The sequence below is a fragment of the Haliaeetus leucocephalus genome, unplaced genomic scaffold, assembly GCF_000737465.1.
Source record: "Haliaeetus leucocephalus isolate CR32 unplaced genomic scaffold, Haliaeetus_leucocephalus-4.0 Scaffold136, whole genome shotgun sequence".
In the NCBI taxonomy this organism is placed as follows: Eukaryota; Metazoa; Chordata; class Aves; order Accipitriformes; family Accipitridae; genus Haliaeetus; species Haliaeetus leucocephalus.
This window is the reverse complement of record NW_010972572.1, coordinates 1,914,180-2,046,810: the sequence shown is the minus strand read 5'-3', so window position 1 is coordinate 2,046,810 and position 132,631 is coordinate 1,914,180. Positions and strand designations below refer to the sequence as shown.

General features: G+C 45.9%; 1 protein-coding gene across 1 annotated transcript; it reads left to right on the top strand.

The window, feature by feature from the left end:
- Positions 1-14,267: 14,267 nt before the first annotated feature.
- On the top strand, positions 14,268-122,566 carry CALN1 (calneuron 1). The gene is made up of 6 exons (XM_010585917.1): positions 14,268-14,386; positions 53,053-53,196; positions 66,223-66,335; positions 116,063-116,216; positions 118,372-118,374; positions 122,439-122,566. The coding sequence occupies exons 1-6, from the start codon at positions 14,269-14,271 to the stop codon at positions 122,564-122,566; spliced, it is 660 nt and encodes a 219-aa protein (XP_010584219.1). The 5' UTR covers position 14,268.
- The last annotated feature ends 10,065 nt before the right edge of the window (positions 122,567-132,631 follow it).

Here is a 132,631-nt window from a genome sequence, read left to right as displayed (position 1 = left end):
AGCCGGTGCTCCACGGGGAACCGACCTGTTGACCGGAGCGGGGGCTCGTCCAGCCCTCCCGGCTTGCTTAGACGGGGCGGTCCCCCGCGGGGTGCAGCGGCGTCCGAGGATGGCGGGGGGGATGTCTGCGGGTGTGGGTGCTCGTCCCCTCCAGCCATCCCCACTCGCACTCGCGGGAGCGCTTGGTACCCCCTTCCCCCCCCCACCACCCCGGCGTGTGTGGTTTGTTCACGGGTGGGTTTGGGTTTTTTTACCACCACCACCCCCCCCCCCTTTTTTTGGCTGTGTGTGGTTGTGGGCACACACAGGCGTGTTTGTGGAAAGGGGCATGCAAGTTGCCATGGAGCGGCGTAACATCACTTTTGCTGCCAGGAAAGCCTTTTTTCTTAAATTTCTGGGCCCTCTCCTCCTTCATACCGTGGATGATGTAATAAGTGCTCGGTATCTATGCGGTGTCCTGCTCTTGTGGAGTTAGATAAGAATGAAGATCCCAGAGCAGAGGGAGCATCCGCCATCTGTTTGAATAGATGGGTCTTAATGAATCTGTCAAAATCAACAAATGTACGCGACAGAGGAATTTGGCCCCAAACACCTCCTGATGCCGCTGTTGGCAACCAAAAGTCTCCCAAAGAGAGTCCTGCCTGTCGCCCAGATGCCTTAATGTATTCAGCCCAGCCTCGTTTTATTTCAGATGTAATTTCAATCACCAGATTTAATACATGATTTGCAGTGATTGCCTCCTGATTTACCCGCTTGAACAGCAAAAGGAATGCACTAAGGAAGGCTGAGCTGCCGTGCTTTGCTGGTGTCCTGAGTGAGCTGTTTCTCCTGTTACTCACCAGCAGCTCAGACCTTTTCCACCCACCAAGTTTTACAGTTTTCCATGTAGCAGCTGCATCCCCCTTAGTACACACCGCGCCGTGTCGCACTAATTCATTGGGCGCCTTGCAAGCTTGTCTCGGCTCTCAGTGGCTTTTGGAGCGTGTTGAAAGTCGTCGGGATATGGACGGGCTCCGTTGGGAAATGATAGTGGGACGAGATCAGCCGTGGGAACGGCTCACGGAGGTCTGGCCGGGCTGTGGTTGCCTGTAACTCCGACGGAGGAGAGGTGCGTGATCCCGTTTCACTCGATGGGCTTGCTGGACTACAAGAGGATCTCCTCATTGCCTGGGAAATTGAATTTCCCCATTGTTCAGCTGTAAAATAGCTGTACAAGGCCGTGATTGGCAAAGAACTGGATCACCCAGGCTGCTTGCATCACGTAGGCAGCTGCCACCGAAATGACACACTTGATTGAAGGCCAAAAGAACCGTATACGTAACTGCCTGTGATTAAGCTCCATATGATGCCTCAGAGCAAGTAAAAAACCCCTCCTTCATCTCATCTTGTTTGTAACAAGACAACCGTTGCAGGGATATCATTTGGGTCATGTTGTGGCTTTTGGGGGATTTTTTTGTTTTGTTTTGGGTTTGGGGTTTTTTTGCTTCTGGCTGTAAACTTCCATGACCTGCACCAATCTGCCGTTGCACCCTCGCGCGATGCCCCATGAGAGCCTGGTGCTGTAGGTGTGCTGGTAGCTGGGAACACAAATCTTACCAGGTAAGAGCTCCCAATGCCATTTTTTTAACAAGGAATATTCTGGCTGGCTTCTTTTGGGGAGGGTGAGGGTCTTTGCACGTGTCCTTTCCTCACCGGCATGCATGTGTGGCGGTGCGACCATTTATTTCTGGGAAGGGTTTGATAGGGGAAGCTTCATCTTTTTGGTTTTCGGAGTCTTTGTGGATGCTTAACCGTTTCCTCAGAGTATGTACTATACCTGTAGATAAATCCTCACTGCACTGCACCTGTAGATAAACACTCTGCCCTGGCTCCAGTGAGGCAGTTTGCTTATCTCCGGGCAGAATTCTGATCAGGCTGTGATGGAGGGGGAGGGTGGTGGACCCAGTCAAAACCCTGCACGAGGTGAAATTTCCAGCTAGCGTAAGGACCGCAGGGATCTCCCGTGGAGAGGGCTCCGTCCCGCAGGAGCTGGTTTCTGGTCCTGTACTCTTTGGTAGTGTGCAGACCTCATCTGGTTCTCACAACACCTTCCCTTAACTTTTTGGTGGGGCAGGATCAGGCCGGGGCACAATCCTGCAAACTGATGGATTTCATCAGTGAACAAAACCACTTTGCAGGCACCTCCCTGCTACTGAACCCCAGCGCAAAACTTGTCTTGCAAAAAGAAAAAAAAATCCAAACACTTAAACACTATTAGTTTGCACAAATGCTAATTTAAACAAAATCTCTTTCCTTTCCTGTCTCGGCTGCATGGGGAGACAGGGTCATACCTCCTCCCTCCGTACTCACACTCTCTCTGACTTCATTATCATGCAGTTTTTGTCCAGTCATAATGTGCTTGAGGATTATGCTGATGCAGCTTATTCCTACCGTATCATGATATATGGGTACACATAAATATAGATAGATATATAAACAACATTTCTGTGGCCATTGTCCAGGCTTTCCTTCAACAGACTAAATCCCAGCCCAGCCTTGGTACGTTTAAATGGCTGGTCCCATGCATCTCACACAGCCTCCAGAAAACCTTCCCCTGTAAGTTACAATGCAATGCAAGTTCTCTCAGTTTATTTTTCTTTAAATGACCTAATTTCTAAGCAAAATCATTGCTTGACCAGTAGCGAGATGATAGTACTATGCATGTTCTATCTTCCAGAGTTATCGTAAACTGAACAAAATACCAATTGAGAAACTACTTGTATTAGAAATACCAGCAAACATCATTTTAGTCGATTTGTGCACATATAACTTTATTGATTCAGCATGAAATACGGCAGGCAATCTATTAGGAGATGTAAAATGAAACAGAGCCTTTTCAGAATATGTTGGGAATGTTGAATGGGTCTGAGGGCGCTCATTTTAGCCAGGTGGCTTGCTAAGGTAAACTGAAATGATTTTTTATGAATCCTGTAAACAATACCAAGTCAGTTTTATTCAGTTTTATACAGTCCATAGCTAAAGATATATTAGGTAGCTCAGCTGTTAACTGGGGGAACTGATACACACGGAGAAGCTTTGCAAGGCTGGGTAGGCTTTAATTGTATTTTTAACCTGTGAATGTGGTTAGTGTTAAAAGTGTAAGCAAGAAACTAAAGTAAATTCTGGGTATTATGCAATAGTACTTGGGCTATCATGAAAAGAGGGCAATAGAAACAAACTGGTTTATAGGTCTGCTTTTAATTAAATGCAGTCTACTTTGATAAAAGCACTAAAATGTGAAAATGTTTCTCAGAATAAAGACATTAAGCAGTGGTAATTAAAGCCACAGTGTGGATTTAGTCTGTTGAACCTGAAGTCCATGGGCAGGACATGGAAAATGTATAGAAATTCAGTGGGTGGTTCTAAAATTGCCTTCTCATTCCTTGAACTTAATATCTGCTTGTGGAGGCTTACTGGGCATAATTGTATATACATTTTTACAGCATGATAAAAGAAAACCTTAAGCATCTGCACTGCATGCTATCATTAGGTTGGTTCACAGCTGAAGCTTTCAGGCAGCATATACCTCCCCTTTTCTTACGTTATCGAGCCATTTAACCCAGACGGAGGTTTCAGATCCATGCTGCTTGTTGCCTGTAGCCATACCCCACCGTGTTGGCATCCCAGCGGCTTCAGTGGGTGCCTCCCAGGGTGCAGGCATTGCGAAGTGGGGTGCTGAGGCTCGGTGGTTGCCGTGTTCGTCTCTGAACCCCCAGCAGTGAACCGATGCCCAGCAGTGCTGGGAAGAGCTTTGTGGAGGTGCTGCTTTGGGGCTCTCTGAGCCACCCCTTTTCCGTACCCTCCTGTATTTCCATCATCATCACGTGTTCACTGAAGTTCTTTTCCCCCTGGTATCTGCAGAAGGGTTTTGGATATTTATAAATGCAGCAAGGGTCAAAATCTGGTCACTTCAGCTTTTAAACGGGGCATAAGCAGATTCGGGGCTTGCCTGTGGTCACTTAGTGTCCTGGAGGATGCTTGTGTGGGATGACACAGGTGACAGCGCAGTGGGCACGTGTGTGCGGAGCAGCGTCTGTGTGCAAATAGTTTCCTTGGGATCTTTTTATCCTTGATGCCGGCACGTTAAACAGTAACGTGAGCAAGCACGAGAAGCTGGAAGCTTGTTCAGTTGAGGGAATGGCCGCCACTGATGTCCTGCACAAATTCCAGTTTGGCTTAATTCCTTCCTAACCTAAATTCTCTCTGTGTTTGTACTCGCCTCCTGCCGGGGGCCTGATCCTGCAAAGAGGTCAGTAGGGCAAAGCCTCACTGAAGTTAATGAGTTGCACCAAGCTTGTGCCTGCGCCGGGATTGATCCACTTTAATGAGGTTTTTTTTCATTCTCCTCTATTTGCAGGACCATAGCTGTTTGCATAGGTACAATGATCATTTTGAAGGGTTACCCAATCCTGCAAAGCCTTAGGCAAACAGCTAAGCAAATAGCCCGTTGGCTTGGATAAGCACTGCTGATGCTTGCAACCTGTCCCAGTGAAGGTAACTGGAGTTTTGCCATTGCCTCCCATGATTGCTGTGGTCCCCCCAAAGGGAAGCGTGCCCCATGGGCATGCGTTTGAAGACCCAGACATGTTTGTGCTGCTAATTGGCAAGCTTCTCAAAGGGTTTGAGGACATATCTAGAGGCTACCAAGGATGTCACAGTAATGTGTTCTTTGAGATATATTTATGTCTTCGTCCTTGATCTTAGAAACCCTGTTCTGACCCCTTTTAAAAAATGCAGTTTAGAGAAAAATGCCCTCTCTACACTAATTTTTTTCTGCATATTGTTGACCTTTGCCAGGGCAGTGATTTCCCCATGGAGAGCTGTTGGCACACCAACAATTATGCAAACGAGATTCCAAATAGTTGATCAACCCTGCCAGGTATTAAGGTTGGGAGCAGCCAGGAAAAACAAGAAAATGAAGTCTCCATAACTGTTTTCAATTATTCAGTCTCACTGGTTCTCCTTATGTTTCAAGAAGAAACATGCAAATCTCTCTGGGTCTAGCTTGTTTACAGAGTGCTCATGGGTTTAAAATACAGCCAGCATCGGATTTCTGTTGTACATTTCCTTCAAATAAATACTGAAATAAAAATAAGGATGCTGTAATTTGTGCCACCCCAAGAGCTAAATACTGCGCTCCAGCAGGAAATGACCATTTTGGTTTCTTGGAACAGCTTTACTATAACCTTCCAAAGACCGGTAGCTCGCAAAGAAAGAAGCGCAGACTTTCTCAAGGCAGCTCAACTCTCTCTGATAGGATCTGGTTTCTTGTGAATTAAGGTCTTGGATGATGAGGTGCTCCAGCACATGCTCAATCATACTGAGTCCAGGGAGTGCTTCAGCGCTTTGCAGCATCAGAGCTCCAGGGCTTACCCCATGGAGGAGGTCCCTTCCTGCCAACCGCTGTGCACGTACAGAGCTCATTGCAGGTTTGGGATCTACCTATATACTCTTCCCACAAGCAGCTAAATAGTGTAGTGGTTGGTGTTAAACAGCTACGCTGGGCGGACGATGGACTGTTCGGTGGATACCCTGGCCACCTCCCGCGGTAGTGTTACGAGTACTGCATGTCCAAAGGCATGTCCAGATACTTCCAGTTTTCTGCATGAAGTGGTGCCACAAGCACAACAGTCTCTGAACCCTTTCTTACCTATAGCCCGTTCCTGGCTTGATAGTACTTAATAATAACCAGCCTGGTGGTTCTGGAAGCTTCTTGTTGGGGCAGGTTTTTATTTGGGTCGCTTGACCCTCTCCCAGCAAGCAAACTGGGATCCTCTTTTTAAACCTGGATCCTCTTTTAAATCTGGGCCATGGTATGTGTATGAAGACACTTTCCCAAGGAAACCAATAGCCCTGAATGTTTGCAGTGAGGAAATGCTTGGAGTGTATCTCGGTTTGAATCTTACACTATGATCCACCTGAATTTATATGAAAATTATTCCAGTGTTATGGTTACCCTTGCCTCTTTAATTACTTTCTGGCTTGTGTATATATATTGACGGCTCCAGTCCTCATAGCTCCTAGGGAACTTTCTGTAGGAACCATCAGCTATTGCTTTTAAAAAATAACCCTCACCAGATGTCCAAAAGCCTCCTTTAAAGAAGAGGCCTGGCATAAGTTATATTTATTGGGAGTAATTAACTGTCCTGTTAAAAAAACCTAAATGTTTTGGCATTTCATTAATAATACATAATCAACCAACAGGCTATTTGTAGTGTGTTACTTTGTTAAATCTGCTGTAAAAATTGTCATTATTGATATATTTCATGTTTATAATTACTCATATGTGACGCACTCAGTCTGTTATGAATAATCCATTGTATATTGTTTTCTTAAATAGGATGCTTGCTCAGTGTGCTGGGGGTGCCAGGAATCGCTGCTAATAATGTCTTCATGTCTGATTTATGCCTGTGAAGTGAAGGCAACTGGACATGAGTAAATGAACAGAAGCATCCTCAGAAAATTATCCTCAAAACACTCTCAATAGGCAAACACTCAACAGTTGTGAGTGGAGGAGAAAATGGTTAAATGGAGCAGGGAAACGTTAGAAATGCATTACGGGGGGCTAAAGATGCACAAGTGACATTTCCTCGCTGTTTTGACATTCACTTCAACTCAGCTAAAAGCTCTGTGATACTTTTTTTTCTTACTGCCAACAAAGACCTCATTACCCTATGCCATCAGTTAGTTCTGTGTTATCTTCTGGTGTTCTTCAACTCGGAAAAAAAATGAGCTAAGTATTCCAGAAAAAGAGAAATCTGGTATTTTTGCATTTGAACAGCAAGAACTGTTGAGGGGGTTGGTGTAATGGTCTGAGCAGATGCGGATGACGGTACAAAGCCTCTCTTGCACCACTGACCTGCGATGTGTGCTCAGCTAAACGTGCTCGGTGTTGACTTTGTCTGTACCCCTGTCTCCTGAGTGCTGGGGAAGCCGATTGCCTGGGGTGGGGGGGCAGGAGGAGCCCCTGCTGCATGCTGACAGGAGGTCCCTGGGGGTAGGCACAGGGTGGTGGGCATTGCTCCCCTCAGCAGTATTAATTGGGCAGTTTTGGTAGGGAAAAATGAAATGAAGGTGAGGCTGAAGGTGCCTGGGACACTGCCGAGGGGGCTGGCAGGTCTATCAGCTGCGTGTGTTCTCATCTTGCCACCGATACCGCTCAGCCCCTCGGGGAGTCTTCACAGACTCCTGTTTTTTAAGGCCCAGGAGGAGTGTCAGAGCATCTAATCCAGAAAGCAATATATCACAAGCCATTAGATTTCACCCCGTTAACTCCAATACCGAGCTTGGTAGCTCGCACTTGGGTAGAGCATGTCTTCCAGCAAGGCATCGGCTCTTGTCTGGGAGACAGCAGTGTGTCACTCGTTCTGGTAGTTTGTTCCGTGGTTATTCACCTTCGCCATTAAAAACTCTTGCCTAATTTCCAATTTGCATGTTTATAGCCTTTGGCTTCCCACCATGGAAGCCCTTTGCCTTGAGATTTTAGAGATTTTTGGTAGCCTGCATTCTTTTCCTCTCCTAAACTCTTACCGAGTTCTCAAAGAGTCTGTTCTTGGAAGCCCCTGGATGATGCACGCCATGGGTCCTGTTGTCTTGTGGAGGAGCTGGAACTATCAGAGGGAACAGGAGGCTGGTGCCTGCACACTGCAGCCTGCCCAGGGATAAAAGCTCCATTTCCAAATGGATTTTTTCATGTTTCCAGGTTAATTATTAGAGGGGGGAAGACAGGAAGGTTTGGAGACTTTTGTTGTGTTGTTGGCTTTTCTTTTACTTCTTAATATCAGCTCAGAAGCTTTCAGAAGCATCTGTGGTTTATATGAAGATTTTTACTAACCCTGGTTAAACTCAATCCCTGCAGCCAGAGGCTGGGGCAGCAGTAGCAGAAAGTGGCTCAGTGGCAGAAAGTGAGAGACAGCAGGCAAAAAGCTTGGGATTGCAGGCTGCAAAAGGTGAGGATGAGTTTGGGGGGTAAGAGGAGCTTGGGTGGATGGATGAAATGCTGGTGAGTCAGTTATGATTGTTCTTTAATTATGCAGGTTTAAACCTGTTTGGGACGAGAGGGGTCTTCATCCCCTTGGTGTGTGATGTGCTTGCCCTGGACATACAGAGCTATCAAGTGGTTGCAGTCCTCTCCTCCTGGCAGTTTAAGCTGAGGATCAGCCTAGGCCATAGTTAAAAAATAAGAAACAACTATGGTTTAAAACTGTCCCACTGTGTTCTCACGTTCCGCTTTCAGAAAGAAATGTGTATATTTTATACTTGACCTGGCATCCGCAGCTCTTCCTTTCTGCCATGCAGAATTCAAAGGCAGCTGTGAAGCATCAGTTGTTTAGGGATGTGATGTCTTTTAAAGTGACCTTCCTCTTCTTTTTAATTTCAAATTTTCTGGAGAAGGTGGGGAAAAAACAGCACAAACCCATCTGAAGCTCCTATCGCTTTGTAGTCCTCAAACCTGGAAGTCTGTTGCTCGTAAAGTGCCTCTGTGGCACTACATCCATTAAGCTTGTCACTCAGACCTTGTTTTCTGCATTTCAGAGGACTTTTTTCCCAGTTACATCCTTGAATGCTGAAAATGGTCTAAGGTTTGTAAAGTCCTTTTACCCATTGATCACCATGGGGAACTTTATTGCTAGTATCCCAAGCCAGTATCTACCAGCAAGGAGATCTCTATTTTCTTGGTCGTTGTCTGAAATAGGGGAATATTTTCTTAGGCTTACACCAATAAATAATCACATACAGCACGAATGCCATGTACAGTGTGAAAAGGACAAGGGCACATGTGGGTATGGAGAGTCAGGGCTGAAAGTGGTCCCTGGGGTCCAGTGTTGGTCTGTATCTGTATCACCACCAGCAAATGCGTAGTGAATCTCACATGCGTGTGTGTGCACTGTGGATTAAGGTCTCACATTTGCAGTCCATACGTACTTGTAAAAGGTATGAAATTAATCTCGATGGATTAATTTTCTGAAAATATTATGTGTGTAAATGCTAGGTCTAGCTTCTGATAAGCAGCCCTGCTCCCAGGAAGTGGGAGCACTCCTGTTTTCCAGAAGTAAAAGAAAAACACTTTCAGAGGAAGCTTTAGGGCTCACTTGCACTCACAGCCCAATGACTTTGCATTACAGTCTGAGGAAATTTGGCTTCCAAAAATGGTCCAGTGTGTTTACTGCTCTGTGCAGGCTGCAGCAGTGGACTGGGAGCAGGGAGGCTCTTGTCTTTCTCTTCCTGCGATGTATCTAGCCCAAATATGCCTTTCCATGTGTTTTGGGGGATTTGGCTTTATTGGTATCAATAGTCAGAAAATACAAACTTCCTCAAAGATTTTCCTCCCTGGGAGGACCTATTTTAGAGCTTTCTTTTAAGGGTCCCCATGCACCAGACTTTATTTTTCTCAATCCCAAGGCACCCTTCCAAGACCCACTTATATTGATTTGGTAGCTACAGAAAAAGCCATCTGCCTGATCGTGCTTTCATTCCTGTGTCTCTTTACACACCTGAGTTCAGACTGATTAAACAAGACTTCTGCATTTTATTGCAGCAGCTTAAATCTTCACACCTCATTACAGAGCTCTCGATGTGTCCCCCTTCTCTGCATCCTCAGAGCTCCTCCCAACACCACAATGAGACTCTTTGGGCCCTCCAGACTTTCCTTTGGTGGCTTGAGCTCATATTGCATTTGAGGTGCCAAGTTTTTGCTCAAAAAAAAAAAAAAAAATCTTTAAAGCTATTGTTAGCAACAGTGAATGCAGGTGATAAGGGACAAAGTGACTTAGTGCTTTTCCTAACAGAAGGATTTTGCCAAAGCCACGTGTCTGCAACAAAACGCTTGACTTGTCTTCCATTAATTGTACTGGCTACAAACACAGACATGAGGATTTAGTCTAGCTCAGTCACTCCCATGCCAGAGAGCATGGGCTAACCATGACCCTCAGCTGTTGCTGCCTCCTTGGGAGAGAGGGAAAGGACTAGTGCAGGGGCAGCAATGAAAGGAAAATGTACCAGAATAGCAAAGACGACTCTTTGGAAAGTTGGTTGTGTCCCCTGACTGATGTGTCGTGCCCAGAGCATGGAGGATCAAATAGCCCAGGAATTTCCCAGGTGATACTCAGGAGTCTATTTGCTCTGCTCTTTCCTTTGGATCCAGCTAGATTTTACACAGCCTACCTGAAGAGATAATGGCAATCATTCAGCTCTGGGGAAAATGAGATAATTTTTTCAGAAGTCACTGCTGTTATTTGTCTTAGATGTTAAAACGTTGCTCTGCCCAGGGAGAAGCATCTTTAACACCGTTACTTCATTTGATGAATTTTTAAAGGGTTTTAGGGTGAGCTGGGGGACTTCACAGTTACTGTTCCAGCTTCCCTACCATCTGGTTTCTTCATGGATTTTCTGTGTATTTCTGTATGATTTTTAGCCCTGTTTCCTAAGAAAATGAAGCTTACACTGTTGTACTGCACGTGGGTGCTTGTCCACCCGTGTATGTGTGTTTTCCCATACTATCAGTTTGAACCCTCTGGTCAACCTCAGCCAGAATTGTTGGAGGGATGGAGATCTCAATTTTACCATCTTCCCATGTTTCCCCACCAGCATCGTTTCTGCCTGGCCTGTTTGATGCCTGTGGGGCCGTAGTTGTGGGGCCGGTCAGCATCCAAGATGGGGACCTGTTAGCCCAGGTCACATACAGCCTGCTGGGCAGCAGCCAGGATCCACCAAATTACAGCTGAGTAGAGATGGCAAATACACAATATTGGCCAGGCATACACCCAGGCAGTGCAAATGATGTTGTGTGTTATGTGGCTGAGGCTGTAAAATCAGGATCAACTCCTGGGCATCAATTTGTGCTGCACATAGGAGAGAGGTTAGCAAGAAATCTTTTCCAAATTGGTAACTACCAAGGGAGATCCAGGATCAATACAAATTGATCCTGATTCCATCTCGTTGACTGATACTTAAGCTAAACCTTCCAGTTTAACAGTCATGTGGATTTTCAATTGGGTCTGAAAGCCTTTTTAAAAAACATATCACAAGAGCTGGTAAAGAATGCAAACTGGAGCGAGCGTAGACACGTGAGCATCGTGTAACTGCCTTTTTTTTCCTGACGGCAAATTGCTTACGAACATCTTATAAATTTCACAAATGTGGTTGTGCTGAAAGGAAGGAGTGAGGCTGGCAGTGCTGCTGCTGGGCGTTATGGGGGATGTAACCTGCTGGTGAGCTTGGCGCAGAGACTGAAACCTTGGCAAGGTACCATGATAACATTTCCATACACATGTTTATGGGTTCTTTGAGGGCTTTTTGGTTAAATGTCAATGTTTTCATGATATTACTCAAGGAGATTTCATTGCTCCAAAATCCCACTATGCCTTTGAAAACTGTTTTTAGTTTGCAAGTTGCTCAGTGGAAAATGCATCTGTCTCGTCTGCTCAGAGATGGAGAGCAAAGCTCGCTGCTTAGCTGCCTGCTTGGAGGCTTGTTGTACAGCTCTGTAAAATGGGGCAGGAGCCGGGGCATGTTCCCCGTTCCCATCCAGAGGAGGTGAGTGCACCTTGCTGCAAATTTTAACACGTTGAAGAGATAGAAAGCTGTCGGCATCCTGCACTGCAGCACCAGCATCTGCTGCTGACCAAGCACCCGGGAAGGGCATCACCATGGTGTGGGATGGATCCCATTAGCACTGGTTCACTTATGGTTCAAGTTTACCTAGGGTCTCAGCTGGCACTGGAAGGAGCAGCCATAGGCAAGCTTAAGGTTACCATGTTTCTAACACAGAGATTTTGGCTAAATTCAAAATGAGCCTGGACTGATCCAACTGTGCTAGGACAGACCTCTTGTTCCCAGACAGGCATCAGGCACCTACATATTTCCATTAAGCTTTTTACATGTTTCAACATAGGCTGCTTTGCAAAACATGGTACTTTGCTTTATGAACTCGCCCGCGAGCCACACCTTGCAATGCCCCTTTTTGCTGTTTTCTCCCCCTGTGCAGGCTCGGTTTTGACAGCAGGCTCCTGTCTGCAGGATGCCGCATGCTCCTGAAGCATGGCTGCACATCCTTGTTTGGACATCTGGCACTGGAGCTGCTGCTGGTCTGGTTTTGAGCATCTCTTGTTGAAACTGGAGGCAGGCTGAGAGCTGCTGAATTCCAGAAGCTTTGCTGGGTTTCCATTGAATAATATTGCAATTTAAAAAAAAATAATATACCTAGGTGGTAGAATTTAATCCAGGATTTCTCACTGTGGGATATCATGGGTCTCCCCCCAGTACTAAAATGCATTACAGGATCCAAGGTGGGAGCTGATTTTAAGCACTTCAGCCCTCAGGGGAGATGCGTTGTTGGTTGGTTTTTTTTTTTTAATGGTTGTAGAAGCAAAGGCACAGAAAGTGATTTCAGAGATGCTTTAGTGCACCTAAATCTATGGCTTGCAGCTACTCCAACTGTGGAGGAGCTCAGAGAGCGCAAGGGACTGAGCTCCCTTCACCCAGGGGCCAGGGCAGGTGGGTGCTGGCATCAGCCCCCAGCCCCATGGGCTCATCACACTCTGCATTTGCAGTGCAAGTTCACCCCACAGCTCTGCCTGGGCCATCGCAGGTGTTAGATTTAAATCTCTTTAATTTGATAGGGGTTTGAAAATCAGCATAATTGCTTTTACATTGGGTGTGTGATTATCGAGAGAAAACATGGATTGATTGCTGCCTGAATACTTTGTGATGGGACTGGAAGCTAATGAAGAGGTGCCTCTCCAGCCCTGCTTGTTGGGACCTAGAGTGCTAGCAAAGCTGGCCTCGCCTATGGGTCTCCCTGTGGGTAGGTAAAATTCCTGTCTTAGTGCAGAGCAATATGTCAGTGAGCAATATATCAGAATGAAATACATTAATTGGCAAGTGCTGGGAAATTACAGATATGCTTAATGAAAAAGAAAACCTTGTTTACAGTTTCTAATGTGCTGCTGAAGAAACTGGCTCCCAAATAAAAATACTTAAAATTACGATTAGGATTTATTTACATAATTACTGCAAGAGAAATTCTAGGTACATGCTAAGCAGTGCAAGAGAAACCTCATGGCTTTTATTCTTCGCTTTCCTGTGTCTCGAAGTTAGTTTGCTCTTGGTGAGTGTATTAAAGCTTTTACTAACTCAGTGAGGCAAGAAGGCATTTGTTACAAAATTAATGCATATGTATGTATATATATTTGTTTTATTGACTGTGGTAAGAACATATGGCTGAGTAAGAGCCAGATCATCCTTGTAATTGTAGTGTTGGCTGGAGAATGATTCAGTAGGTGGCACTTAGCTCTTTATGGCAAAGCAAGGTGATGTGCCGGCGTGGCTGTGGTGAGAATGCCCTTGGACTTTGTTTCCAAGGAGCTGTGCCCCCACTGGTGTGAATGAGATCTGCCAGAGTTGCCATAGAAATTTATATTAATGGTCCGTTCCAAACTGTACTGCCCAGCATGTCCTGGCCACCTTCCAGCCCCTGCAGGGACCCTGGGCCAGATCCTCAGCTGATGTCTGGGTGGCTCTGTTGACTCTGCTGATTTATATCTGCTGGAAATGTACAGTATAAAATGCAATAGGCCCATCATGGGGCTGTGCTGATTGAAACCAGCCAAGGGGATGACAAATCTTCTTCTTAATATTTCAATTGACTTTGGCAAACTTGCCTCTTTCTTGTGTATCCTAAATCAATGTGTAAGTGCTGCTGACAGTAATTTCCACTTTTGTCTGTGCAGATGGCTGCCCTTCACTAGGCTGCGGTGTTTATACCTGCTAAGTTTGCAAACACTTTTCTGCTACAGCCTCCCATTGAGCAGTACTTTTCCTTAGCTGTCATATTTGTGAGATGAAAATGTTCTTTGCCGGGTCCTGCTCGAATGTGAATTTTCTTCTTTCAGTGCGGGCCACTGGAGTCTGGAGCGGAGGCACTGGTGTGACATGTGTCTCGCTCAGCACGGATGCTCTGGGCAGGGGAGGTTGAACCATCTTAGGGGTCTAGATGCTCCAGAGGGGGGTCCGCTGCTTTTTAGTCTGTTTGTTTAGCTCCTGTCTTAGACACTAAATAAAATCCGCAATCTATCAGTCATGCACCCAACTTCAGTGCGTGTTCCCTGGTGTAAGATGCTTTGGTCCAGCTACTCTTTCAAGGCAGGCTATTGTACTATTCAAATAAACCAAAGACAGATAATTAAAATAAGCCTTTCTCTTCCATTTTCTCTTGTGCTCAGGGAGAAGATGCCATTCCACCATGTAACAGCTGGCTTGTTGTACAAAGGCAACTACCTGAACCGCTCACTCTCCGCTGGCAGTGACAGTGAACAGCTAGCGAATATCTCTGTGGAGGAACTGGATGGTGAGCTACATCCTTGCAGTTTTCCAAAGGGAGCTGGGAATGGGGAAAGGCTTGTTTTCACCTTCTCTGTAGCATTGTCATGCAATAACTGGAGGTATTGTTCCGTGAAGCAAGGGGCAAAAGGCAGGTCAGAAGTGAGATGGCTCAGCAGATCAGGGGCAAAGAAAAGGTCCCCGACCAAAGTTATGTTGAGAGCTCTAGACTGACTTTAGCCTCAGATTTTGTCCTTCTGCCTAGAAATAAAGCAGCTTTTTGAAAGAGTAAGGCTGCTTTTTATGGGCAAAACTTTACAAGAGAAAAAGTTAGGCTAATGTCTTTTTATAAAGATGTCTTTAGCCTTTCCTGGGAACCTGCAGAGCTGAATCTGCCTTCCTAGCAAGTCCTCTCATTTGCTTTGTGGCCTTTCAAAAGTGAGATTTCTCTCTGTGTCTCAATATAACAAGATGCACAGAGGTGGCTTGTGGCTTAAGAAGCTGGAAAGAGCTTTAAAATTCCCTTTTCCAGGTCAGTGATTGGGAGCACAGACCAGCCTCAGGCTGGCAAAGGCTATCAGAAAGGTTGTCCACATCTGCTGCTTGTAGGATCCCATAATTTCCTCCTAGAAACTGGTTGCTGCTAATCCCTTCTGCCCCGCAGGCAGGATGTGAGGCCAGGTAGACTCCCAGTCTGGTTTGTGGTGGGAAGCTGTCCTCCACAGGCAATTTGTGGCTCATCAGGGTAATTTCTAAGCAAATTTAATATTGTTGACAGCTGGTCTTTGAGGGCTGTGCAACAAATTGAAGCTCTTGGTTGGCTTCCCAATGGACATTTGGTACAAGCCATGATCATAAGCGGTGGTCTCAACGGAGAACTCGATGAGGAAATGAGCAAGCGAATGGTACAAGGTGGAAATGGTCCTTCCACAACAGGTTGGAGGCATTTTGGCAAAATAGAAGGCCAACATTTCTGCCCACCCTCCCCCTTTTCACCTGTGCTTTGGTAAATCAGACCTTAGTTTTCAAGCCTTTTCAACTCGGAGCCTTTGGATTTGGTTTTGCGAGCTTTGCATTAACTTAAGTATAAACAGTGTTTTCTGAGTGTTTGTAACTGCTTCTCTTCTTCCCAATGAGTATGTGCTGAATGCAGTTCAGGTGAGAGAGGCAACCTGAGAAACTGCTTTCAGTGCAGCTTAGCTAAGAACCCAGGAACCCAAGGACTGCAGAGGCATCTTCTGGGCTCTTCTCCTGGGTTACAGGAGCTTTCCTGAAGATTTGAGTTGGTGAGCAGAACTGAACTGGCTTAGCTTCTGTGCATCTTATAGGTGACAAATTATGTCGCAAGGTAAAGCTTAGCTGTTGTCCCTATTCAGGATGACAGGGGTTGGCTGAGCAGACAGGGACTTTGGATGAGGTCTTGCAGTTTATTTCAAATGCAGAGAACAAGGGGTTTTCTGCTATGCCTACCCCGATTAGAGCACATCTACTGTAATTGCCTTTGAGATTTACAGACAACTGTCAAAAGCTGATTCAGGTGGCATCAGAGCTGCACCACACTGTCAGGGCTATCCCGTTGCACAAGGGAAACTAGTCCCCTTGATTTGTTCCCCTGCTGTTTGCATGGAAATGGTCGGTAGCTGGAGGTGGGAAGGAAGCCCAGTCTCATTTCCGTCCTTCCCATGTCTCCCTGCTGTCAGCCCGAGCCATGTCAGACACACTGCAAGCTTCGCAAGCCCTCTCGGCATCGCTTTCCCACCAGCGGCTCCGGGGTGGGAGCAGCGGCTGCAGGAGGCAGCGGAGCACAGCCCCACAGCCAAACCCGCCTTCCCCAAGGAGAAACCAGCACTCAAGAGGCTGTGGATCATCTCCGTTAATTAACGGCAAATGAAGTGAATTAGGTGTAGAGGAGCAGTCTTTTGAGAAGGCAGCCGCCAAGTCGCTGCTAATGCGAGTGCTGCATCCATTTAATGTAGTTGGTGCCCCATTATAACTGTGCTATTGAACTGGAGAGCAGCAGAGTTCATTCATCTCTGTTCACAAAGAGTATCCCCCTCATTCTTCAGGAGAATGGTTAGAGCTCTTTAACTAATCATCCATTTATTCTCTGGCTGTTAAGCACAGGCTTCTTGTTAGAATTTACTTAAATTTTTTTCTGACAGCCTTTTGCTTTACAAACAGCTATTTTCAAGGGCTTTGTGTCTTTGCCATGAAGATATGCCCCAGTTCTTAGCCTAGCAGAGAAGAGCTCAACCTCAGGCCATTTTTTTCCACTTGCAAACACAGAAGTGGTACCAAATTGATTCGTGTCCACTAAAGCCAGAGCAGCATAAGAAGCTGGAGCTACTTTTCTGTATGCCAGCTACCAGAGTACAGCCTAGCCACTGGAAATTATATGTAATATTAGGTCAGCAGTCAGTATCTTACTGTGTTTTGTCACTAATATGAGATCGGTGTCCGGGTGTGTTGGTAATTGGTGAAGGTACTGCTGTTCACTGCCCAAACTCAAACCAGAAATAGTCTTTCTGCCTTTAAGCATAAACTATCTCAGGGTGAGTAACAAAATGTTCTTCCTTGAGAAGTTAATGTCAGTGTATGGGAGCTTTGTGGATATATCAAGCTGTGATAGCTTGATGCCAATAACATATTTGCATTTAATCTCACAGGCTGGGAAAGAGATGCCAAATTCTCCTTGGTTTCTTTTTCAATGAGATTTTGGTCCCGAGGGAGTTCCAGCCTATTGAGAAATTCCAGTCACACATATTAAATTATTAAAGGTTTGAAGCTAGAGAAATCAGTGGGAATTTTCTATAATGCTCCTCTGCGCTCAAGGCTCCAACAAGTGCCTGATCTGTCAGGTTTTTTTCCTGCAGATTTTTTTCCTTCTTTTTTTGCGTCTAGCATTGCATGTGTCAACGCCATTCACTTTGGGAAGGATTTCTGCAAGTGTGGGCTCTGGGATGCTGCAGGGCGAAGGCGCTGCGCAGCACGGCTGGAACGCAGCGTGTCTCCCCTGCACATGCCCGCAGTGAATACCGACAAATACTCCGTGTTTGCAGCCTGCAGGTGGTGGATGAAGGATAATATGGAGATCAGGAAATGAAAAATATTTCTGACTTCAAGTAGCATAAGGGGGAAGGAGTCCAGGTTTTTGGATGAACGTGCACCGTTCAGAGTGGCGCACTTAGGGTGCTGCTCTGCCTCTTCTCTGACTGGTTATTTTTCTCCTATGAAAACTTTTCCGACTTGCATCAGCCATCTGTCGACTTTAACTCCGCTCTGTTTTTTTCCATCCTGCTTTAAATACTATGCTGGCAGCAAGGAAAGAGGCTGAAGAGATAGCAGGTCACTCTGCTGATGGCTTGCCTATTCCTAGCAGCGGTGTTTGCTATTTGCAGTTCTGTAGTAGCGTGAAGGTTTTTAGAAGCTGTCACCGTCACAAAGGGAATTAACTTGCAGAAAGCTATATTAGGCGATACTTAACTTTGTAACATCAAGTAAATGACGAAGTTGAAAGTGGCAAGCCATCCATAACCTGTCTCTTAGGGACCGTGAAGTACAGTGGGGTCTCAGATGGATGTTATTGCCATGTGCCTAGCGGTTTCTATGCATGAGATTATAAGTTAAGGCTGAGAGGAACCGTTTTACATATAGTTTTTGTGGTTATTGTAGGTTGACATCAAATTGTGGCACAGTTTGTGCATACCCTGTGGTTTCCACATGCCTTTTAAAACCAGCTTCTGTCTTCACATTATGAACTGCTAGGAGTATTTTTAATAAAAAATGGTGGATGGAAATCATCATGTCAAGCTTGAGTCATCCACCTCCATAGGCACTATCTAAAGGGTATTGTCAGGAGGTAAAAACACTTCCATAGTAGGAATCTGACAAATATCACCTGAAGGGAGGCACATGCATTATAAGTAGGCTTTGCAAAAAGTGTCTGTGAAATGCATGCTAGTCAGTGCCTTGCAGAGAAAACCCAAATGTGAACCACAGCAGCAGCTATTTGTCCAGAAAGACATGATAAATCCCTACCTGACCCAGATTCCTTTGAAATCAGCAGTGCCTGTGCAGGAAGAAATGTTGCTGCATGGCAGCAGGACAGCTACTGGCATCTGGTGCCTTAGACCACGTAGCCCCTGCCCCAGGTGGGGTCTGTCATATCTACAAGGCTTTTTCTAGGCTGGGAGATTTTGTTGTTGTTGTGGTTGTAGACATCAACCTGGCCGGCTTGATGCAGTCCTTAAGGTTGAGATCCAGAGTGGAAATGCCAGTGCATGGTTTGGCCTGCCTAAACTGGAGATGTCAGCAGAGCAACACATGAAACTGGGGCAAAGCTGCTGGCTGCAGGAGCTTGGGGTGCAGTCGACTTCAAGGCAGGAAACTCGGGACTTCCCACACCAGGCGACTTTTCTATTGTAGATCATACACCATGTTGCAGGACATGCTTTACCTGGGTTCTGCTTCTTCCCAGCAACCTCCTTTCTGTCACCTGCAGAAGCTTTTAACTGGGTCACTCTTTCCTGGGCTCCTGCGTAAAAGTCAACCATGAGCAACTTCAGTGTATACTGAGAAATAGCTCTTGAAATAATTGAAAGGGCATGGTTAAGTGATGCCCCATATGGATTTTAAATTAACAGTTGTCTCCCATATGCCAAGAATGCAGGCAATGCCAAGTGGCTGAAGGTGTGTTGGGGCTGCAGCCGGTTCTGGAGTCCCAGCAGCATGGCGAGATGGTCAGTCGTGGGGCTGGTGGCACGCTGGGTCCCTGCTGGGGGACACACCAGGTAAAATAGTCCCACATTGCAAACACGGCCATGCTATCGTAGCCCTGCCTGTGAAAATAAGGCCAAAATCAGGGGTATTTACCCTCTTATGCATGTCTGATATGATGGTTCTTGGATCTTCTAAGTCCTGGGAAAGGAGGGACCATGGTGCTGCAGAGCACTGTCATTGTGCAGTCTCGTTTGGGGGTTGTTTAGCAGAAACCCTGTGAGCCATGAGGATTGGGGCTGATGCAGATCCTAGTTCACTGTCGTGTTATCAGAAAGGCTTGATAAACAGTCCCTTGCTTGCTGGACAGTCAGGGCTGCTGTGCGACTCCTTGTATCTCTCTCCAGATGTTGATTTTTTTCCATGTCTGCTTGTTTGCTAGCAGAGATTTTTATCCTGCTGATGGGTGCAGAAGGTAAAGGGGCAGGCAGATTCCCTCCAGCCTCAACAGCCAGCTGGCTGCGCCGTGTCGGTGGCTGAGACTGATTATCTTTGCTGTCCCAGGTGTGATCAAACTGTGTTTTGGAGAAGCAATGTGCTCGAGGAGGGAAACCCAGGGGGGAGAGGCATTAGTCACTTGACTGACTCATGTAACAGCAACAGGCTGAGTCTGCTCCACTTGGCTCTTTGTCCATGGGAAGAAAAAAACACTTGGAAAAGTGGAAAGAGAAACAAAGAAGAGTGAGCATCCTGCTGGGAGGAAGGAGTTGCAAGGATATTCTCCTGGGATAGAAGACATAGCAAGGGGGAGCGTGCGCTGGGGTATGGCCACACTGGGATGCTCTGCACGTGGATTTGTGCATGGGTCCCCAAGTCCATGCTTCAGTGTAAGCACTGTGAGCAGCCTGTTAATTAACTGGATGAAACTGTGTAAAGCTCATTTTCTCTTTTGCAGAGTTCTTTTTAAAGAGAGGTTTATCCACAGTGTCTCCACTGTGAGTGATCATGGCTGGAAATTGAATAATTTATGTCTTATATTGGGCTTTAATAGTGTTTCGTGTCTCTGAATATAAAACTGCAGCATCACTATGCAGATTCTTCTGTGGACAGAAGCATCTGTATCTCTGACTTCTGCTGAGCCCCTTCAGCTCATTTTCCAGTTACGTATTTTAATTACAGTGTGGGTTTCCTTGGGACTTGGTATTTTCAGGTATGAAGCAGCCTCCATTTAAAAATTGTAAAAACTGGCACAGTATTAATATTCTGCAGAGTATTATTTTATTGCAAGGTGCACATTTGCTCCAGACAGTGCATGTCTAGTGGAGGAGTGGAGCTGCTGATGGAGAAATCGTGGCTACCTGTCCCAGGCTGTGTGCCAGCTTAGCTCCAGTGAGGTTCAAGGGAATTCACCGAGGGAGAGATTTATAGTTATAATTCACTGTGATCTGCCCCAGCCTCATTAGTGGTCTCCAGATGGCAGCATTGACTGGAGCAGCCAGCAGATGCGAGGCCCCTGCCCCGCTGCAGTGCATCGGGAAGGGCTCAGTTCCCCTGTGCTGCCTTTGGGAAGCTTTCCCCCGTCTTGCACAGAGCAGCAGTGAGGTCCTGTGTGCTGCAGACAAACAGACATCTGTCCATCCAGCCCCGGCATCACTGACCTTTCACTCTTGGCCTCCAGGAAAGCTTTTTTTCACTGAAATTAGTAGCACTTCCTACCACAAACAGGCAATGATAACATTTGGACACCCAAAGTGGCTGAGCACAGGGAGGTCCGGCTCCTCTGGGTTTCACCAGAGAGGAAGACCGTGTGTTGAGGGTTTTAGCTTCTGCATTGCCTTAGGGACCATTGGGGCTTGAAGATCAGCACTGGGTTTTCTCCAGCGCTAGAGATCCTCAGTAGGAAGGTGGCAGAAAGCTATGGATTGGGGGAAAAACTCCAGAACAGCAAGTATTTCCACCCTCCAACGCTTTCCAGCCCAAGCCCTACACAAGGCGCCAGTACTTTGGCAGTCGATTACCTGGGGGTACAAATGTTTTTTTGGGTGCAACCTTGGGAAGGGCTTGCAGAGGCTCTGTTCCCCCTGTACCACACCTCTGCCAAGGGGGGACATGTCACCTGGACTCCCTGCCCCCAAAATACAAGAACAGGCATCAGCATCATCTCCGAGGAAAGAGTCCTTAGAGCAAGAGAGTATAAATAAAATGAGATTGGCTGCCAACAAATTAGAATTACAGGGACACCATCTGGACAACAATTAAAGAGATTGTTTGGACTCCAGCTATGCTGACATAGTTATAGGAACTGGCTGGCGAGCAAGTGAGTTGCTAGTGGTGGATATTCAGATATCCTTGGTCAGAGGCTTGAGGGTTTCTGGCTTATTGTAGAGGAGAAGGAGCCTCTTTCAAGGTGGAAGAAGATGGTTTTGGGGAGAGGGATGCAGATTGTGTCTTCATCCAGCTCCTTCCAAATCTGCTGGTTTTGTCTCTCACTGCAGAGATGCTACCAAGGCCGTGGTGCTCCCTGACATGCCGTGAATTGTGCCGGGCCGATGCTCCTTGCAGCCGTTTCATTTGCTTGCGAGCTGGGCTCTCCGTGGAGGGAGCTGATAACTTGCTGCCTGCGTCGCCTCAGGCCATGGGAATGGAGCACATTCAGATCAAGAGCTACACATGCTTTAGAAGGCATTTAAATCTTGGTGTGACACGTTTATACAAATTTTAATATGGTTTTTTAATTTTTTATGCAAGCTTCTAGGCTGGATCATTAATTTTACAAGCTCCTTCAATCCCTTGCCTTAAAACTCTGGCTTTAGCAAGTCGCTCCTATTCTAGTAAGTGTTGCTGTATGGACCCAGGGGTCTCATCCTTACCTTCTACCTTATCGCTCTGCAAATGTACTCCCTAGGCAGTGGCTTTTAGCTGTGCGTGGGAGGATAGGGGCCAGGGTAGGGTCACTGCAGCCCAGACCCATAAGGACATGGCACACACCCTGGGATTGGAAGCACAGGAGACTAAATGATTCCGTCTCCTCCATTTTCCAGATGAAGGCACAGGAGACCTGTGGATAAAGCAGGGCATTGTGTGTTGTACACTGCACATCCAGCCAGGTAGTCACCTCCGAGCACACCTTTCCGTGCTGGTCCATCTCCCAGTGAGCTCGTTTGGGATGTGGTCAACCTGTCCAGAACATCTTTCCCTGGCAAAGGGGGACATCAATTTCTGACCCAGGTCTGTGGCTTTTGGGGCTGAGCAGGGTTGGCAGTGCCATGGGAACAGAGATTTTTGGCTGAAGCAGCCTGGGAACATCTTCCCCACTCCAGAAATGGAGGTGATGGTGCTTCTTTTTTGAATCAGGTGGGAAACATCTCAGCTGTCTGGCTCCTTCCCAAGCCGCAGGGCCGGGGCACTGGGGAAACCTCAGCTCTGCGGAAGCCACAGCAGTTCTGGAGAGTCAAGCAGTTGGTCTCCAGCTGAAATTACTGTGATAAGGCATTTCTTCTCATTTAACTGTACAGACAGAGGCACGAACCTGGACTCCAGCCTGGGTTTAAGCTGCATCAGACATCCCCTCTGTGGTGCTGAGTAAATGGCTTGCTATTTGTTTCATTTCCTGGGGCCTCCTTATCAGCACTGGGCTCAGGGGCTGATGCATGGCTTGAAAAAGGCCCAGACAAGCTGCCATTAGAGCGAGTCGGAAGATGAATGGCTCAGCGTGCCGGTGAATCCCAGCAAGTGGACCTGGCGTGGATGGTTGCAAAACACAGGAGCAGGATGGACCTGAGGGTCTCGTGAGTGCTGCCAGGTCTCCAGTCACGCAGTGTCTTATACTTAGTCAGCATTAGGCTTCATAGGTCCTTCCTTTCATTACCATGATTTTACATACTTAAGGATTTGGAGGTTATCGTGATGCTTTGCGTCCTGTGCACGTGCCCTTTTTGTGGTCATGATGCTGTGAACTGTCAGGTGTCCCTTTGAGTTGTGGAGACTGATATTTTAGCCAGGCTGTGTTAGTTCACTGTGTCTTTCAGCACATCAGCTTTGATCAAGTCATAAGAAACGTGAATCAATTCCCTTGCCTCTATCAGAGCAGCCACCTCACCAAAGCGCAAACATCTGCAAAAAGCCTCTGTTCTGCACTGCATCTATGTGCTCTATATAGAGGATCATTCAGAAATAGGTTTGCCCCCTAAATAATGAGGTTTAGGAGTTAGATGTAGATGCAGAAAAGCAAGAGTCCCGATATCTATTTGTAGTTCTTCGCTGGGATGTTTTTGCCATCACTGATCTTTTTGCGCCTCAGTTTACCTAGCAGCAGCGATACTTGTGAAGGGGGAGGAGAGCAGTACATCCACCACTGCTTGGGGTGCTGCAAGACCTCTGGGTCAAGCACCATCTGTGGCTCTTGTTCCCCATGGCTTTGCTTTAACTCCCCAGTTCCTGTCCCGCTCTGCCTGTGGTCACAAACGAGCCTGGTGGTGACACCGGGGGTGCTGGCACAGGAGGATACTGTCTTGGCACGATGCTGCTGCTGCAAAAATGACGGGGAGAAAAACTCAGGGATCCAGAGGGGGTTTCACCTGGCTCTTTTGAACATATTTTTTTCGAATGCCATTCAAAGCAATGTGATGTCAAGGTTAGTGCTCCTGGCTTTGGTTCGGCTGTTGGGGCATCTGCTCGGCAGTACCAGGTAGCATCCCGGTCCCGCTGTGCTCGTCGGCAGCAGCCATCACCCGCAGCTGCTCTTCGTGAGCCTGCTCTGCCGTGCTCTGCTGACAGTGTTTGTGGTCCCTGTCCTCTTGTCCCTGCTTATGAGAAAGTGCATTTATCTTCCTGAGGATGAGGCCAGTGGCTTGGCAGTGCGAGAAGTTGCCTACCAGGGTGCAAGTCCAGATGAGGGAGGCAGACAACAGTAATGCCGGGAATTAAACAAATAGACCTGGCCGCCCTCCCCCTCTGGCTGGAAATCTTTGTTTCCCAGTTTCCCTTGCCCAGTTGTGGGTCCTGAGACGATCTCAGCCCTAACTGAGATGAGGAATAGGTGCAAAGGCCGGGCTTATTAAATGAGCTCTGCAAGGATGCTCCCTCCCAGGATTTGCACTGGGCAGTTTCCCAAAAAGTCGGAGCTGGGGAAGGCAGAAGGAGAGGAGGGGCAGCAGGGGAGGAATGGGGGGCTGGCTGTACCGCAGTGGGACGGGGCAGGATGGGTTCTGGGTGGGAGGCAGCGGTGGGGGTGGAGGGCAGAGTTTGGAGCCAGAGAGGAGGCAAGAGGATGGGCAGCTGCATTCAGTGCTGGATTTGTTGTTCCCGGAGCTAAATGAGCTGGCAGCCAGACCCGTGTGCAGCAGTCATCAGCTTTCGCAGGACCCTGTAGCCACAGCCACCAGCCAGATGGGTACAGGGGGACAGAGCAGGAGCCCAGCGGGGAAGCGCTGCTTTTTCAGCTTGGCTGGCTTTGGTGACATCAAAAAGGATCAGAACAAACCCTTTGAAGTCAGACTTAGCTCCTGCCTGCCTGTGAAAACAAAGGGGTGCAAATCTCCCAGGGTGACTGTGATGCTCTGAGGAGGTGGGTGCTGCTCAGGACCACAGCGAGCCTCGCTAGTGAGGGCCGTGCAGGTACAGCGATGCTCCTGGGCACGCTGGTCAGGCACAGCAAGAGCTCAACCACCTTTGCTTCTCTGCTTTGACACTTGATGTCAGGGATGTGTCCAGGAGCACAGGGCGTGCAGCAAAGCTCACCGGAGCCAGGCAGAGTGGTAGTTCATAAAATGCTTTGTGGGCCTTCGGTGCTGTAGCAGTCACTGCAGTGGAGGGTGCTTGGGCTGTAATCACTGCAGTTCCTAAGGCTGATGCCTATCTGGCTCAGATTATTCACTCTCCAAATAAAATGAGTTAAAACTATGCTGGATTTTTTTGCAGGCTAAGGTCAGCCCAAGGTCCTGCACCTCCCACGTCACTGGGTGATGCTGCTCCATGCAGGGCTGTGCTCCTGGTGCAGCAGAGAGCGCTCAGCCAGGGGGCTCTCTGGGGGCACTGCAGTCCTTGCACCATGTGGGTTTGTGGAGGATGAGCTGAGCCAGGACCTTGCTGTCTGACTTGGTCTCCCATTCATCTCCACACTGAATGACTGTTGTGCCCTGGATCCAGCTGAGAGGACCAAAAGAGAAGGATTGTGGTGGTGCTGTTGGGACCAGCAGTAGGACCCGTGGGAACGTCACACGAAGCAATACTCAAAATGAGTTGTGACAGGAGATCATGGACCTCAGTGTCCTCGGGGACTGGGTACGCAAAGCCCTGGCACCATTAAACAGAGGGAAAAGTAGATAGGATCAAACATCCCTCTGGAATTTGAATGGGTTTGGCAAGCAGTGAGTTGCTCAGTCCCATGCCGTGTCCTGCCTGGAGCTGAGGTGTTGCAGGCAGCACTGAGACCCTTTGCAGCAACAACCATGAGACAAGTGAGAGCAAGAAAAATAACTTTCAGAAATGTTAGCATTTGGAATTTTCAAACTTTAGTATTGCAGAATAGCACAAAGTCTTTCTTAAAATGTTTCCTTTATTCTGATAAGAATTCTGTAAAAAAAAATATTAAAAACCCCAAAGCCTTGATAGTGAAAGATATTTATGGCTCATGTTCCTGAATGCACATCATTAGGATGTCATTTAAGAAAATTCCCTTTTTCTAAACAAGCCATTAGAATACAAGCCTGTTAGCAACATGTGGGATGAGGCAGTATTTTGTATTTTAGGATTATTCTTTTGGGCAATTTCTATTTAATTTGCTAGGAAACACAAATGTCATTACTTTTCTTTCACCTAAATCTAATCCAAGGCATGAGATTTTGTGAATAAGTTTGGATGGGGAGGGGGAAGAAATATGGCTGTGTAACTGATTATAATTGTTATTACTTCCTGAAGGTAAGAAAGATTTGAAGCGTTTTTTTCCTCAGCAATTCTTGATGTTTGCACATAAGGAGTAAATTGTGCTTTGCAGGGACACAGTAATTTCTGCCTTTGAAATGTGAAACTGTGTTTGCCAATGTGTCTGGTGTATGAAATGTCCATCACAAGTACTTAAATGTAGCTTGTCACCGCTTTGTAAATTTGATTTCAGTGTTGCAGAAGGGAAAATGAGAAAATAGAGAGAGAGTTGGAGGATATCACCGAAACTATGTTCTCTCCTCCTTCACCCCTCAGGGAGGTGGACGTGCAATGGGCTCAGGTTTCCCTCTATAAAAGCACCAGAGGTAACGCTGTCCCTGGTTGCACAGGCTGTAGGAAATGAGTCTGTACCTCTGGGGCTGGCAGTGAGACAGCCCTAGGACCAGCACTGCCTCCCAAACTCAGCTGTGCAAATATGGGATTTTTCAGTTCACCAGCAGCTTAAAAAAAAAAAAAAAAAAAAGAGCAAGAGGAAATGTAGGGAATTCCATTTCAGTTTGAGACAAATCAGCACATTTTTATTTTTGCATTTTTTTTCCATGAATTGGAAGCTGGGAAAAAATCTCATCTGTACCAAAACAAAGTGTTTCATTTAGAGTTTGAGCTTTTTAACTTCTGTTCTGAAGGTGTGGCAAACTTGTAGATTTTGGCTCACCAGGTCACGTGCTTACATTAAAAGAGTCAAAACATTTTATTTCAGCAGGAGCCTGGACAGGGAGCTTGTGCAGCTGCTGTGAGCTAATGAAGTGTTTCAGAGAGGCAGAATCTGTGCTTTCTGTGAAAGCACTTCAGGAGACAAATTGTCCTGTGCTGTTTCTTCTCCAGCCAAGGCAACAGCAAGGTGCCGTGGTGGGGTGAGAAGGAGGTTTGGGCAGGGACCTGCAGGGATCCCTCCCATCCTGACCAAGTGGCAGAGGATCCCCAAAACTGGTGGCCTCATGGCTGAGTCACCTTGAGACTTTGTGTCCTTGGGGACACAAAGGCTGCTCCTTCAGTGCTGCCCTCCTACAAGTGGTCTCTCAAGTGCTTTAATTGCTTTGTTGACGGGCTCCTGTGAGCTGAGCTTGGTCTGCTGGTGAGCCCGTGGGGAACGGGCGTTTCAGCCGAGAGGTGCTTCTGAGCAGTAAAAATACACAAGGTTTAGTTTGGATTGAGATGCAAAAAGAAGGCACACTTTCCCCCCGTCCACCCCATTTTGGGTCTGTTTAAGGGGTTAGGTAGCTAATGACTTCTTCAGTTCATTCCAGTTGCCTTCCAGGCTCATTTCTCAATAGCTTTATTTTGCTATATTCCCTGTCTTCTTTTTTCTCTTGCTTTCATTTTTCACAATAAAGGGTGGAATATATGAGCCGAGGAAATGGAAGCAAAGCAAATAAAGAGGCTGGTTAAATACAAGGCTCTGGAGGGAGGCTCTGGCTGGCCTCAGGCTTTCCTGCTGTCCTGCACTGAGGTCCAGTATTTTCTGCCTGCCCTTTTATTTTGCTCTGATAATAGCAAACAGGAGACGTGCTCAGGTTTCTGTAACTCCTATTGATAAGGGTAAGGCTTATGTGTCCTTCTAGGGGGAGGTCACATAATAAAAATGCAGAAGGATATTTGGTTAGGCAAGCAGCCTCTCACTTAAAAAGCTGTTTATCGTTAGCTCTTCTGTGTTTTTAGAGAGGGTTTTTTTGAGCAAGTGATTGGAGGAATTTTTCTGCAGGTTAAGTTTGCTGACTTCTGTGTAACAGTGCAGCAAGTCAAGGCTTTTGGCTGGATTACATGAGCCCGATGGACACCTTGAGCGTGTTGCTATGGCATGAAAGGAGTTTTGCTGTGGGAAAGTGCTGACTATGTAATGCACTGGGTGATGTCTCTGGTGGTGTTTATTTGCAGTAACAGAGGCCTGAAGCTGCTGTTTTCAGGTATTTTGTGCAGTTGTGCCTTCTGACACTTTCCAGGGTGCTTTGTAGCACACAACAAATTCAGGGTTGGAACCACAGTGCTAAGTCCTAGCAAATAAAAAGCTCTTCTGATAGCTTGTTGACCTTGGCAGCATGTGTTTCTCCATCAGAACAATGTTTAAAGCTAAACATTGCACATCCCTGAATTTCCTAATTGCTTGGCTGCATGGAGAAGCCGCCCATTAAGTGTTTCTTGAGAGGCAGAAGGGTTGATGTCCTCCTCCTCCTTGCTTAGCCAACGGAAGAGCTGCTTTCAGCTTGGAAAGGGGCTTGTCTTCAAAGCAAAACGTGCTTATCTTGCAAATGTGAAATTCTGATCCCATTGATAGAAGGAGCACAATTCCCATTGACAGAGCTGGGCTTTCACTCTCTGTAGCTGAAAAAAATCGGATAACTGGCTAATCTGCTTAGTGTCTATTTCTCTTTCTAACAGAAAGCTTTTTAGTAGCAACTCCTAGAGAAAGTTTCATTCTTGCAGCCTGAGTTTCAGCTTCCCTAACTTAGTGCTAAAAGACTCGTCATGGCATGCTTTCTGGGATGTAGCTGCATGTGTCCATCTGTGCACATAAGCACAGGTAATATTGACATCTCTTATCTACTGGCTGGTAAGGATATGTCAGTTCTTGACGGCACAAAACCAGTCCCATCCCAGTCTGTAATGCACCTCAGCAAGCCTACCTGTGAGAATGGGCTGGCCCAAGGCTGCTGTATGTGTGTTTAGGCCGAGAATTGATGATGGAAAAGAAAGAGGCTCTTTTGAACCTTAGTCCTTTGGGTAATTACCAGTATGATAATTTATGTGGTTCATTAGTAATCAACTTTCTGCATTCCCACTTAACCTCTTCCAGCTCTTGTTCATGAGGCCTCTGAGGCTTTGATGGGATGGGAGCAAAACAAATTAAAAGAAGGGACTAAAAAGAGAAACTCTGAGGCAAGAAGGCTATGAACCTGTCTGTTTTAGCTCTAAAAGGGATTAAACAAATTAGTTTGACATTTTCTTCCCACCCATGCAGGGAGGCACTTTCTATGCCTCCATCGTGGCCTCAGTTTTGCTTTGGCTGATGGTGGTTTCAGACACTCCATGACATGGGTGGGAGCAGGACCAGCTCTGGGCAGCCAGAGGACTAACACAGACCTTATGCAAAAGGGAGGGAGAAACCCTGGTGTGGTTCACAGCTCTGGGCACAGGTGACAATTCATTTCCTCACCTGGAGAGCTCGTTGAGGCTTCTCTAACCCCTGATCTTCTGTTGTCCATGGGGACAGATAGGCATTTCCAAAGGACAACCCTTGGGAGTTACCAGGGAGTGAGTCAGCCTGTTTAGCTCTTTACAGTAGCTGTTGAGGGACCCTGATCTTCAACTTAAGTTGGAAGTTATGTGGGAAAATGCTGGACAGCTGTGACAAGCTTTTATGGACGTCGGCTTAGGGACTTGTGTAGGAATCTTCAAGCCATAAATACTTGGTGAGTGCTGCAGTGACTTTTTAATTTTAGTGGAAAAAACAGAATGTGGCAGCCAGAAAAAAAAATGATACAAAAATAGTAGTAGCCCTTTTTGGAAGAGGAAATGATATTCCACTAAGAACAGCAACCCCGATTAAATGGGAGCCTTTAAAGAAATGAATAGCTAATTATCTAGATAAGGATGAGGCAGACTTTTGCACATGAAAAACAGATTTATTGGGGAACTTTTATCTATGTACATATGTCCAAGATGATTTATTTTCTTGCCACAAGCCCCAAATTGTCTGTGCTTTGTAAATATTGTGGTTGATGGCTGTAAAGATTTCAGATGAGATCAAGTTGGAAAGAGTCATATGGTCAACCGCAGTCACCAGAATTGGAGAATTTCATTAACGGCTCCAGCAGCTGAGGAGGTTTTGGGGGCATGGGCAGGCACATTGCAGCCCTTGTTTTAAATAACCACTGGCGTGTGAAGGCAAGGGAGCCCTCCCCCCTACAAGGCCCCGTTGTGCTTGGCGGCCTGGCGTGACTGTTGGAACAAAATATTTTTAAAAGCAGATTTGTGTTACAACTTAACACAACTGTGCAAGATGGACAATATATTAATTTTCTAACTGGGATGTGGGAAATGGCTCACGGATTTGCTGCTGTCAAGTGCTGACATGACTGTAATGTCTTTGTCTGTGCTTGCATTGCACAGGGTGGGCATGGGTGTCCTGCACTGTCACAGGGCTCCCTGCAACCCTGGGGTGCCCCTCCCTGCTGTCACCTCTTCTAATATGAATTTTCATAAGTTTTTCACATCTCCAAATCACTTATGTTTTGACATTAATAAGAATAGCAAAGAGTTTGGAGAAAGTAGTTTTGGCATCCACTGTATTTAATTTGCACAAACTTTCACGTGGAGTTTAATTTAGACTGATGAGAGAGGCAGTTTTATGAGTATAAAACTCCATTAATTACAGATCCTGTCTTAATTATAAATGGCTCTATTTTAAAGTGAGTTTTACAACCAAAATTAAGACTTGGAGCAGTTCAATCAATACAAACATCAATTAGACCTGACTTTGTACTCCAATTAATTTATAAAGCTTCCCAATGAAGTGTAAAAAGTGTGCCACTTTGTACTCCTCTTTCTGCCATTCCCAGGCATCAGGAGGTCTCTGTGGTTTCATTAGCAGCCTCCTAATGGTAAGCATGGATGGAATACCAAACCTCCTGATGGTCTGCTTTTTCCCAAATAAACCAACAGAGTTAACTGCTAAAATGGCCGAACCTGGCACAAGCAAAGGGGAAAATAGATACTCTTGCAAGTGCTCAAATTATACGTGTTTTGTTCATTTGGCTGTGGTGCAGTGAAGTCTGGGGTCCTGCTGTGGAAAGCCCTGTCCCACCAGACCATGGCTGCTCCAAGGAGCTCCAGGAGGCCCCAGGGTAGGACATGGTCACTTGTCACAAATATGAACCTATTTAAGCCCTATTCAGGATTAGTGTCATCATCCTGATTTTACAAGACGGGTAGAGGTATGGTACAGTTCATTTCTCTGCACTGTCTTTTCAACAGCTTTGCTCACTTGGAGTATTGGGGGTGGTTGTGGTTTAAGCCCAGCCGAGGCCGCTCCCTCACTCCTCTCCCCTCCCCGGCCCCAGTGGGATGGGGAGGAGAAAATACAAAGAAGACCTTGTGGGTCAAGACAAGGACAGGGGGGGATCACTCACTAGTTAAGCTCACGGGCAAAAAAACCAGAATCCACTTGGGCGAAGAAAACCAAAATCAATTTAATTTACTACCAATCAAATCAGAGCAGGATAATGAGAAATAAAACCAAATCTTAAAAACACCTTCCCCCCTCCCCTCCCTCCTTCCCAGCTCAACTCCGCTCCCAGTTTTCTCTCCCTCCTCCCTTCCAGCGGTGCAGGAGGACGGGGAATGGGGGTTGGGGTCAGTTCATCACACCTTGTCTCTGCCGCTCCTTCCTCCTCAGGGGCAGGACTCCTCACACTCTTTCCCTGCTCCAGCATGGGGTCCCTCCCACGGGAGACAGTCCTCCACGAACTTCTCCAACGTGAGTCCTTCCCACGGGCTGCAGTTCTTCACAAACTGCTCCAGCATGGGTCCCTTCCATGGGCTGCAGTCCTTCAGGCACAGACTGCTCCAACACGGGCTTTTCCATGGAGTCACGGCCATCTTTGGGGACATCCCCCTCCTCCAGTGTGGGCTCCTCCCTGGGCTGCAGGTGGGTGTCTGCTCCCCCGCTCCCCTCCATGGGCTGGGGGGGGGGGACAGCCTGCCGTCTCACTGGGGCTGCAGGGGCACCCCCTCCTCTGGCGCACCTCCTCCTCCTCCTCCTTCACTGACCTCAGTATCTGCAGAGGGGTTCCTCTCACATTCCAATCCCACTACTCGCTGCAAGTTCCCCTTCTTAAATCTGTTATCCCAGAGGTGCTACCACCATCGCTGATGGGCTCGGCCTGGGCCAGAGGCAGGTCCGACTTGGAGCCGGGGAAGCTTCTAGCAGCTTCTCACAGGAGCCACCCCTGCAGCCCCCACCCTGCTACGAAAACCCCACCACACAACCCCAAAACAGATGTTGTAGCTGCTGACTCCGGAGACACGTGTCCTTTACAACCCTAGTCAGGAGCTGAGGATCCAGCCCAGCTGAGGAGTCAGGATCTGCTCCTGGTGATGTAGCATTGGTTCCTTGAATCCCTGCTAGCATCCTCACTTCGTGCTACAGATGGTGGTGAGCTCATCTAGAATGAGAGTGCATAAAACAAGCTTTTTCTCCCCACCAGCGGGTGAGATGAAAGGACCTGAGGACTCCCATGGGGAACCCAAGCATTAACAGATGAAGTAAAATATCTTGTTGCTTTTAAACTGAGTGCGGGTCATCTACATGCTGCTGGGAAATAACAAATCTCGACTCCTGGAGAGCCATCTGGGCATCCTCCTCCCTTGAGCAGAAGGATGCCATTCACCTGGGTGTGGATGCCACATGCGCGGTCTTAGGAAGAGTTAAATTTGTAATGTAGGACTTAGGAAGCCATGGAGCTCTCTGTGAGCTTTAGACTGCTCCCAGGTGTCTTCTCCCACAGCTCCTCGGGGCAGAGACTCTGCCTTTCCATCCACTGGTACAGCAACTACCACGTGGGACCCCAGCCCTCTTGGATCTGCAGTAAAACAAACAAGAAACTATAATTTGACCATGCATAAGTCCATGTAGGAAGTGGGGAAGGGATGGAGTGAGGTGTTAGCATAGTTTTTATTTCATTTCTGCTGAAACTGCGTGTTTTAGTAAAGCCAAGCTCTGGGCTGTGTAACTGTTTGAAGTTAGGAACCTAAAAGCAAGCAACAGGCAGGCAAACAAAGCAAAAACCTGCTCTGAATTATCACAAGCCTTTTTTGTTGTTTTAAACCCTTTCAAGCAGAGCCATTTGTACTGGAGCAAATTCTCCCAAGATATTTTTAGACGATATGAGCAGAAAAATATTACTCCATAGCGAGCTGTTTACAAATCTGCTAACCTTGTTTAGCGCTAGTAAAATTCTCAGCTTGGTGTGCTGCAGAGCACGCTAATTACTTCACAGAAATTACGCAATGATGTCTTTCCAAAGTCATATACATTGGCTTGGCCCTGCAGCTGGGCCCATATACAGCATTTTATATAATTAAGTGTGAACGTTTCTGCAGCTTTTCCATTAGAACAGGGAGAGCAAGGCAGGAAAGAGGCAGACCCTGCCAATTACTAGCTGATCTCCATCCTCTCCTTGTTTCCGTAATGGGGCCATTCTGCAAATGGTGAGTCCGGCCGTTATCAGCTGATTTGAATAGCATCGGGGGCACCGCTGGCCAAGCTGCTGCTTCCACCTGCATTCCCCATCGCGTCTTGGATGCATAAACGCATGTAGCAGGGTGGTATTCAGATGCTAAGGTAATTTGGCATATGAATACCTTGAAGATTGGTATGGACTCCTGTGGATAGGAGATCCCAGTCCCTCCCAGTAGACCTCACTGGCTTGTCCCTCTCAGGGGTTTTGGGTATGGGGATGCAACCAAGCTCCTAGCCCTGGTGACCTACTCACGGTGATCTTGGGGAAGCTTCGGTTGACATGGGAGCTGCTTCCAGTACTGTTGATGACTGCAATGAGGTGGTGTGGGATTTCCACCATGAATATTTAGGGTCTTGGTTTGGGGGGCCTGGAGGTTTATTTTCTTCTACTGAGAAGGGCTCAGCAACAGACTGATGATCTTCTGAAGGGTTTGGTGGAAGCTCAGTGTTTCTGATGACTGCTGAGTATTTAACAAAGGTTGAATGGGCCAAGCTGGAAGGACAGATTAGATGAAGCAGGTTGTGTGATAGCTAGACAAAGGCTTTTCAGCCTGAACACAGCTGAGGATATGGTAAATCTATGTCTGTAAAGTGGGTGAATGGTGTGGAGAATGGGAACAGTTGTTTGCTGTCTGTTCCAAAACGAGCTGGAAAATGTCAGATGGAAGTTGGAGGAGGTGTTTCAGAAGAAGAGAAAGTGGATCATCATATATTGCATGGTTAAACCATGGAACTCCTTGCTACAGGACAAACAAAAGTAAATGTGATCATAAAAGGAACTGGAAAAATTTGTGGAAGTCTTGGAACTGTTTGAAGATGGGCCCTTGGCTAAGCATCAGATCTACTCTGGGCTGTTATCACTCATAGGCATGGACACACAACTGCTGCTGGTAGGCGGAGATATGTAGTTGTCCCTTGGTCAGTTTGAGCATTTCACGTCCTCCTTAGTACACTTCCTTGGGAAGATATGAACTCAGCTTGACAAGCACTGCCCTATGTGAGTTTCATCCAGGCTTTGGGTGAGCATAGGGCTTATGTGACCTCTTGAGAGCCCTTCCAGTTTCTTGCTGGGATTTGTGTAGTACTGCATATGTGATGAACCAGATGGGAGGGAATAGAAGCGGGAAAGCAGCTGATGTGCTACAGCAATAAACTAGCTGACCTGCTTGGGTTTTTTTCTTCTTTTTTGCTCTTCTGCACTGTTGCTTAAATACACTAGAAGAGAATCTCAGATGGAGATGAAGAACAAGTAGCTGTCTTTATCCTTCCCCCACCTCCTGGGTCGCATTGTGTGGTTGTGAAGCAGCAGTCCTCTGTGTCCAGGATCCTCCAGCGTGCTCGTGCTGGGACACAGTTCCCCTCCACAGGCAGCTGGCACACGGGATACAGCCTATGGAAGGAACACAGCTGGGATTTCCCTCCTCCTTGTTATCCTTGGCCACTGTGAAATCCCCTGGAGCTATTGGCAACCTGCATAACTTGCAGCAGCTTTCCTAATAGCTCTGGTGATGTTGTTTTAGTGTAGTAATGTCTCCAAGATAACAGTCAGATTTTGTCCAGCGCAGCGGGCTCAGCTGGAGAGGGATGCAAGGAGTCTCTGCAAGCAGAAGCTGCATCACAGCTTGGGACACCAAACCAGCAGCATGTTTTCTGTTTCAAGAGAGAAGCTGCTTTCATGGGAGATGGGTGGGAATATAGCAGAAACTACCCCCCTAACTTTTAAAAACCTTATCTTCTCTGAACTGACTTAGAACCATTGCTCCCTTGTCACTGCTTTCCTAGCAAGAAGCTTCCGTGGTCCTCTCTCTCCTAAGATGTTTTCATAGCAAACTTCTGAATTAAGCTGTGCAGGTGTTGGAACAGGCTCCTTGAGCTGTCCCCTCCCAGGGCAGAGCAGTTGCACACCTCTGGAAGAGCCCAGAGCAGGTAACCAGAGGGCCGTGTTTTTGAGCCTGCCCCGTTGTTCAGTTTAGGGAGTTGTGTGGCGGTTGCATTAGAAAAGGGATTAGTGCTGGATCCTTTTTTTTCCTGCAGTTGGTTTCTTCGTGCTGGGAATCTAGACTAGGGACTAGGTTTATTTGAATTTAATTATGCATTTAATGGCAAAGCTGCCAAGAGCTGTCAGGTGTTTTTTTTCTTTATTATATTTCTTATGAATCTAAATAGATTAATATTTGCAAGAAATACTTCCAGAGTAATTTTATCAAACAACAACATTATTGCCATGGGAAATTCAATGCAATTTTAATCTGGGACCAGTTCCACTTTGCAGTCTAGCTAGACTATGAGTTTTAGAGGTAGGCACCGTTTAAGTATGGTGTCTGTGGTGAATATTGTGTATGTATATTGTGATGATATATTGAGCCTGCTGCTGCAACTCTGCACATACTACCTAAGTGTCTATGCTGATGTCTTGTGTTTGTAGTTAATTAATTAATAGTTGAGGATAATGAATAAAATCCTCTCTTTGCTGTGTTACACCATTAAAAATGAGACAGGCAGTGCATACAGGTATGCAATATAGTAACAGCAGCTGATGAGGACGAGCTACACGAGAGCTGCAGCTACATCAGCCCCTCCTTTATTAAAACTTTAGCAGTGAGTTGCTCCCCCCTCAGCAGCCTGAGACAGCAAATGAAGTATGCACATAGCGGACCTGCGTGGCAGTCCTCAAAGCCTGCTGTCAGACTGATTACTTCAAGTGCATTTGAAATCAAGTTCTGTACAGTCAGCCCTAGATCATTTCGCAATCATTTTTCATGTGCCAGTAAGTAAAACCACAGTGAATAATAGAGCTGGTTGAAAATAGGGAAGCTACTCCGTCTTGTAAATCTAAATGGACCTCACCATCTCTTCCCTCTGCCCTTGAGTGCAATGCAATCATCATGATATAAATAACAACCACAGCAATACAGTGAAATTATACAAGGGCTGCTATTGTGAGTGCTGTAGAAATAAGGCTGGCAATACTTGGAGGAGCCGAGATCAGAGCAGAAATAGAGTAGGGGTGGAATTGATTTCCTTTTCTTTTTATCTGTCAGGGGAGAAGGAAAAGAAAACAAGTCCCACTAGGTTTGTAAAAGCTTCAGGGATTTGTCTGTGCCCGTTTGCATGGTGGTGGAGCGGCAGGCACCTGCCTGTGGGCTTCTTCTGAGGCTTTTGCTTCCGTCCCCTCCTGAAGGAGTGGTGGTGCTTGGTGAGCGATAAGCTGCTGGTCTGGAGGTCTGGATGACCTGCGATAGTCAGCACTCGGGAGCACCCGGGCCGTGCTCTCAGCCACCCGTGCCGCAGGATGGGGCTGTGGTGTGAGGTGTGGCTGCCAGGCAGCAGGAAGGAGCACGGCACAGCTCGGAGAGCTGCTCCCTCTCCTCTCAGTCCAGAGTTCCAGTTCAAACGGTTTCAGGGTGAGGAAACGTGCTCCTTGCTCTCACTCTTTGCTGGCCACCACCAGCCGTCCAGGTCAGTCTGGTCTGCAGTGCAGGGCGGTGGATTTAGCCACCGGGGTCCTCGTTGCAAGAGCCCATGGCAGAGGAACGTACCTGGTGCCTAAACTCCCAAACTGGTCCTGTCTCCTGGTCCTTGTACGTGCAGACCCCATGGCTCTGCTCCTGCTCACGCTGTGGTCAGGGAGGACAGGGATTTCAGCCAGGTCAGGGCACCTTCAGGGTGAGTCCGGGGGGACAGAGGGAGAAGGTATGGCTTGGTCTTCAGATGGGACCAGAGCCCTGCAGGGATGCAGGGAGATAAGAAACCAATGTTAGACTATCTATATTGAACTACTGTGTCAGGAGACATGTTTCCATTTTGTTTTCTGAAGTTTTATCCCTGTTTGTGAAAGAAAATGGCCAGAATTGCTGGGTAGGGAGCACACGAGCTTCTCAAGGATAGGAGGCCCAGAGAAAGAAGTTGCTTTTTGTGATCCCTTCTACATTCAAAATGGTTTCACGTACTTTTGCAACACCGTATCTCCCTGCAGAGTACCTTGAAGTGTTATTTACCCAAGGAAAGCTTACTAGGAGTGTGAGCTTCTGTGCTGGGCTGGAAGAAGCAGATGTGAACGTGGGCGTTGAAAGCCCTTTCCACAACTCTTGTGGGCTTGGAGAAAGGGAGGCATCAAATGGCTTTTCCAGCACTGGGCTGAAAGCATAGCAGACAAGAAAAGGGAGGCTTTCTTTTATCTCACCCCTGCCCACTGCCTAAAGGCCACCATTTGAATCAGTCCCAGACCGAAGAAAAAGTTCTTTCCATGATTTTTTTTTTTCCTTATTGGCTCTTGCTCCACCTTTTGTTACATTCAGCTTCTTATTTCTTATCTAGTTCCTTGCATGAATAAGATATGCCACATATTTCCCTGACATGTCTACCTACTATAAATACGCTATCCTTCTGTGGAGAGAGAATATGGAATATATGTGTGTATATATATTCTGTATGCATCTAGAATCCTAAATGCCATTTTTCTAATATTGTGTCTTTAATGGGAATTCACTGATTAGGTGCATAAAAGGCTACAGAAGACGACAGTTTCACTGTGCTCCGTTTTAATACAAAGAGTACTACGGTTGCTAAGAGACTGATACTTCAAGTTTGGTAATCTTCATCCACACTAGATATATTATCTTGGCAAATTGGACTTTCTGAGTTGGCAGCAAATGGAAAAGAGTAACTTTTAAAAATAGAGATAATGTAGATGACGTCAAAGACATCTGGTGTCCTTTTCTAGAAATGTGAGACTGATCTATTTTGCTTATGTGTATAAATCACTCTGCACCCAGTGTGAGGTTCTACTTATGCCTGCATTTGAGTGTGATTTATTAATAAATTCCCTTTATGTTTAAGAAATTTAGCCAGGTATATTTTAATTAAATTGGCTTTATGTTTACAACAGATAGTACCTGTCCGCCCTGTGTATCTTGGAGAACCTCAGCTTTGTGCCTCTGTGCAAAGCAGGATCTCATAGTGCCCAGAAACACCCACCAGGCTCCGCAGTGACTCAGAGCGGACAGTCGTTTATTCACCTTCCTGTTAAATTTGCTTCCTCATCCACGTATGGACCCTGGCGGTGCATACTCAGAGTAGTGTGGCTGCAGAATTTATTACCACCTTGCTAATGGGCTGTGTCTCTCACCCTAATTCCCACCCTGAATTTGTGGGTGCGGAGAAAGGGGAGAGGTGTGTCTGGGCTTAATCATGCCTTATCATCCCTAATGCATTTTGGTCTCGAGAACTGCCAGTGAATGGCAAGGAGGCTTTGAATGACAGCTGGAAATCAGCTAGGGACTCTCTCATGCCGTACATAAGAGGCAGTGGAGAAGAAATGAAGGAACTGGAGAAAGAGCCAAAATGGACAGCACCAGGCTGACATGAGACAAAGGGAATAAATTAGAAATGACTCAAAGACAGAGGGTGGGAGGAGGTGGCACCAGGTCACTGGGCAAGAAGGATTACACTTGTGTAGCGGGTGCAAGGGGCAGGAGAGGAGGAGAGCGATGCAGCCCGGCAAAGGAAGGGCACTCCAGGAGTGCAGCCAGGGTGCACCTGAGGAGAGTGATCTAGGGAGGATGAGCAAGAAGAGGCTCAAACATCTGCTGGAGGATTTTCCAGCCATTACCTGTATTCTGGTAGCAACTTTCCTAGGGATTCATTAGGGTGCCAGCACCTGAAGTCACATAGATAAGGTGTAGCTGCCTTTGCCATCTTTGCACTCTGGCTTGCAATGCTGGGGAAGGCTGTTCCCCCACTTCGGGTGTTGCTCTGCTTCCCAGACAGAGATGGATGGCCAGGCGTAAATTATTTCCTCCCAAGTAGAGCATAAGCTGGACTTCTCCATAGTTGGAAGGAACACATTTGAATTTTAATATCAACTCTGAAAGGCAATTGCAGCCTGTGCGCTTGATTATGTGTTCAGGTTATGAGATTTTTATGTTATTTTTAGAAATGTTCATTTGTTCCAAGGACCAGGAGATATACAGAAATGGCCACTGAAATGTGAACATGTGATATATTTTTAAAGTATCAAGTGAACATAGAGTGAAATGATAATAAAGCCAGGTTACATGGTTTTTCAAGCTTAGACAGTGCACTGTAATTATATGTCAGAAGTCATTCAGGTTTGATATCACGCCAGCTAATTAAACCATCCTCTCTGAAGAGACTTACTGTACTTTCAGCTTTTGCTGTTTCGTTCTCAAGAACAAAAAAACTCTGAAGGCAGCTCTTGTGTTCAGCACTCACATTGGCATTAGTTTGGATGGGAACCAACACATGCGAAATGGGATCAAATCCTCGTCTTGTTTGACTGGTGTAAATGAGGTTCATTTCCACCAAAGGTGGTGGAAGAAAAGAAGGGCCATATGCCATCCCATGTACTTTGTGTATCTCCTGTCACTCATTTTTAGTGGCTTATCTCCATTCAAATTTTCCATGATCCCTGACACACGAATCCCACTGTAGTTTTTGTTTCTCCTGAGTAAGGTCCTTGGGTGTCTTATCATTATGTTCCTTCCATGTATGCAGCAGGACATAGTTCATAGTGTGGTGAAGGTGGGCAGTGCGGGAAGGAGGCAGTGCAGGCTGCGAGTTAGAGGTGAGGAGTCACGTCATAGCTTGAAGGACCTGCATCTTGGACAGTGAGCTCACCCTGGCAGGGAAGAGAGCAGCTCTTGCAGGCAAGGGAAGGAAGACCTCTTCTCTCTCTATTACCAACATCTCATTCCTCCTTTTGGTGATATTCTTCCTGTATCCGATTAAATGCCTGAAATATTTAATTCACGGCAAAGCAATGTATTAGTAAGAACCAGAAATGAGGAGCTGCGCTCCCCAGAACACTTGTGGTCTAGTGGATGGTGTCCTGTAGGCTGGCTGAAGGCCGCTGGTGGAAGAGCTGCGGCCAAGAGGAGATGAAGATGTCTCCAAGCCTCCAGAGCTTGCTTTGTGAGGTGTGCAGTTTTAGTGTTCAGTGCACAGACTGACTGCCCTAAAGAAGAGTGGGGTGAGCCAGAAATGCAGTGGTGTGAAGTGCCGAGTTTACTCTTAAAGTTACAAAATAAAGGCTGTTTCTCAACTAATTCAGCCTTTTCTGGAAATTCTGGTGTCCTCACCCAAACATAGGATGCCTCCATGGTGTGTATAGCAGGTACAACCTAACAGCTGTAAGAAGAGCTGGATTTTTGGTCATGGGTACTAAAGTGCCAGCCTCCCAGAAGGAGCACTGGCTCCAGTGAGCACTGGCTGGAAAAAGCAGGCATTGAGCCTGCTCTGCAGTGTAAAATGGATGTTTTAGCCCTAAAAGATGCATTTTTTTTTTAATGTGTTTCACTGCACCAGCCAGAGGAGGCAAACACTTACTGGGACATTATTGCCTGTTGGCACTGGCTTCTTGAAAATTGAAATATCTCAAGGCTTAGAGCAGGCTCTACAGAGGGAACAAGCTGCCAACTCCACCATCATATGGGTACCACTGTCAGATGTGGGGTGGGGAGGTGGGTAGACCCTGGGTATGGCCTGGGAGAATCACTCTTGGGTCTGATGTGTGAACTTCAGTGTGTTTTCCCCAAAGCTTGTCCCTCAAAGGAGAGAACCAGCTTCATCTTGAACCAGAGGCAGAAACCTTCGGGTTCCCCTTGTCTTACATTTAATGTACCATAGAGGGGCTTCTTGGGCTGCTCCCAGGATTTGGTTAGTAAAGAAACATGACCTGGGGAGGATTTAACAGTCATCTACACCACTGTGAATCGCTTCAGAGAGTCTTAAACCTTGGAGAACCAGAGCAAGGTTGCTCTGCCAACTGCTGTCCTCACCCCAACGGATCTGATGATCTGCAAGGAGTAAAATAATTAGGTTGTCTTTTTTGGTGTCCCAGTCAAGCAGTCAGTACTAGCAAAGGGCCCGAATCTCATTTCCCTTCCATCAGGCCAGCAATGTTTCTCTTCATTTCACCAGAAAAGGAGTTGCCAAACTCATTCCTACTTTTGGGACAGGGAAAAAAAGAGAAAAAAATCTTACTGAAAGGTAGAAAATAAATAAATTCTTCAACATTATTTAAAATGCCTTTAAAGCTTGTGAGTAAAGAAATCCCTTTTTAAGCTGGATTGTCTGTGCCTGCCTCCAACACATATTTTACAATTGAATTCTCAAGGACTGCTTTCAGGTACACAGCACAGAAAAAGTACAGAGATTTATTCTTAGGAATGCTTTATTTTTATGTGCCTTTGATATGTAGAGACTGCAGTTTCATTCAAATAACCAAACAGGAAAGAAATGCAAATATTTCAATCCCCCTCCTGGAATGTTTGGAAGATGCAAGGTTTTTAATACAGCATTTTTCCTGTTTTCTGCAAAAGATAAACATAGTGAAAAGAAAACCAGAAAAATTTCTCCTATACCTATGCTTAAGCACTTTATAAGTAAAAGCTCTCTCTGGATTTGCAGGCGAAACCTTTCACATCTTGAGGGTCCTGAGCAGGTCTCTCCAGATCTCAGTGACCTGACATGCTTCACTTAATCTCCTTCAGAAATGTAAGTCTCCAGATCACTAGAGTAAATTTGTTCATAGCAGTGAGCAGCTTTCAATTATCCATTTACATTTCCAGTGGTGGATTTTTTAAACTGGCTTTACAGCATGTCTGTCTGATTTTTTTGGCTGGAAATTAGACTGGGCATGGCTTGGTTCAGAAAAACCCTGGGACTGATTGGTGACCTTGTCTTTAGCCAGCACATCCTGGGTGAGGCTTGTGTGGATGCACACCAGACTTTTTGAAGTTAACTTAGCAAGAAATATTCTGAAAATCCCTTTCTTTCTCCTCCCAGTTGCAGGGTCTTGGGCCATAAGCCACCCCAGCAGTGCATGAGCTGAAGGAGTACCTCTGGGATTTTGGACATGATTTGGGAAGGAGATTTGTTTGGGTCTCACCCTGACCCCTGCAGCAACTCCTCTGACTTTGCATAGGGTTGCAGACCTGCTCAGGAGCAAATTTTCAGCTCTTTGATGAGGGTCTTTGGGCAGCCTGAGTAGGCAGAGCTCCCCTTACGGTTTTTGTATGACAGCCTGGGAGCCCTGGTCTAAGACAATACCGTATCAGCCAGACAACAGGTTGGTGTTAACAAATGCAGAATAATAGATCATGTCCCATATGCCAGGACATGTGGCTGGATGCTGCCCAGAGATAAAGACCACAGCAATTCCATTCCCTTCCAATAGATCTTAATACAGTATCAGAATAACTTCTGGTGTTATAGATGTACCTTCAGCCAGAGAGAATGAAAATCTCAGATAATGTAACTCCAGGGCAAAATTCAGATTTTTTTAGTGATTTGCAATGAGTTTTCTGCTATCTGCACAAGGAAATACTTTGGAATTGCTAAAAAAAGAGCTGAAGCTATATTAGTTTTGCATATGGGCTGAAAGCATTGCTGTGGCACATTTTGGTGCTTCCTGTCCCTCAACGAGTATGTTCCAATGATGCTTTGCAGTCAGGGTGGGAGAAGCTGTCTTAAATTGCTTTATACTTTGTAAAGCAATAAACTTGGACCAAAAAGCATGGAGGGAGCTGGGGAGCTCGAGCTGATTGTAATTCTTCCGGTGGAAACATTTTCCATCAGAAAAATGCAGATTTGATTACATTCCCTGTTGACAATGGCCCTTTCAACTGAAAATAATAGAAGAGCTTCATTTCAGTAATGCTGAAATATTTTGGTTTGAATTTATGATTTAACTTTTTAAAATATTAAATAACATGGCCATGAAATATTGGGACTTCACTGCGGTGAAGCCTTTTCTGGAAACCATTCCTGAACAGGAATGATAGATTAGCTTTGGTTTTGTTACACTGCAAAGCCACCAAAAGAAAAGCAAACTGAAGGGCAGATTATTTCAGTATTTTCCTCACCTTTCTTTCTGCCGGAGTATTTGAAATTAACCCTTTTGATCCATTGTGGCTTGATCACGGCTGCCATGAGGCTGAGGAAGAGGCAGTGCACAGCCGAGCTGCCCAAAACCCAACCAAGCGCAGGATTGCAATTTACCACCCGGCAGAGCTCACGTTTCGGGCAGTGCCTCTGCCGCATCCCTCCTGCCTGCATCCCTCCTGCCTCCATCCAGGGTTGCTCCATCGCTGTTCTTTTCCCTTCTCCTGCAATGAGCTCTCACATCTGTCTGCATTACTGAGAGCTTGCAACCTTTGGTTTTATCTGGTCTTCAAAACAGTCTTCCTTATCTGATGGCAATTCTGAATCTGTTTGGGTAACTAAGGGAATTTCCAGTGTAATTAATAGGTGTCAGTGGAGGTGGTGGAGCATTGGTGCTGCAGGGTTCAGGTAATGAGGAGCAGGGGATACAGCCTGGCTCTTCTGTAAGGCTGTGACTGGTTTCTCAGGGATTTGTGGACATATGAAGATCACTTTGAGGTGAAAGTGCTCAGCAGAATTCGGAGACTATAGTGATTGTCAGCCAGAGAAGATAAAGAGATACCCATTTTTACTGTGCAACTGGAAGGGAAAATAAGGGGGGAAAACTGGCCCAAAGCAAGGGAAAAAATAAGAATTTAATTCACTGAATTAGAACTTGAGTTTCTGTGCATAAATAGCAGAAATTACAGTTTATCTCTGGCACTCGGACCAAGACAGCATTTCTGGTGTTATTGAGTGCTTCCCAGAAAGTTTCATTTCAAAATAGAGCTCTGTATTTTTCCTCCTTTTGAGCCAGGATTGTTGCTTGTAGGATGAAGCTTGTACTCCTGAGCCTTGAAATGTTGAAGAAGGAGAACTGGAGAGGGTGCATTAAAATCAGATTTGTTTTGCCGAGCTCCTGTTCACAAGATATGCTCTCAGTGAAGCAATTTATGTGTTATAATCACTTTGGCTTTTAAGGAGAAAAACTGTCTTTTTCTGGGATGAGGTAGATCCTGGGACTTGGGGAACAGAAAATGCACGCAAACAGACAAATTTGAACTGAAAAGCATTAAATCATAGGTATAGCGTGGTCCTTCCAAGGGCCAGTCTCTTACCTTGGGTGGTGATACCAGAGAAATAAGTAGTGGGAATAAATCCCAGGGCCAGGTGATAAATCTGCTGAGTGGGAAGGGACTAGGGGGAAGCTGAAGGTGCTGCTCCCGTCCCACCTGGAGGAGTCGGTGGAAGAGCAACGAGCAATATCTCACCATGGACTTAGAGGCGTGTGGGCTCATCTCCTAAGTCCTGAGCAGCTGCTGCCAGGGACCAAGATGCTTCTCTGGCTCTTAGTATAACGATAGTAAGAACATATTAAGTTGGGTTTAATGTGCCACTGGGTAGCCATGTGGAAGTTAATTAAAGGCAGAGGGACTGGGAAAGCAATCGAACTCCAGTAAAACTTGCCACAGGTACTGCCTGTCCTGACTCGATGGTCATTTTGCGATGGGAAGAAGGATGCCAACTTATCATCTTTGTCAGAGCCAACTCTCTGGGTGTTTGAGACACTCGAAACAAATGGGTCTCCACATAGCTGTTTCGAGGACATTATTCTAAATGGCAGGTACCTACATTTGAATATTGGGCAGTAAATTTCCAACAGAGAGTGCTCAAAGTCTAATTAAGCCACCTTTGCAAAGTCTGGGGAAAGAGGGAGAGGTTATATTTCCTACGCAGTTATTGCCAGGCAAGACTGCAGGCTGAAACTCTCATTTTGGTAAGAAATGTATGAAGACTGTTCTAGCAGTAAATCAGTACAGGATGCAAATTATATATATTAAAAAACAAAAAAGATGGGCAGCCATTATCTCTTCAACATTAATGTGAGTTGTCCCCAAGCAATCTTGAATCAAATCACTCTCGTTCTCTGAGATGCTCCAGGGTAGGGTCCTAAGCTCATTACCCATTTATATCCAGCAAATGTTTCACTTCTGATGATGAATTGAATATTGATGTCAATAAACTAAATCAGCAGCTCCCAGATATTATAGGTTTATGTCTAGGCAGCATAAAAAAATCTGAAGTTAAATTCTCTACGTGGCTCAGCTGTTCCCAGGAGAATAGGTACTGTGCAGAGGTTCTCTGAAGTGGTTTAGTGTCATGGGAGGGAAAATGTTTTGTGCCTGCTGTGTGTAAAGGATGAGGGAAGGATAAAGATTGTTTCCTAATAAAAAGAACTAGTGAAAGAGGAGATGGAGGTTTCTTTGGAAAACAGTGGAAATCTATTCTCTCCTTATTCACCTTTTTAGTAGCAGGTTCTTAAGTTGTAAACAAAAGTTGTAGCGTGCATCTTAAATTTATCTGCTTTCATGGTGGTGATCATCTTTCATTGTTAGTTGGTTTTCTCTTTCTTTTTCTCTTTCTCTTTTTTCTCTTTCTCTTTCTCTTTCTTTTTCTCTTTCTCTTTGTTTCTTTCTCCTTTTCCTTTTTTTTTTCTTTTTCTTGTCTGTCAAGAATGAGTAATGAATTTTTACCCTACCTTGAACATCCTGGGTTACACCACTTCCAGAAAGCCTCATAAAATGCCGAAGTCTGACTGCCCACCTTGGTAACAGTCCCATCACAGAGAACAGAGCTGGAGAGGCCCATAAGCTCAGCCAGCACATGGTCCAAGCAAGGGCAGAAGTGGCTTCCAGCAACAGTGTGCAGTGGCTGAGCTGCACCTGCCTGGAGATAAACAAGGTGTGGGCCTCTGGGGCTGTTTCCATGGTATTTTTCAGCAGCAAAATAATCCATGACAGGAGAAGAACAAAAGAAGCACAAGAGGAGAATGTGCAGGTCTTGTAGAACTCTCTGGATTTACCTGTATTGTCCCAATCTGTGTGTTTGGAGGTACACAGCCCTCTGCTTTCTCTTAGATGGAGGGGTTTGTGTGTGGAACGACTCAAAAGAAAGGTATCTCCTGATGGTTGCATTGAATACCCCACCCAATGTGCCTGCAGGCACGCAGGGTCCCATGGGTTGTGCCAGGAGACCAAAACGCCCCTCTGGAACTGGCATGAGGTGCAGTGCTGGCTCCACATCCATCTCCTGCAGAATGACAGTGATATGCAGTGGAATCTTGCATAAAATGCTGAGACCTTTAAAAAGATGCTTTCCCTCCAATGAATAGAAATGAGACATTTGCTTATGCAGCCAACACCCATCCTAATGCTGCTATTTATAATGACTTGTTTGATTGTGGATGCTCAAAAAAAGACTCATGTTATAAACCGTTTGGTTGAGAGAGTGGAACCACAGAGCCAAGGATGCAGCAATATATCAGGAGGGCCAGAGATCTGAGCAAAGTTTTCAAACAGGGATTGGCAGATGACGAACCTCAGTATGTGATCCCTCATGTAAGAATTAACATGAAATCACCTTGGGTTTATGCTGACTGCTGCAGTATGCCCTGATACACTTGGAGTAAAAATTTTCTTAGCATGCTGAGGAACAGGGACATGAGCTGGAAGATGTCCCTGAAGCCAGTTCCTACTGCTAGAGGTGACTTGGTCACAGAAACCAAAGCTGCCCAGAATGGGTGAAGCCCCATTTTGAAATGCTGCTGTTACTGCTCACCTCTGAAACTTTCTTCTAATTGTCAGGTTAAATTTGCTCATATCCATTTGTTCTTAGACCAATATTGCTCTTCACCTGAAATAACTTTTCTCTGTCCCTGGGATGTCCCCTCCACCTTCCTGCCCTTCTCAGTGCATCACAGATGGAAATCAAAGCACCTCCGTGAGCCGAGGTCTGCTCTTCTCTCACCTGGCAGCCTGGCCATTTGCACCCTCTCCGACCTCCTCCTTGCTTCTTTCATTCTGAGTTCATCCCTCACCACTCAGGACCAGCCTATACCTTTCTTAGGCACCAGAAACTTGATCGTTCTGCATTATTTAGTGGTGGGGGCCCCAGCACAGCATCTCCAACCCCATGCATCCTTCTATTGGCATTGGGAGGAGCTGAAGGGGAGCCCTGCTTGTCTCCTGGATGAAATTCTGACCACAGTAGGGAAATTTATAGGGAAGAGTAGAAGTTGCTATTTTGCCAAATTCTTCTGGCAGCTGGCTTTCAGCACCACTCTTCCCCGCTGGCTCCATGCGATGCCACAGGGCTCGTGCAATGACATGCTGCTCAGCGTGTGCCTCCTGCAGAAGGGACACAGCCACATTTTCGAAGCAGCCTTGTGCGAAGGCGTTTGAGTGCTGCTGTCCATGCCAGCCTGCCCTCACAGTAAATATCCTCAGGTATTCCCAATCCAGCCAGTGTTGCTTGCACTAGAAGCTTCTATTTAAAAGAGTATCTAGTAGCAGCAGATCGTATTTATGTTGTGCATTTAAATGGTAACGGGGTGTTCCTGCAGGTTACTTGGCAAGTGTTAAATGTGTTTGGGAACATAACCATAGGAAATGTCATTTCCACAAATCATTTTTTCCTGCGGAAGGGGAAAAAAAAATCTGCCAAATTATGTATGAAAAAGTCCCTCTAAGGAAAACCAAGATGAGACACATAGCTTTCAGGCAGACCTTTCTGAGCTGAGATACTTTGTGAAGTTGACTAGCAGTGGTTTGCTTTGCCCATTCGGCATAACTGTGTCTATCTGAGCTGCTGTAGCACCAGGGCCACTATTAAACCCGGGTGTTTGTGCCCCATTTCCAGCTGCAGCCTTGGTCCTTGCATGTTTTTGGTGATTCTGACAGGACTTGGTGCCTGAGCCTTGGCAAAACGCTGCAGCCATTCAGGTAGATGCAACTCCAGGTTGCAGCAAAACAGTTATGATCTGGGGATGCTGAACTGTTTTGCTGAGATTGAGTGAAATATTTTGACACTTTCAATTGGAATATGTTGGGGGGGGGAGGGTGGCGTTTCCATTAGATGAAAAAGGTAGTTATTTTGACACTTAGTTGCAATTTGCAGCAAAAAAACAAGCGTAAGAATAGCAGATGGAGGGATGGAAATTTCCATTTTTTTAAACAGACATAGTAGTTACGAGACTCACTTAACAGTTCACTCAAGGACATGCTATTTGCAGCTTTTAGATCATTCAGTTTGTACTTTGGTGCCCAAACCTGTAATTAAGTGAATGAGATGACTTGCAAGATTTCGGGTGGTGATATTTCTTCTTTTATCATACTAATGAAAAGAACCATATAGGACTCTGATGGTAATTACTGTGCACTTGGGGTGTGGTAGTTACAGTGTAATTACAAAATTTTTGTGATGATATTTATACCCAGTGAGATAACCTGAAACCATCTGCAGCACCCGAGGGTAGCTAGTGGACACCGACGGCTCAGGCTGAATTTATTTCCCGGAGAATCATGATTCATTCTCATTCAAGAAGCAAAACAAAAATAATGATGGTTGCCTCTAGTTACCAGTCAGAGGGAAATCATCTGTAAATAAACCTGCTACTGAACATGGAGCAGGGATGAGCCGGGGAAGAGAGCGCAAGGTCAGGCTCCTGCTTGCCCAGGGCGGCCAGGAGTGCAGAGAGGTTTTGCAGGGAAGGGCTGGAGCGGGTGCGATGTGAGCAGGTGGGTGAGGACGTCTTTTCGGGATGCAGATGGAGAGAATTAATGACTTGCTAGGCTGGGTGTCATGTCCGACTCTGACAGCAGGCTTGTTTGTGCCCTTCAGAAAGGTAATGAAAAAAAATCGTTTCCCCGATTCTTCCTTTCTTTCTTTCTTCCCAGAGGAGGGGGGAGGGTGGTAATTGGATGGTTATGTGCTCCGTAATAGGGAAGCTGGAAGGTGGAGCTGTTAATGTGTAGAAAGAGGGAGAATGAATTAAAAGCAACCCCCCCCCCCCCCCCACACCCACCTTTTAAATGCTGAAATAACTCTGAGAAGGGAGTGCTGTGCTCTCGACTCCCATGGAACATAAATCCTCACCTGGGGAAGAACATCAGGCTAAACTTCCCTGAGAAATGTGCCTTCAAACCCAGCTCCCTATACCTGCCTTGGCCCAGCTGACTCTCAGGCGAGGGCCCTTCTGCTCCAAAATCTTGGCCGATTCACACAGCACTCTTTCCTCCTTGCTGGACTTTTTGTCCCGGGAATTCTTTCCAGCCTTGTATTATTTGGGAAGTTAATTAATGTTGTGACCACTCCCTCTTCAAGATCATTAACAAAGATGTCAGTTAGGGTGAGGCCAGATGCTGATCCCTTCTCTCCCCTTGTTCACTTGAACGATATTCAGTGTTAAGCATCGTGTATGGTCCATCTGACAAAGTCTTTCTCTGCAGTAGCACTGCTTGCTAGTGCTGTTTGAATTAATTGGGGGACTGAGATGCTTTAGTGCTGCTAATAGTCACTGGCTGTCAGGTGAGCACCTTCATGTTGAAATCACCTTGTATAGAGGAGCAGTATCGCTGTTCCCAGGGGCTGGAGAAACTGAGCTGTGGAGAAGAGCACTCAGGTCCTAGCCCGGGCTCCTTGAAAAGTGATGTTTCCTGAGGCTCAGGCCAGTGCTATCACCAGCAAAATGGGCTACTTTCTGTTCTCTAAATCTTTCTATGTTTTCTCTTTTTTCTACCTTTCATTGTCTAATATAGTTCTGTGTCAACTGCCTAGATTCTGGAGTAAAAGAAGATACTATATAGTGGAAAGGGGAATACATATTAGTATTGCTAACACCCCAGGGGAGGTGTAATCCAAGTGTATGTGCTTGGTTGGATGTAGAGGCTCTGCTGCCATCCAGGCTGGGCAAGGAGAAAAGCAGCTGCTGGGACAGCATGGCTCTAATACCTGCACCCTGTTATCTGGACTATTCCTTTTAAAGACAAAACAGGGCTCTGCTTTTCTTGATCAGGGTAAAGCATCCCTATGCAGAGTAGCTTCCAGCAGAAATGGAAGAGGTCTCAAAGTTTCTCCCAAGCCCCAGCAATGTCTTTCTTGAGAGACTTACTCCATGGACCACATCCGCTCCCAGTTCTGAGCCAGGAGCATCAGTTGCCATGGTGACTTCTCTGGAAAAGTCGTATCGGGAAAGTGCTGATGTATTTTTAGCTGTGGGTAATGAAATTTAACAGCTGGAAATAAAGGTGAGGGCTAGCCAGGGTGCCACAGGTTCATGGACTGCTGTTTGGGACCAGGTCCTGGGCAGCGCTGGTGGGGATTGCTGGTGGGGCTGTGTTTGGGACAGATGCTCAGGCCTGTGGCTCACACTCTGGGTGCTGTGCAGGACAGCACTCATGAGTATGTTGGAGGAGAAAGAATCACTGTAAAGAAAAGCTGATAAGGAGGTGGCGTTACATGTAAAGATAAAGAGGAGGCACTGACGGAGGTCACAGCTGCTTCGTGTACAGTGTGTTCAGCCTATAAATAGCTCTTCAAATATACTTCTGCACAAGTGGTATTTATAGAGTGATGAGTAAAAAAAGCTCCATTTGGGGTCGGGAGTTGATGGGTGAAGGATGTTTGAGGCTTGGTCAAAAGTTCAGGTTTCTGAGAGATATGGAACAGAGCTGGACCCCAAATGTGTGGGGTTTTCTCCTCTGATTGAGTTGAGTTCTCCTCTGCTCATAGGTTGCAGTGCTATTAAACGTGCCTTCTAAAATCAGTGCATCGGGAGAGGATACTCACTAGACGTTGGCATTCAGATATCCTGCAGCAGAGCCCCTGTACAGATGTAATTTATTCATGTAATTTGGATCAGTCTAACTCACGTGTAAACTTTTCTGAAGGTAGACTCATATTTTATTTTCTAAAATACTTTCTCAGCTCCCTGCAATATTTTTAGTTCTTTCGTCTTCAGCTGTCAAAAGTTTATTTTAAAATTAATTGATTTCGATGTAATATTTACTGCACTTTAGCTTTCAGCACAGCTTATGAAAATAGATTTCACTACAGCTGGCAGTGTCTAATGGGATTCGTTCCTACTCCGAAGGCTCTTTGCATTATGTACCAATACTTCCAGCTGAGCTTGCTTTGAACAGCATCACCATCTTTGCGTATCACCGAGCTTACACCAGCTTGGGCTGGCAGGGAGACAAGGTGAAGCATTTAAGTTTAGAGAAGCCACAGCTGATGCGTACCTGAACCCAAAACGTAGATATTATAGATCTGGCCCAATATTCATTGGAATTAATAGGATCTTCCCTTTTTGCATCAGTGGGCTCTTTGGCTGGATTAAAAATTGATCATATTTCATTATGATAACCACAGTTGCAGTGAAGATTAAGCAGTGGGTCACGGAGGTGCCCTGGCCCTGGCACATCACCAGGGTATTACACACGGTGGAAGGCAGCACACGGGAATTGGAGCAGACTTTGCTAACGCACCGGTGCTGTCAAGGGAGGTGGTGAACTTTGATGTGAGGTGATTTAGAAGCAGCCTTTGAATTGTAAAGCTTTAAATAACCTGTTAGCAAAGACGTCACTGAAACCATTTCCTGGTGGGTTATGACGCTCCCAGCTTTTTCTTGGGAGGACCGAGGGCCACCCGTTACCTTTCATGTGGCCCCACTGCAGGGCTGGTGCCTCCCTCACACCTGGGGAGCAGAGGGCAGAGGGAGGTGACATGCTGGCAGTCCATGGCAGGACCGAGAATATCTTCTTGTCTGAGGCTTAATGCCTGAATTACCCAGAGCTGGCCAAACTTTTTCCATCCGATCTGTTTCCTGATAGAGAATGGAGTATTTTTTAATTAGTTTTCTTTTCCCCCAAAAAAGCCTGCTGAGTTTTCTCTCCCACTTCTCCAATGAAATGCTTTCACGTGAAGATTAAACTCCTGTGAGCAAAGTTGCAGCAGGCCCCAGCGTGCTGGTTTTTCATATATCCTCATTCCTCCCTCTCCACAGCATGGTGCAAAGACTGTATAACCAGAACTAAGAAATCACCACCTCTTTCTCTCCCCGTCTCCAACTAAACGCTTTCAAGTAAACAGGCTCCCAGCTGGCTGAAATGTTAAAATTTCTGTTTGGCATGCGCAACAGTCGGATCTGAGGAGCTTGGTGGTGGGGCTTCGAGTTGAGAGGTCTGTGAGGAGTGGGAAACGCGCAGAGCTGTCGAGGTAGCAGGTGTGCGGGGGTCCTTCGGTGTGCTGCACGAGTGGAGAGCGGCTGTTAAAGGCTGGAGGGGGATGTGCCAGAATTAAAAAGCAAAACAAAGTCAGATGTCAGAAGCTGAGCCAGGCTGAGGAAGAATGATGGAAGTGATTCCTTTGATGCCATCAGCATTTTTATTGATCTGAGGCTGTTTATTGCTGTAAAACAGTCATACATTAGAGAAAAGCTGTGAAGAGGAGTGAGAAATGAAATTGCCTGGGTATGGTTTAAAAGATGTACATCCGCATTTATCAGACAAAGGAGAACCTGCGCATCCAGGCTTTGGCTGCAGAGCTCCGTACCCTGCAGAGGAGGCAGTTTTGTTGGAAAAAATTAGAGCTTGGTCTGCCCGTGTGACATAAAGTAAATCTGCTTTGCAGACTTGCTGAGGGGCTTGGAGAAGGGCTGCTAGAGAAGGCCCTGGAGCTGGGGTTTGCCGTGCAGCCATATGCAGGGAAACTTTACAGTAGATCAGGATGGTTCACCCACAGCAGTCCGGGGCAGATGCTGCAGAAAGAAATGGAGTTCAATGTGTAATGAATAAATAATTTTGCAATGACATTTAGCGCAGAAAATAGGCAGCCTGAGTGTGGATGTTGTTGTATTTATCTGCCTGCATACAGAGGCATGCATGCATGACTGCATACACATAAGTGTGTATGTGTGTATGAACATATCATGATTACACTGACTTGAAATGATCAAATGTGCATCATTAACATTAGAAAAGGCAATATATGCTGCTTCTGTGTCCCATGTGTGCAGATGCATTGACCAGGGAGTCCTCCACCATAACAACTCCCCTCTTCTTCCTTCTCCCTTACAGAAATCCGTGAAGCTTTCCGGGTGCTGGACAGGGATGGGAATGGCTTTATATCGAAGCAGGAGCTGGGCATGGCAATGCGCTCCTTGGGATACATGCCCAGTGAGGTGGAGCTGGCGATTATCATGCAACGCCTTGACATGGATGGTAAGTCCTCACTGTTGGTTCTTCTCTGTTACTGGCGGAGGGGGCCTTTCCCAGTGCATTGCAGCCCATGGTTTTGGCTCAAATAATTTACGGTCACCAAGGAAGGTCTGGAGAGGAAGCTGTGAAACTTTGCCTTTCACCACAGCAAGGAACAGTCAGATGACTGTGAGCTATCAACCTCCCGTAGATAAACCTGCCTCTCAGGCAACCCACGCAAGGGAGATGGAGCATCTTTTATTTCACCAGCTGATACGGCTGGGTGAAGACAGGCCAGCTCTTGCAACCTTTCTCTGCAAAGTTGTAAGTGGTCTTTTGCAAGGCTGTTGTAACCTTTCTCTTTGCATTCCTGGGCAGCATCTGGCCCAGTGACGCTTACTGGGACATGACCTGAACGCCCAACCAAGCAAAGCTGCCTGGTCCTGTGGCCTCACCGCTCCTTGCAAGTAAAAGATGCTGTGGATGGGAGCTGTGCTGTGTTGTAATGAAGCGTTGATGGGTTTTGGAGGAGAAGTTTAGAAGGGTGGAATAATTCTGAGCAAACTCCTGCTGTGAGAGCTCGTCGAACGATTACAAAGAGGTAATAAAAGAAACAGAACCCACCATTAACAGGAAGAGAGAAATGCAGGATCAGGATGCTGGAGCCAGGGGGGACTTCTTAACTGCTGCAAAGCTACAATCAGAGCTGATCACAATGAGCGGAGTGTCTTTAAAATGTCCTTGGTCAGAGCAGGAAGGGAGACTTTTCCTGATGCCTGAAATGTGCAGGGAAGCTGGGGTGCGGATCCAACCTTCTTCCACCCTTCTGCAGGAGGCTGCAGCAGGGTGGAAACAACATGCAAAGTTAGATGAAATCATGCCAAACCAGAGTTCTGAATGCAGCCCTGGTCTGAAAGGGGATGCCTGGCAAGTTGATGTGATGCCAGCATCCCTGGGGAGACTGCTGAGAGCAGAGACCATGGGAGATGGTGGCAGCAGGGGTGAAGGTCTCCTGCCTCCCTGGGGATATCAGAGTTGAATACCCCCATGAGATGCACGGTACAACTATATTCATCAGGCCAGGGGAATTGGGGAAGAGGCTGTCAGCCTGCTCAAGTGTGTTCAGCATCTCCCCTAGACAGGGAGACAAAGTAATGCAAAACCTGGTGGATAGAGAAGATCATTGTTGAAATGATCTCATTCCTAAAAGAAAAGAAAAAAAAAATAAATCCATTACATATAAAAGCATTTTCTCTAAAAATTATTGTTTGCACCTTGTTATGTTCTGCCGGCCTTTCCTAGCAGACAAGGTGATTTCTCTTTAGGTTTTGCAAAGGCCAGACTCAGCATGGTGCCAATTCACGGGGTCTTTTACCGAAACTCTGCTCTTTTTTGGAAAGAGTGCTGTGGACTTGGCTTCCAGTTTTGATTCATCTCCAGTTATTCCCTGACTCTCGGTCTCACAGGCTTGAGACTTTGGCACTCCTTCGCATACACTCCTAGTGTGCAGGGACCTGTAATCAGAGAGGTGGAGTTAAAATGTAGAGTAATGGGCTGCAGATGGAAGGTGCTAAATTCCTGTTTGAGACTTCAGAAAGCTCGATGTGTTTTCTGCAGAGATGGGAGGTGATCCTCCATCTCTTCCAGCTCAACAGTTCCCACAGCTCAAGAGATACAGTCTGGTTGTGCTGGGTGTTTTTATTGTTCTTATGTCTCAGTTGCCTGTTGGTGCAGTATTTTGAGCAGAGGGTTTGGGGGCTGGACAAAAGTCTGTGCTATGTGAAGGTCAAATGGGCCATACCTTAAAAAAAGACAGGGTAATGGGAAATTCCTTAGGCATTGAGCAAATAGGGGAATATTATGTGAAAGATTTACCTTGCCTGCAAATTGAATTAATGCTATATGGCTTGAATTAATATTGAATGGCTTATGGGTACTTTTTCTCCATAGGATTGTCTTAATTCTTTTCTGGGATTTAACTTGAAATATGTAGTGAGGACCAGTAATAGCTTCCTCCTTCCTCTCCCACTGTGCATGAGCATCATTCGGTAGCAGGGCTTGAACCCAGTGAGCTCCCGTGGATGTCAGTCATGCCCTGCACTCCCAGGGACAGCCTTACCCTCCTTCCCATATACTCCTGTTGAGGGTTGCTGAATTTTTCCAAGGCTTTGGCCTAGCATCAGGTGGGTGGGAAGCTCAGCTGGATAAATGGTCACATTCAAGAACGAGTCCCCTGTGGTCAGGAAAGCCAGGGGGGAAGCAGTAATCCTCCTGCGCATCTCCCGGCACCTGACATGAATTACGATGTGACAGCAGGTAGTGTAGCCAGACGTCCATTTCTCCACACAAGGCTGCTGCCAGTGTCTGCTAATAATGAGGTAATACAATTGGCAGTGGTTTTATATTTAATCTGAACCAGCCTGAACAGACCTAGTGCAAACATACGGTTTTCATCAGAAATTACCTTGGGAGTGCATTCGCATTGCAGGATGGCAGAGTGGCTGTATCTGCCATGGCTTATTTAACTGATGGGCTTCAAATAATGAGCAACTGGAGCTGGTCTGAATTTGTTCTTCATTGCAAACCCTGTTTTCCGTAGGGATATGGAGGGAGGCTCAGCCCTTTCTAGGTCAGGCTGAGAAGACATTCGCACTGTGGGAGCAGGACTGCTAGGTTGGACAAAACATGTTTTAAGAGGAGTGTATTCAAAGTATGCTGGAGTGGTTTTGTGGCTAAGCATAAACTGATATGACAAGAGCATTTCACACCTGTATGTCACCTTCTGCCACAAAGGATCTCACCGAGCTCAGTGAATAACGCAGGGATCAACTCCAGAGACGCCCAAGGACAGTTGCTTCTGGGGCTGTAGTGTGCAGCTGTTCAGTAACACACATTGAGCCTCCAAATCAGAGCAAAAATGAAGGTGCATTTCATAATTCATTGCATTTGAAGGAAAAATGTAGTTAGTTAGAAAATGCTGCTTGAACTTAAGTGAAAATGGCAATTGCACAGATTGGATTTTGCCCAAGAACTCTTCACAAGTGTCGTATCGCTTTTAATGCCTCCATGGCTCTTGAGTGCTACCATCAGTCTTCCTTCACGGGTGACATGCCAGCAGCCCTGGCATTGACAGAGTGGAAATGAGTGCAATGAGTGGGTTTGCCTGCAGAGAATGTCATGGGGTGATGTTGAGGATGCTCAAGAGCTTCCAAATGTCCTCCAGGGCTCAGAGCAGCAGGAGGGGACTCCTGCCTGTCGGGATCGTAAGGATGCAGATTGTCCCATGCCATGAAGCCCATGGCACACAGAGAGGCTTGGGTTACTTGTCTGCTGGGCTTTGGTGCCATGGCACAGCAATGCTGCTGCAGGGCTGGGGAAGAGAGAGAGTAGTTTAGCCAAGAAACAGTAAAATGGGACCGCAGGATGGCTTGGGGCTGGCAAACGGAGCAAGATATTTTTTCCTGCATACAGGCAAATGCAAACTCACAGCAAATCCTATGTTGAGAAGCATCAAAAACCACCTTCCCACCCCAGAAATGGCTGTCATATTTCCAAGAGGCTGACTGCATGGTTGCCCATTGACTTGGCTTTTTTTACCCCAACAGCTGAGGCAAGTTTGGGCCGCGGGGGCGGGAGATGTTTTGTTCACGTGCTGGGGCAGGGGGTGAGTAGTGGGAACTTGTGGTGGCAGGTGAGAAGCCCTTAGCCTTGGCCATGTCTTGTCCTGAGGATGCGCCACAGCTCTGCAAAGGACCATGCTCCCAGCTACATCCGACCCCTTAGCACGGCTTTCCTGAATGCGCTTATTTCTAGTGAATATCTAAGTCTTGCCAGTCTTCGCTGAAAGAAGGCAAGCATCAGAGGCTGGAGTATCCAGTGCATTTCCTACAGATGCCTTCTCCACGTTTTCTTCCAAGTTGCTTTGCTGTTCTGCAAGGTGTGCTTTACCCAGGTGAAGAGGTATGCAGCCGCTACAGAGGGAAATATTATAGTTGGCATAAAAAACTGAATTAGGGAGAAAAATGAGAATCTACCTGGAATATTTCAAGGTCTCAAGAGAAATCATATAAAACATCAGAAACACCCTTTTATGAACTACTGGAAGATGCTATGGCATTTCTGTGATGGGGGAGATGAAAGTACCAAAATAGAACAGAGGGAAAAGGGATTTTCTGTGCAAAAATGCCTCTTTTGGGGATGGGAGGTGAGGAATGGTGGTTCCGTCACAGCCAGAGCACAAGATTCACATTAGGCCAAAGCTTTGCTTACATCTTGATAGAAGTGGTGCGTGACTGTATGCCAGCAGAAGGTTGTTCAATATAGCTGGGCATCTATCCAGTGTGCTGTGCCTTATAGGGACATATTGTTTGCTTTTGGTCTGGAAATAGAGGTCAAATGTTACCTTAGTTTATACCCTTGACTTGCTTTATCCTTAGACATAATGAGGTATTGCATGAACGTAAACATTGCAGACTATGAGAGGTGCATACATTTCTGTCTGCAATCTGGAGAATGACCTGAAATGTTCTGCCAGTGTGTGGAAAGTAAAATATTTTATATACTTATGTGCTGGAAAAGAAATTATTTGTAAATTCTTCCAATTGGCAGTAATGCTAATAAAAACGCAGAGAAATGGCACATTAAATGTGTTGCCTTATCTGGGATGCCTACTCTTTAAGCAGACTTTTGCAATAAAATAGATGAATGTGTGACTTAAGTGTCAAACTGTTTCATTGCAACATAAGACACTTTTATCTGAGGAATAAAATAAGCACTCAGTGTACTAATTAGAGGAGCAGCTGGTTTTCAGTACCCTGGAAAGATAACTTCAGGCTAACATGAGAGGGGGAAAAAACCCCAAGTGTGTCAAATTGTTTATTATAGTGCAGATAGGAAATACTTTGATCAAGCAAAAGATGAGCTGATTTCATCAGTGTACAAGCAAGCTACCTGTTACCTTTTATCACATTATGTAATGCGTCAGCAGTAGTAGCTATGACATCCTTATAAGCAATAAAAAACAGGGGAAAGAAATCTCAATTTAAAATTCTGCATATTCCCAAGCTGCTTTGCAGTGGCTCTTTGTGGAGCAGGGAATTGAAGAGGGGGAAAAAAAACAGTAAGCTATTCACTGTGACCCTGGCAAAAAAAATTTTGAAGATCTGCAGCTCTTCCAGGTGGCACTTCTGAGGTTCATCCAGCTTCGGGCAGCCCCACGGTTGCAATGGGCTTCTGCAGATTTATTGTCTTCTTATGCCTTGCATGCAGAAGTTGTGGTGCTCAGGTGCTGCTCCATACAGTGAGGCATACACACACTTGCTGTGATCCCCTTTGGAAAGGGAATAAATGACAGTGACATAACTGCATGGCATCAAGGGATGGTGTCAGTACACTGCCTCCCTAAAAGTCAGTTGTCCAAGCTGTCGTACTGCTGTAGGATCAGGGTTTGTACATAGATGTTGCTTTGGTTTGCTTGCACTTGCTTCCCTGCACGAGGGAAGGGACCACAAATTTGGGTGCTCCACTGGCTGGAACATGTATGCTGTGTCACAGGGATGGGAATGACCAAAGGACGTGGACTGGGACATCTGGAGAGAGAATAAATCTCTCTTCTAAAAATTAAGTGTTGAGCTTTTGCCTGTGGCCTGCGGAAGGTGAGTTCCTTGCTCTTAAACCATGGCCAAATGTTTGCTTCTGTCCAGATCAGCTTGCGCTGCCCTTTGTGGGACACTGGTGACATTCGTGAGCTGAAAAGATTTTATCCTTCTTTTGTCTCTCCCTCCCTTCTTCTTTTCTTTGTTTGGGTTGGGTGCCGCGTGTGTCCGTGTCCGTGTCGTTCCCCCCCCCGCCCCCCGCCTTTACTGCCATGGATAATTCCTTGTGTTTCAACATTTCAACATGAAACTGTGTAAAATAGCCTAGGCTGCTGGAGATAGACCAGAAACAGTTTCTGTGTTTAAAATGCAGAGTTAATAGGAAAAGTATGGACAGGTTGTTGCAGACTTTAGGTTTGTCCTCTGTGCTCAAAGGCCTCTGATTTTTATATGTGAGAAATGATCTAGCAACATTTCAGCGTGGTTGTCTTTTAAAGTGTGTTGCTGAGCTGAGAAACTTGGTCAGTGAGATAGATATGATGAGACTTGTCTTTATTTATAGAGGCCACTTTCTTCATGTCTGCTCTGATTTGTAAAATGGAGATTATCATATTATGTGTTCTCGCTGCAAAGAATGAAGAGTAATTATTGCTGCTGGTGAAGCTAGTCAGATTTGCAGCTCAGTACCGGGAAGAGGTTCATAAGTAATACCAAATTCTGTCTTCGATGCAGTGCCTGGATGGCTGAGTGCAGCCGTGTTGAATAGACAGGACAAGAGGAAACACTGAATTGCAATTCCCCCCCTGAAACCTGTCCGCCCTCTGCTTCAATGGGGCAGAGTCCTCTGCAAAACACAATGTGCAATCTGTGATCTGTCCCATGCAAGCATGCCTTGTAATTTGTTTGCATCCTTGTTTAATTTTATTTATTCCTTAAAATGCAGTATTCCTGGTATTATGATTTTGGTTTCACAGAAGGCGTATGCCACAGGGAACATGCATATTCCTCTATTTTAATAAGCCTGTGACTTGCTGGTCATCTCAAACTTGTGCCGAACCATCTGATAGCTGCCACGATGCATGCAGAGCTCTCCTGATATTCCCGGGGCCTGGGAAGCAAAAATAATTAAAATCCTGGGTAGCTGGGATGTGATTTTGCTCCTCTAGATCCATTTAACAAAGGGATCAATTGGTTACAACTTGTGAGTTACAAGGATTCCGCAAAGATCTGCAAAATGAGCCGTCTTGGTTTTACGTGCCAGGTGCCTTTGCACAGGGGAGGGGGTCTCGGGGGACGGGGGGGTTTGCAGCGGCCGTGCTGGAGGTAAGCCAAGCTCAGCAGGCTCTGCAGTGCCTTTCCCTGCAGGACGGCTGGTCACCGGGACGGTAATTGGGGTGTCCTGTGGCTTCCCAGGGCTGGCGTGAAGCTGGCACGCTGCTTGGCAGGTGTCTGATGGATTTTTTTTTTTTTTTTTTACTGCAGTAAACTCACTGTTTTTGTTGGACTTTTCTTCCAGCCAAGTGCTAACAGCATCCTGCTTGTTTTAGTGCTTGTGGTAGAACGCGGGACACATCACTCCTGGTACCGCAAAGGCAGAGCCCCCAGTCCTCTTCAATCACTGTCTTGCGGGTCAGCTCCTGGACAGACTCCCCTCGGGCAAACATGGGGAGTTAATAGATCTTTTTTTTAATGGGGAAGCAAACAAGTCCTCTGCAGCCGTTTCCTCTTCCTTGCAAGATGAGCCAACCGGCTGTCAAAATGAGTAACTCTCAAGGTCCTTTTCTCGGTGTCGGATGGATGCGCCCCCGGCTCCAACTTTCTGGGCTCTGTTCGAGCTTTTCAGACCCCATGGAAATTTCCTCCTCCAGGAACATGTGTCTGTACAATTTGCTAATCTTTTACGTATAGTTGTCATGGAACCAGGGCAGCCAGCTCCACACAGCCACTCCTGAAACCACAGGACATGGAGGTGCCCTTAAGAGACAGAGAGGGATCCAGTGGAGATGTTTCACCCTTTCCCTCAGCTGCAGTGAAGTTTTTCCTCCAAAAAGCCACTAAAGCTGTGGGAAGTGTGGCAGAACTGGTGAACAGTAAAAAAGTGGCTGATGGATATGCCCCCACTGCTCCCAAGGAGCAAGAGAAATGAGAAATTGTATTTTTTATGTGTATGCCTCATTAGGGAGTATCAGAGACCCTCTGCAGATGGCTCTGGGGCAGACACTACCAAGGGAATGCAAATGGGACTCTTTGGAAATAGGAGATGCTTGTTGTCGTCTTTCTCCATCCTGGGGACTGGTTGCATGTCCCGTGCCTGCGGATCACCGCGTAGGCAGGCAGCGGAGGTCTAGCACCCAGCTCTGCCGGCAGCCTCCCTTCTGCTAACGTTTGGGAAGGTGATGCTCTGTGCTTCCATTTTCCCACTGCAAAACAGCTGTGTCAGCATTGTAGTGGAGCTTTCTCTCTTCATTTCAGCCAATTTCATGGATGTCTATAATTAAAACTGTTTTCAAAGTCAAAGTCAAAAGTTTTGTGAAAGACTTTCCCTCGTTCTCGTTGAAGTTATGGATGGAGGCTATAATTAGGCAGAAAGTCTGTGGGTCATGCTGGGGGAAAGGGTCAGGCTGGTGATCAGGCTGTTCTCCTCTGACCTTAAAATCTCTGAAACCAAAATACTCATCTGGGAAGTATCCTGTGGCTGGAGCTTTACTGGGCACATCTTCCACATCATTTCAAGGCACAGCAGCACCAGCCTTCACCAGACTGTATTATTACTGCACAGGTTACTTTATGCGTGCAAACAATGACACAGACCGGGACAGAGAGTCACTGCAGCTAGCTATTAAGAGAATAAAAATAAACAGGAGTGTTGTGTGCGCCTGGGACCCAAGCTGCAAAAGACTAGCTCATTAACTTTAAATATATCACCTAGCTGCACTCTGGAGGTCAAACTCGAGGAAAAAAAAGTGTGAATACTTATCAGTCTACACACAGCAGATCCTCATCTCAGTTTAAATGTGTGCTTCATTTTAATGCCATGGCGAGAAAGTTTTAAGGAGGAGGGAGAACCGGATTATCATGAGACTGGCCTGGGAAAAGACTTATTTAGGAAGCTGGCAGGCCACATTATCCAGGCTCCCAGTTTAAGGCACAAGGCTCTGAAAACCAGGTGTAAGTCTCTGTTCTGCCCTTGGGTATAGGTGATGCAATCCATGCATTGTTTCCCCCCGCTCTTTTTCTTTCCCTCTCCCCGCTCTGTCTTTCTCCAGCCCAATGAATATTTAATTACATCCTCCAAGGGAGCCACGCCAACAGGAGACTTCTGGACAGGCAGCGGTCGACTGAAGGCTGAGAGTCGGGGCTCTCCCATGGGATCGAGGGTGAGATGGGTTCACACTGCTGCTCCTCTGAGCATTTAATTATTTCTTCAAAACAGAAGAGCTCTGGCAGGATACTTTGCAAGAGCCCACGTGCAGGCTGCTGCTACCTGGGATGTGGGGATTTGCCATCCCAGCTCAGTTCGATCCCTCTCTCCTCTTCCAGGTCCTGCATGGTTTGGGGGTGGTCTGCTGCACTCTCCCTGCCCGGCACATCCAACCGGGGTAAACCGCTGCTGATGGTAGAACCTGTGGGATCAGGACAAATGTACCAAGAGAAAGGCAGGACCAAGACAGTGTCTTGCAGGGAACAAACATTTGTGGGTATCTGGAAGCACTTAGCACTCAGCTGGTGCTAACGGACTTGTAATGATGAGCAGATCTGATTTGTCTCTGATGATGTGGCCAGCGATGTTCTGAGTCATAGTTTTAGTCATGCGAAGTTCAGCCGCATGATTGCTAACCCCCTTCTGACTCTTTGGCATTAATGCTAGGATTAAGAGGAAGCGGTATGGGCTAGAAAAATATTAGGGCATAACTAAGTAAATAAATAAATAAATGGGTTTAGGTGGTTTAAAATGAGGGGTTAAGCTCAGTTCTGGTGTTTTGCTAAGGCCACCCAAACGAGCAGTGACCGTCACTTGGCTGATGGGTAGGAACTCAGGGATGGGGCAGCACCTGGATTGCATCCTGCCCGGAACCCCTCTCGTCCTCACCCACCTTGCCACCTGACGGTCTTCCCCTGCCCCAGCTGAACTGCATCGCTGTGCCTCGAGGTTCCTGTGCCTTCCCAGTTTGTAAATAAGATATTGCAATGTGTGAGACCCTTCCTCAATCAGGGACTTCAGCATGGCTCAGGTTTATAAACTTAGTCTGCATTTGTAACTGGTGAGAGCAGGGAGAGGAGAATAGTTGTGACCTTCACTGGACAGGGAGCCCAGCCCGCTCTATCCTGGCTTTTCACCTGCTTGTGCCCCATCCATCCTTATGAGGTTGTTTTCCTTCAGTGTGATGAGTTCTTGCTGACTTAGTTAATGTGAGCTTGGAGGCTGAAGGCGGGGGGAGGATGTGAACACTGCACACATTATAAATTGGCCCAGGGGGACGGCAAGAGATTGGGGCTGTGTGATCGCCACTGATGTTAGTGTTGGTCGGGGCTTGCTGGATGGCTTGTGGAAAGGAGCAAGGGAAGGTGAAAGCAGCATAGACGGCACACATGCCCCAGCCTGGCGTTTTCCTCCCCTTCTTCCCATCCCTTAAACCCAACTAAAAGTTTGTTTCTGAATAAGCCACACATCACTCACTCTGAATATCAACTACTTTTGAGTGAGGAACACATATGTAGGCACAGCAAAGCCAAATGTGGGGATGTGTGTGGTATTTGATTTGCCTCCAATGCAGATTCTCAAACAGATGCTTGATGTGTGCATCACACATCAGCTTGTAGCCTGCCGTGTATGTGACTATGGCTCGGAGGAGGAGGAGGAAGGCATCTTTTGACTGCACCCAGCACAAATTTCAAGCCAAGTGCTCCCGGGATCTGATGGGTGGCCTGAGCACTTGTATATCCTACAGGCGATGTGGGTATTGGGCATTACCTGGTCATGCCATGGTTTTGGAGAGCAACCTCATGCATTTCCACCTTACGGTCATGCAGAGTTGCCCTGGGTGCATCTTGGAGCCTATGTGTTGTTTTTTTATAATATTGCTCTCCTGGCTGTCGAATACTGTAAAAGAAATTTTCAGCCAAAATTGTGAGTTCTCTTTCTTGATATTATGATGCTGCAGTCTTCTGAGATCCTGATGGCAGGAAAGTTTGTTTTCTGCAGCTTAAAACAAATGTTAAAGGGATATTTCTACCAGGCAAAATGTTTTGGGGTCTTGTTTCCTTGCTAGTTAGTAGTTTTAATTGAAAAAGCAGTCAGTAAGGGGATAATGCATTTTGTAATGGCATCTTTCTTCTGAGGTTGTGGAAAATGCTATAATTAAGCTGATAATTAAACCCTGTGAAGTTAGTTGTGATCCCTGGCAAAGGCACAGGGAAGTCATGAGCAAGGGTTTGCCCAAAGTCTTGTTCTGAGTCAGACACAGAGCCCAGGAGTCCTGGCACCTGCTTTCTCATGAGTCATGTGTAGGACTAAGTCCTGCCTCTCCTCTGTGGATGAAATGACATTGTAGAAAACACAAATTGAATAACTCAATATTTCGGGGTCACATATGGATAGACCAAATATATGCACGGGCAGGTACTAGAATCTCTTTAAAATGCAAATTATTTTCTTGCTCATCTGGCTAATTTGTTTAACCGAATTTGCATCGTAGTGTATGGTTTTGTTACTGCCTTTCCCTTGAAGTGATGTACTGCAATGTAAATCGGCCCAAATCCACTGTCACCTTGCATTACCTTCCCCAGCGTGATCCAACATGCTGTGACTGATAGAATCCGACTTGATGTCATAAACTGATGCCTCCCATGGGGAAGCAGAAGGAACACATTTTCTCGTAGACCATAAATGTTTTAAAGAATGGCTTTCCAAGTGATGGGGTGCCCTCCCCTTTCCTTTTCTGCTTAATAAGCTGTCCCAGAAATGAGCTCCATCCTGCAAGTGCTCAGCCCGCTCCAGCCCTGCAAAGCCCTTCAGCATGTGCTGAGCCCTGAAGGTGCGAGCAACTTTAGCAGTTGGATAGAGTCTTCTTGCATGTTATGGGATCAAAGCTATTATGAATCCCTGCTGGGTTTCCTTTCAGAGCCCCCATCACTTACCCCTAGGATATTGATTCTTGTCTTCAAGAAATTATGGGCAGAGCCTAGTGAATAGAGATCACTATGCTGGCAAATGAGCGTTTTGACTCTGCTTATTTTCACATTGTGTTTCTGCGAAGATAAGGACGTAGAGAGATTTCAGTCGGTGGTGCATATGCTCAGATCAAGCATGTGAAATATAATAAAAAGGACAGATAGCAGCAGCATGCAGTGCACGTGGTAAAGCTGTCACGCAGGGCTGCTGCAGGTACTGCAGTCAATAGTGACATTTTAACAGTAGCCCTTGGATTGATCTGCTTTAGTCTGATGGTTTTAGACACTTCTTACAACTAATAATTTAGCAACAGCAACTATATGGAGAGGTGGATGCAGTCAGTTCCAGCTGAATTTGAATAAAAAACAACCAAAAAGTCTTACAGTTGCTGAGTGTGTTCCCAGATTTGAAGGAGGGCTAATATATCCACCCGTATCAATTGGCCTAATAATATGTAGGAGGATATGTCTATGGACTTACAGACGAAGGAGAGGCATATAGACTTTGAACTACCCTGTTCAGAGAAGCAGGTATTTTTAAGATCCTTCAACAGGCATGAATTTCCCTTTTTTGCCATTTTCATTAAGCATCGCAGAAGTTCTCTAAGGGAAAAGTAACATGCGATACAATGCTTATCCAGTTCAAACAGCCACGTCCCTCATTTACAAAACATACAATATACTGCAGGGGCTTGGGACTGCATAGGCTCAGTTCATTAACGGCAGGGGCAGTCTCCTCTTCCTGCTAATGGCACTGAAGCTGTGTCTACACCGCCTGCTCTGCATGCTGAGCACACAGGGCTTTTAAGAGACGGATGCGAAATGAAATGCCTTGTGGATTCGCAATAGTCTGGCTCTTCCCTCTGCGTGTATTCCCTTTCTTTGGAGGATGGGGTTGGCCCTGTAAAAGCTTTGCAGAGACCTGGCTGTTTGGCAGCTCTGCAGAGAGGAAGAGCCCTGGCCATGCTAATGGCTGCTGTCCTCCTGCCAAAATTGGGGTTTTTTTGAGAAGTGACTTGCCTACAAACTCTCCAGGGCTGCAGAATGACCTGTTCATCTCTATTTGTGCAGCACCTGGTTCTGTCTTCAGGTGTGGGTATGCCACAACATGGGCCATTCACTGGGACATCAACAAATTTGGGTCTGTAGGCACCACGAAGTTAATGTAGGAGGTGCCATAGTGCAGGTATGGGTCCATGATATGCAGCAGATCCAGAGCAGCATGTTGGACATTGGCACTAAGTGGTACTTCAGTGAAAATATTAATCTTTTTCTTTCATTCCAGGGGATGGCCAGGTTGATTTTGATGAATTTATGACTATTCTGGGACCTAAACTGGTATCATCAGAAGGCAGAGATGGCTTTCTGGGAAATACAATAGACAGCATATTCTGGCAGGTAAGTGGTCATTTTTTTAAATGCGATTTTAGCCAACTATCAATAGCTTCCACAACTGATTTGTTGAGGAGCACAAGATGTTTTGCTAAGCATGAATGCTTGTGTAAACACTACTGGGGTCCATCTTGCCGTGTGCTGTGTAAGGCCATCCCGTGTTGCTGGAGGGTCCTGCTCTCAGCTAAGCCCTGCATGGGAGGAGGGGAAACTACTGACTGTGGATGAACTGCAGGTGAACCTAACAAAGCGACCAGTTATTTGTGCAACACGTTTGGGAGCATTTTGGAATTCATTTTTTTGGAAGAGAAAAACATTTTTCTCCATGAGTCTTGAGTTAGGAACCTTGAACCTGTCCAGCTGCTCTAAGAAATGCGCCACTGTTCAACGTCCCTTGGCTGTGGCAGAGGGATGCTCCAAGCAGAGCGAGGTGTGCCATGCAGGTCATGTCTGATCAGTGCCTTCGTGGTTAATTCAGGTCCGAGGCTGAGGCTAACTATGTTGTGCCAGTGCAAGTTTTACCCAAGGTGCTGCCTTGGGGTGGTTTGGTCCTGCTGGTTTCAGGCACTGGAGGGGAGGCAGGTCTGGCAGTGGGAGCTGCCTGACTTCTGTCGTGTGGTGTGATTTTAAACAGCGTTAGACCTTCCTGGAAAAGCAAGGACAGTCCAGGCTGTTACGGCAGGGATTAAAAATCTCCCAAAACACTGTGCTGCACATTTCTTGCCAATGGATTAAATGCGTGGCTTTCTGCAAGATTACTGCTCATTTCATTGATCATCCAACAGCCTTTGCTTGCTAATAAACTTTAGCTGTTACCAAGTTTATGTGAATCGAAAGAGTCAAACCTGGATATAAGCATTTCTGTCATCTTTTAATACCATCCAGCACTGTCCAGACTGAATTGGGTGGAGCTTTGTAAAAGTCTTTTAAAAATTGTTCCTGGCCTCCTGCCATGTAATAGAAATAACCCTGGCAATCCTGGTCTGGATTCTAGTATTTGGTTGTCAAAGCAAGTGTTTGGCACTAGTGAAGCTGCAGTGGTTTGTAATGTATCTGGCGGGGACGCGAGAGCTAAATGCGCACCACAAAGGGCAGGACTGTGAGAGTCACAAATGTTTTATTGTCTTCATTGCATCTTGCAAGCCTCGTCCCAGCACATGAGCAACAGGGAGAGGAGAAAGCACCATCCCATCCCAATGGCTATTGGTGCCTTCCAGACCCCCCCCCCGTGAGACTGGCCTCACTGGAGCCGTTCAGGAAGCAAAAACACTGGTTGGCAAAATCAAGCTGAGCTCTTTGATGGGGAAGCAGAGAAGTCTGGAGCCCTCCCTAAAATTCAGCTCACAGGTTAACCCACTGCCACTTAGCGACCCTTCAGCCCATGTAAGTGCCTGCAGTGGCTTTGCTCAGAGGAAGCGAGGAAGGGAGGATGTGTGCTCTGCTTTTAGAGCAGCAGGATTCCTGGACTCGGCTTTCGCCTTGCTCTTTCATGCAGCAGGGACCGTGGCCCTTGTGCCCCCCCCAGGCTGCAGTGGGACAAGTGAAAAGAGTGCAGAGACTTCAGGTAACCAGCCCCACGGCAGGAAGGGACAGCCCTGGAGGTTGTCTGCAGGCAGCTAAGCTTTGACTGAATTGCACAAGTGCTCCAGGGCCTCGGAAAAAAATGTTTATGGTCTTTTACTTGTAAGGGTAAAAATACATCTCTTTACATAGCACTTTCCTGGATTTCAAAGCCCTTGAAGAGAAGGCTTCATCTCACATTTCATTTCTCTGGGGGCAGGAGAGCTCATGAAAAATACAATAATTTTGCTGCTTATTCCCAAAGAAAAAAACAAGGAAAAAGCCACATAGGGAAGTGTCATTCAGAGAACAGGTTCCCTTTGCCCATTCCTACCTGGCTTCACCCAAGCTGTCTGCAGGGCCATAAGTCACCTCATCTTTAAGCAAAGCATTTGTGCATCTGCGTTATCTCCAGCAGGATTACATCTGATTTGAAACAAAGCCCTTTTCAGAATCGGGGCTGGGCTGCGTTTCCTGTATCCCCTTGACGTGCAATTTTCATGTTTGCTGGAAAGGAATGGCAGGGAGAAGGACGTGAATTTGAGTTGTTGATAGAGCACTTCACCCCTGCAGTCATCCCCAAGGAGTGACTTCAAGGAGTGGATAGTGCCCACAAGCCTGTGATTGTGACTGGTGCTAGGTGACAAGGGCAGCGAGGGTGGGACAAGAAGGGACAACTCTACCTTGATGTCAGCTGGCTGGGCATTGCTACCATGAGACCTCACCCCAAAGCTGCAGGCAGCAAAAGGCATCTTGAAGAGGCTCTTATATCAGTCCCAAGGGGAGACAAAATCCATGTTGGCATCCAGAAAGTGCCTTCCCCTTCTCCATCTAAACAGTTTCCCTCCAACTGTCACGATTTTGGCTCTCAAGGTATTTTTGCCAAGGGTCCAGCTTTCTATACTGTGGCACTTCTGTGCAGTCTCTGTTCCAAGTGCGCCTTAATAATATTTAAATAATGCAATGACAGAGTTAAATAATAAACAGCAGCAGAAGGAGAGGAATTCAAAGGAACAGGCGAGGGCCTGGAGATGCATTTGCAGATGAAGCTGGGAGTGAGTTGGTGGGATACAGGAAGGCGGTTCCAGATGGCAGAAGCTGCAGAGGGGAAGGATCTTACAACAACAGCAGTGGGGCTGCAGGAGATGGGGATGGGGTAGAAGCAGTGGAAGAATAGGGAGGAGAGAGAGGGATCATGTGTGGAAGAGGCAGGCTTGAAATAATAGGGAAAGGGTGCATCCCTCCTATCCTGTGTGTTGCCTAAACAGCAATGGTCAGCCTGGGAGAAGCGGGATTTGGCCGAGACCTGAGCATTGGCAGGTAGTAGAGACATGGAGGATCTCTCAGATATATTTTCCCTCCTTTGATTTCCCACGTGGGCTTTAAATTGTGTCCTATCAGTGTGTGTTTAAGGTGGCTGCCTCTTGCTTTCTCAGGTAGCAACGATCAGTCCTGCTCCAGTTAGAATGTCTCTTCACAGTCCCTCAGCCAGGTCAGGAGGTATTTAGGGGCAGGGAAAAGTCATCCCTGCAAATACCATTTCAGGCTGTGTCAACATAGACCAATGATATCAGGAGAGCTGAGGAAACATGGACTCTTCTCCATCTCAGAAAGTCTGTCTTTCCCGAGTGAGACGCAGCATGCACCAAGCACCGTTTTGTGGAAGACATCCCCGGGTGCCTCCTGCTCTGCTTCCAAATGGTTTTCTCATCCTCATGCCAACTGTGTGCAAATGGAAGTAACATGTACCTGTGCACAGACATCTTTAACTGTCTTAAATGTTTAAGAGAGTCTTAAACCGTCTTAAATATTTTTTCTTAGATACACAGCTGCCTGGTAACCTTTAGCCAGTCCTCAGCATGCAGGATCACAGTCAGGAGTTGTTTGAAGGCTGGAAGCACACAGCGAATCCCTGTTCTCCCTGGTTTGGGGCAGACCCACCATGGCAAGCTTGCAGCAAGGATGCAAACATCCCCTTTGGCTGCTTCCACAGACTCTGCATTTATTCAAAACAAAATGTGAAGACAAAAAGAGCATAGATGAGGTTTTGACAGTACCTATTGAGCCCTGTTTTGGAAGCCAGTGGGAAGAGGTGAGCCTAGCCCTGCGAAGGGGTGTTGGACCTCCCATAGGCTCTTGCAGAGTGTCTGCCCCCTTCCCTCTCCATCTTCTTCCTTCTGCATTTTTTAAAGAGTGACCAGTCATCACCCACCTCCCTCTTCCCACCTTCTCTGAGCTGCTCCTGCTGGTGCTCACACTTATTGTCCTGAAACTGGTTTTCTTTAGTGTGTCTGGCAGTGGTTTTGCAGTGATGCAGTAGCCATTCCATGGTCAAAGAGATGCTATTTGATCAATTTTCAGGCATGAGAATTTGTTTTTTTCAGAGCTCAGGGGATATGACTCTGGTTCCAGTTATGCGCTGAGGGCTGTGTTTTGTACAAGAGAGTTTTGAGGCTTTTCCAATGTATGGCCATTCAGGTCTGTAAAGCTATTTGGATCAAGAGCATTACAGAAAAGACAAACATTGCTACCGGTAAATATTAGCTCCTTTTTTAGGCAAACAGACTCCAAATCTGTCCAGTGTGCCCTGCCATTCTGAGCCAGAGAGACGGATGAAAACAGAGGGGAGAAACTGGGATTTCATATTAATTTACAGGGGTTTTTTTTCCCAGATTGTTTCTAAGTGCAAAGACCTTCAGGCGCAAGTGTTAAATAGTTTACACAGGACGTAGTGTAGATCTCCAGTCCCTGGGGGTAAGCAACAGGAACAGAAATAATAATCTTGGATTATAGGCTTTTAGTTAAAATAAACTTCTCTGTCTTGGCTAAAATGCTTTTTGAAGTCAGAACAAGTTTGAATGCTTAAACAACAGGGCTGCATCTGCATCAGATGCAGAATAAATTCTGTACCCAGCAGCACCAGTGAGATTATTTTGAAAAGTCAATACTTTGTATGGTGAGCATTTGAGAGGCAAAACGCTGCCTGCTATTTCTTTCCTTCTCTCTTTACTGTGTGCACATGGAAGCTGCAGGGAACATAATTTCAGTCAGCGCTAATGCATTGCCTGTGCAAGGATATCTGGAAGCTTCGTCTTGCATGAAGGGATGGCACTGTATCATCTGCTGAGACATCGTGCCCATTCGTCGCATCAGATATTGCCCAGTATAATTCACAGGTGTTCAGGAGGAGGCTGGTTGGTCTGGGATAAATAAGGCTGCTTTGCAGAGGTGGGAAGACCAGAATACCAATGCAGTGCTTTGGGTTGGGGACATGCTGCTCAGAGATCTCATTTTTCCGCTGTAGAGATGTCTCCACAGTTTTGGGGGGGACATCCAGAGGACCAGGGAGGCAGGTCCTGCAAAGGGAGCAGCTCAGCAACCGCTCATGTTTTCTGGGCTTGGGAAAGCCTTTTCATCTCTCCAGGCTCCTACGTAACTTTGCTAGGCATAGGCGTACATTGGGTTCATGATCTTTGGTGGATGAGTGGGTATAGCCAAAGCTAGATCCTGCAGCACCCCTGTGCAAGGAAGGAGGGGTAGCCAGCGACACGTCAGAGACAGCAGAAACCCCTGTGCTCCTGAGCCAGCAAGCTCAGCAGCACGCACCAAAAGGCATTTTGTTCCCTGGATGCAGGAAAAATAGAGCAAGGGCCACATCCAGCTGTGCAGTATTGCATCTGGCGCTGGCTGAGGAGGGGGCTCACCGAGGTGAAGGGGGGCTCAGAGCCAGCTGTGAACACAGGAGAGTGGAGGGACGTGGCTGGGATGGGACACAGCGGTTTCGTCCTCCCAGCGTGGCTGCTGATACTTTAATGATTTGCTGTGCAAAACTGCCCATCCGTAATCTTGTTTGCAGTTATCACTGCAAATGCAACAGCGTCCCAGGGGAGAGATCTGGGCTCTCGTGATCTGGCCAATCAATTAGTGCTTTAATAGAGTGAAATGAAGGAGAAAATGTGTGGGAACCTCAGTGGCGCAGGGCAGGGTACGGAGAAGCCACGGTGAGCAATGGTGTGGGAGGGAAGGCAGGGGACAAGGGGGCCATGTGGGAGCCGTGCTGCCTTTAGCAGCACTTGGCTCTCCACAAAGACGATTTTGCTTAGAGGGGGATTTTTCTTTATGAAGTCCAGTAGATAAACCTAATGCAATTTCTCCCTACATATAAGTCTTCTTCTCTTGTCCCTGCAGAGGAGTTAATTTGATGATGGCAAATTAGCCTTGCAGGAGTTGTGGAGAAAGTGTTTGTGTCTCCGTGTGCAATTTCACACAGCAACAGATCCAACCACCCCCCACCACTGCAGACCATGGCATTGCTGAAATAACAGCTTGCATCTTGCGGTGGGGCCGGCCAGCCATGGGGCGTATGTGGCCTCCCCTCCTCACCCTCCTCCTCAGCTGGTGCAGCCCCTCTGTGCAGCTGTAGGATATTGCTAAACCACAGGACGGGCCAATTTACATCTTGCACCACGATTTTTTGCCAGTACTGAGCTAGCTGCTCTGTTACAAATACCTCTTGATTTCAGGATTTCAGGTGCTGCTGTTTCAGCTTTTCAAAGAACCTTCTCAAATGAACTTCTGTGGAAGAAGAGAGTTAGTTTTGCAGTTCAGGGTACTCGCTGATGTTTGGGGTGAGTGTGGTTCCTGGCAGGGCAGGTTTCCCAGCTGGGCTGAGCCATGTGTAGTTTAGAGTGGGTAAGGAACTGCTGCTTGGAGAGAAAGCTGAGGTTCAGGGAGGAAGGACGGCTTAACAGAATGTGCAGACTTAGTGCTCATATACACGGCCTCCCTCTTGGTGACTACTTTGGGGTTTAAATCAGGAAACACTGTAGCTGAAAGTTTGGGTGCCAAAACATGATGGATGGGGTCAAGGGTGGGCAACTGGGGCTGTACCATTGCACTACACACATCCCCTCAACCATACACATCCTCTTCCACCAAACAAAACCCTCCACCCCGCAGCAATATTTTCAGTATTAGCAACAATGTGGGTGCCTGCTTTTTGCTTGTTGAACCTGAAATATCTTAAAGTGATTTCCACAGAAAAGAAGTTCCGTACTTCTTAAAGATTTACCCTTTCTTGGGTTTCCTAAGCGAGAAGTCCTTCCCTACCAAACTGAAGGACTGGTTGAAAACCTTGTCATTGCCTCTCCCACAGAAACCACTGCAATTTGGCCTGGGAGCCAAGGCAAGACACCTTTCCTGTGACAGCTGATACTGGGCTCTGCTCAACTGGAGTCATTAAGTTCACCCAGTGCTCTGTTAGCTCCAGCGTCCTGACCATGTTTCCAATTTCAGAAATTAAAAGTGTCCCGCAATATCTGTTCCTGTATTTTAGTTTTGATGTGTGGTTTCCTTGTATCCAGATTTAAAATGTTGAGAGATTTTTCCATTGCAAGGATGCAGATGGCTGTGTTGCGGTGATGAGCAGGGTGACTCTGGCCATATAGCTGGTGGGGATAGTGTGCAGTTCATCTCAGCTAACCTGGGACACTGCTGAGATTCCCTTTGGAGTTAACAGAGAGAAGTAGCCACTTCTAGGGTGCAATTCAAGGGATCTGCTTTAGGCATCAACCTCAGGAAGAGACGCATCATGCTTCAGAATTCCCCATTTTTCTCCATTTGGTATAAAGAAAGGGTAGAAAAGTGGCTCAGATGGAGATGTGTGCACTGGGTACAGCTAAATGCCATCTGACGAGTCCCACCAAGGGTTTCAAGTGCCTTTTTGATTTATGTACAGGAAGCCAGCTCTGCCGGTGCTGAGGCTGCTGTCAGTGGAAGGAAAACAGTTCTGGTTGCCTTATTAAATCTTCTTTTGTTGACAAAGACATTCCCACTGAGTATGTTGCACTCAACGGTTGTTGTCGCAACACGGTGAAAGCTGAACGCTTGCAGGTGATGAATCCATTAACAAGAGACTTCTCTTTGTTCGTAGACTGTGTATCCAGCACAGAAGTGCTGTCACAGCCACTGGTGTAGATGTGAACATTGGCGAGGTTCGTGGCCTGGATCATGGTGGTAAGGCTGTCCTTGGACAGTGAGACTGTCACATCCCTGTAACCCCTTTGCAGCGTATGAATTTGCCAGCAGGCAGGAGTGAGCAATAATGTTTGTGTGGCCTCATTTTTATCTGTTTCTATGAAGGGGCCTCATTTTCACCAGTACGTATTTTTCCCTGTAAGAAAATCAGTTCTCTCACGTTATCAGGATCAAATTTATAGCTGAAAACTGGAGACACTGGAAATGGCAAAGTTTTGAAAGCAGTTGTGAAGAAAAGCAGGACTGGCACCAGTAGCAGGAGAAAAGCAAGACTTCATTATCTGACTGTGTTTTTTAGCTTCAACCAGCTTATTTACACATTTAGCCTTTAGAAACACACTACAGCTTTGGTTCAAAATCTATTTAAAGCAGGTGGTTTATATCAAGAGGCATCCTTCCTGCTGAATGACAGTGTACAGCTGTCCTGGCAGGTGGTAATTTGGCTTTGTGCGCACTATGGAGCTCTCATGTACGTACACTCCATCCAGCTCTCACGGTACAGAGGTTATTTTTTCTATGCCAGCTTATATATAAACTCAGTCTGAAGCTCTATGTGTAACTGGGGGTTTTTTTGCCCCCTACCTAATGTATGAAATAGGAACTGCACTGTGGTTTTCTCAGTGATTTGCTTAGAAATGTAAGGAGCAATGCGTAGGAAAGGTAAATGTGTATGATCATCATCTGATGTGTACATGGGTCCCTGGAACATGGGCTGGGGAGAGAGTTTCTTGCTTGTTGTGGACTCCTTGCTGAGGGGGGTCAGACTCCCCAGCACCTCTGAGTGCCAGAGTACATCTCTGGTGCTGGTTTTGTTGGGACAGGTGTCTTTTCTTTGCACTTTGATGCCTTTGAAAGGCACCATTGGGTGATGGAGCTGAGGTGGCTTGTTTCATGCAGAGGAGCTTCAGGGGCAATGGTTCTGGCTTCAAATCCCATAGCCCCTGCACTCCCAATGTCAGGAAGGAGTTTCTTCTAGAGCCAAGGCTCCCCCAGTCCTTAAATCCTAAGCCAGCACCAGATCTCAGAATCCATCCTTCCTCTCTGCACAGAGAAAAGGACATGTAAGGATCTGCAATTCAGGTGTCACCAGAGGACACTACCTTTGGCTTGCCTGGATGCTTCGTGTTCTTGTAACAAAATCATCTCTTTCACTGCACTGCTGTAATTTTATTGAGGGAAATCTTAACTGGCTATAAGGATTTTCATGGAGATCAGAGTTTGGGAATTGTTTAAAACAGACTTGATGGTGGTGGCCTTTTTCTATTTCTTTTTTCTAAGGAATCCTCACTTTTGAGATGGAAATTTATTGCCCTGCCTCCAAGCCTTGGGCTTCAGTAAAGTAAAAATATTGTGAAAATTTCACTAAGGTTTTAAAGAGAAGAATAAGAGGGAAAAACAAGAAAAAAGAGACTCCATCACTCATAAACAAAAAAAAAAGCTAAAGTGTTGGCAACTGTTTGCAACAAACAAATGTGTTTAGAAAGAAAAATGACCTTTTATGCAAAAGAAAAGCTAAACAAAAGAAATTACTCTCTTAAAAAAAAGAAATAGGAAGAAAGATAGACCTCTTAAAAAATGCAAATGGAGAGCTGCAAAGGACCACTCTGGTGGGGAGGGTGGATAGCTCAGGTGATGGCTGAGGTTCATTAGTGTGAGCCGGATGAGCAGTGGATGCTCTGGCATTGAAGAAGGACCTCCAGGTCCTGGCTGCCAGACAATTTCTACAGCACAGCGTATAACTCAGATTTTCCCAGTATGTACCCAAGATTTTCAGCACAGTTTGCTGGATCCTGACATCTGAAGCCAAAGGAAATCTACCTGGTACCATCAAGCCCTAAGTGATGCCCCAGTTAGATATTATGCTTCTCAGTTTTATCAGCAAAATAACTCGTGTTACAGCCCTGAAGTGGCTGATGGCCAGGGCCAGCAGCAGCTGTTGGAGCATCTCGGTGCATTTTTCAGGTTGCAGCAGCAAGGTGCCAAGAGCTGCCGGGTTTCTGCTCATGCAAAGGTGTGAGGAGCAGCTCGTTCTGGGATTTGCCTGCAGAGAAGAGGGGTGTTCACCATCTGCCCATGCCTTGCAGCGGTGGCCAGCCCTGCCATGCCCACCCAGCCTTCACCTCCGTGGTGTTTCCCCCTGGCACAGAGCACAGCCTTGCTGTCCCAGACTGATGTTTCTGAGGAGTAATGGTGGTGGGCAAATGGGTGGCCCTAGCGGACAGTTCCCTAGGCACTAGCCATCTTGGGCTGCCATCAGGATGGAGAGGTTTCCTTGGCCATCAGGGTGGAGACGTTTCCCTGGCCATCCGTACGGAAGTCTTTCCCTGGCCATCCGTACGGAAGTCTTTCCCTGGCCATCAGGATGGAGATGCCCTGGCTGTGCTGCAGACACAGCCAGCTCCATCCTGCCCCTGCCCTCCACCTGAGGGCAGAGAAAGGTGGGGACATGGCTGTCTAACAGCCACTCGTGGCCCTGAGACCCCATTTCCCTCCCTGCTGTTTTGTTGACCTCTCTGATGGCAGTAGGTGGGACAGGGTCTGGGCCAGAGACCTCCGTCCCCTTCCCTGAGGTCTGCGCAAGCTCTTGCCTTGGTTTCTCCAAGAACTTGTGCCACGAGTGCTACGAACAGGCCTACTGCACTTTTTGGTTTGGTTTTTTTTTTTATTGTTTGGCAAGAATTTCATGGACTGATGGGTGATGTGCAGGTACTGAGAGTGTGTTCCCGGTGCTGTGAAGATCACCTCTCTCTGCAAACTCTGCCACCACACTGGCTGAGCCAAACAGGTTCTGGTAGCCCTTTCCCCAAGGTCTGACTTTATTAATACAATTTTCCAGTAAAGGCATAATGTACTTTTACCAAGTGGGTGGAAGGATCCTGATCTTCAGGAGAAATTCCTTAAGGTCTTTTTTTCAAATAAATTTGCCATTTCATTGAGAAACTGTTTCTTTGTCTGTGTGCTTTCTGCACCATCATTTGACTATCTGTGGAGGTTTGAGTATATTTCTGTGCTGGCAAAGAAAGAAATCTTACACTCTGGGATGCATGCAGTCTCCAGAGCTGGTAGTCCTGATGTAGTCTGTAGTGCCACAGAGAAATTTTTTTTTATTTATTTTTGCTGTTGAGTAACACACAATGCTATGAAGTGGTAATTAAAATAAATAATTATGTAACCCAGTACATTTACTCACAGTTAAGAAAATGGATCAGGGTGCAGATGCTTATAGCAGAAGTCCAGAGCAACCTGAGGAAGCTGGTGGAAGTATTCAATAGATGTGTGATCTTGGAAGAAAGCATTCAAAACTGGTTTTAATCCCTTTTTCATGGAAATAAGAAGATCTAGTATGTAAGGGAAAGATCTCTGTTCAAAATGAGCCGGGATAATGTTGGAGTTCCCTCCAGAGATGTACTCTAATGTCCAACTTTCCTACACTGAGCAGAGACACAAACCTCAGGAGATAACCCAGCAAGGTCCACAGGTGTTATTCATGGAAATGCCCCATTTTTGGAGCAGAGCATAGGAGACAGTTGCCTTCCCCTGACGGGGGGGGGAAGTAATCATATAACAATGATTTGCATTTTTTTAATCTCCTTCTCTTCTTGCTGAGTGTTAGTTTAGATGTTTTTCCCCCAGAGGCTGGCTTGCTCAGGGGATTATTAGTACAAGATGTTGCTGTTGATCCATCAGCTCCCCCCGCACGCTCGAAGCTCCAATTCCTTCGAACTTTTGGAAATGACACAGCAATGCGAAGACAAATGAAATAAATTGATGCTTTTTAGGGGACAAGAATCTCAAAAGAGCTGTCAGAAAGGCAGACGGGTTGAACGTAGGTGCCAGATTTCGGGGCTTTCAGGAACTGTGATCCCCTGTGAGGATAAACCCATGAACCTCAGCTTCCAGCACTTGTGTTCTTTGTATTAAGACAACTGAGCTAATATTAATATTTATTTTATGGCTAGTTGGTATGTGGGCACATGTGTTCACAAAATTAGCCAGTACGTTAGGTTAAAATATATCCTTTCCCCAATACGAGCTGCTTCTTGCTACATATCAGTCCCATCGTTGCATTTTTCTAATGCCACATCTTTATTACAGACTGGCATGAAAAGTCTGCTGAACTCCCACCTCAGAAACACTCTTGTAGTTATTCAAATAGCCTTCAGTAGACTGTATCTCTTTTTCCTAATGACATTGAAGAGTATTTGAATCCCAAGGGCAGTTTCAGAGTAAAAGTGGAATATATTATAATCGTAGAATTAGGTGATGATGAAACCCTCCAGGAATTGCTAGTTCAGCTCAGGAAAGGCGTGCACTGGAGTGCTGCAGAAAGAGAACAACTCTTCCCCAGGATTTCTGTTGTTTTGTTAACTTTGTAGAATGTTTAAGAGAACAAGAAGAAACCACTATGACCAGCGTATGTCCAGGCAGGTGGAGAGGGACCTCAGCTCTGCTCCTGACATGTCTGGGGCCAGCTGAGGCTTTGCCACCTTCTGCCTCTTCTGTAGGTTTGCTCGGCTTCATGTTTCCTCTTATGTAGGACAGGGCTCAGTTTAGTCCCATTTAAGCACTTGATTTAGGGAAAAAAACACCAGTTCAGTGCTGCATGTGCCTTAGAATAGAGGGGAATAGAGAACAAGCAAACTCATGTGGGACAGGGCTGGACTGGTCAAAAATATCAGCCCAAAGCAGCTTTATGGGCTGGAAGGGGTTGTGTGCTGGCTATCTCGAGCCAAACCTTCAGGTTGTGCTTTCACCTTGCTGAGAAGATTTAAATTTGTGCTTAGGTTTGCGTCTTCTTGATTCATGCTGGACATAATGGCACAGGCAGAGAAATGCTGGCATAAATCTTTCAAGATTGGGATCTTAGGAACTAACGGAGGAGCTGAGTTTTGCCTGTTTGTGCTGTGCTCCTTCCTCCCTTATTGAAATGGCATTTTGATTTAGGATAGCTGGGTAATACCTTACAGAATAGTTAACACTGATGATTAGAGATAATCAAAATGTTTTCATTAATCCAGTTTTATTGAGGAATTACCCTTTGTTTTATCCCAAGTGAAACTTCCATCAAAGACTTTTTGAAATTGCCATTTTCCCCAGAATTTCTGCATTGTTTTTACTGAATATGTGCCTATTTTTTATCAACGTGTTTTTAAATGTTTTTTTACTTACAAGTAACACGGCATTCTTATTTATCTGGAGCATGTTTTTCAGCAAACAATTCAAATGGGTTTTCTATTATATCATTTGCAACAGAAAATGGATCCATTTAGGACCTGGCAAAATGAACATGACTTTAACATATTTGATGGGGGGTTTTCCATTTTTTAAATTCATGATAATTTGTCACGTATAACTGTTGGGCACAACTTTTTGGGTGCTACACATAACCTGGCTGGCTACCAAGCCAGTGGAAATGCACCTGATTTAGGGCAGGTATCTCTACAACTGGTGACAGATACTTGCAAACCTTACAGCACTACTATTTTTGGAGTGCGTTTTTTCTGTTGCAGTGGCGAATTGTTCTCTCTACAAACTTCCCACAGATCTCTCTGGGTTCCCGTGGGGTAAAGATGATCATGATCCATATACTGAAGAACAATCACTCCTCTGGCAGCCTGCATCTTGCTTTTCTGACAGCCCCTCTCTCTGTGACAGTTGTCACTAATGTTGTTTCTGGCCGTGGCCAAGGACAAGCAGGGCTCTGCCATGGCAGGGGCCAGGGAAGGAGCAGTGCAAGCCCCAGGAGCAGGGGCAGGAGAAGGGTTGGGAGGGCCTCAAGCCCTGCCGTGCAATTCTCATCTCCCTGCACAGGCTGGTCTGATCGCTTTGGAGACATCTGACTGTTGATTGCTGTACAGGAATTAAATTAGGTGAGTTAAAAACCCGTATCAATCACCGTCATGCATACTTGGATATGAAATGTAGGCTCAAAAGGTTTATGGTAATAAAAGTGGAGTGGCTGATGAAAGTCCATTAAAATTCACTAGAAAAAATTCTAATCCTCTCTCCGCTTCCACGTCGGCTCTTTTCCGTCTGTTTGATAATCTCTGCTGACTTCGCTTATCTTCCCTGACAAAGTGCCCCAGGATCGGACACATTACTGCTGGCATCATGAAAGCCCAAGTGTGTGCTGTACACACACATAGAAGCAGATGTGAAGCGAAGGTAGGAATAATTTGATTTATAGCAGACAAAGCATGGAATCTGTGGGAAGAAACACGGTGAAAGTGGTCTATCTCACTCATGCATCCAGGGACAAAGAAGAAATACAGATGTAAAATTTTAATTGCAACAGGAGTAGAATATTTCAGAAAACCTGTGGTATGTGGTTTATTGCATCTCAGAAATTTCTAGTGAATATGGCATCATGGTTATTTATATTCTCCTTTTCTGAATGTGAAGCAAGTATGGTCTCAGCTGAGGAGACTTCTTCTAACTTTCCTTCTCTAAATGTCTCTTCCACAACATGCAGAAACATCTAGTTCTTATTCATACAAGGTCCTTATGGACCTTATTAAGATATGGTGCCCGTGACTAAACCTCCACAGGATTGTTTGCATTATTATTGTCTGGCTCTGGCTGTTTTCAAAACCTCCAGGCCAGTCTTGCATGTGCCATTTAATAGGCATCTAAATTGCTCCTAGAATTAAATCTCTATCCAGTTAATTTAGCACCTGCAAAATTAAATCCTGGGCTTAGAGTCTTTTGATGAAATCAGGTCACAATTGTTAGGTGCTACCTTTGAGTAGACACTCTGGCTCTGACATCTCAGAGATGCCACCACACCAAGGGCTTCAAGTCAGCCGAAGGCAGGGAGCATAGCTGCCTTGCCTGCCACAACGTGAACAGCAGCAGATGCTTTTCCAGATCTTGGCTGGTTTTAATGCACCCTGGAGCGGTTGTTAGCTGAATGGGTAATGGGGTCCAAATTAAGCCTTTATGTGGCCTTTTGTCATTCCCCCTTGTTATTCTTTCTGGTGGTACCAGCAGTTTGCCCTTCGTGGCTCTGACGTCTCTGTGCGTGATCTCGCCTTGGTGGTTGCTGGCGTGGTGCTGCACGCCGTGCCCCTGCCACTGTCGCCTTTGCTCGTCGTGTCTTCCCCACCACGGCGTGGGTACCTCCACTCACGCAGCAGAGTTGTGATGCTCCCACGCCTGGCTGATCACCTCTCTCTGTCACGGTGTGCAGCATAGCCCTTGCCTAACGTGCCCTTTACCTCTGTCCCATCAGGGCAGTGGTTTGCAGTTTTTCTGTGCTAGTAGAGCACATTTATGCTGATGATGCTTTTGGACCAGAGACTGGTATGGTTTTCATCAGGTCAAGTCTTGGACACTTATTTATCTTAATTACTTCAATAAAATGGGGGAGACAGGAGGAGATGTACAAATAACCCCGCATACCTCGTCACAGACAGCTGTATGACAGTATAGGTATGTGTAAAGAAGCTCTGTGTTAAAAGGCTGTATTAATGTTGAAAAGCTGCTTGCCTCAAAGAGAGGACAAAAGGGAATTAGTGCAGTTCTGCCCCACAGAGGCAGTAATTCATCATCCTTGTGTGCTAATAGCATGATTTACTCTTAAAGCATGTGGTTGCAGGAGGCTTTTGCACAGGGTCTGGCTAATGACTCCTGACTTCTCTGATCAGCTCCTAAGTGCCTGATTACTTTTGTTTTTCCCCCATTACTGATCTGTAGATGATTAATATAAAGGTTAGTGTCCATGGGTCAGTCCTACAAAACATGGCTAATTTGTATGGCATTCTTGCTGACTTCAGCAAGATCTGCCTTGGGTAAGCACTATTCCTGCTCCTTGCTTTATAGGGTGATTTTTAGAAATTATTGCATTGTTGGAGTCTCTGTTCTTGGAGATATTCAAAGCCCGAGTGGACACAGTCCTGGGCAACCTGCTCAAGCTTTGAGCAGGAGGTGGGAAGTGCAATGGTAGGGCTCCTGCAAGAAAGCAAAGGGTGGGAGGTACTGTCCAAGGCCAGGTTTGGGCACAGGTTTCCAGAGGACTGTACGGGCTCCCATGTTTCTGCAAAGCTTTCTAGCATTGCACAGGTAGTGGGACAATCTGGAAGAGCTGCTGTTGGTGTCAGTGTCATCCACCTGTGCTGGAACTCCTGTGATGTTTGGCATACCCAGAGCCACAAAGGCTGCCATCCCTGTCCTCCTTCATAACTTTGCTGAGGCTTGTTCAAAAGTAAATTAGAGCTTTCCTGGCTCTCTGTGGTTACAGCAAACATAAAGTGGTGATTTGTGGCAAATCTGACCAGCAGTCGGGTCTGGCTGTAACAGCGCCGTAAATACCTCTGGTGCATGGCAGTCAACAGCCTTCAGCCTTGCAGGCTTTTTCTTTTGTTCTCATTTTGCATATGGCCAGTTCCCCTCAGCTGGGATGTAGCAATTGATTTTTTTTTTGCAGATGCTACAGTGAGCCTGGTTGGCAGGAACAGCTGTACTGCAGGCAGGTAGACAGCTCCAGCCCTCACAAAGGAACACTGTTAAGGTGCTGACCTAATGGCCTAGGGGTTATATTTTCCACTTGAAATTAAGATGCAAATTTCTGACAATAAACTAGAAAACACAGGGGGGGATTTTATTTGTTGGATGCTGTGTGCCTGCATTTCCTCAAGTGCTGTAGGGTGCATGGATGCATAAGAGCCTCTTTGGTGTCTCCTGACTCTGTCCAGGGCTGCTGCTTTGGCCATATTCACTCTGGGTTAGCCACAGGCAAGAGATGCACCCCTTAACTCCAAGGGCTGCCTTATGGAGTGATATGATTTATAACCACCCAAGCAGTGGGCTGTTAAATGGTGCTGTTTGATAACATATCTGGAGGAAGTGGGGGACAGCTCTGGAGAGTCCCTCTTTGTCAGCAGGTCCTGCTGTTGTCACACTGGATGTGCAGAGAGCTCATTTTAAATAACTTGATGCTCTGCTTAAAGACAAAACCCAAGCAAGTGTAGTAATCACATCCAAAATAATGAATTGCGAAGAAAATGAGATATGGAAGTCAGTTGAGAAGACTTTCCTGTAGCTGGGGATAAATAAAATACTTGATTATGAGAACTTTTATTCTTGATGCTTACAGCTTACATCTGAAAACCTGCAGCTAGAGGTCAAAGCCTCTACTTGGTACAGGGATGGAAACATTTCTTGTTAATAATGCCGAAGTAAAGAGCAGAAAGTAGATAAAGCAAATAGGAAATAGGACTAAACACAAATAGATCCATAAATTTGAAGCAGACTGTTACTAAAATGGAAGTCAGAAGTGGAAAGCCTTAATATTAGAGATGGGCTCCAGCTTTAATGTCTGGAATAGAATTTCACGATCCCTTGAATTGCTGGATTGTAATGATAAATTAATTTAGCCGTTGATTGAAAATAATCCACAATTGCAAAGAACGAGGGCATTTGCTGTCAAGGTGTTGTAAGCCAATTGCATTATATTTACTAAATTGGAGGATCTTTGGGGCATAATGACAATTCAATTGAATTTGAAGAGGCAGTAATATTATATCTCAATCTGCAGGTCATCGTGGGTGGCTGGATGATGAAGTCTCATTCGCTTTTAGTATGAACAAGACATTTACAGACTTTCAGATCTGACTTAAAATATCACTGACAATAAAAAGGTCACATTCTTTAAATATGATAAACTCAGTGATTCATAAGTCTCTATTCTCTTTGGAATGGGGTAAGGTACCTATGCTGAAGGAATTTCCTGTGTTCTGACCTAGAAAATCTGGTTTTCAGTATGTAGTGATGGGTAACGACCCTTGCTCAAGGGCAGGCACAATTTTAAGAGGTGAGGAGTCCACATTTGGAAAGCCAGAGCATCCCAGTGGGCACCTGTAAGCTGACAAAAGGCTGCATTAGGGTGCGCACCCCTCGGTCAGAAATCAGTCTGCGAGACGCCCGTCATGTAACATAATCCCACAAGCAGATGCTGTCTAAGTAATTATCTCTGCTGCTAGGTGAAAGGCCCATGCTGAACCATGCTAAGATTGCCTGCTTCTTTGCTGTAATTGCTAAAATATAGCAGTGTAAAAGCAGAAGTTAGGGCTATTGCTTCGGAAAGTTATTTCCATGCAGCTCAAGAGAACAGTGAATCAGTTAATGGTTTTAATTAGCAATCTTTTCATGTCTTCCCCTCATTGTCCATGAGGAGCTCTGCAGAGACAGTGCTCTTCCCTCTGCACAGATTCCAAAGGCATGCAGCACTTGACAACACTGGGTTTTGCAGCGGGCCATGGCAGTGGGATTCAAACCTCCTCTCTCTCACTTTGATGCACCATACAATGGACAGAGACACCCCTTTTTTCTGGTCAAAATGGACTCGGGGATCCATTTTAAGCACCCTTTCCTGTCTGGTCCATAAGACCTCTGTGGCAGAGCCTGTACCTGTACGTCTTTCTTGTAACTGCACTGATTTCTCTTATTTCTCTCATTTCATTTCTCCTCTGGCTCCTTGGAGAATAAGTCTAAGTGCCGGACATTTTATTTCTTTAAGTCTATGCAGCAAGCAGGAATTTAACATCTCCTGAAGCACTGTCTCAGTGTGTAATAAGGTATCAAGGGAGCATGATTTCTGAAATCCCAGTAACTAATCTTATCACACAGGCAGAACTTGCAGTTGTTTTTAGGATATGATCAGATCAACAAGATAAATTTTTAATTAAATTAGAATAATTCCTGGCTTTGATAGATGCTTCAGTTTTCACAGTTCCGGAAAACAGACCACATGAGATCTGAGCAGGTTTGTGATGCTGAGGGATGTGGGGGTTATTGCCCCCAACCTCCCGGGGCAGCCAGGCTTGCGGAAGAGGGACAGGCTGCAGCCTCAGCAGGCAGTGGAAATGCAAGTGATGGCCTTGGGATGGAAATGGCTAATGAATGAGGTCATCTGCTTGGTGATTGCTCAAAAACTCCTGTCACAACCTCGCTGAAATGCCACCTGCTAAAGACTCAAGAAGCCCGTGCTCATCAGTCTCAGGAGCGCTCGAATGACTGAGTGCTTTGGGGTGCATCGAAGGGAAGATTCACATGAGCAACTACTTACCCCAGTTCATCACCTCTCAAACTTGTGGAGGTCAGGCAGGTTTAGCCCCGAGGAAGATCTCAGCAATGTAGCTGGCATGTCTCTGGCACATAACCCAAGCTGTCACCACTTTGGCAGCATCACAAGCAAACTCCTTCCTGCGGAGAGGGCCATTTCCCAAAGCTCTGGATCAGGGTGTTGAGTCAAGCCCAGGAAACACTGTTTTTTCTTCCCAGTCCCTCACCCCTGCCTGCATTTGCTAGCCTGTCTGCATTCCTTCCCACTGAGCCACTGCTGTCCGAAAGTGTTCTTGTGCTTATCAGTTTTCCTTGCATCGAGAGCTTTTAGCACAGACAGTGTGGTTCTCGTGCTGGCCATGTGCATCTTCCTTCCCCATCTGTTTTTTAATTGCATCTGAAATACTTCAAAGCAAAAAAAAATCTCATCCTAATGAAATTAGACATGATAGTCCCTAGGAACAGAGAGGAATGGGGCACCCACTCCCCATGTATTGTTCCAAGTTGCCCGTGGAGTGGATAATTGGAAATTATTGCAAGTATGTGTGTGTGTGTATACATTTACTTTATTAATAACCTTTTTTAGCAGTGTTACAGAGCATCACAGGTTACTTATGCTGTGAATAGATGCTGTGGTCTTGCCTGTTGAAAAGCAAATTGTCCTCTGCCTAAACCCTTTAGCTATACCTCTCAACAGCGCTGTGTACAGTGAAGGATGTTAAAAGCCATCATTTTGAAGTTATCGGAAGTCATCATATGAAAAGGAGCAACTGTTAAGCAGTGCAGACATTGCACACACCAAAACTAGCAGCTTCTGCCACTTCCATGCTCTGGCGATTTCTGGGCCAAACCTTTGCCACGACCAGAAGGCACAATGCCGGCATTCACCCATTTTCTAGGAGGCAGAGGAGAGATTTGCCACGTTGCCTTGTTCCCAGTGAAACAGCCAGGGAGCATTTATTCCTTTTTCCAATCTGTCATTTTACCAGGAAACATTGGTTGCTGGGGAAAAATAAATGTTTCATGTTTGCAGATTCGATTTTGTTCCCCTCTCTTCTTGCTCTTGAGGGTAAGCACTGTGTCTTGGATTTTGCTTAAAGCCAGCCCAGTGGAGATCAATACATTGCTGTAATGTGCGTAAAACAATTTCAGATAAACAAAACAATGCAGGCACATGGTTTTCTTTCTACTTCAATGCCTACCTCAGCCTTGGCCGTAGCCTCCCACATGGGAGGGCCTGCTCCTTCCTCCTCCAATCCTCATTGAAAAGCATTTAGCTGCTTTGCTTTGCTGTTTGGGTCCTTTTTCCTACCACTTTGGCTGAGATTTCCTCTATCTTTGGTTTATTTTTGTGTGCATGTGGAGTTGCGTATGAAGTAAGTAGTTCTCAGAAGGACTGCCAAGCAGGGAAGCAGTCTCAGATAATAATAAAAGTCGTAAAAACAAGCCCCCCTCCGAAACCTGAGCCATTTTTTCCTTGCAGACATACTGAAAATGGAAAATCAACTTATTAGCTAAGCATTCAGTCCTGATTTCATGATTTTATGTTTGGCTTTTATATATATAATATCTATTTTCCACTTTCATAACACCCAACAAAAAAATAATTTCACAATCCACTCCTATTTTGTTCTCGCCTATTTCCAGTCCAGTCAAACTCAGCAACAAAACAGCTGGCAGTTCAGATGCAAGTGTGATCACAGCCTAATGCAGTACATTTAGGGAATTTCAGACCTACCGCACTGAATCTGAGGTAGTAACTAAAGCTGGTGTCGAGATGTTGCCCCTGGCTGACTGAAGATATATGCTGCCAAAATGAAACTTTGACAAACAAGCTGGTTTCTTCCTTTCATTTTCAGTGGGGAATTTGATGTTTAGTCAGAAGTATTAAATAGCACATTTTCAAAGAGGAATTGTTATGAAATCCCATAAACTTTGAGACTTTTTGACCAAAGTGATGGCTTGGGCTGGGTTCTTATACAAAATAATGCAATGTGACAAGCTGATGAGTTCACATCCGTGATCTGTATCATCCATTCATGGGAGGCAAATGATCCAAATTTTTATGGATAATTAGACAAAAAGGAGCAGGTGGTGTCAGATTTTCCTGTTAGTTGTCAACAACGTAAGTAATTTCCACCAACCATTAAGATGCTTTTTGCTCCTCTCAGCAGGAAAAGGGCACAGTTCTCCAAAATGTACACTTGGCTCAACAGTTCCTGGATTCAAGTAAAATTTAAAATGTAGCTTAGAGTACTGAAAAGATCTCAATGAAATCCACATGTGCTTTCAAAGTCCAGCCTTGGGTTCTTGGCCTGTCAAAAAACCACATTTCTTAAATAGCACATTTACACAAAAAGCTACTCTCAGCTGGCATCTGCTGTGATCGAAGTCATCTTCATGTGAAAATTGCTGCCCAAAATGATGCATGGCTTTGCATGACTGGGGATACAGTGTGGTGGCTGTTATTTCTGCAGCAGCCTGCTCATGTCTGTGCTGCTTAGGCCCCAAATCCTTCTCTGCAGACTGGTGACTCAGTAGTGTTCCCACAGCAGGTGCCCAGCTGGATGGAGCAGGGATGCCACACGCTTGTATGAAACAGCTACAAACTTAGACTGGCTTCTTCAGGATCAGACTTACCTCCTCTAGGGCCAGCACGTGGCTTCTTGAAGTTTCTTCTTGAAGTCCCAACAGGCAAGCTGATATCCAAATGCAATGGTTAGGGCATTTGGCAACATCAGGTACAGCAGGTATTAAACTAGGCAAGCTGAGACATCAGTCAGTCTTGCAAGAAGTTGGAGCCAGTCCTGGTCCTCTCAAAACCAGCAGCAATCTCAGAGCAGAGCTTACTCTTCACGATGTGCCTTCACAGTGAGTGGAGGCACACATCCCTTGCACTGATGTACCAGAGAAAACGGGAATCCTGACTCCTAATTCATTGTGTATGTTAGACCATAGTTAAAATTGCTTCCTTGCGCCGTACCTATTCCCATTTGGCTGCTGTACAGATTCTTCAGATACATTTGGTACATCAGCTTTTCCTTAAGTGGTGAATCACACTGATGCTGTGTTGAGTATTAATAAACACGCCTGTGTTAGGCAGAAGAGGGTAGGGGACACCAGTGTTTTTACAGCTTAAAAAGCCTTGAGAATTAAAATTCCAATCATACAAGCAAGTGTTGGAGGAAGGGAACTATCTGCACATCTGCATTGAGAAAGGGAGCAGGACACTAGAAGGGGCACATTTTTGGTGGGGCTTTCAGGGAGGCATTTATGCTGCTGCTGAACACATGTTGGACCGGTACATGGATTATGGTCCTTTTCATGCCAACTCAGAGTGTTTTCCTCCAGGTTTGCTCTCCAATGGAAGCTGTGAGCCAATGAGCACGCTGTCTCTAGGGTGAGGGTGGCTTGTTCCCCTGCTGAGTTTCCTATCTGTAGATGCTTGCTGGTGGCCAGGCTGGTTTCTGGAGTGAGAGACTGTGTCTGTGTTTCCCTCACTTTTGGAAGATGGTTATTCCATGGCTGTAGCGTACAGGAATTTAGTTTAGAAGTAAGACAGCAGGCAAAGTGGATGCCTGCATTACAATATCTGGTTTACAGCTGTGGTTAATGCTGGTCCAGGATCTGCAGAGCAGTGGAGAGAGTGTCTGTTCTTCTGTAGTTTTCATGGACCTTTCTTTTATCATTCTGACTGTAGCAGCAATGAACCAGTGAGACTCCTGAGAGAGTATTGGAGTATTTGCCTATTTACTCCTGGTTTTGTAGTGAGTCTTGACAGAGATTTCCTCTTCAGGGCTGCTTGGACACTTCCAACACCTCAAGTCCAGCACAAAGGTTTTGATGCAATGGCTTGGTTGGGAGCTTGCAGTCAACATGGGAGAGAATTCGGGAGCCAGCCAGGTACTGTTAGCTGCTACCATTTTTTTTATTTCCCACGTGGTTGGTAGATCAGCCAAGGTGACAAGGGGCTCCTGAAGAGGGACACAGACCAATTCTTCCCCACTGGCATGTAGCAGCTGTTGAAACTCTTGCCCATTGGTTCTGCTTTATTTCACCAACTGTTGCCATCCTGTGTCAAGCCAGAAATAATTTTGAGCCCTACACTTCATACTCTCCATCATTTACCTGCAGTTTGACAAGGATGGTTCTCAACCCCAAGTCTTTCTTTTGATGTATACTGCATGGTCCTTCATGATAAAAGTCAGCTAAAAGTTGTAGTTGTTGGCATTGGAGGCCACTCAAGGCAGCAGACGAACAGCCTCATTGCCATCATTGAGCCAGTCATGATGTTGCTTGGATACAAAACCCAGAGTTTGCTGACAAGGGCAGCACAGAGACACCAAGGCAGGTGCTGGTCCTGGATCTTTTCTGTGGAGGTGCTTCTGAAGCCAGCAGAAGGGCAGCAGTCTCATTTCACGTGTGGCACCTTGTTTCAAGGGTTTACTGTCCTGGTGGCTTCACTGTCTTCTCAGATCCCCGGGAACAATGTTAAGCAAAGCACATGTGGTAGGCTGATCAACACTGTGCCAGGTGTATGGCCATCCCAGCTGGAGCCTTCAGTATTAGAAGTCACATGCAGAAGCTGGGTCTGTAGTACAGGTCAGGATGTGGGAAACACCATTGGATGCTACAAGGCCAGTAGAAGAAAGATGCTGTTCTTGTTGCTCATCAGCTAGTACCCACCTTCCGTGACAAAAATAAGCAAACGCTGAATGACACCCAACCTTTTCCATATCGGGCATCTTTGGAGCTCTGAGCTGGCTGTTACCACTCAATAATGAGATCTGCAAGTTATTTATAACAGATAGATCCGTGAGAATGTCAGTACAACCCTCAGCAACAGTCAAAACAGCAAGTGGAAAGCTAGAAAAGTTTCAGAAAGGAACAGGGAAAGAAACAGAGCTCATCATTACACTGGTGTGAATCAGTGGTGTGTTTGTATCTTGGATCTTCTTGGGTTCTGCTCCACTGCATCTTGGAATGGAGATGGTAGGACGGGAGAAGTTACAGAGAAGGACAAGGAAAAAGGTCACGAATTCCAGAAAGTGCCTTCTCAACCAGGAAACTTCAGGTGGGAAAAAGGATAACTGGGGAGCAATATGTTAGAAGTACGGAAAGTGATGACTGGATCTGAGAAGGGTGCAAATGAAATAACAGGAGACAATTTCAGAACAAGTGAAAGGAGAGGATTTCTCCTGCAAGGTGTGAAATTTCTTGATAGTAAAATTTTTGTGGGCTAGAAGTTTACAGGACTTCAAAAAATAACTTGGCAAATTATTCAGTCAAGGTCTCTCTTCTTCCATCCAGCAATAAAGGTAAGATCTTCTCATGACATCTACTTTTGACCTGTCCATACACAAAGACATGTCCATCCATAGATTATTACATGCACATAGAGGAGAGCTTCTTCTCAAAGAAAGAGATGGCAGTTTAGGGAATAGTAAAAGCAAGCATTATTTTCTTGGGGCAATACCACCCTTACCTCTGGCATTGGAAGGCAGCACTAGATAGCAGTTTTTAACCATAAACCAAAAAGCAGAGCTCCTGGACTGGTGTCAGGACTCCAGCCTGGCATTTCTCCTCTGTGTGTCTTTAATCAAAGCCTTTAATACCTCTTTTTCCTTTTTGCAAAGTGCTATGAGATAAGCAAATAATGGCTGTGATATACCATTAGCCTGAATTTCAGCAGTCCAGGCTCCATGGTTCCCACCACCGTCAGTGGAGAAAGTGAGCACTTACGTTCTCTGAAAGGCAACACTTTATCTACTTCACCTTTCAGCATTCAATATTTCATAAGGAATTTACTTCTTGTAAGACCTCTAAACCCCACCATTGACCTGGAATGGCACTGGAGCAATGGATTGCACCATTAGCATCTAAATATGGGGTAAAAAAACCTAATTAATCCCCCCAGAGTCAACAGAAAACTCCAATTTAAGCAGTCATTTTTTATTTTTATTCCATAAATTACAAATGAGACTAGTGATGTCTGGGGATTACTTATGCCTTTCCTTTTGTTCTGTAGTTTAGCAAACTCTGCATCTTCCTGGCTAATTGCCACAGACCGCTGATCTGGAACAAGTCTCTGCCAAGGCTGAAGTGAAATGAAGAAGTGGGATATGATTAAGGGTGGGAGGGAGGGATTTACTGCCCATTGTGGTTGCTATGATTGCTGGGGGTGACAGTCTCCTAAGGAACCAGAGCACCAGCCCCAGCACTGCTACACATGGACCACATCCATGTGCTGAGCCAGCCAGCAGCCCCTGCAGACGAGTCTGCATTAACGTGTTGGATACTTCCCTACGTTTTGTTTGTATTTCCCAGTGGATGGCAAGCCCATGGTGCTCAGGAGTCTGGGAAGCTTTGGTAACCAGCCATCGGTTCCCCACTGGGATCGCCATCAGCACTGGGATCTCATACCTCTGGCAACACAGATGGGCAGAGTCCTGATTCTTCCTGTGCTGTTTTCTACAGTAACATGTAGCTCTGCACAGTAAGTAAAAAAAGGCTGCAAAGCTGAATTTCATCTGCAGACTGCAAATCACACATTTCACAGCCAACGGCCACTCTTACAGCTGAACAGATTGGTGATGGCTCCTACTACTGGCAATAAAGATAACAGGAAAAGCTTGTGCCAAGAGGTGTTTGTAGAACAGGGGCTACATTTCAGTGCCCAGATCTGTAGGTGACCCTGAAGTACTCAAATCCAGAATCTAGTTTTTTTGTTTCTGAAGTCTGCATTGAGGACTGTGTTTGCTTCAACTAAAGCTACCAAGCTTTGAGAGCACTAATGAGAAAAGAGGCACCAGCCTCATTTGGAGATGACCACAATGACCTCACATCTTCTTGCTCCCCTGAACACAGAGACTATGAAGGCTTCCTTGGAAAGCCCTGTCTTTTCCAGGTAAGAAATCTTTCAGTCTAGTCTAGCTAGCTCCTTGATGCTTCTCTCTGCATTTATTGATGCTAGGGGTTAGCAAACACAATTATAACCCTTCAGCTGAAAAGTTTCAGATGGCAGTAGACCTGGCTCCCCAGCACAGAGAAGACTATGCAGCACTGCTCAAACAGTTGACAACCAGTTGTAACTTGGCAGAAGTTTCCTCATTATTGGTTGCTTTGTTACTGCAGGTGGAGCCATTTCAAGGGCCTGAAACACTTCTAAGTAACCAGATTGGATTTTGGATTGTCAAGACTCCTTTCTTCTCTCTCTCTTCACTTTTTTGAACTGGCAACTCATAAAAGGGAATGAGAAATGTATTACAGACCAGTCGTGTGCCCATGGGAAAGCAGCTCCTGAGGAATGAAGCTGTGATGTATGTAACACCACATAAGCATGTACCTGTGTAGAGTGGAACAAGAAAGACCATTACCTGGCTCATATGAAAAGCTTTCAACAGCCTTGCTATGATCTGTGTCACCAGCAGCTTAGCAGCATGAATATGTTTTAAAAAAACATAAAAGTGGGAGTTGCTTAAAGTTCTATTGAAAACGTGCCAGATGTCACCCATTTGACTCCTGTCATGTCCAGGGAGAAAGCAGTTTGCATGCAAGGCATCTGCAGTAAATGCCCGGGCTTGGGAAGAGAGGGGGCAGCAAAAGGGTGCACAAGTTGGAGCCAGATCTGGGAGCACCTGTGCCGTTGGGCCATCAAGAGCTGCCTGGGGTCTTCTGGCAGTGAAGGCAGTGGGTTCTCCTGGATCCTGGGGCTTTGGTTTCTGCAGAGCTCCTCGTGGGCTGTGATTCAGTACATCTAACGGAAAGGGAAGCAAAGAAAATTTCCAGGCAATGGGATTTTGGCATGATGTGGACAGAGTGATGGGCTGCATGGAGGGTTTGAAAGAAAACTATTCATTTGGGTTTGCTACTTGTATGTCCCTGTTTTGGTGAGCATGGGAAGGGTCTGTTGCCTCATTCAATATGACCTGAAGCCTGTCCGACTGTTGTGGTTTTGGAAAGCAGCTTTACACATCTCTGTTCCACCACTTACAGTCCCATGTTGCAGTTCCTCTTGTTCTCCATCTCTGTGGGAATACTCCAGTCTGGGATCATGACCATTTCCACCGACTCCTGTAAAGAGCCCAAATGATGGAGTTTGAGAGTAACTTGCAAGAATTAAGAAACAAAGGAGATCAGCCAACAGCATAAACAGTTGGATTACTTTTAAATCAGAACATGGCCACTGACAGAGAGGCCAAAGCTACCTGGATAATTAAAGCATGAAGAATTATTTCTTTATGTCTAATGGCAACATAATGGTGTGCCTCTGCAATGTTGCTTGAAGTGGGATTTTCAATCACCAGAAGACTCAGAAAACCACACTCTGCTAAAAATTCCTTTATTCCTAAAAGCCATTTATCACCTGTAGGGTTATTTCAGGTATGTTTTCACAATGCTGCGTGACTTATAATTAGCTAGCACTCGTGCAACAAACTATTAAAAAGCAATTAGCGCAAGGAAATCTATCTATCTAAGCTGTTTGCAGGGCTGATCTAAGAAGCGATAACATTTCCTTGATGGAGGCATGTCCAATTTATACAGTCCCTGAATTTTTATAAAATCCTCAGGACTCCCCATGCCACTGTTAATTTTAGGAAGTCTTCATTAGCACTCATAAAGACCAGCTAACAGTTACAGCTCTTCCTGGGGATGCTCTTTCCTATCTTTTCCAGGGTACTTTGCTCTGGCTGTTTCTAGGCTCTAAGAGAAGCAGATTCCTCTTTGCTGTCCTAGATCCTGAGCATCTCATTTATACCCATTCCTTTATTAATTGACATCATGTATAAATTAGAAATTGGGGTTTATTCCTTCTTACTGCATGTTATGTTGACTTGTCAACTGTAACAGCTTTTCTCTTCCCAACATAATTTTAAAATTATGCGCGAGTACTGCAAACTACTTAAAATTATATTTTACAAAGTCTTCCTCTTAATTATAGTCAGTTATGATGTATACATATATATATACACAAACACAGAGCAATAGGCTGTGCAGTTGCCATTGGGCTCAGCTTGTCTCTGAGCTCAGTGACTTGGCAACAGTAAGCTCACAGGGCGACAGCTTCAGCTGAACTCACTTCCCTGCAGCTCTATCAGCTTTTCCCTTGGAGAATTAACAACAACATCAAACCTCCAAATAGAGTGTGCAGGGGGGGAAGAAAATGTTTAACATGGAAGGTGGTGGAGTCTGTTATAAACTTATGCTACTTATATGTAAATTTTAGTCAATCAAAAAAAAAAAGAAAACACACATGGAAAAAAAAGAGGATGGATGGTGTTGACAACTATGCAGCCCAAAATGTAACCTCTATTATTGGAATTGTCTCCATTAGCTAAATCTCCTGTGTGGCCTTTGGAAGCGGCTGTGTAGTCAGGAAGACAAAGTGCAATTATTTTGTTTCAAATAAAAATTAATGCTGTTTTCCTGGCCAGGGCAAGTGCTGCTACCTGCAGCCTGTCTCCATGGGGTGAAGAGTCCCATCCTCTCTGCTGCTGCTCCTCTTTGCATAAAAGCCTTACAAAAAGAGTGTGTCTACCAACAAGTGTATCTATTACAGAATCATAGTCCTAAGTCCAGGAAGGACTGGCCTTTTGTTCATTTTGGCCTTATCCTTCATAAACCCTGAGCGGCACGAGTGACATGCAAAATTTGGGTACCTTTTCTGAAGAAGCCACATTTCCTTTTACTGGAAAAACATACATCAGTGAAAAATTGAACCATTTTGATGCCTAAGCTCCAGACAGATATGACAGAGTCTTCTCATCTTGCCTATCTGATAAAATCCAGGTGCACTTGACATAGGTAGAGAGCACATATTTCAGCCTGGCTACACCAGTGACAGCAAGATTAATCCATAGTAAACAGCCACCGGTGGTGGTCTGCACAGCTATAGGGGACCAAGTTACCAAAGACCAGCAACACTTGGTACATTTTCAATAGTTTGTTTCCTTTTGTTTTTCTTTATACGCTTTTCGTGAAATCTGATGTTGTGAAATAAATGCTTCAGGGCAGCAAAGAATGAGGTAGCCCAAGAAATTACTGCAGGACCACAAAGCACACAGTGCAGGAACACCCCAAGGGCAGCAAGCCATGGCTTTGCCTGCCCCTCGCTGTGGCTGTGCCAAACAGGACAGAAAAAGGTCAGAACATGAGCTAGTCATAAATCTAGCCAGATATGGATTTCTCTCTCCTGAGGTATTTCAAAGCAATATCACATGGATGAAGCGCTCCAAGAATAGTGTCAGAGATGACAGGCTGACGGGAGTCAATCAGCTGGAACAGCTGGCCAGGGACCACAGTGTTTCCGTGGGGAAATCCAGCTTTTTGAAGCGTCTTTTCCTGAGAAGGGAAAACAGAAAACTTGAAATGTCACACGAAGAGGCTCTTCTGCAAACACTGCCTAGCTGGCACCGGCATTGCCATGAGTTGTCCCCTGCACGTGCCTGCTGTGACATTGGTGTTAGAGTGGCCGTGCCCTGCAGCACAACTGCTGATGCATGGATAGTCATCCAGCCCCATGGTACTGATTCATTCCCTCCAGTAGTTTCTTGGATGCAGAACCTTGTGCATCCCTTTCCCATGAGGAAAACACAGGGATTTTGGAGGGAGGGAAGTTTTCTGTTGTTAGAAAAAATTTTGCAATGCATTTGGGTGTTGTGAGCAGGGTTTGACCTCTGCAAAGGAGCCCTCAGGGCATGGGGAAGCTTTAAACTCATGAAAGCATCTACATTAAAGGGTGTGGAGAGCTTCAACCTTGCTGGCAGAGCTAGTAGTACCCATGCTTGTTGATGGCTATATATACAACTTCTATAGGCATTGCTATCTTGACCTGCTCGGATCATTAGTGTCCTTGTCCCTGCATCTTGTCATTAACCAACAGCATGTAAGGACTGTTTTCCTTCCAGTAGCTCTGTGAGGAGCTGTGCCGGGCGAGCCATCCCTCTTGTGCACTGCTGTTCCTGATTGCTGTCTCTGGGGGCTACTGCAGTGCAAATAAACAGTAGCAATGACAGGGACATGCCTGGCATTGATTTGCAGTGAGATTAACTCACAGCAGCCAGGCAGTGGGTTGTCACATACTTACATTGTAAATGCCACTTCTGTGCTCTCTCCAAACATGGGCTCGCAGTGTTGGGTAGCGGGAGACACAGGGGTCTGAAGCAGCCAAGGGCTCATGGACCTGTTCAGCTCAGAGCACTGGAGCTCTGCCCAGCTGTTTCCCCCAGATGTTTTCTCTCTAGTTCATGCTGAAGCAGGAGTATTTGGGTTCAAGTTTGTCTCTTGTTTTCCCTGCAGAAAGTAGTGGGGTCTCCTTCAAAATTAACAACATGATCGCTCCAAGTTACTCTTGCAAAGTGGGAAGAGGTCACAGGAGAAAGAAGGGGGAGTCAGGGATCAGTCAGAAAAAAAAAGACCGAAAAATACCAGCCTCAATGAGTTTGAAAGCTGAAAAAAAAACCAAACCTGCTGGGAGCCACCTGGGTGAGGGATGGCAAGAACGTGAGTAAAACCCTCCCGAGTGAGCTGCCCAAACTTGGCATTGTCTCGGGAAAGGAAAATAAAATTTGGGTTGCAGGTTTTGAGCCTAATGAGTCATTCAGGCATTACTGTGAAATGAGTAGCCCTGTCTCTTCTTTAGCTCCTTGTTAGTTTGGGTCTTGCAGGTCTGCCCATCTGGTACCAAAGGATGAATGTCACGGTCCTGGTTCTCCAGATGAGCTCAGCTATCCAGACCATCAGTCAGGCTGGTCAGGCAGGGAACAATTCAACAAAAAAACACAAATTTGCTTCTGGCTCACTGATAGTGGTGAGAGAAATGTTTGCTCCCAAAATTTAATCAATGTGAAAGTGCTTTGCTGAGCTTTGACTGTGTAGTGTTACTTGGTGTTGATGCTACATGTGGAAGACTAAGTGAGTGCTTGGCCTGAATCAGGATCAGAGGAAACCTGCAGGCAAAGTCTCCATAAATTTGCAAGAGTAACTGCAGCCTAAATGTGCTGAAAGAACAGGTGCTGGGGGACTGCCTGCAAATATTTTTGGTATCGATTTGACTCTAGCTGTTAAGAGCCTGATGTAGTTAGATTGATGCAAGCCATGGAGCAGATCTGGTACAGTAGTATAAAAGGCCCGAATTCCATACAGCTTATTCTGGCAATGGGCAATGCTATGCTTTCAGAGTGGTGCAGCTGCATTTGTGGGAGGGAGTGTCTTTCATTTGATTATTTGGACTTTTAAAGGGAGGCCATTAACTGAGTGCAAACACTGTGCCTAGAGAGGAAGATCCTCATCCAACAGGCAGCTTTTAACCTGGAAATGTGTTTGTCTAAAAATAAGCCCATCCCTAACTCAGCAAGTGTCTGAATGGAAGTACTTGAATAGCTGCCTCTTACATGTTGCAATGGAGTATAGCACATTAAGAAGTGAAAACCTCTCCTTTTTTCATCTTCCCTTCCACTGATTGGGGTTCAGATGGGACTGGGGTTCAGTTAAATCCCCTCCTGCTTTTAGATGTTATGCCCAGGGACACAATGAAACCTGAGCGTGCCGCTGGACTGCACAAGATGGCTCCCAATATCGATGGAAAGTCCTAGCTGACTGCGGCTACATCAGCTCCGGGTAATACGCAAATGTTTTGTTTGGCATGATGTGACCGGTGGCTTCTCTGGACTCCCAGAGGTGGCTGGCACGCAACCTTCAGCCACAACATCTGCGTTTCACCCCCTCTGCACAGGGAGCTCTCCTGCAAAGGGGCTTCGGTGCACGTCCTCGAGCAGGCAGCAGCTCCCTCCCCACCCAAAAATCCCTTTCTACAGTCAAGGGTCTCCACTGGATGTCATTTTTCACAGCTACCAGTGTTTGGGCAGCTCTTGCTAATGGGCTGTCAGGACGAAAAAGAGGGAAAAGGGCTTTCTGGAGCCAGTGGTGAAGCTTGACCCTGGGCAAGGAAGGGAGCAGGACCGGCACGGCCTTCTCCAAAAGGCACTCCTGCAGTCAAGCAGAGAGGGTGTCTGATCCCTAAGAGCTGTGAGGCTTTCATTAGGGCTGACCAAATAACCCTGAAGGGTTATTGTGCCGGCACGTAATGCAGCAAGATTTGCATTCATTAAGACAAATGACCAAAGTTCAAGATAAAGCCTAGGACAAGTTCAACCACTCCTCTCATGCAGAGTCACGTTTGTAGCATGCATGTGTTAAGATCCCTAATACCCCAGGAGACATCAGCAATCCCATTTGACTAGTGAGCTTGATCAGATGTTTTGTCCTATGCAAATTGAGCTGTAAAGATGCTCACGCGTTAGGACTGAATGAAAGGCAAAAGGGCATCATTGCTTTACAAGCTGCAGCCTGGTCTCTCCTGCCACTGAGAGTTACAATATTGATTTCAGTCTCTCTATTCTATTACCCTTTTCTTTTGCAAAAGAAGGCACTTCTCTAGCGGACGGGATGGGACGATAATGCTGTTGCTGAGCCAAGGTTTCTGAGCAAATAATAAACATTAAGTAACATTTGCAAAGAAACTGGATTCAAGGACTAACAAAACCAAGATCACTTCTATGCAAAAGGCTACCCCAAAGCTTGTGGTGTTGCTGGTGTCCCTCACAACAGACCCTTTCTTACAGAGATTAAATCAGTCAAATAAGTAGATGCCATTTTTCATGCTCCCTGCCCAGGGTGAGTGTCTGTAGTCAGCTCATGAGTCAGCCTGCCAAGTCTACGTTGGAAGAAAAGACCGGCGGCATCTTCCCTTCTCACTGTTAGACCTCCAATTAATGAAGTTTTAATGAAATCAGGGTTTAGAAAGGAGACAGTGTTTTCATGGATCAGTGGCATTTTCTATTAGAAAAAATCCCTGATCAAGCTGTTGAAGATGCATGTCCTTCAGAGCTGAAACAGAAGCTGATGACTCCAAGGTTGGAAACAGCTTGATTGTATTAATACATTTCATAATTTGTTGAGAAAATGGGGATTGGCACTTGTAGAGCAGAGGAGGCTTCAGCGAGGCTACAGGTGAAGTCCTTGGTCTGGTGGGATGAGAGAAATAGGGAATTATCGCCAGGGGAACAGTCTGGTGTCAGGAGAAAGCAGTGAGTGAGGAAAATTTTAATGTGTTGTAAAGCTTATTTTCCATATCCAGAAGACTTACAAATTTTACTTTCTAAGCCTACTTCTCTCAGAAATTAAGTATCTTAGGGATGGGGGTGCACAGGGAGCAGGCAGGGGCTCTGTCCCTGGGAAATCAGCAGTTGTGCAGGGGGAGTTGGGTCAATTTTCCACCTTTTCCTGTTGTTCCTGGTCAGCCTCCAGGTGAGATGAATCAGCCAGTGGGAACTTCGCTTCAGATGAAGACTTTGTAGAGATTGAACAGTGCTTGAAAGCTGCATGGCAAAAAGCCCAGAGAACTTCTTTTTTTTTCCTTTTTTTTTTTTTTCCCCCAAGACAGCATCTTCTTTCAATGTTGCTTGTATCTGCTCAACAATTTTCCCTGTGGTTCCTGGTGTAAGGTAATGTGTGGCCATCAGAGATATTCAGGCAATGGGTTCAGGGTTATTTTTTTCATACACAGCGAGTTTGCACATCTTCTCATGTGGCTTGTTCAAAGGCACAGTGATTTTCCCAAGGGGAAAGTGTCTTATGGTGTGAAGATGATCTGTTCAGGGGTGAGACACGTATTGTCCTTACAGAAAGTGTCTTGGGGCAGAATGGTGTCTCATAGCCCTTTGGTATGGTGCACAGGGTTGCTGCTTTTCTGGCAGTGTTTTTTCCTGCATCTTTTTTGTGGATTGCCATGGTTTAGGTCGTTTATGGTATACCTAATAAAAACTGATATCACCCTTGCTAGGTAGGAAACATCCCTTGTTTAGTGAATCGCCTAATCCTGTCAGAGATAGCTTTGAACCAACACAAATTATCCAAATATTTCTATGTAACTGTCAACACAGTGGAACAGGATTGTGTTTTCCTTGTGCCATATCATCAAAATTATCAGCTGCTTTTTGATTGCTGTGCATTTCTCACTGCTGATAAAAGTCAGCTTCGTGTTGTGGCTTGAGGGGGAGAGTGAGCACTTGAGAAAACTGCCTTGTTTCAGTGCACATAGAAAAAAAAAGGTTAAGCACAAGATGTCAGAGCTAGAGCTGCATGTCATCGGGAGCGCATCGTCTTGTTTTACCCCCCCCAAGACTAACATACATACCAGGGCTGCATCCAGTCATATGCCATATTCCTGGGCTACCTGTGAAGATGATCTTAAACGCAACAGCAAAGCTTCACTATCTTCTTGAACTGCCTTGTTCCTCCATGCCTCGGAAACGTTGGAACTTTGGGTATAGGGCTTGGGGTCTGGTGACTGACAAACTCATGTTGGGCTTTGATTGGAAACACGGCCATGATTTGCCACCCAGGCCCTGTTCCTGGGCTTGCTGAGTCACGGGATGCCTCGAGCACAGCTCCAGCAGCCACACCAGCAAAGCGCTGTTTGCAGGATCAGGGAGTTGAGCTATCATGTGACAGTTTATTTTAGTGTGAGAAGAGTCCTTAAGCATCACTGAGCTAAATATTTCTCTAATTCATGCATAACTTAAGTACAATTAGCAGCCTGATCTCACAGACCTAGGTCAGACCTCTGTCCCGTGACGTGACTGTGCGTTGCGAGATGGGGAGCTCAGGGCTGGGATTTGGCTGAACTTCCTCGACCATTAGGGACAGTCCTCGAATCCCCACCAGCACTCACTGCTGGTACTGGGGAGATATCGCTGAGGCCCATTTTTGCTTTACATTGCCATACACGACGGTGCATGCACAAAGCAAATACCCCAGAGCGTTCACAGAGACTGGAGCAAGCCCAGGTTTTGGAGAAAGTCTGCATTAGCCTCTTGTTCAACTCCACTCCGCTTCACTATCTGCTCAGAGACTCATGGTCAGATCTGCCATAAAAGACAACCTGAAGCATTCAAAGGCATTTATGTACTGTGATACAGCACAGAAAAATCTAACAATTAAGCAGTTCAGACAAGCTAATGAAGGAATATATGCCGAACCAGCTCCATCCAATATGTCCTCTGTTTCGAGGAATGTGTCCTCTGTAGCACTCAAGTAAAGACGTGTCCCAGGGACCTAGTGTAATTCTCATGAGGTGAAGAGGTTGGTTGCTGGGAGGGTTTCCACTGTGTTCCCAGTGGGCTCCAAAGAAGCAGGGCATTTGATGAGGACCTCTTAAAGCTGTCACCAAAATGCATCATCCCTTCTTGCCCCGAACTTGAGTTTATCACCAGATGTGCTGCTTTTCCTCCATTTCACCTACACACTGGTGAGTGTCCTCCTGTGCTAGGCTGTTTCGTGGGCACTAGAGCCCAGAGCTGAGCTATATACCTGCTACTGTTCCCTGTGGCCTCCTGAGCTTTTGTGCAGCCTGGCAGCAGGTACTAACAAAGATGCTCGTTTTTCCCAGTTTCGAGGTGCAAGCGCTCTGTGCCTCCCTCCTTGTTGCAGACCCGCTGCTCTGAGTCATGCATTAAAATTACTTTCCTGAATTTTATTTTTTTGCAGTGACAGCTGATTTGTATTTTCTTCCTTCTCTGCTTTGGCGTATTGGTAGCTGGCAGGAGCTAGCAAATGCCAAGTGAATTGCTGGAGGGGACTTTAGAATTGATCACCTTGTTTTTACCATGGCAAGGAAAAAATCATGTACTCCTAGCAACAGAGTAACTTAGCAGTTACTCCAGGCTTTAATTGAACTTTCTACCTTGCAGTTTTCAGCTGAATTAATCTTGTTTTCAAACAATGGTCATTATGTGGAGAGCAAAATGTTACATAAAAATAATTACAAAATGCAAATAAAATAAAAGACAGATCCACATCCCAGCACAATGTGACAGAGAGAAACAAATCAGAAAGTATTATAATCACTCATGTCCTTTCTTCATATCTTCTGAGCCTTGGTGCACAAACACTGATTTTTCATATGCTCAGCTCTTGAATTACTAAACTGAAGCACAGAAGTGGAGGGTTCTTTGCTATGTGTTTCTGTCTTTAGCTGAATTAGATATTTACTGACTTTCTTCAGGACTTGTCAGGAAAGATCTATGACAGCCACGAGCCAAGTGGGGATCTTCATCGTCATCGATGCTCTTAGCTAATGTGTGATAATGCAAGTCATGGGCTTTGGAGGGCAGATGTGACGGACTTTAGAAGAACTTCATTTTGTACAAGTTGTTGGGGAGGTTGTAAAAATAGCAAAAAGACAGGTTCTTTGTGTGCCTTGACTGCGCAGCTGCTGGAGGCCCCCAGGTCAGTGGGCAGTCCCCACTGGGGCAGACTGGGGCAGGCAGTTCCATCTTCGGATGTAGCCAGTCTGTCTGTCAGCTCCTGGGCCCTATTAATAATGTCAATGACTTCTGGCATTTTAAATTTTTTATTTTTTTTACTTTTCCTTAGAAAGTGCCAGTTTGACAAATCATAACTTTTACCCTCACAGATGCATTTCTCAGGCCGTATGTGAATTTCTTACTGTGAAAAAAATTGCTTCCTTAATATTAAATGTCTTCCAAATCAGAAGGTCCCAGTCCTAAGGTCACAACAACTTTCGGTTTCTAAATACAGGATAAAAGATAGTAACAAACCCAGTGTGAATTAACAGAGGTCAAAATGAAACCCCAAGGATTGTACCATAATTACCAAAATGAAATGTTTTTACTGATTGCATTTGGTGCTTTTTTTTCCCTCCTTCATCTTCTGAGATCCCATAGCCTTTGCAGACATTGTCATTTTGGCCCAAATTGTGCAGGGAAGCACACTGCAGGATGGGAAACATCCTCCCTGCTCTGGTTTCATTATGCACCAAGGGAAGGGAGGTGCCAAAAAGTACTATTATGTTCCCAAACAGGGTCCTATATTTCACTATATATACTCTACAATAGCTCTGCTTAATCTGAATGCACAGTATGACTCCAGGATAAAGGTAACATGAGCACAAAGGAGGAACTTAGCAAATTATACTGAAGCAATTAAAAACAACCAAACAGTTAGTCATGATAAAGCCATACATACCTCTGATCATCATGTCAGTTTTTGGCAGTGATGTAGACATCGGTGCCTCCAAAATGCCTGCAATGGGTGCTGAGAGCTGCTAGGCACTGAGCACTGCCAGGCAGAGCCCTTGCAGAGCCCCGAGCTGTGCATGAGCACCGTGCCAACACTGGCCATCCTGCCCCATCCACCCTCCTAATCACGGTCTTGTGCTTTTATCCTGTGACCCGTTTAGGTTAAAGTTGCCATTTTCCAAGCTGTTCTGTTGTGTGCCGCTGGTCTTCATCCCAGAAGTTACAGTGGTTCAGTGTTGCACTAAAAGACGTTTGGGTTTTTTTTTCCCTCTCTCCTATGCACTGTGCAAACTGTTCATTTATCTTTAGGGGGATCCTTCACAGGACATGTTAGAGATTTGAGGGCAGTGATTATAGTCAACCTGGCATAAATAATCCCAGTTCAACCCCAGAAGAGAACTGTATCGGTTCTGTTAGTGTAGTATGTCTTCCCATGTTTGTCACTGAAGTAGAGCATTTGAGCCTTGAATAAATATTACCAAAGACAGCAGAGACCAGGGTACTGTCCCCAGCACACTCTTCCCTGGCCCGGCATCTCCAGCTGCAACCAAAGTGCACAGCTCCCCAGCATCTGTATTTGTGTCCTGACTCCTCTCCAGAGCTGCAAACACAGCAAGGACAGTCCTGAAGGCTGGGGGACCTCTGTAGGGAAACACCCTGCCCCTCTTTAGCCAACATGCAGGGGTTAGGTGATGACAGAAGAGCAACGTTTGCATGCATGGCCGTGTCAGCATCTGTGCACAGCCCATCCCCTGGCAGCCAGGCTGCTCCTGGCAGCTTCGTTGACAGTGCAGGTTGTGCAGCATTCACACCTCTGCTTTCCCAGCCCAGAGAGCCCTGCATCTGCTGGGCACGGTTGCCTTTCCAGTGCTGGCCATGCAAGAAATAGTCTTGCTTGTGAGCGATAGTCCAGTATGCCAGCACACAGCCATCTCGCGGCTGGAAGAGCAGGGAAAGGAAAGGAAGACATGGCTGTACCCACACAATGTCCCACTGCTCCCTTTCTGTGCTGCTGTTCAAAAACATGATAGGTTTTGCAAGTCATCAGTAGAAGGAATATTAAAGGATCAAATAATGGTGATGCTCCTTTGCTTTCTGGCCCAGGCTGGCAGTGCTGTTTGTTTTCTCAGCAACATCATTTTGGCTTCATAGCACAGTCCAGCTGGGTTAGGGAGTGTCTCTGGGGGCCCAACCAGACCAAATGCTGAAGCACAGCTTGCAAAAGGCTCCTAGGGATCTGTATACGGATGGGGAACCCTCGTCTGCATCCCTAACAATGTAAGCACATCAGGAACAGCAGAAATGATGAGGTTTGTGCCAGCTGAGCTCATACTGGAGGGAGCACGAACACATCACGTTTCCTACAGGTCAGGTTCTCTTTGGGACTGTGTAACCCCACTAACCTGAATAAATGACCCCCTTCTCTGTCCACCTTGCCCACTCACTAGTAAAACATGCTGTAGTGGGGCCTGGGGGCACGCAGGCTGTGTACCCCACCACAGCTGCTGCTGCATTTCACAGCCATTTTTTCCAGTTGTCCCCTCTTTATATTTGGTGACTGTCACCTTGGAGCAAACCCAACCTATAAAGCACCATTTATTCTGTGCCCACTGCAGCACAGAGCATCACAGCTCACACTTGCTTTTGGGGCTGAACAGACCATCATGAGCTATGAAACAAGGAGACCAACTTAAAAACCAATGTAGTTTGGCTAAATAGAGTAGCCTGAGAAGCTGCTCTCCATCTGTCTTAGCTTTGTCTGGTGCTAGACAGCAGTATTAGAAGGTCTGTTTGCTGCTTCGTTTAATTATTTTTTGTTAACCATCATCTGCAGTGTCAAGGATGCCTCAAGTTTCCCACAGTAGCTCATGGTCTCCGTGGTAAAGCTTTTATTAATTATTAGTGTCCTTCATGCATTTCAGGAACATGTCTCACCTTCTAATCTACTTCTTCTGGCATTCTCGAATCATTTGTAACCGTTAAGTAAAAAATTGGTTTCCTTTGGCTAAAGGCTTTCAGGAGACATTCGGCATCAGGGCTGCACGGCCGGTTCATTTACTTCACTCTGGTTTTTGCTGCCTGATCTAATTCAGAAGCAGCTTAAAGATCACTTCTCCAGGCAGCAATACTGCCCGCAGCTGTGTGCGAAAAATGGGGAGAAGAGCAGTGGGTCGAATTCAATCTGTTTTGTGAAGCAGGCAGGACAGGTTATTTTTGCTAGACATTGGCTCTCCCTCACTCCATAATCCTTCTGTGCTTGCTGGGTGTGAGGTTTATCGTTATTGTCAAAAAGCAACAGGCCACGCTCCAGGTCTGTGAAGCTGCTTTGCTGGCATCTCGCGTGGCACGAGCTTTAGCTCTGGAGTGGCTAATGCAGATCAAAGTCGCCTCACATCCTTACTCAGTGCGTGCCTGGATCAAGACCTAAATATGTCTTACCTGGTGCAGCCAGACACAGGAGCTGCTGTCCCCCGAGGGTCCCAGCACATCCCTCCAGTGTGCAGAGCCCTCTGCCCTCCCCCTGATGGAGAAACATCTTGTGGGGCAAAGAATGAAGGCCCTTTTTTTCTTGCAAAACGTGGGGTTTTGGCACACCCCACAGAGTCACCTGCTATGAACCCCCCCTTGTTGTGCTCCCATCGATTGAACAGTGCGGAGGGGGGAACAGGACTGCCTAAAATCTGCTGCCTGCAGGGGGACACACAAGCATCACCAGCCCAGAGTGTGTTTCACCTCATCCCACTGATGGATTTACACTGATGAGATGAATCCATTAGAAACTCCACATCTGTGGGGTAGGTTGAAGGCGCTCGCTCCCAAATGGGAATTCCTAGCTTTAGCCCTAATTAAATCTTGCATGTTTCTTCCTCCAAGAGGCTCCCACAGACCTCACATTGAAGGTCAAGATGTTCCAAACCTATTTATGTAGGCACTTTGGTTGGGATCAGATCAGGAGCCTGTTGTCAAGGCCTGGGAGCTTTAAAACTAGGCAAAAGAAATCGTTAGAGCCTGTTAATTTGTACTTCAGCCTGAGAGCATTCTCTAATTAAAAAAAAAAAAAAACAAAACCAAAAACAAACCACACCACTTCTCCGTGTTTTAGTTAAACTATTTAAAGTTAATTGAATGGGCCCAGGATTAATATTCCTACTGTGTTTTCTGCAGAGGTGTTTTACTGCGATTTACCTATCAATCAGGAGGCCTATTTCTCTTAGCCCAGTTTAATAACCATTATATCCCAGCTGTGAAGTAAGGAGATCAGTGCAGAGGCAAAGCCAATGACCCACTCCCCTGCTTAAAACATTACCCCAGCGAGTTTAAGTCTGCGTCTAATCAAGGACGGCACCAACCTCACCAGGTGGTGAGATCTAGCAGAGGGAATGACGTTCTCATACAGACAGGACTAGGCAAGAGGATTTATTTGCAGACCAGCTGTCAGCAGCATTTTTCCATCACCAGACCCAAGTGACAGTATCCTCACATGTTCATTTAAAAACGTGCTGAGTGCCCCTACTCGTGTCCCAGGAATCCTGTGTTATGTAGCCAGAAGGCTTAAGGGATGCTTTAAACCCACACTGGGTACAGGTGGGGACATGGCAAGCAAAGCCAATACCATCTCTGGGGCACTCTTGAGGGACCGTGGGAGGAAACACAGTGAGCACTGAGCACGTAGGACCCAGAGGGGGTGCCCACCCGTCCCCCAGCCCCTGCCCTAGCAAGCACTGGGGTGTGAACTGGGACAACCCTGTATTTTAGCTTGTCAAATGTTAGTTTGCTGAATACCTGTGTTGGCAGCAGCTATAATCAGATATGGAGATGTGCAGGGAGCAGGACAGCACATGGGGAAAGCAGTAAATAGTCATTCTTGCCAGAAGGACAAGTGTAAAAGAGCTTAGCTTTACTCTCTCTGAATGAACAACATGTAGCAATAGGAGTGAGGAAGTAATAAAGAAATAAGAAGTAGCAGCACCAGCATTTAGAAAATGCTATTTGAAGCATCCCGTTCCTTGGGACAAGTGGGACCTTCCCAGACAGAGCAGGAGAGCGGTGCAGGGCACTCAGGCTGGCTATGAGCTCAGTTCTGGGCTGCGTAGCTCTGCAGGAGCTTTGCAAATGATTTTCAGTGTTGTTACCTTATTCCAGTGGTTCAGGTGTAAGTGCCCAGGGAAAGGGCTGTGTACACCAGTGTGCTACATTGTACTGAGCCAGCAGCTCAGACCTATCAGTGCAGCCTGCAAGCAGCAGGACGGGGTGAGAAACTCATCTCCATCCCCACTGTGCAGGCCAAAAGTGATTTTTTCCATTATTGGACTGAGTTGGGGGGGGGGCTGTCAGATGAAAGGTTATTTTCTGCGTGGAAAATGCCAAGCTGTCAAAACCTGAACTGGTCCCTAGTTGTGCATCAGTTCCAGGTGAGGGCATGTGGATGATGATATGGATGGAGGTGGGGGGCGGCCAGGGGTGTCAGCCTGCAGATGACCAGTGGGGAGCTGGGGAGGGCACCCCAGCATTGCTCGTACTCACCAGGCACATTGCCCACGGTGAGCTTTTGTGACCTCCTCTGGGTGGATGGCTTCTTGCCTCTGGTACATGGCAGGCTCAGGACTGCCTCCAAAACATTTCTAGAAGGTTAACAAGGAGTTGGTGGGCATTTGTGCTCTCAGAGCACCCGTTCTGTCTTTCATTTTTATTTATTCTTTCTCTTCCTTCTCTGCACAGTCAGACAGGTTTCCTACGCTGAGCACCAGCCTGGGCAACGCTGAGCCCCTTGTCCTACTCCCCAGCCCCCCGTTTATCCCAAGTGCTCTGGAGGGGAGTGCAGGACTTTCCTGCCCCAGGTTTCAGGCTGGCAGACACACAGAGGAGAGCTCACATGCTCTCACCCTACACACCCTTTTGCAGAGACTACCGCTCTTTGGCATGATCTTGTTCCACCCAGACAAGCTGGTGAAGGAGGTTGTTTTGTCCCATGCACAGAACAGTTTGTTATCTCCAGATGTCAGGGCTTCTCACAGAGCTGCGGGCATCCTGGCAGTGCTCCTCAGTGGTCCCACGTGGGGTGGCTGGAGGGACACGCGGGGGTACCCACAGGCCAGGCTAGTTTTGAATGCCACATCATTTCATAGTGCAAACTTAGGGCAGGCGCTTGGGGTTAAGGGTGCTGTGAATATGCACTTAAATCTGATTTTAATTTATCAACACGTGTATGATTCCCTGCTGACAAAGCTGCCGGGAAGAATGGAGCAATCTCCCATTAGCCAGCACAGTAACGAGCTCATTACTATGGAAATGAGCTTGTTACCCCTTCCCGCTGCCCGGCAGGCAAGGTGCTCTGGTGCAACATCAGGGAAGGTGACTGTTCCCAAAGGCTGTGTAAGCAAGTGGCAACTGGATGAGCCACCCTAAGCCCAAGGTGGGGTGGAAAAGCTGTCACAAGTGGCTGGGTGCTGGGATAGCTGCAGGGCAAGTTGGCCTGGGGCACATCCCACCGACACGGAGACAGGTCAACCAAGCAGACAGGCCCTTGTTGTGTCACACAGCCCTAACCACCATGTGGGTAAGCATGTACATTTATTTCTATAGGGGCACTGGTTCCTGCTGGGCTCCTTGAGCCTACATGCTCCTGGCACTGGGAGTGCGTATGTACAGATAGGGCCAAGCACAGCCTTGTGCTTCCTGTGAGTGATGGGAGAGTGGGATGGAGGGTGGGTGTGCTGGCTGCTGGCACCCAGGGCAAGCAGGGCACTCAGTCCTGGGCTCCAGCCCCTGGGCTCCAACCCCTGGCAGGATGGGACCATGTCTTTCTGCAGCAGCAGACCTGCGCAACATCGTCTCCTGGGAGGAGGAGATGATCCATCGATGGATGGAGCTCTACTCCCTCTTACAGGCTCGTGGGGATTGTTGGAGGGAGCTGGGAGCTGCCAAGGCTGAATTTATATCTGCTGTCCTGCAGTAAGCCCCTTCTCCACCTGTGTGTCACTGGGACAGTGACAGAGCCCTGCACGGTGGCCATTTAGCAGAGAGGACACCCAGGGCCTCAAGCTCATCTTGGCAGGGTGACAGCATGCTCTGACTACCCTGCCAGGCTGTCTCCCTGCAACAGACATCCCAAGGGAAAGGTGCTGTTTGCTCCATCCCCACAACCACCCCAGGTTAGGGTGAGGACATTTGTTTGCTTCTCTTTCTTACCCATATGATGTTCCCTACAGGAGAGCTGACAGCACAGAGGGGCAGGTGGCTCGCTCTGGTCTTTGCTGAGGATTATCGTACTTCAGCCCACTCTCGGGAGGCTTTTCCCAGCAGTAGAGGCACACAGCTAAACTGGGACAAGGTGGGTGCAGGGAGAAAAACATGCTCCCCCTTACACTGCCCCATCTTCTCCTTCCTGACCCCCATGGAAGGGCAGCAAGCTGGGACAAGGCTGTTGTCAGCAGAGCGATGTGAGACCTCCGCAGGTGGCTGGGCACGGTCCCCAGGCAGAGAACGTGCTTGTGCATATATGGGAACAGCCCTGGGCCCTTCCACAGTCCACAGAGCAGCCCCGAGGGACCTCTGCATGCTTCACCATGGGCCATAAATGCAAGTGCGCTGGCATGGAGCGAGTGGTGGAAGGATGAAAAGAAGTAGTGATGGGGAAAAGAAAAAGGGACCCCCTCCATCTTCAGCTTACAGCACACAGTCAGCCAGCCTCCATAGGGACACATGTATGGAGCAGAGCAAAATATATCTTCTGTGCTCTCATGGCCGGTGCTGTAGGACTCCCACCCCTCCTTCAGTGGGTGCGTGGGCCAGCAAGGGGGGACAGGTAGAGGAAATTAGCTTTGCTGTAATGGTAGTCATGATTTGGGGGAACACAGGAAAAAAGATCATTGCTGCTTTAAAACCAGTAGCATGTTACAGGCTGCAAAATGGCTTTGTCCCTCTGTCCCAGGGGGCCATGAGAGTCACTCCAGGTCCCAGGCTGGCAAATGTTCTCCCTTCAGTGGCGTGCTTTCTTTGATAGAAAAATATGTAATGAGAAACCTTCTGATTTTGAGGGGGTGTATGTCTGGACATTTAGAATATATTTCATATGTTCCCATGTATTTTTTTTAATATATTTATATATATATATATATACACACACACACATATTTTATACTTTACACTTTATTATATATACGTAATAAGACAAAACTTTTTTACATATATATATATAAATATATATAAAAGCTCATCCATAAGCTTTTACAGTGAGGGCCTGCCACAGTACTGTGGATTGAAACGGCACTGGCTGCCTCTTAGGCATGAGTAGCGAGTCCTTCAGCCTTCGCAGCACAGCAGAACCTCTCTGCAAACACAGCTTCACTTGCAGGACCTCACTCCCTTTCTGCACGGTCTCCTTGCCCCTCCAGAGTCCTGGCTTCTCCAGCATTCACCGTTTTCCTCTTGTTATAAAATTTCCGTGGCTGAGCTTATCTGGGAGGTACAGTCGGTACAAAATGGCCATTCATCCAGTCCCCAGGCAGAGATGGGAATACATTACATTCTGCGTGGAGCACACCGGGGCTGTGCGCTTTAATATATGGCCAACATGAAACATTGGTCCTATGGAAAAGTCCCAGATCAGTAGTTTATGAGCTCAAAGCCCGTCTGGCTCAAGGAACAGCTGCACAGTCTGCTGTGAGCACTCACAGAGCTGCCTGTGTTCCGAGCTGCTCAGAAACGACGTGACTGTGGTTAGCACAGCACAAAGCCCAGCTGCTCTGCAAAGAGTCTGGTGGTTTTTGGGCCACATCCCCTTCTGTGGCAGTTGGCTGCGAGTGTGGGCAGAGCTAGTCTGCATTTGCCTTGTGGGTATTCAAGACACCCATGGCCTGACATGCAATAGGTCTGAGAGCAAAACAAAGGTGTTACCTCATTATTCAGAGATTATTAAGGGCTACCCCTAACACGAAATCTATGAAATGTAGGTGTGGTGCCTAGGGACATGGCTTAGTGGTGGAATTGGCAGTGTTAGGTTAATGGTTGGACTCCATGATCTTAAGGGTTGTCCTGGCTTCAGCTGGGATAGAGTTAACTGTCTTCCTAGTAGCTGGTACAGTGCTATGTTTTGAGTTCAGTATGTGAAGAATGTTGATAACACTGATGTTTTCAGTTGTTGCTAAGTAGTGTTTAGTCTAAAGTCAAGGATTTTTCAGCTTCTCATGCCCAGCCAGCGAGAAAGCTGGAGGGGCACAAGAAGTTGGCACAGGACACAGCCAGGGCACCTGACCTGAACGGGCCAACGGTGTATTCCATACCATGGGACGTCCCATCTAGTTTAGGAACTGGGGAGTGGGGGCAGAGAATCGCCGCTCGGACTAGCTGGGTGTCGGTCGGCGGGTGGTGAGCAATTGGCCTGCACATCATTTGTACATTCCAATCCTTTCATTATTGCTGTTGTCATTTTATTAGTGTTATCATTATTAGTTTATTCTTTTCTGTTCTATTAAACCGTTTTTATCTCAACCCACGGGTTTTGCTTCTTTTCCTGATTTTCTCCCCCATCCCACTGGATGGGGGGGAAGTGGGTGAGTGGCTGTGTGGTGTTTAGTTGCTGGCTGGGGTTAAACCACGACAAGGGTCTATTCCAACCTAAATGATTCTATGAAGCTTTTGGTTTTGCAGACCCAGTTTTCAAAAGCACCAGGCAAAAGATTGCTGCTCTGCTGCTGTCTCAGTCTCCACTTGGAGCACTCAACCGCCCAAGATGACCTTTTTAGATGGCTTACATGGGAAACCTGTGCCCAGTAGACTCTGGAAATATAAGTATCCAAGTGCTCTTCTAGCTAAAACCATCACTGCCAGAGAAGCCAGTCCCGCCTCTTGTTGAGAAGAGGATTTTTATTGATGTGGCTTCAAAAGATCTTGCAGGTCACCAGAGTAGCCCTGCTAACATTGCTGCAGGATCCCAGCCTGGCATCATCCCATCTGCATGGCAGTGAGGCCAACTTAGGATTCAAGAGAAGACCCTCCCACTTTTTTTAAAAGCAGAGCTGATATTAAAGGAAATTATCATAAGTTATATTTCAGTATTTAACTCTTCAAAGCAGCAGGCTCTTCCCATAGGGTCATTTCCCTGCATAGAGCAGAAGGAAAGCATACCAGGTAGGACACAGAAGTATCTGAAAAATATGCCAGGAGTGAAACTAGTGCTCTGCAGGCATGGCAGCTGTCAATCAGCTGCAAATTTGGGAAATTGGGGTAGGGAGACTGAAGGAACTGGTAGGGACTCTGCTTTCATTCCCAGCAGGAAATTTAAATCAAGGAGAAGTCAGGAAGCTACAGGCTGGATTGGATCAGGTCCACTTTCCCTTCCAGATGTCTCCTGGGACAACATCCTCAACTCCAGGAAATGTTTCTCTTGGGGACAGTTACTGAGGTCCATCAGAAACTGCAGTGGACAATTCCTGGTGCTCTCCAAGAAGCCAGACATACCTGTACAAGTACAGGTTTTCATTCAGGGCACTCACTGCATCACTTGGGGCATTTAAGCCTCAGCATTGGGCACAGTTTGTTTCTATATCACTGCTTACAGTGTATTCCAAGAGCACCGGTTCAGAAGCAACATCATTGATTTCTTCTAATTATAAATCCTATAGAAAGTTTTCAGCTTGCAATAGTCACAGTTTTTCTCTAAGTGGAGCCAATAAAAGTTAAGAGTTGCTCCCTGGTTACTGTCATTACAACAATAAAAAGCCAGAGTAATTGAAAAGTGAATCAGGGAAACTGCCAGATTGGAGAGCAATGATAATAGAAGAAATTACCTGGGAGCCCAAGCCCAATGCAAAGTCTTGTCTCTGGCTGTACCAAGCTTGAGCCCATTCTGGACAAACTCCTGTGCTGATATATGTCTAACAGAGGACATGCCTCCTGCATGAAAGTACTGGAGCATAGAGCAAAGCAGGAGCAATGGCCAACAAAGGCTTGCCAACAGGCCAAACACTCAGTACATGAGCCAACAAGGGTGATTTTGAACCCCATCTGAGATGGTTCCTCTTCCTAAAAGGCAAAATGACGATGGAAAAATAAAAAAATATTTTTTCCCTATATTAGCATAAAGCTTAAAAGCAAAAGCTGGAGATGTAACAACAGATGCATGTTTGTCAAGAGAACAATTATCTCCCACTAGATAGATTAACTGGTACAAGAACACCCCAAACTCCACAAGTCATTACTGTTTCCACGTTGTTAGAATTAGACGATAACCATGGTTGTGTTTGTAACCCAGGTAGCTTGAAGGAAAGCAACAGGTAGCATCACAGTAGACTCTGCAAAAGCTTGTTAGTGGCAATGCTGGTATAGCGGGAGACCAGCAAAGCCGCCTAAGAGTGAGAGGAAAGGAGCAGCATGTGTCAACATAGGCAACGTGTGTCCCAAGGTGAGTTTTCACACCTGTAGTTCTGGAAGCAGACATGAAGGAGCAGAGGGCTGATCTGGAGCTGTTGTTCTTCCAACACAGTGAGGTAGATCCCGAAGCAGTCAGTTGTCTGTTACTCTCACAAGAACAGGATGCAGGCACCATATTGGAGGTCCCTCATCCTCAGCTACCCTGCCCATGTAAAGTCTGTGAGCACTTCCAGTAAATAAGTCTTATGGAGGCTCACACATCCTTGCAGATATCCTCAAAAAAGGATGCAAATAAAGAGCAGGTCTCAGAGACACTGATCTGGGTTGTGAAGCACTCACAGGGGTGAGCATCCATCTGGTGATGGGTGAACACAGGTTTTGGACAGCTTCTAGAAAGACTGTTCCCTGAAGGGGGAAAAAACCAAACCCATAAACTACAGCAAAAAAAAAATTTGTATTGGCCTCAGAGAACTGTCCCTGAGCCAAGAACAGAAAGAAAACTCCAACACAGGTTGAACATCACACCCTGATGAGATGGGATGGGGTAACCACATGCAGACAGGCTGCTCCTGTTGATATGAAGTGACCACTAGGATGAAATTATGGATTTAGCATATGGGTGGACTCAGGAAGATGCTGGGGCTCAAGTTGAGGTTTGAGTTTCCCCAAGGCAAAGACCCTAGAGGAATACAGGATTGGGTGGTAGGTGAGAAATCATTGCTTCTACCTCCATGGCGCTGGTGTGCAATCAGCACTGCAGGAAGCCGACCGGGAGAGCTGCAAACCCCGGGCAGCCTCAAGGCACTCTGCAAGTCTCCACTAATGACACCTCCCGACACCACTGTAAGGCAACCATATGAATTAACCCCCATTTCCACACCTCTAGTTGCCAAGAAAAACGCTTTTTGTAATCACGCTCATTGTGAAGTACACAGCTGCTCAATTTTACTTGCTCTTTTTAACGTTAAAGAAAGCAGAATACAGGTGGTGAGATTTCTTCATGTACATCAAAGCAGGCTGGAAATTTGTGACTAAATACCAGGGGGATTTGCAATACAGCTTTGAACTGTGCAACAAGGAGCCACTGGTGACAATAGTGCGCTCGCTATTTTTAGCTGGGCAGTGTGAACGCTGAATCCCTGAGGAGCAAGGACAGCAGCAAAAACACCAAACCCACCACACTTGCTTTGCAGAGAACTCATCTGGGGCAAAACCAGGCTCTTTGGCTTTTCCCCTGCTCTCCACTTTTCTGCAGATTTTCTGCACCAGGTGTTTGATTGTTGCAGGAAATAAACAAGTAAATAGAATTGTAGAAATCAGTGCTTCTAAGGATAGATGGATAAATATATATGAATGTGTGCAAATCTGCCTATACACACAAATACTCATAAATCTTTCAGGGTCCAGATTTAATCAAAAGGCACTTATTTTTCCTAGTTAACCACTTTGAGGATTAATTATTTTGCATCTGTGCAATGAGGTGTGCAGCAGTGGTCGGGGAAGACAACCTTAGATAACGCACCAAGCAGCTCAGAACTGATAAGGTTTGTCCTGTCCTTATCAGGCTGGGGGCAAAGGAGCGGGAATTTCTTGCTGCAATGTTTCCGAAATGCCAGCTATGCAATCTGATCACACGCTATCGCCACACTCTCAGTTGCAGAAGCGGGCACAAGTTTGCATTGCTTTTCCTCCACTGCAGTGTTAAGCCAGAGGGGTTTGGCCCTTCTGAGGTTTCTCGAAGGTAGGTAGTTTAGAAGAGGGTGTACAAGTCCTGGTGCTCACTGTTTGCTGTAACCATGCCTGTGTTTTGGGCTATAAGGCCTGAGAGTTCAAGATGCTGGTCAGAGGATGATCCTCTGCAGCACAGGGGGAGACTCGGGCTGACTCACAGCATTTCCATCCTTCTTTACTGACTGCACCGGTGGCTCAGAGGGACTCGTCTCCTCACCTGGCACTGCAAGTCAGCCAGTGTGAATGCCCTCTCTTCTGTACCATTAGCAGATATTAATACCACAAACATTACACGTATGCAAAGTTCCTCTGCTGCAAAATGTTCATTTCTACATATTCTGCAGGAATGATCTGGTTTTAATATCTGGTGTGTGTAAGAACAACATTTACCTACTGGATCTACAGCAGAAGTCAGCTAAGAGGGAAATGTTCTCTGCTTGTGCTCACCACGCAAGTACAACTGGAGAGTTAGAAGGAAAAAAAGGGGCAGAGACAAGGTTGTGGCTCATGGCAAGGTGTAGGAGCTACCAAAGGAATCTCTCAGCATTTTATCTCTGTTGGGATGGCCAGGACTGACACCGGATTGCTGCAACTCCAGGCTGGAAGATCATCCCTGGCATAGGGCTGTGTTTCTCTACTGCTCTACCAGCATTAAGCAAGCTGGCAAGAGCTCTAGCAACATCCATTTGCAACATTCACACTGTTAGTGTTAAATGAACCCAAAAGAGCAAAATTTGCAAAGTTATATTGAGGTGTTGAAATGAGGTTGAAAAAAACAGGAGTAGGGAACTGCGACATACCCACATGCCTCTCTTCCTCTGAGTACCACGCCTGTTACCGGTGGCTGAATTTAACTCGGTCCTCTTCCCACAGTTTGACATGCAGAGGATAACACTGGAAGAGCTGAAACACATCCTCTACCATGCCTTCCGGGACCACTTAACAATGAAGGACATCGAGAACATCATTATCAATGAAGAGGAGAGTTTAAATGAAAACTCTGGCAACTGCCAAACAGAGTTTGAAGGTGAGAGATAAAGTTTCTGTGTTTCTGTACAATTATTCTCTTTCTGCTTCATCTGTAAAACTTACTCTGATCCGTGACATGCAATGGGCAAGAGTGCATGGAGTTAGCATGGAGCTTTTTTAGAGTATGTAGCAATGACACACTTAGAGAGCTCAAGAGCTGCTGTTAGCCTTCTTCCATGTGGTCTAAGTAAAGCTGATCCTGTTTCAGGCAGGAGGATGAACTAGTGGGTGCTTTGCCTTATGGCCCTCCTTCCTCTGATGGGATTCAGGCAGAGAGATGTGCAGCCCATGCTGAGGTGAGTGTCTAAGAGATTGAATTTCCCTACAGAAATACACATATCTCTCTCAGCCTACCATGGAAAGACTTTACTGGCAGTGGGTCCTGCCCTAGCAAGCTGTGTTAGGCTCCACCAGTTTTCTGTTGTCTTTCCATAAGCAGAAAATGTCTTCCTGGGGTTCTGGGCTCCCGGGCTCCCAAGAAACAGCTCTCTCCCGGCTGTTGCTGGGGAGAGTCCTCTCCCTGCATTGTAACACCAGCAGAGACAGTGCATCTGCACCCTGCTGCCCTGCACACCTCTTGGTCAGCACTGTCGGGACCACTGGTGTGGACCTGCAATATGTCACACAGGTACGCTCCAGGACAGCTCGTCTCAACACATGTGAGAGTGTCTGCAAGATCGAGGTCTAAGCAATCTTCAGAGGTAGCTAGAGAAAGAGAAGCCTTTGCTTCGGCAGCTGTTGCTTAACACAGCGTCCTCTCAGCAGTGCCACAAGATCACTAAGCGATCAGAAACCGGGATCAGAGACAGCCTCAACTTTTACAGTGGATTTTGCACTTTGAATGGAGCTAACGCTGGCAAGAACATTCCCCATTTTAAGCCACCTTGGGACAAGGATTTTCTTGGCCAGAGGAACTTGTGCTGCTCCGAAGTATTGCTTGTTGGAACATCTAAACAGATACAAATCATCTCAAGTGTAGAAAAGTCCAGGGAGATACCTACAGAGAATCTCAGGGTTTGTGCACGTCACCCTGGGACAGCTAGTGTGCTTTCCCCCCCACAGCAATGCCACTTTATATAGGCCATTTGGGGGGAAATTCTGATAATCTGAGGGGTCAAATAATAGCCTCTGAAAGGGCACCAGGCAGAGACACTGAAGCGTCTTTAAAACAAAGCAAAGGATAAACATATTAGTGCAATTCTCAACCTGGCTAATTAATGGGATTCAGCAGCTATATCCAGCACACTCACCCTCTGCTAAATACTGCAGAAAAGATGTAGACGAGCACAGCTGAATTTTAAAAAGCCTGCAGGAGGGAGGCAAGAAGCAACACTCTTCGAATCAAGCCAAGCAACATTTTTTTGTTCCTCCTGGAGAGCAGCAAGGAGGAAGAGATGCTTACTTACATGAATGGAGTTGTTAGTCCCCACTGACCTGCTGATTCAGTGGAGACATGCGCCAGCTGTCACCACAGCGAGAGCCATGCAGGCTTCTTTCAGCTTCAGTACTTGGGTGAACTATCCCAGTCGCAAAAAAAAAATGGGTCCGAAAACCTAAATGCTCAGCATCTCATTTTGGAAGTCCCAGCTTCCAAAAGTACAGCAAGAACAGCTTTTCTCGTGGGATGTTGGCATTGCTGGTGCTAGGCAGAACCTAGAAGCAAAACAGACCCTTTTTTAGATGTTGTTAGAAATACACACACACACGCACAAATCCACCAGAGAATAAAGATCAACTGAACACTGTCAACAAAAATGCAAAGTTTTGCTTCAGGTCCCAGAAGAAGGGGACAGTTCTGGTCCATGGGAGCTCTGACATGAGCATTGCTCCCAGGAAAGGCAAGCTGGGAGCACGTTGCATCCCTGCAGCTCTCCAGGTTGGTCATGCCATTACCTGAATGCCCCACTTGTGCCCTTGGCGTTCCCATTTCCCAAGCACTAAGATCCCTACAGGCCTCAAAAGCATAAATTATAGGGCCTCATGGCATGGATCAATGGCACTAAGGGAGAGCTGTCATAAAGGTTGGACAGCATCTCAGTCTAGCTTTAAACGGCTGTACAGAAGCACCTCCGTGTAAGTCAGTCACCCTTTACTCCTTAATTAGTAGAGTGAAGGAGATACTTTTTGGGTATAATTCCTCGAGCTTATGTTAGGTGGTACCTTGGGATGAGATGAATTTCACCTTAAAAAGCACCTATTTCTTTCAACTGTAAAGGTAGCCTAAAGGGACTAGCTTAGATGCTCACATCTATATTTAATGTACATTTCATCCACCCCATTGAAGTTCCTTTAATTATGGGTAGGAATGAAGCCAAGATGAGCCCTGATGGTTTTCACTGAGATTTGGAAATGGCTCCTAAGGGAAGAGACATAGCCCATACTTTCAGTAGTACCTTGCTGAAATAGGGAATTTCCATTCACTGTCACCTCTGGATATGTTCCTGCCATCAAAAAGAAGCCCCAAACCCCTTCATCCTGTGGACAGACACATGCCCCCCTTCTCCACACCTGGGGTTAGCTGGCTCAGCCCCACCAGGTGCTAAGCAGCATTGTACAGGTAACATCGTCATTGGTACAAATATGTGCAAATTTCTGTCATTCTCACAATTTTGCCATCTTGGCTTCTTGTCATAATAAGGTCTTTACAACTGTGTAATATTCTTCCTATATCAACATGGATGATATACTTTATCTCTCTCTCCCACACTCATATACACACACAGAACCACACACATGCTTTAACCCAAATACAATATTCATATTATGGTCAGGGACAAGGCCAGGATTTTGTTCCGTTCACTCTGAACATTAGAGTCATTTGCAAGATGTCAGATCTAGGCTTACATTACAACTTTCCCTCCTACGCATTTCTAGGGGTTTTCATTTGCCGCCTTCTTGATGAAGAGCAAAGCAATGAAAATGCCCAACTCCTCTGTACAAGCAGCCCACACCAGCTCTGCTGATAAAGAATACAACCAGAAGGGAGGCACAGTTATGTCTTCAGCCTTTCTCTCAATTTTTATTAATGCTGAGGGCAGGAGAAGGAAGTTGAGAACCAAGAAGAGTGTATGTTTTTATGAGAAGAGACACAAGAAAAGGACAACTGTTTGTAGTGACATTGTACTACCAAAAATTTATAGTACAAAAATCATTTGTCTGGCAGTTCCCTTTATCCAAACACTCAGGACATTAAGCTCGTGGCAAACAAGAGTGCCAGCTGCTTATGGTGACCTGTGCTGTCTGCCACGAGTATTTCACCCTCAACCCTGACACTCAAATTAACTGGAAGTACAAGAGCTGCCACAGCAACCCTCCCTGTTCCCCCCAGAAAAGCACTAGGAGCATTCACTCCTCAGCTAAGGGCTTGCGAATGAAAAACTGACTTCTTAAAACAAAAATAACTCCAGTCAACCAGAGAAAGCAAATATCACTCACCTTTGGCAGGGTTATGACAGAAGCCACTATAAATACACTGTAGCTGTTCCTGTTTGCAAGCCTTTTTCTGCAGACGGGAAGGCTCTCAGTGCTTACCCTGACCATCTCGAAGACACTGTGGGCGTTGTGACCAGCCCAGCAGCTACAGCCAGTGGACCAACGCACCCTGAAATGGGCTGGACCCGTTAACCCCATGTCCTGGTGGAGAATTTATAGTGGTGGTAGCTCTGTCTCTGCCACTAGTGACACCATGGTGAGTCCTGCTCACCAGCCTGTCCTCTGCATGTTGAGAAGATGAAGGATGACCCAGCCTCAATTTGCCTTTTCTTCTTGAGATCTCATTTATGTTGGATAGCCCGTGAGTTGCTCTCCCCCCTAAGAAGGGGCCAGGACATCTCCAGAGGAGCTTCAGGCTCTGACCATGTTCAAGGAACCAGCTCACGTCCGGACCCTGGCATGTCCCATGGGTATTAAAAACTGCTGGCAACAAAATGCAAAACAGATTGAGCATCCAGCCCTGCAACAATGCCAGCTATGGAAACCAGCAGGAAAAAGCACAGATTACATGCTCAGAGGTTATATGAATTTGGAGAAAGGAGAGAACTGAGGGTGAAAACTCACCAGTTAGCAGGGGGGGCAAATGGGTCTTCGCATGTAAGAGCGCAATTCACAGGGCAGCATGTAGTTGTGTTCACAGTGAAGAAAGTCAGTAATTTCAGCTTCTTCGTCTCCCTATGGATTGCAAGGGGGCAGAAGAACTGTAATACTCGTCTTCTTGCTGGAGTAATTCCTGCTGAGCCCCAACCAACAGCAAGAGGTTCTCCCTGGATCTGCAACACCTCGACATTTCAGCACAGATCTTTCCCCTTTCTTCTGGAGTTATTTGGCTATTTGGTGTACCTTCAGTTGGTAAAGAACAATAACAATTACTTACCTGGATCCTGCTGCCTTAAAGCTCTATTTTTACTTGATGGTATAACAGCAGACTGAAGAAATTGTTCAATTCAGGAACACTTCTGCAAGAAACACTGAACATGCTTTACTCTTTTCCTTTGAATAGGACAGTTGCCATCACAAAAAGCCTTGGCCAGTCTTCAGTTGCTGCTCCCAGTCACCGTAATCAGCACCAGAGCCCCACACTGAACGGCAATGGTGACTGTGATGGCTTGTGTCACTGTTTTGTCTGCTGGCTGGGAGTGTTTTCAAAGTACAAAAATAATAGAAAACTAAAGAAAGAAATAACTAAAGCTGTGATTTAACAAGCTTTTCAAAGTGCCAGGGCATCAAGCACAAAACCAAGGAACCACAGTATTGATTCTGTGCATTATAGAAGTGAGCGAAGGAATCAAGGAGTAGAGCAACGCAAGAAAAAAGCAAGTAATTTAGAAGAGCTGCCATGAGGCGTATTTCATTATCTGCACAGAATATAGCAAGTCCCTTGGAGCACTGGTAGTGCAGCATTTCCCTGCCATGGGCAGTCTGACTCAAAGTGCTGCCTAACAAGGGCTTCTTGTGCCTCTGGTGCTGAGCTGGTGCTGGGGCACCGCATGGGAGCTGGGATTAGGACACAGGCACTGCTAAATCCTAAGAGGAGGTGAGGGGGGATGAAACAAGTGTTCAAAATGCAGCATCTAGTGCTCCCCGCTCTCTGGGCAATGAGGTTCAAGCCTGGATCAGAAAAGGGGTTTTTTCTATATATTCTAAAAACATTCTCCTTGACTTTTCCAAACATGGACACTTGGAGCCTTTTCCTGGTTGCATTTTAGGTTTATTGTAATTCTGAGATTGTTGTCAAACAGCTGAAAGTCCCCCATCATCAGAAGTCCATCCATGAGGAAAAGGCAATGGGTACATCCCTTCACAGGCCAAAACAAGACTATGTGTTACTGCCCATAGCGGCAGGGCAGAATTATCCACCCTGTGTGTGAGGATCTTCTGCCTTTCTGTGATTATCTCGGGGGACCTTCAAGGTCTTTTCAAACAGATTAATCTTCATAGTACCCCAATACCTTCTGATATTCATAGTTAGGGAGGCTAAGAGAGAGAGACATTAACTGGCTTTAGCAAGTCACAGCATGAATCCTCATTGATGAACTTTGGAGAAAAAAAAAATTAAGTAAGTCAAATGCTGAAAAAATCCCAACTCTGTCTGCATTTTAACTGCTGCAAAATTACTCTCACCACTTTTGATGATTATTCTGCAAGCATTCATTTGGAAAGGTTCTTAATAAGTCTGATTTTTCTTACGCACAGAAAACCTAAAGACAGTTTGGAAAAATGACTAACGTACTGTGCATAATCATGGGAGCTATCACAGTGGTTTTTTAACTGTGGTCAGGGAGCACATCTTGAATCTCTCCTCATTCCCAGTTGACCTGGATGAGTCGATGGGATTCACCAAAGACCAACATTTCCAATTAAAGAACTTTAGGGAGAACTTCATAAAGAGCTTAAAAGAAATGCACAGATAAACCAAAATACACCTACAAGCATTTGAAGGGTTTAAAAGCCAAGATGAGAGAGAAAGGAATTCCTGCAGTATGAGAGGGTGGTCTAAGATGAAAGCTGGTTTGGAAGCAATGAAAGGTAAGGTGGATTATTTGGAAATGTCCCAGCAGGGAGAGGTAAGACTTGGCCGGCACAGTGGATCTCTGAGGTGGACTAGAGGGCTAAGCCAAGCTAATAATCAGAGGCAAAGGAGGATTTCTGAGCTCAGCTGATCCTGGTGGAAAGCAAAAACATTACTTTGGTTGAGCATCTCATCTTTCCCATGTCTTCCCTGCAGTGCACGCCCAGAAGCAGAACAGACAGACCTGCGTACGGAAGAGCCTTATCTGTGCGTTTGCCATGGCCTTTATTATAAGCGTGATGTTGATTGCAGCCAACCAGATCCTGCGGAGCGGCATGGAGTAGCCTCTCGCCATGACACTGTGAACCAAACTGACCATGCATGCGCATGCCACCGGGTGAGCTTCCCCCGAACCGACTCTCACACGGCAAAGAGACAGAGGCAGGCAGATAAAGCACCATTCGACAAGGAGCCTGAGGCCAGCAGCGTAATGTGTCTTGTGAATCAACTACATCCTTTTGGCAGGGACATAAAAGGGCTGTCTTAATGCTTTAAAGGTTTTGTTTCCTAATGCAATAAAAAAAAATATACAGGAGTCCCGAATTATTGCTTCAAAACAGCAATGGTAACTTGGAAGAAACTTTCATCCAGCAGCCTGTTTTGCAGTTTTAAAGAGGCACAGCCTCATGACTTATTGCAGCAGGGCTGTGTTTTAACCTAGGGGCCGACTGACTATTCTGCATAGCTCTCCGCTGGGCCCACATTCCCAGGAAGTTGATCGTAGCATTGCCACGAGCAAGTTCTGTTCGTTTTATTTCATGTACTCCAGCTTCACTTTGTTTTTCCCTTATGACCATGCCTTTGAGTTTACGGCATTAGAGGGGAGCTAGAGCATCCTTGTACAGTATTTTCAGAGTAAAAAAGAGGAGAATTTGCCAGCGTCATACAAAATTTCTATTTTTGGTTCATAAACGCCGCCTTTGACACAAGACTGTGGGGTAGCATGAGTCCATTTGCAATTTTTTTTCCAACCGTGAATCAGGGCTTGAGAAGCACCACCCATTCTCACACATGGGCATTTCTGAGATTTGTGCACAGTCTTCCAACCGACTCTGCAACCACCAGCACCAGTTAAAACTCCCTCTATTTGGTCCTGTCTGCATATTCAGCAACATTTGCTTTCCAGCAGTTTTGCCCTTCTTCTATATCAGTCTTCAATAACCTTATCTGAGATGAAAATCATGAGGAAAGCTCAGAAAGAGCTTTCCTACCCTCTCCTTGCCTGTGCAATTTTTATTTATTTCATTTCATATGCCCTGGTTGTAATTCGCAGTGAAACCTCCGCATCAGACACCTTCTCGTGAGAGAAGTTATATTTTCGCCTACATGGTAGTGTGTGGTTTTGACCAGCCAGCTGCTCCAGTTCATCCCAGTAGCTGTCCCACCACTGTCCCATGGGCAGGCGCCAAAGAGGGCAAGGTGAAAAGCAGACTGCAGCAAGAGAAGAAGGAATCAAACTAGAGCCTACCGCCATATGTTACATAGCATGTCAGACTTTCAGATCCTGCAAGTGTTAGTTATTTTTCCTGGAAGAGACTTTAATGAGCAGCAAGGAGAAGATGGAGTGATGCAGTCTAGAGACACAACACATCCCATGGAAAGCACAAGGACTGGGTGAGTCTGGAGCCAGGATTACATTGGAAAGCATTTTTCCTTTTAAACTTGACATTAATCCTTGCATTTACCTTCAGATGAACTGTGCACCTGTATGTGACCCCAGGAAAGATCTGGTTTCCTTGCCCTCATAGGAGAGGTTTCCCAGCCAGAGCTCACGGAGCTGGCATGGGGAGCACTCCCAGGGAGGTCCATGGAGGCACCTGGGCGTTGGAGTTGCATTGGCTTTGTGGTGCTGGCTGGGTGAGCTCCAGGAACACCAAGGAACAGCGAGATCTTGCTCCTGTAAATGTAGATGACTGTTTCCTGTGTCACAAGAGGGGGCAGGATGGCTCCCCAAGGGATTGCAAACCACGAGCTTCCCTCATGCTACACAGCAGCCATCAGCTTAAGCCTGGATCCATCCCAACGACTCGTTTCAGGTCTTGCTTTGATTACAAGTTTGATCGATAACATTTAACCTGTATTTTTCAGTAGCCTGATTTGAAAATCTCCTTCTCATTATTCTGTCTCCCATCACCCCTTTAAACTCACATCACTGCTTTGGATTTTGTCTTTAGGAGTGTGTCTCAGTCGCCCACCTCCACATCGTTGCCATTTTCCTGGTGCCCTCCCTCCATCACCGAAGACAACAGCAGCCTTTTCCAGAGCAGCCAAGTTATTTTTTCCTGCACAATTTTTTTTTTCCACAAACACACACTTTTGTATTTCTGTTCTGCTGTGAGTAATAGAGGTCAACTGCAAAATATTCCACAAAAAATTGTTATATGTCCCAGAAGATGGAGAGATTTATGTTTGCTCTAGGGCAGCAGCAGACCAAAACAACAGCGGAAAATCTTACGCAAACTCTGAATGCAGGATTCACACTGCTGGGGAGCCAAGGTGCGCTCCCAGCACGCGCTGCACTGGACATCAGAGATAATGAGCTTTGAGATCATTTTAAGGGAACTGTCATCCACATTTTCAGGTCTCAGGGGCATGTGAAAAAGGGGCAGCAGCAGAAAAAAAGTCTAAATGTTACTTGTCACTGAGTAATACTTGTTAAGATTTTTTTTTGACCGGGACTGTGCTGGAGTGAATATGGGCAGCAGGGGCAGATGGAGATGGAGCGGAGAGGTGGGCACCAACCTACCAGCCCCGCTCAGCAACAGAAGAAGCATGGGGCAGAGCGGTGCCTCTTCACTGAGCCTAGAAACACAAGCTAAAACACATAGACCAGGCATTTCTCCACATTCTTCTCACTCATCTGACAGCTAACACCAGGCAGACTCCAATTATAACAGCTACCGTACGGACGAGATGATCTTTTGCATTCTCTTAAGCTTTCTGGAAGGCTCCATAGTTTCTACATGCATGCTCCATAAAACCCTTTGTAAATACAGTCATTTTTCAGTATAATTCTTCACCTTGAAGCTCCATTTGTAAAACCAAACCTATAATTAATATATCAGTAAAAGCCATAGCCTGGTGTCAGCAGAGTTCATCACAAAACTCCCCACTGATTTTACTGGGTATAAGATTTGGGGGTTTTGGGGGTTTGCTTTTTCTGTAGGGAACCAAATTTATCCATTATGAATCAGTGTCATGTCTTGCCAGAGGTCTCCTTTTCCTTCCTAGAGCAGCCTTTCTCCATCTAAAGGCGTCTTGAAGAGAACCCTTCTTTAATCAGTCAGGGTCTTCTGGTAGCTAGTGGCAATGCAGGATGGATCAGGCCAAGCCACTTCATCCTTTCCTCTCCCCACAACCTTTCTACTGACACCTTCCCATCCTTCCAAGCCAGCAGCATTGGACCTGTGTCTCTTACCTACCTCCCTGGCTCCATTTATGTAACATCCATTTATCTTCTTTTTTTTTTTCTTCTACACAAGAAGAAAAAAAAGGGCTTTTTGTTGCTTTTACAGACAGTAGGTAAAAATAGAGCAGTAAAATTTTGATTGGAACCTGATGGCAAAAGCTTAGGGGGAAGAAAGTAGAAGAATCAAAGAAATAAAAATAAAAAACCCCACATCCCATACTTTAAGAAAAAAAAAACCTATTTAAGTGCTAATTAACATACTTTAAAAAATACCCAGACTGCAGCAGTGCTAGGTAGAGCTGTCAGAAAAAGCACTAAACTTATGCTCTTGCCAGTTACATGAGAATTTAAGTGTCTTTTCAGCACTGCAATTCTGCATGAAAAGGATATTGCTATGGCAACCCTCGCTGTTCGTGACATGTGTGCCACCATGTCGGAGCGACACGCAGCAATTGCAGACACGCTCCCAGCCAAACCAAGGATGGACAAACAGCTCCCAGCAGCCTGGGACAGCATTTCAGCTCACAGATTTGCACATTATTAGCAAATTGTGAGCACCCCAAAGACAAGTCTGTTGGCTTAGCCACAAAAATATGTGTGCAATTAAAGAGATTGACGTGCAGGGAAGGGTTTGGGACGGACCTGATTATTTTAGCTTGAGAGAGGCATTGGTTTGGTTTGGGAGCAAGTGAAATCAACGCAGTGTAAGCACTGCTTGACACAGGCTGTCCTGTGCTTGTCGAGGACACTTTGGGCAGGTCCTTCACAGAGGGATTGATCTCTGATGGGAAGGATTTGGATCACTGCTCCTGCAAGGCAGCGGGCTGCATCATTGATAACCATTGACTTTGACTTTAACCGTTAGCTTTAACTTTGAAGGCACGTTCTGATTTTCTGCTCCTGGAGAAGCCAACGAGGGAACGGCAGGCACATGGCATGCTGAAATACTTTGGAGGCCACGGAGAAGTGAATTCCAGCAAAAGCTGCTGAAGGAACATTGCTTACCTGTCACATCCAAAGCCACACCATAAGGTCAGTCATAAAGAAAATCACAGCTGAGGAATTACCAGGCAGGACAAGTGCACCATGGTGGTGGAGGTGGCCCTGGGGAGAAGGATCCTGCCCACGACAGGCTGTGCCACCCAAGGATTTTGTTGGGGCCTGACCCTCTCAAAGAGTCCACCACTGAGAATTTCTAATCAGAAGCAATATCAACAGTAATGTAAAGAATTAAACAAGGTGGGCAACTGGAAAAACTTGGCTTTGTTAGGGAGAATTTGGTCCTCGTGCTCTTGGAGTTCATACAGGAAAAAAGAGAGTTGACAAAGCAATTCTTTTTCATGTTTGATGGGTACCCGCAAATATGCCAGTTACTGTTAGCAGACACCCTGTCCTGGTGAAGGTGCTCACAGACCCCCCAGGACAAGGTCACCTGTGAGCAGAAGGGTGGGAGGTGGTAGGAGACCCAGCTACCTGCCCCTGCTCCCAGGTGAGCTGCACCTGACTATTTGGGTATCATCTGGTGATTTGGAGAGATTTCATACAGGCTATTCAGTGGTTATTGGGAGCTCACATGTTGGATAGGGTGCACTGGTAGGGCTGGATGTTGGTTGCTTTACATGGGAGACTTCCAGCAACTTTGTAAAAGAAAAGATATGTACATATATACCCACCTCTTTAAGCTAGGGCCAAGTAAATGGGTTTTTTTGGTCCTTCTCCCATAAGAAATAGGATAACAAGCAAGCAAATCAAGAAAAGGTAGAAAGCATTCATAAGGATATTACTCTGGATGGCTGAAGTCTGTTTGACAGACTTGGATGAGCAAAGTACCTACTGGCAAACACTTTTTGCCATGAAAAGCATAGGAATATTCTTTCACAAAAACCTCACGCTGCATCTTTCTGCCTGCTGCACAAGACCAAAACATCTCCTGGGACACCCAGAGGACTGTGGTGGCTGTCCGAGGTCCAGTGCTGGCTCTGCTCAAGATGACACACTGCTTTGCGAGGTGCCTGGTACAAAGAGACTCTCAGCTTTTTCCACAAAAGACTCTCTCTCCCCCGTGCCCCCCCCGCCCCCCATTGCACACACGTGCACAGAGCAAGCAGTGCTGTAAAGGGCTGTCATCGCACAAAAGCAAGAGGTGCACAGTCCCAAGTCAGACTTAGATCTGCGAGGAGAGAAGCAGTAGGAGGAATACATTAAGATCACTAAGAATGAAGTTCCCTATTTTATCCACCAGTGTAATAAATTATTTAGTTTCTGCTTTATGGATGACTATGGATTTGAAAGAAGAAAAACCAACTCTTCTAAAATGAAAATCTGATGAAGTATCTTTTTTCTTGGCTCTGAATCATGCTTACATTCCACAGATGAAGATGTACAGAACTTGCTGATTTTCAATCTATTATTTTACTGTACTGTGTTCTGACAGTGCAATTACATTTCCCTGGCATTACTTAAAACCTATTACTTTCCCAGGAATTTAATACAGAAAAAGAAAAGGCTCACAACATTTTCATCTCTCTATATTCTTGGTTGTTATCAGGACTGGATCTTGTTTTTCTCCAGTTCAAGTAGGATGTTTTAGGCAGCTCTAGGACCTGTAGAATCTTCATGAAGAGCAAGATGGACAGAAAATCAGCCAACATTTTAGTTGGACGAGTACTCCACTCCTACCTCTCCAGTGGCAAAAGTCTGAAAAACTGCCTCAATTTGGCATCATCACTAGGAAAGAATTTCAGCCACAGAAGCGATGAGAAGATGGAGAAAGGAGAAAAAGGAAATCCTCTGGATCTAAAGATCATACTTGACAATTTGATGATGAAAATACTGTAGGTTTTTTTTTATTTTCTGTCAAGACAGACCAAAATACTTTGTAGCCTTGAGAAGCATTACTAAATGAAATTGCCATTTTCCAACCAATTATTTTCTACAGCTGTTCATGGCCAGTCTTGCCAGCATCATGAATAAACAGCTTCAAACACTGCTATTTTTACAACGCTTTAGGTGAGATCCATAATACGACTTTTCTTTATCAGCTGGTCTTCTGTCTTCATCAGCCAACAAGTAGACATTTGATCATCCCATTTGAAGCTGTTGAGCTTGCTCTGGTAGGTACCCCTCTGGTCTTGCCAGCTCTCCGGCATGTCTTGTCTCTCTTGTGAGCAGTCCCACTAAACCCAAACCATACAGCATCAGGCCCCAGGGGTTGCCATTTGACAGCAGTCTTCAAATAAAGCCTCTATATTCATATTGCACCAAGCCAAGAACGGTATTACATTTCCTACCATCTCTTTCAGAGGAGCCAAAGTTATTTCAGCTTCAAGCAGCAGCTCTTGTTTTCTCAGATTTTAATGGGGGGGGGGGGGGGAGCAGAGAGAGATGAAGTTTCTCTTGGACTCAAGGGTAAATCAGAAGTAACTCATTAGAGTTAATTGGCTTAAACTGGAATAAGCCCAGAATCCAGCCTGTTGCCATTTAATCCATACTAGGATCTAAGTAATCAATGCCTCCTGATTAATCTCTAGGAAGTTCTTCAGTAATACATGCATCTCCTTTTTGTCATCATTTCACCCTTCACTGTTTTCAAGCCATTTACCATTCATTGTTAAAAGCTGACCATTTTTTGCTTGTTAACAAAAGACATGACGTTTTAATTAGAGACAACAACTCACAAAGTCAGCAGCATAATGGTAAAAAAAAAAACCACCTTTGTACAAAATACTGTAAATATTAATATAAATTAACTTGGCATGCAACTTAAATCCTATGTTATTGCAAGTTACTGAAGTGTATAAAGACATGTATAAAGGAAAACCGAATGCCATATGTATCGGCTGTTTCCTCTAACCAAACACTACTGTAAATATATAATCTGTATAAAAAGATTTTAATTTTACCATTATTTATGCAATAGAAATAAAGGTTTTTTTCTTTTGATGAGGGATGAAGTTTCTTTTTTCCTCATTTTGAAGCAGTCATTGATATTTATTCATGCCCAAGTACAAGAGCAAAAGCTAGATTTGCATAAAATATTAGGACAGAGACCCTTTCTTCCTTCTGAGGCATACATGAACATTTGGGCTTTTTATTTTGCTTTGAAACTAGATTTACATATTTTAAAGCCTGTTACTACAGAAAGGGCTCCTAACTGAATAGATGCCTTGGCTGTTCAGAGCTGGGATCAATGCTTCGAGAGCGACACAGATGCACAGGACTTGTCAGCCTGCCAAAGAGAGGAACTGAACTTCTCTGGAAGTGGAAGTCAAAGCCACAACCACAACTGGTGTGGTTGGTGGGCACCACATGCAGATCTCAAAGAGAAGGGTCAGACCATGCCACGTGCTCTTTTATGGCACTTGCTTAAAAACTCAAAACTCCTTTTCTTATACCTACCAGAGAGTCAGAGCCTGTTTCCCTGAGCTCAGATGGGCTTGGGTCCAGCACATTGCTGCTGGAAGAGGACACTGACCACAGGTTTTAATCCTGTCTCTTCTACATCCAAGGCTCCATACCATGAGAGCTGCTCTGTGAGGCTAAACTACACTAGCATGCCCTGAATAACAGCTGCTCCCTTAGCAAATCCAGATCTCTTAATTTCATTGTAGATCACTCTCCACAGCTACCAGTCCACTGTGTCCTGCAAGCTGTTTGGCTAGAGAATGAGGATGAGGTTAATGGTTGTACCCAAACTTGCTTGTAGTGGTGCCTAAATTAAAGCTTAAAAGGAAACAGCTGATGTAGGCAAGTCATCTTCACCCAGATGGACCCAAGTCATAGTGGTAGGACTGCTGGGACAGCCAAAGCTCCCACCATGCCCATAGGTAGAGTACCACCTCTACCGTGTGCTTGGAAAGGAGCTCCGGTGCTTTCCTTAGACCTGACCATTTTCGCAAAAATAGCATTTCTGATTCCTTCATTTAAACTCTAAAAAAATGAGTGGTTTTCCCCAGACAATGATATTTATCACATCCCATTTCATGGGCTCACATTATTTATTAGTTGCAACCATTTGGACAACAGCCTGGCAGCTCAGATACTGTTCCTTATTCCTGGAACCATCACAACTTTCAGTATGAGCAATTGTCTATGCATGGATTACCACTGAAAAGCAAGCGATGCAAGAAATGTTTACAAAATTTGTGATCTAATAGTTTAAAAAAAGATACTGTACACTCTGTTTGACCTCTTACGTTAGGTAACTGGAGAGCATTTTATGAATGGCTTAGGAATGAACCTGGATTCATTACAGCAATGAATCAAATGTATTGTAGGAATTCCTATACATTTATCATAGGAACAAATGAGTAATCCAAGAAATTCCCTGCTGGAAAGAGAAACCTACACCACACAGCTCTTCTTTGAAAACAGTGTTCTCATGCAGATCATTGTGTTCAATGCCCTCAATGAAACCACAGGTTTGTACATTGTATTTCGGCCACCAAAACCATTCAGAACTTGAAATTTGCTGACGTCATTGCTAGTACAGGTCCTTTCTGCCCATCAGCCCTCAGCAAGGTTGAGCACCATGCTGGACAGGTTAGTGTGATACCATTTGGAAATCTTCACTGACTGCAGGGAGAAAACAAACTTTAAAAGAGAAAAACACACCACATTTGGACTGAGGCCAAACTGCTCCATCCCACCGTAAACAGCCCATGAATATGGGCACTGTTCCAGCTCCACCCAAGCCCATTTAGGTCTCATGTTATTTCAGTGCTCTCCATTCAACAGAGAAATACAGGTGAAGGATACCAGCCAAAAGCCCCATCCTTCAGCTGTGCCCCAACGGGAGGTTTTGGGTGCCTGCTGCTGGGGGAGCAGGCACTGGCCATGGGCAGGAACGACCACACGGGTCTAATCCAGCTCCCGGGGAGTCGGTGGAAACATTCCCAGACTTAGTGGGATTTGGATTAGGTCATCATTCAGCACAGTATTTCACACCCTGGCTCTTTGTTTAAATGGAGGCTGGCCAAGGCCTCAAATTTAATTATAGAAATACAAATACTGAAGAAACAAGGTTTTCCTTACTCTGAATGAAATTCAGGCATGGTCCCGTCTAAAACCGCTTGCCATCATTGGGCTCCCCAAGCTCAAAACTCCCAGCAGACAGTGTCTTTGGTTAGACACAATACTTTCCTCCAGATACGTACACTGCCCATTACCCTGCAGGCTGGTTTTGCTGCTACGATCTCACTCACTCAATACACACTCCTTCCTGATTAACATCTATAGAAAGTATTTGCTAATGCAAATCCAGAGGCAGTAATTTATTTGGTACAAGCTAGTTAATCCTGGCAAGGCTTTCCCATGTAAGTATAGCCTAATATCATCTTGTTTTAATTGCTTCTTTAAGAGTTTCTCAAAAATCAAAAACATTTTAATTAAAAAATTCACCAAGAGTATCTTCCAGATCTTTTCCCATTTGTTCTTCTTGCCACCAAAATTATCAGCACATTTGTAAAGTTCTAAAGAAAGTAATTACAGCAGATGTTGATCGCTGCTGCTAGCATTGAGGTTGCTGAATGCTACTCATCAGCCTCCCAACTTCTACGTTTTTGCAACTTTCTGAAACAGAAATTTCCATTCTTGGTCTTTGCTCAAAAAGGAGGCTGTCTATGCAGGAGCTGGGATGCTTTCATGCCAGCTGCTAAGGCTAGGGGAAATCTGGCGGGGAAAAGGGGGAAGAAAGGAGGAGATACAATTAAGGAACAGCTAGGGATACAGAGACTTGGGCAAGGAACAGTAAGGAATGGCTGAAAGCCATTTCATTTTACCTATAATACCATTTGTAATGAAAAAAGGTCCTGCTCCACCATCACCTCCCCAAAAGGCAAGGTGATAAATCCACTAGAAGTGCCACCAGCACATGCAATATTACAACAGTGTGGAAGTATCAGACTGAAGATGCCAAGTGCACGCCTGCCACGCGGTAATA

Bases quoted from the DNA above. Each gene is read 5' to 3' on its own strand.
- CALN1 (XM_010585917.1), top strand. From the start codon at position 14,269: ATGCCATTCCACCATGTAACAGCTGGCTTGTTGTACAAAGGCAACTAC. The intron at 14,387-53,052 runs GTGAGCTACATC...TCTCCCTTACAG, and splicing joins CTCTGTGGAGGAACTGGATG to AAATCCGTGAAGCTTTCCGG. The intron at 66,336-116,062 runs GTAAGTGGTCAT...CTCTTCCCACAG, and splicing joins TAGACAGCATATTCTGGCAG to TTTGACATGCAGAGGATAAC.